Genomic DNA, 108419 nt, shown 5'->3' on the forward strand with positions numbered 1-108419 from the left:
GGGATGGGGAGCACATTTTCAAGCACTTCTGCTTAATGTTTTCCTTCCGTCATTTGGAATTTAAAGCAGAGTTAAATTAAAATTATGTCTAGAAATGTTTGGTTAAGTTCCAAATGAAGTTTTGTGAGATTGTGATTCCAGGAATTAACGGCCACTAGCAGCTGGCTTGAAAACTAATAAGACCATCATAAACAGATAACTGGAAACAGCTGTAGTGTAGGGAAGTGACTAGTGGAGTTCTGTAAAAGTCTAAAACAAAAGTGAAATGCTGCAACTGCTGGAAATCTGAAATAAGAATAGAAAATGCTGGAAGCACTCAGCAGGTCAGGCAGCATCCGAAGAGAGAGAAAGTGTTTCAAGTCAATGACCTTTCAGGAAACTGAAGACAGAGACAAATAGCTTTATGCAAATACAGAGGGAAGAAATTAACCGATGGGAAAGGTCTGTGATAAGGGAAACAGGAGTGGGATGATGGTGTGAGCCAAAGGAAGTGATAATGAGACAAGTATAGAAACAAAAAGCTAGAGATCCAGTGAAAGAAATATTTTAAGAGAATTAGGATAGATGTTTGGGGGTGATTGAAGGTCAGAGCCTTTACCAATTTTCTGTGTTAAGACTTTGAGAAAATGACCTCTTCGCCAACACAAAAGAATTTTATTAACAACTGGTATATAAAGCTACATTTTACAATGACGTACGCTCCTGAATCACAGAAGAGAAAATTAATTCTGGAAAATGTCCTGACTTAAATCTTGTCTGCAGACTCCAAAAGCAGAACATTTTGTTTTCATAAATAAATAAGTTTGTTTGTAATAAAATACAAGGCTGTATAAAATAACCTAAAACACAATACATTTCAAACATAAGTTACTTTAGATGGTGCAGTAGAATGTACAGACACAGGTTAATTTTAATATTTGGTGTAAAATGGGCAATTTTGGATTGGGTGCTGGTTATGCAACTCTCCCATTTCCAGTGACTGCACTTCTTCCAGTTTTCGAGACAGATGTATAAAGGGTGACTGAACCAATATCTCCTGTTTTACACCAGCAAATTTAAAATTGCCCCCAGTATTTCAGAATTGAGTCCCAAAATATTAGTACCCATCGTAAAATGGAATTTTAGTATAGGGGTCATTGCAAGGAAATAGTTTAACTAAATATTTTACTGATCAAAACTTTGGAACCTGCATTAATCCATGGATGCGGAATTCCCCTGACTTGATTGGTCCATATTAACCATATAGTGTCTTTGGACAGAAACAGTGAGGCTTTTTGTTAGTGTGGAGTATCGCAAGATGCAAAAAGCCTGGGATTCAAACAGGGGTTACAATTCTGACCTGGATTCCAGTTCCAGAAAGCTTTGCAAAAGTAGAGGAGTTTGCAATTTCTGCCAATATATATTACATGTGCAGTGAGGACTAATCAGGGCTATCTATTCTTTTTCCACCAAAACCTAATACTAGAGCTAGTTCTTTGACACAACAACCACAAGTGCTCCATTAGTTTATTTCAATTGAAGGCTTCTGTGGGGAAGTTATGTGGGTGTTTATTTTGAAACAATGGATGTGCTGAGCAAGCAACAGGTAAAGAGATTCTCTTGCAATGTGCCAATGCACATTATGTTAGTGTTCAGACCACCCTCCCCTTAATCGACTGATTGGGGGGAGGGAGGGAGGAATGTATTTTTTTAAAATGGTTACAGAAACTATCCCAAACTTAAGAAACCAACAAGAGATTTTTCATTCCTCATTCAGACTGCCAGCATGGTGTTTAATGTTATATCTTAATTGTACAAAATAGTATTTCTTTTACCTTGTTTATGGATTGAGTTGTATCCTTCAGGGTTGGCAATTCCAGTTTACAAAGGGATGGACAAATATTGTTCAAACAAAAAATATGGTTGTCACAAATCTGCCCTTGTTTAAACAGGATCTACTATGGATTGATTTGGTTTTAATATTGCAGATTCAGAAAATCAGACAAGAACAGAAAATGCTATACTCAGCATCCTTGAAATGTCATCTTTTTTCTTTCCTTTACTGTTCTGGGTAACTTGCTGAATTTTTCCAGCATTTTCTGCTTTTTAACCTGTCAACTGAGATCCTCTTGTCATAGTAAAATGGAACTCAAGGATGGTGAGAAACACAGCACACCTAGCATCATGAGTGATCTAATGCATGCTGTGCCAGCTTGTACTGCATTTACTTTAAAAAAAACAAATCACATTATTAGTTCAGTCTGTGTCAGACTGAGCGAGAACCCTGAGGAATCCTTTAAACTGTCAACTGGAAAGGGAGCCCTGATAAGCTATGCTTATTTGACACTCAAGTTTGTCTGGTCCACCAGTAGTTACATCGGTGGGAACTTGGCACTCGCAGAACTAGCAATGAAGAAAATACACCACAAAGTATAATCCAAAAGGTATGCAAAGTTTCTTCCAAATGTTCCCTGTAATACAGTGGTGTCAATTCAACATCACGAGACGATAGAAACTCTAAAAATCAAATCAGCATTCCTTGAATTATAACGTGGGATACAGTAATAATTAACAAATTTTATTCACCATATAAAAAGATTATTTGCTTTTGGACAGGAATTCTGATTTAGAAAGCTAAATTCTTCGTATTCAATTAAAGAGTTTTCTTGACTGCCCCTGGTAACTCAAATAGTTGAACAGATAAAGGTCAACAATTTTATTTGAACCGTTTGACTTTGCCTATCATTCAAATATACTTGTTTTAGTTGTGTTCGTTTTGTCAGTACTCAACTAGGCCACTAGCTGGAGTGCTCTACAAAAGCAAGGAATTCCAGTTTAGAAGTTGATCAGGAAAATGTGCGGAGACCATTGAGATTCCAATGAAAGCCTGCTGGACAGAAAACAGCACTGATGGTCTGAAACCCAGAACTTTGCACCCTCTCAGCCTGAAACAGCATTAAACAAAAATCCTGAAATATGCACTGTACATTTGTGTAATTACTCTAGAACATATATCACAATAATGGAGGCAAGTAGCAGTAGTTGGTCACAAGAAGAAACAGAGGCTGACCCATAGGTTGGGTTCCAGTTAGGGTACTCTGCCAAAAAGTGAAGAGGACATATGTAACTCTTTAGAACAATGTTAGCAATAAATTACAGATACTTAGTAATATAAAATACCTACTTTTGATGGCATCCCGTTTTATATCCCCTAATAAGAAAGAAAAATGTAAATATAAACTGTAGCTGAAATTAAAATACTTTGTCCAGAATTAACTCAATCAGTTTTTTTATATAATTGTTAAAACTTCAATGCAGTTAATGGCATAACAAAAGATTGTAATATTTAACTTACTGCATAAATTGTTACGGCAACTGGGACTGCACGTGCTGCAAGAACGTCCTGATATATATGGTAAAGTCGCAATATAATTTCCACTGTAAGAAAATGTAAAATGATTTATATGGAAACTGTAGGGCTTAAGGGAGGATGAGAACTTTCTGGGGCGCATTTTCCAAGAGGTCCCACAGCTACAGAGAGTTAATAATAGTAAGTGGGTGCCAACCAAGAGTTGGAACAGGCAAGAAGTGCAAGAATCCTCCAAGCCAGTGGCATTGGTTTTTCAGCACTGAATACCTGTGAAGGTGATGACTACACCTTAGGGGAGAGCAATCTATAGCATGTCTAAGGCATGGTGAGGCAAATGACTGCATTGGAGAGGTGGAGGGGCACAGCAACATGTAGAAATGCAGTGATCATAGGGGATTTGACAAGGAAATAAATAGTTCTGCAAAAAGGCAACGTGAGTCCCACATGGTGGATTTCCTCCCTGGTGCCAAGGTAAAGAACATCACTAAGATGATACAGAAACATCTGTGGTGGGAAGGATCCACAAATCATGGCCCATGTAGGAATCATTGATATTGGAAGGAAACGGGTTTCTGGGAGGAACTTAAAAAACAGGACCTCAAAGGTAGTAATTTCTGGATTGCTCTTCATGCTACTCACTAGTGATGATAGGAATAGCAGGATAAAACAGGTTAAAGCATGGCTGGAGAAAAGGTGCAGGTGGGAGGACTTCAAATTCCTGTGGCATTAGGACAAATTCTGGGACAGGAAGGACCTGATGAACACGAACATGCACTTCAAAAGTGCTGTACCCAATGTCCTTTGTAGTGTCCATTTGATGACGTCAGTATGTTTATTATTGATTCTGTGTTTGATTGGTTAAGCCTGAGTGTGGAGTCAGAGAAAAATAAACAAAGTTGTAGAAAGAGTTGGAAGTTAGAAACATGGAGTAGACATTTCAGAGCACTGTGAACAAAACCTGTTGCACACACAAGCTGGTGCGTAATTTCTATATGGATCTGAGATATATGATAGACAACCATGTGACAACAAGGATGATGGAGAAAAGTTTAAATTTATGGGCTCCTACACCTTTTTTCTTCACTGGGAGATCCACCTATGCCGTGGGATCAATGAATTTCAGGGTTCAAGGCCTACAGATATAGTGGTCTGCAAGAAGGCGATATTTATATATTGTCTTGGGGCAGAAGGCCAGTGAATATTTGAGTAGCTCTCAGAAGACACACTTACGTTTGATAGGGAGGTAAGCGGTCTTGAAAAATGATCAAATGTGATGATCGAACGATGTACATTCCATCAGAGATGCCACGTGTCAGGAAGATATAATATTTCTCATAATGTTAATGGAATTTATTGTAAAATAGTGGTATCTGTCTGTGGGTGGAATTTTCCCAGATTCGCACTAAGTGCGGTAGCGGGCGGGTAAAACGATGTTTTACCCGTCGGGCCACGATAGCGGGTTTTCATGCTGCATTGTCCCAAACCTGCCTCATTATTTATCCATTCCCAGGATGGGCAGGCTTTAATTCGCCCCCACGCCATCACCCCGCCGTTGTATCACACCGGCCGCCATGTTTAAAAGACAGCCGCTAGCCGCTCATCACTACCAGCTCAGACATAGCCAGCAAAGGAAAAATGATCGCAGCCCCCCCAGTTTAATGATGGGTTCCTCAAGCGATTACTGGATGCTGTGGAGGCCCACTGGGATGTCCTGTAGCCCTGCTCTGGCTGCAGGATGGGCAGCAGTGTGACCAATCTGGCTTGGGAGGCGGTGGCAGCAGAGGTCAGCTCCAACACCCTTCAGAAGAGGACAGTCACCCAGTGCCCCAAGAAGATGAATGATCTCCCCCGTTCCCGCCAGGGTAAGTAACTCTTTTCATCACTCTCAACTCACACACTCACAAACCCATCACACATCCACAGGGCCTTCACTCACTGCCAAGGGACATCACTGTTCACTCTCTCACACACGCCTTCATTGTCCTCAGCACGTCCATGGGACAACTAACCACCTGCACAGGCCAGGCATATGTATCATCTGGCCCGCAGGCATCCTGCTTACACTTTCTCCATCTCTATCCATGCAGGACAAGCTGGCACACAACAAGAGAAAGAGGTTTCAGACTGGTGGCGGAATGCCCAAAAATCAAGGTCCTCGCGAACTTTGAAAACAGCCATCCAGCTGGCCAGCAACGATATGGACCAGTCCTGTGCTGACGCTGAGGTCGGCGCTGCTCTACCAAGTGAGGATCCAGCAGTGCAACATCCATCAGACAACCATGCTGTGAGTGATGTGTCCTCTTTCACAGGCCACTGCCATGCATTAATTATCTTTCCTTGCTTTCGCAGGCACATCTGCCAAACAGCCGACAGAGTCCATGGCCCAGGGCCTCCTAACAAGCCCTGAAGAAACCTCCAAAGGGGAATCTGAAGGCACCCTCCTTGAAGTTCCATCACAGCACTTACCCACACCCTTCACCAGCGCAGAGACACACACCTCAGTGGGACCTTGCTCTAGCATAGGCAGGGGAACACATTGCACAGTCTGATCCACATCAGGCAACAGTAGGGACTTCCCAGGTCCCCGGCATTCGGTGGGGGCTGCTGGAGGCCGGGTACCTGTTGAGTCTGAGTCAGATGATGAGCCTCTGGACTCAGTCATGTCATAGTTGCTGGAGCTACAAAGGCAAGCTAGGGAACATTAGGAAGGGATGTCTGCTACGCTCCTCAGATTGCAAGGCACGATGGAGGAGTCTGTCCATCTTCAAGCTGGGGTGATAGTGCCGGCATTGCAACGCACCAAGGTCAACACTGGCAGGATGGCGGCCGCCATGGAGACCTTGCTCCAGGATGTTGCTCCTGCACTGCTGTACAGGCCAACTCCATCGCTGATGCCATAGTTGGCCTCCAATAGTGTGTACACAAGAGGGGTGCCAGGCAGCTCCATCTCACTTCCCCCCATGGAGGAGGATCAGTATGTGCACACCCAGGATCATTCACCCAGGTGACTCCAGGAGTGTCCAGCCCATCTGAATCCTCTCTTACTGTGACTTCTGCAACTCCAGCTTCACAGGCCGAGGAGGGTGCCACTGCCACACAGCAGGATCCCGAAAGCAGGCCGGGGCCCTCAAAGTCTCGGCCCTCCAGAGGACACCCGCCATAGTCATCACAGACAGGGCGTCGCAGTCAACAGGCTGCCTCCACCTCCGCTGTGGATGTCCGGGGAGCACCGAGACATAGCAGCAGGGTTAGGGCAGTTAAAGAAAAGTAGTTGTGCAGCCTGGGCATGGGTGTTGGTCACTTGTACATACTGTTCACTGTTGTCAATAAATTCCTAAGAATGTCTCCCTGCCTATGGCTCTTTGTTCTGGTGAGCGGTATTCTTGTCACTCGGATATGAAACCTTTCTGCACAAGATAAAGGACAGGTGTCTCAGTCCATGGCCTCTTCCCTGTGTTCTGTGCAGCCTTCAGACCAAGAGTGACGGTCGGGCCTCACACTCCCTGGAAACATTACTGATGCCTGTGCCTCGGCAGTGCTGGTCATTGCTGCTAGAATGTGGTGGGCAGGTGCCACAGAGTTCTTGCATTCTCTCTGTGTGCTCTCAGGACATTTAAGGTGGGGCTGGCCTCCATCGCACAGCGTCTGCGACCATTGATGCTGTGCATCAGCAACTGGACGGCTCAGGTGGTGAAGGCGGACACAGCATCAGATGCATCTCTATGAGATAGCCCTGATCATGGAGCGTGAGTGAGTTGCCCTCGGCCAGACAGCAGTCAAACGTTCAAAGAGGCTATGTGAAGATTCATGTAGTGTCCTCACTGCAAGTTGTCATTATCCTCCTGCGATTGAGTGACTATTAGGGCCTCCACTGCATCTCCATGACAGGAGCATTCTCACAGAGGCTTTTGGCGCTGCCATAGCCAGACTGGAGTCAAATGTTTACAACTGCAATGTAAAGATCTATGGGGACACCTCACTGCATGTCATCATTATCCTCCACAAATCTGGCAGCTATGAGGGCCTCCCGAGCGCACCTGCCTTGTCTAGCTAGTGCGAGAGGCTCATCCCCATCATTGTCACCGAGGATCTCATCCCCATCCCTGCTGCCGTCCTCCTCATCCAAGGAGACCTCAAGCTCCTCTATCTCCTCCTCAACCAGCTCGCCTCCCCGTTGGAATGCTAGGTTGTAAAGGGCACAGCAGACAACAATGATGCATGACACCCTCTGTGGACTTTATTGCAGGGCACCACCAGACCGGTTCAGGCACTAGAACCACATCTTCAGTATCCCGATGGTCTGCTCCATCAAGTTGCAAGTTGCAGCATAAGCTTCATTATACCGTCGCTCTGCTGCAGTCTGAGGCCACCGCACAGGTGTCATCAGCCACGGCCTCTGCAGGTAGCCCTTGTCCCCGAGGAGCCATCCCTGCAGCCTCTGTGGACTCTGGAAGACTGCAGGGATTTGCGAGCGACTGAGGATGTTGGCAATGTGCACACTCCCTGGAAACCATGCACACACTTGCAGGATGTGCTTCTGGTGGTCGCATACCAACTGCACGATGAGTGGAAACCCTTGCGGCCGATGTAGTCCACCATGTACAGCAACGGAGACCAAAGCACTACATAGGTGCAGTTGATCACTGCCTGCGCCTGTGGGAATCCTGACATCTGAGCAGATCCAAAGGCCCTTGCATCCTGGCTGTCCCGGTTCCGGGCAAAATGCACAAAGTTATGTGCCCTTGAGAAGATGGCATCCATGACCTCATGGATGCATTTGTGGGTGGCAGTTTGTGAGAACCCACAGAGGTCACCTGTGGTACCCTGAAAGGAGCCACTAGCATACAAATTGAGCGCCACAGTCACTTTCACAGCCGCTGGCAGTGGATGCCCTCCATGTCCGCTTGGCGCCGAGTCCTGCAGTAAGTGGCAGATATGAGCAACCGGGTCCCTAGACATGCGCATTCTTCAGTGACACTGGTTCTCGGTCATCTTCAGGAATGACAGGCTGTGTTTATAGACCCTGAGTGTCGCCAGGCGCTGACCAGCCGCGGCTCGCTGTCGCTCCTGTGCAGTGTGTGCAGGAGCCCCTGCTGCTCCTTCTTCCTGAGGTTGCTGCTCCTGCCTTTGCGTGGCCAGGAACCTCTGTTGCTCTATCCTTCATCTTCTTCGCGCTCTGTAGGCCATCAGGCATACAGCTAGGTCACCAGGATCCATGATCCTGACGTGGTCCTCCTGTAGCATGAAAAAGAGACAGAAACGTGGTTAGCATGGGTGTACTTAGCTTCCTTTCCTGGCCGTGTGTGATTGTCCATTAAAACTTCCTGGGAAGTGTTGGCCACCCCTCAGATGGCCGCAGATGAATGTGCTGAATGGCTGCCCTGTCAACCTGCGACATGGGGGACACTGGTCCAAACTGGGATGCTGAGATTGCAAGGAGCTGTGAGTGCCTCCAGCAGTGACTGCTACATGGCCGGTGTTGGCGAGGGGATTGCAGAACTTGTGCAGTCCAACTACTGCGTTGTCCAGTAAAGTGGTCGCAGACTTGCAGTCTGTGTTGGGGTGGTGGAGGTAAGGTCTGGAGGGCTTGGTGGCATTGGTGCCTCTGCATTGCTTACATGGGCCGGCAGGCTAGGAGCCCGACCCTAATCATATCACTGTGGCTGCACCTGAACTGTCTCAGTTGCAAAGGGATGGTCAGTTTATATGGGTGTCCCTACTGTGTGGCCACTTCCCTCACCTACCCTGCCCCCCACCTCAATTGCTTGTGCGTGGGATACAAAGCCAAGGCAGCAGTTTCCCCCAGACACCCCCATCCTGAGTACAGTCATCTCCAGGTCCAGGCAGCAGTTGCCCCCAGACACCACCACTTCCCCCAAAAACAGTCATCTCCGTGGCAGGGCAGCAGGTGCCCCTGGACAACACCCCCCAACCCAACCCCAAAAACAGTTGTCTACGTGGCAGGGTAGCAGTTGCCCCTGGACATCAACCCCCTCCCCCCCGAAAACAGTTGCCTCCGAGGGAGGGTGGCACTCAGGCTTCCCGGTGCCCCTCAAGCCTGCAAAGCAACAGATGACCCTGGTGAGCTGTGGAAAATAATGCTGTTCGCTCACCTCAGCTCCCCCAAAGTGAAGGCTACCAAGTGCATGTCGCCTGTGTGCTATTGTGAAGCATGTTGACGTGCTTTCCTGCCGATCCGACGGGGGTCCAGAGCCTGGCGGGATGGCCTTTTAATCAGATGCTATGTTTTACAATAAGCTCCCCATCGACTGTTGGTGTGAAACCCAGCCCACTGTCGGCGTCGCCATATTGTCCGCGCCCACCACCTATCACACCCGCTGCCAGAAGGCACGGAAAATTCCGCTGTCTGTGTCTGTGTGAGACTTAATTGGATTAAAGGCAGCTGGCCTAAAGGCTTTGATGTTAACATGGTAAACATGAGCTAGCTTTGAAATGTTAAAAGTAGGTAAACATAGGTGCAAAAGGACATCTGCATTTTTAAATAAACAGACTAGGTTGTTTTCAAAGGAGGAGTGAAATGTGTCACCTAGCCAGATGAAGTTTAGAAACAGTGTATTTATTTTACCAAAGATTACTGGTAAAACTTAGTGCTATGAGAGATTCAGAAAGATAAAGTCCAAAGACATAGTGAAACAATGGAAATTTGTATTCAAAGGGGAAAATATGTATAAAGGAGCAAAGACTGTGTGTAAGGGTAGGCATTTTTTAAGATCTAACAAGTGTGAAAAGCCTTCACCATCTATGCCTCAAGCTGCTATTTTTCAAGGAACTGAAATTAAGAAAATTCACTTTGAATTCAACTGGTTCAGGGTATTGTGTCTCACTTTGCCTGGGTCTTTTAAAATCTATATGTCATACTGTTGCCTTAAGGAAAATGTAACTGGGAGTCAGATTAAGTAGGGGATTTAGAAGTTATCATAGCAGTAATTTGTAGATCTATGTATGTGTTTAAAATCATTGCTCTTACTAATAAATGTTTAATCTAGTTTTGTAAAAAACCTATGAGACTTAGTGGTCTTATTACTACTGAATTCAAGACACGCATCTTGAAATGTATACAAATTGCAAAACAAGTTGTGACAGTTGTTTCAAGTTTCCCTTTGGGATTTGAACAACTCAGCATTTACCATCGGCTGAGCCATAACACAGGGAAATGGAGTTCTTTGAAGGAGTAACTTGCACCATAGATAATGGGGAGCCTGTAGATGTACTGTACTTGGATTTCCAAAAGGCATTCGATAAGATGCCACATCACGGAAAATAAAAGCTCATAGTGTAGGTGGTAATATAATAGCAAGGATAGAAGATTGGCTGGCTGGGAGAAAACAAGCGTGCTTAAATGGGTCATTTCTGATTGGCAGGATGTAACAAATGGAGTCCACAGGGGTCTGTGTTGGGGCCTCAACTTTTTACAATTTGTATCAATGACATAGATGACAGCAGCGAAGGCATGGTAGCTAAATTTGCAGATGACACAAAGATAGGAAAGTATGCTGTGAAGAAGACATAAGGAGGTTGCAGACAGATTATAGATAGGTTAAGTGGGCAAAAATCTGGCAGATGGGGGACAATGTGGGAAAATGTGAAGAATAAAAAGCAGAGTATTACTTAAGTGGAGAACGATTACAGAATTCCGAGGTGCAGCGGGATCTAGGTGTTCTCGTGCTGAGTCACAAAAAGTTAGTATGCAGATACAACATGTAATTAAGAAGGCTAAGGGAATGCTATCCTTCAATATGAGAGGAATTGAACATAAAAAGTAAGGATGTTGTGCTTCAGTTATGCAGGGCATCAGTGAGACCACATTTCGAATACTGTGTTTAGTTTTGGCCTCCTTATTTAATGAAGGATGTTAATGCATTAGAAGTAGTTCAGGGGAGGTTTATTTGATTGATACGTGGAATAAGTGGGCTGTCATATGAGGAAAGGTTAGACAGACTTGGCTTGTTTCCACTGGAGTTTAGAAGAGTGAGAGGTGACTTGATGGAAGTATATAAGATCCTGAACAATCTTGTCAAGGTTGACGTGGAAATGATGTTTCCTATTGTGGGTGAGTCCAGAGTCAGGGGGCACTGTTTTAAAATTAGGGGGCGTCCTTTTAGGACAGAGATGAGGAGAATTTTTTTCTCTCAGAGGGTTGTGTAACTTTGGAACTCTGCCTCAGAAGGCAGTGGAGATGGGGTCCTTGAATATCTTTAAGATGGAGGTAGATAGATTCTTGTTAGGCATGGGAATCAAACATTATCAGGGATAGATGGGAATGTGGAATTAGTCATACAAACAGATCAGCCATGATCTTATTGAATGGTGAAGCAGGCTTGATGGGCTGAATGTCTACTTCTGCTCCTATTTCGTATGTTTGTAAGCCCATTAAACAATACGTGGCAACATCATGGCAGTTGGCTTCTACATGTAAATTTTGGCAAACTAGCCAACTAATTTGTGACCAATTAATTGAAAGGACTTCAATTCCACAAATTGGGGAATGTCTCCTCATGGAGGATGATGATTTAACCTTGGAAAAAGCTAAGACCTTAGCAGTCCAAATTGAATCTGCCATGTTTGATTCAAAGAGGTTACACAGAAGTGCACCCTCAGACTCAGGATCACAGACACAGCTTACCAAACCAAATCAAATGCAAGGGTTACGGACAAAGAGATCTCAGAAGTCTCATCAACACGTGCCCTATCACAGTCGGATCAAAACCGTGCCTAAATTGCGGAAGTGCTCACTGATTCACATAGTCATGTCCAGCTTGAGGGAAAAAGTGTAACTCATGCTTAAAGTGGAATCACTTCACAAAGGTAAATAGATCAAAGAAAAGTACTTCATCGGTTCAACACGTGGAGGATTTGCTTATATACCATCACAAATGGTAAAGCACCAGGTTATTTTATGGAATGTTCAGTCGAGATTGTGGACATCTCAGTGTCACTTATCTATGTTGGTGTGAAAGTATCTATTTTGAGCAACAAAGTTTACCATTGGTATTTTTCATAACTTTATCTTGATCCCTGTGACAAACACACTTCAAGCTTATGATGACTCAATTATTCTGGTTTCAGGAACGATCACAGTTTGAGTACAGTACAAAACGTCACCCTATATAGTTCATATTCTATGTAGCTAAAGACAGAAGCTTTATGGGGGTAAACCTTTTCTGGGCTTGAATTCAGACTTGAAGATCCTACCGGAGCACACATCAACGTATATGTACCTAAAAACCATATGGTCTCACAAAATAGAGGAAGAGGTCCTGTACTATGGAGTACGCAATGAACTTGCATTGTTTGGTGATGACTGTATTGCATGTGTAATTTGCGCAGTTATCCCCAAAGCACTGATAGCAATGTGTATAGCATCTTGCCCATTATGGACACGCAAGTGTTGTTAAGATGAAATAACGATTCTGTGAAGCAGTCTGGTGACCAGCTGTATAGAAGAGTTCGTAAGAAATGGTGTGGCTTGTACACTCAGTAAAAAATTTGTTAAACTGTGTCCTGCACCTCTACAACCATTGCCAACAAAGCCATGGCGACAACTCCAAGTTGATAGTTTTTGGAGAAGTACAAGCAGCCCCTAGGATTCAAGTTTTTTGCTTGTTATTCATGATCTGCATAGCCAATAGCTGGAAATCATCACAACAAATTCCATAACCACCACTTTAATCATTGACATTCTGGACAAGTTATTTACAAATGGAGTTTGCCAGAGACTATCACTATAGACAACAGACTGTAGTTTGTTTCCAGTCAGTTCACAGAGTTCCTATCAAGCTATGGAATTCACCACAATCTGACATCGTGACACAATCTACAATCAAATAGTGGCATCAAAAGATTAAACAGGGTGGTAGAGGACAGTCTGAGAGTTGGTATGTCGGAGAGGAAAACATTTTTGAACAATCCATTCATATTCTGCTTTGCACATATTGAACCACCCCACACTCTATGACCAGAGAGACACCAGCCAAACTTATGACTGATTGTAACTTTCGAATGCCACTGACCATTCTTAAGCCATCACCATCATTCAACCAGAATGTCAAAGCCAAAGCAGAAGAAATGACAAAGCGACAAGGTAAAGCAAAAGCATACTTCGACAAGTGAACAGACACAATGGAATCACAATTTGAAGTTGGAGATTGGCTTTGCATCAAACGATCAAATCGTGACCCCAAACTTGCATCATCTCTATCTGGATCAGAACATACCAAGTGATTGCTCAGTATCAACACTAAGTAGAACACAAGATACATGATAGCAAATAAACCAGGACATTTCAAGGACAGTGATTATGAGGATATATTTCCTTTTCTGATGAGCAATTGTAATTTTGATCATCTGCCTCATCAAGTTGATCACACAGAACCTCAACCTCAAATTTGTTGCTCTCAGCGCAGTCATCAGTGACTTTCGTATCTCAAAGACTATTTCTGTACTTAGAGAAAATAGACAAGCCAAGTTCTAAGAAATGACTTGATGTTCTTTTGTTTGCTGTTTAGGTGATTTAATTTAAAATAAGGTCTTTAGTTTTACAAAGGAGAATAGGTGTAACTGTTCTGTGGTTATGTGAGTCTGTTTACTATTGATGGTCACTGTGCTGGAAATTAGAGCTAGAAGCAAGGCCAGTATTTATTGCCTAACCCTAATTACTCTTGAGAAGGTGGTGGTGAGCCGATTTCTTATAACACTGCAGCCTGTGTGTAGATACCCCAATGGTGCTGTTAACTAGGGAGTTCTAGAATTCTGACCCAACAATGACGAAGGAACAGCAACATATTTCAAAGTCAGAATTGTGTGTGTTACGACCGTGATGGGAGGAGTGCACGAATTGTCAAGCCCCATTACTCCGGAAGCCTGTACCATTAATTTAAATATTTAATTTTCTCACCAAAATGGCCAATTTTACCTATACTTCTAGTACCCAGAAGAAAAGAGACTCTGACCAGGCTTCTTTTAAAAAACTCAATGATTATTTTATTATAAAACCAAATTCCTTTTAGACAAGTTTCAAGAACTGAGTGACACATGACTGTAATCTGGAAGTGTAACTAACTAACACTTTTAAACATGTCCAGCACACACATACACAGACAAACAAAAGACACACAGGTAGTCTCTACAGAGTTGGGCAGATGGGAAAAAAAAAACTTTCTTAGAAAGAAAAAAATTGAAGTCCGTGGAGATTCGATGCTGTTGGTCTCGGGTGAAGATGTGCCACTGGACCCAGTAGATGTCGGGAAGTTCACCAACGATGTTTCAACGTGGAGGAGAGGATAGCTGAACCAATTCTTCCCGTCTATGCTATCAAGTCCAAAATTATGCAGACAAACTACACTCAGATAAGGATTATCTGCAGGTCAAGAACCACACGCGGTTTCACAGAGAGGGAGAGCATGCTAGTCAGGGTAGCCTTCTGTTCTCAGCCTTTTCCCCAAGAAGACTGAAAGCAAAACCACAGGTTCAAACTTAAGATTTGCCTCTGCCATGTGATTGCCTTTTCTGTCTTCCAGTTTCATTAATTAAAGTACTTTGCAGTTCAAAACAAACAACTCCTTCTCAAGTACTATACAGCTCAGATGATTTCTTGGAAGGGGCCTGCTTGTTGACAATTCCAAGATAAACTTATGGCCCTTTTTTAAAGAAAAAACTCTCGGAAGCCTCCAAATACTGCGATGTCCTTCCATATTTAAAAAAGAAAAATCCAGTTCAAAGAGATATGATTCTAACATGGACACGGTAGCACTCCCTTTTGTCTGTTGTCTTTTTTCAAGGCGGAAGAGGTCACGGGTTTGGGAGATGCCGTTGAAGAAACCTTGGCGAGTTGCTGCCGTATATCTTGTACATAGTACATATTGCAGCCACAGTGTGCCAGTGGTGAAGGGAATAAATGTTTAACAAGCAGGCTGCTTTGTCATGGATCGTGTTGAGCTTCTTGAGTGTTATTGGAGCTGCACTCATCCAGGTGGTGAGTTTTCTATCACACTCCTGATTTGAGCCTTGTAGATGGAGAAAAGACTTTGGGGAGTCAGGAAATGAATCACTTGTTGCAATGCATCCAGCTTCTGATCTGCTCTTTTAGCCACATTATTTGTCACTGTTCCACTTCAGTTTCTGGACAATGTGATCCCGAAGAATGTTGGAGGTGGGGCAGTTGATTGTGTTAATGCCATTGAATGTCATGGGGAGGAGGTTAGCCTCTCTTTTGCTCGAGACAGTCATACAGACAGGCTTGTTGCTTATCAGCCCAAGCCTAAATACTACATCTGCTTCGTTATCTAAGAGAGCAAGATGGTGAATTGAAATAGCAAGTGACCAGAGGGCCGAGCACTGAGGAGTTGCAAATGGAACTGAACACCATGCAATCATCAGTAATCCCCCCCACTTCTAACCTTATGATGGAGGGAATGTCATTCATGAAGATGGTTGGGTCTAGGGCACTAGGCTGACAAACTCCTGCAGCCATTTTCTAGGAATGAGATGATTGGCCTCCAAAAAGCACAACCAACTAACTTCCTTTGTTCTAGGTATGGTTCCAGTCTACGTGGAGTATGCTACTTGATTTCCAATAATCAATTTTACAAGATCTCTTTGATGTCAAACAATGCCTTAAAGTCAATGACAGTCACTCTCACCTGACCTATGGCATTCAGTTCCTTTGTCCATATTTGGAACAAGGCTGTAATGAGGTCTGGGGCCAAGTAATCCTGCAAAAACCAAACTGAACGCTGGTAATCTTATTGATTAGTAAGTGCCGCTTGAATATCCTTCCCTCATTTTGTTGTTGATAAGAGTAGGCTGATACCACAGTAATTGGCCAGATTAGATTGGTCCTTTTTGTGGATGATACATACCTGAGCAATTTCACACTTTGATTCTGGTGGAATACAATGCTGCTGCTGATGTCCTATAGCATCTCAAGGATGCTCATTTTCAGGACCACCACCAGGACTGCGTGGTGGTCACTCCTACCAACAGTGTCATGGGCTAATGCAACAGCTGAGGTTTTTTTGTATTTGTTCTCTCACCTCCAGCCTCAGTAATATCCTTCATGACCCAGTCGTTAATGATGCTACTGAGCCACTGTTAGAGATGGATACCAAAGTCCCTTACCAAGAGTACATTCAGCACCTTTGCTGCCCTCAGTACTACTTCCAAGCAGTGCACAAAATGGAGTACTACTGATTCATCAGCTGAGGATGGATCAGCAGGTTTCCTTGTACATGTTTGACCTAATGCTATGAGACTTTATGGCTTCCAGAGTCAATATTGAAGACTTCCAAAGCTACGACCTCCCAACTGTATATCGCTGTGCTGCCTCCTCTGGTGAGTCTGTCCTGACAGAGAGATACAGCATTCCCAGGAACGATGATAGAGGAGTCGGTGTTGTTGGCTACAAGGTCCAATTTTGTGAGTGTGATAATGTCAGACTGTAGCTTTACTAGTTTGTAGGACAGCTCTCCCAATCTGCCACACCCCCAAATGTTGGCGAGGAGGACTTTGCAGACTTTGACTTTGTCGTGTCCAATTCGATGTCTAGATCAACACCCCATAGACTATCTGGTTTTATTATACTTTGTCGTTAAAATTTGGTACAGCTGAGTGGTTCTCTAGATCATTTCATAGGGCAATTAAGAGTTAGTCACATTGGTATGGGAGTTGCACATAGGTTAGGCAGGATCAGAAGACCAGATATCCTTCCCAAAAGGGCATTCATGAACCAAACAGATTTTTACAGGCTGTTTTGGCAGAGGTTGGGCACCAGGATGAAACATTAGAGGGGAGAAACAAGATGCATGGAGGACTGGAAGGTAAATAACACTAGAGTAAATGGTTTAGAAATAAAAGGGATCAGACAGGGTGCAAATATGAGGCCATGCAAGATGCGTCTGGAGTACATGTACATAAATGCAGTGTGGCAAGTAAGGCTGATGTGCTAGGCAGAAAATACCATATGGGACTATGAAACAGTGGTAACAACAAAGACTAAGCTCAAAGGGGGGAGAAATTGAGAACTTAATACTCCTGGCTACGAGCTAATGAAGAAAGACATAGAAGGAAACAATAAGGGTTGGCGTTATTAATTAAAGTAACAGTTTGGAAGAAAGGAAAGAGTTCTGGAATATGGGCCAGAATTTTACGGCCCCGTTTTGGCGGGGACGGGGCCGTAAAATGCGGCGAGCCATTATAAATCCCATTGACGACAGCGGGAATGTAAAATCCCGCTGTCGTAAAATTCTGCCCATTAAGTGGGTTAAGTGGAGCATGTTTCAGTGGGAAAGCATTTGGGGAGCTGTGCCCCTAATATCATTAGGGTTAGAACAGTTATGAAAAAAGACAAGGTATAATCAAGCAGAAAAATACTTAACCGGAAGAGCACTAACTTGAGTAAGTAGAAAAGTGATCTGGCCCAGACAGACAGAAATCAAAAACTGGTAGGCAAAACAGTAAGGTAATAATGGAATTGGTTCAGATACATAGAATACACATTTTCATGAGGCGGGGGAAAGGAAGGCCATCCAAAGCTAGAATTCCCTGGATGACTAAAGACATGGGCCAGGATTTTACAGCACCTCCCGCCCGGCAGGATATTACAGTCCTGCTGAACTGAATGAAGATTTAAATGGCTCGCCACATCCATCAGGGGGGAGACATGCCGAGGCCGGGTCATAAAATCCTGGCCATAGAGTGAACAAAGAGAAAGAAAACAGTTGTGATCATTGAAAGGCTCATAATAGAGAATGAGGCTGAATGTAGAAAGAACAGAGATCTTGAAAAAAAATACAGAAAGGGCACAGAGGAACAGAAAGCCATTTAGCCCCTCGAGTCTGTTCCACCAGTCAATGAGACCATGGCTCATCTGCTCCTAACTCCATACACCCATCTTTTCCCCGTACCCCTTGATACCCTTGTTAACAAACATCTATCAATTCAGACTTAAAATTAACAATTGACCTAGCATCACTGCCGTTTATGGAAGAGTGTTTCAAACTCCTATTACCCTTTGTGTGTAGAAAGGTTTCCTAATTTCACCCCTGAAAAGTCTGATTCTAATTTTTAAACTATGTGCCTGAGTCCAACACTTCCAAACCAGCATAATTTCGCTTTATCTACCCTATCGGTTCTCCTTAATATCGTGAAAATTTCAATCGAATCGCCTCTTAACCTTCTAAATTCCAGGAAATACAAGCAGTTTACATCATCTTTGCTCATAATTTAACACTTGGTGTCCAGATATTATTCTTGTAAACCTACGCTGCGTTCCTTCCAAGGCCAAATATATCTTTCCTAATGTGTGGTGCCCAGAACTGTTTTCAGTACTCCGAATGTCATCTAACAAGGGCTTTATACAACTGAAGCGTAACTTCCACCCCATTGTATTCTAGTTCCTTAGATATAAAGACCTGCATTCATTAGCTTTTTTGATTATTTTCTGTACCTGCTCATGATATTTCAGTGGTCTCAGTACCTAGACTCTCAAGTCTTTCTGGATCTCCACTTTTGCCAGCTTTTCACCATGTAGGAAGCATCCTGTTCTATTGTATTTAGCTCCAAAGTGAATAATGTCACATTTACCTATGTCGGAATTTATTTGCCAAGACGTATGCATTCACTTACTCTAGTAATATTTCTTTGTAATTTTATGCTTCCATCTACATTTATGCCGTCTTTATGTCTTCTATAAATTTGGATATGTGGCTTTCTATCCCATCATCTAAGTTGTTAATAAGTAAGGTGAGTAGTTTAGTCCTCAAAACAGATCCTTGCACAACACCGCTGGTCACATTCTGCCAATGTGGACCTACCCATTATCTTAACTCACTGTCTCCTGCCACTCAATTTCCTAACCAGGTCAATTAATTTGCCCTCAACTTTGAGCTTCGACTTTAGCTAACAGTCCCTTATGAGGAACCTTACCAAATTCCTTCTGGAAGCTCATATAAATAACATCTATAGATATTCCCTAGTCCACTACTTTAGTCACCTCTTCAAAAAATTCACTTGGCTTGTCAAGCATGATCTACTCTTTGCAAATCCATGTGGGCTTTCTGACCAGCTGAAAAATTTCAACATGTTCGGTCACCTGATCCTTAATTATAGACTCCAATAATTTTGTGACAGTAGATGTTAAGCTAATTGGTCTATAATGTATTTGTTTCTCTCTTATCTTTCTTACAGTATGGTAGCATAGTGATTAGGCTACTGGGGTAATAATCTAGCTATTCTCACCTTTTTCCTTTAAAACCTTGGATACCATCTAATTCTGGGGATTTGTTACACATTAGTGCTATTATTTTCTTGATTAATGCTTACGTTAATTTTGGTGAGTCCCTGTTCCTGATTCAATATTAGTTTCCTTCTGATGTCCGGAATGTTGCCCTCTTCTTCAACTGAAAGTACTGACATAAAGTAATTATTCAACATGTCTGCCATTTCGTTTTTTTCATTAACAATATCACTATTATAAGTTTTCAAGGGGCTCAATTTGCTCCTATCTGTTCCCCTAAGATGATTACAGTATCTTTACCATTGCCAGGGCCTGTGCAATTTTTTGCATTTTTGCATGCTTTATCTTTCATTTTTATGTTCTTATCTCTTTACTCATCCATGGCAGTATTTTTTGACAAGTGTGGCTCGTGCCCTTTATGGAATAAACAGGTTCAGTGTCATATTAAATTCTTTTTTGAACATCTCACCTTGACTTTGTGATTTTACTGATTAACATGTTTTCCTGGCTTACTATGGATAGTCTCTCTCTCATCACACATTAAAGTCAGCATTACCTAAATCTAGAATCTTAGGGCCCAATTTTCCGCTCTGGAGACTAAGTGCGGTGGCAGGCAGCAAAAGCAACATGTTCCCCGCTGGCTGAAATGGCAGGTTTCCGCGCCAGATTGTTCACTTTTCAGCTCAGTATGTAGGCATGAACAGGAAGTATGTCGGATCCCATGGTGGAGAGGGCTGTGATTCGCCCATCCCACCATGACCTCATCGCATCATCTTCCCAGGCGCCATATTTAAACAGCACATCATTCACTCTCTGCAGCCCAGGTCAGATGCATGAGAGTGAAGGTCCTCTGCCCCTAAATTCAGTGGCTGAGTGTGAAGGGTTCTTCTAGATGTCGTGGAGGAATGCCGGGATGTCCCCAAACCACGTCGGGTGAGCATCCTGAGGACACACTAGATGAAGACCCGTCATAGCATTCACCCGGAGGGTGCCTCCATCAGCGCAGAGAGACATATCTTGGTGGGACCAAGTTCTACAGCAGGCTCAGGGTCACAATCTGGTGAGCACAGTACAGATTCTGGTCCACAACAGGCGAAGGCAGGGACACAAGGTTTCTGACACTCGGAGGACTGCTGGAGGCAACGATTCTGCTGAGTCTCAGTCAGATGACTGGCCTCTGGACTCTGCCCTAACACAGATGTTGGAGCTGCAATAACAGACACGGGAATTTCAGACAGGGTTGTTAGATGCAGTTAACATATTGCAACATACAACGGGGGAGTCTGTCCATGTTCAGTCTGATGTCACTGTGCCGACATGCCAGCGTATGGACTGCAGTGGTTCAGGAAGGCAGCTCACCATCACCTGCTCAAGGGCAAATAGGGATGGGCAATAAATGCTGGCCTAGCCAATGACACCCACATCCCATGAATGAATAAAAAAAACTTAAGGTCCTGTGCTGCATCTTCCCATGACCATGGTAGTCATGTGGGGAAAGTGCATACAACTCCTAGGTTGCAAGCTTTTAAACATGTAGCAGGAAACACCAGAACAGAAATGTGTCGGTGATGTTCTCAGCTCAGAAACATGAAGGTGGGAAGGTGGGCACTAATATTGGGGTGCTGTTGACATTTCAACATGGACATTACAGAATGCTTCAGGCAGACATGAGCACATTTGAGCGCAGAGTTTGGGCTCATAGACCACAGTCAAGGCTGACATGGAGGTCAATGAAAGATGGCCCATCTCCATGCTCTTCTACATTTCAGTATCTACCAAACACACTGACCATTCAGTGCAGAAGCATCAGGGGACTACATGAGCCTCCATCTTACACCGTAATGATTGAAGATCGGCATTGAATTCTAAAGCAGGTCTCAGATGCCTTAATTGGGCTACCACGCATTTCTTTGAGGCTTACACTTCACTGATGTCAGCACTGAACAGAGAATGGACAGTCATTGTCATGAGGTGGTTCTACATAACAGCGAGCTGAGACACACGATGGGACATCTGCGAGAAGTGGGTAGTGGGAAATGTGTGAAACTTGATTGACCACGAAACATTTCAACACGCAGGAGAGACATACACATCAGAAGAAGTGGAATGACTGCAGATCTGTTTACATTTGTGGACGTGATATCCAGATTGTGAATACCCGTACAACTTTGTGCTCCTAGTATTTCTTCAAATTCCTAATCCTACTGCTATACCCTGGTGCAACCCCAACATCCACAACTGAGGTGGAGGCAGCCTGTTTACTGCAATGCCCTGTTGTCTGAGATACCATCTTCCTTTGTGCTAGGTACGACTCCAAGCAGTGGAGAATTTTGCCCCTGATTCTCATTGATTTCAGTTTTACTAGGGCTCCTTGATGCTACACTCAGTCAAACATTGCCTTGATGTCAAGGGCAGTCACTCTCAGCTCACCTCAGGTGTTCAGCTCTTTTATCCATGTTTGAAACAAGGCTGTAATGAGGTCTGGAACTGAGTGATCCTGGTGGAACCCAAACCGGACATCAGTGAGCAGGTTATTTCTAAGTAAGTGCCGCTTGATAGCTCTGTTGATGACCCCCTCCCATCACTTTACTGGTGAAAGGGTAGACTGATGGAACATTATTGGCCAGGTAGAATTTATCCTGCTTCTTGTGGACAGGACATACCTGCACCATTTTCCACATTGCCAGATAGATGCCTGTTGTAGCTGTACTGGAAAAGCTTGGCTAGGGTGCAGCAAGTTCTGGAGTACATGTCTTCAGTACTATTGTCGGAATACTGTCAGGGCCCATATCCATTGCCTACAGCCGTTTCTTGATATCATGTGGAATAAATCAAATTGGCTGAAGACTGACATCTGTGTTGGTGGGCACCTCCGGAGTTCTGGTTAGCATCACATGACATAAACACTCTCAGATCCTCACTTCGAATGATTATGTTGAACTAGCAATGGCATCGTTGTGGCTGGTTTCCGTGTGCATATGTCAGGCTGCAGGAATAAAAATGTGCAGCCATGAAACCGGCCAAAGGCAAGGATGGCTAGCAACTGATGTGTGCTCTTTACTATGAATGATTTGGGACCTTGAAGGCTACATGGTGTGCCTGCTTTTATGGGAGCACAAAGGCCAGGACTGGGCAATAGGGAAATACTGGAGAGTCGAAGTGGAGGCACGTTCTAGAGTGTCGCACAGGTTTCAGAATGTAGTGCTCGTGAAGTGTTCAAGATCAATTGAAAGGTGAGGTGACCTGCAGCCCCACATCCTTCACCTAGAGCGATGGATGACTGTGTCCTGAGTATGTATGTGACGATGAGGACTGAGTATGGTGAGCAGGCATCCACACTTGTCTTATCTGATCAGCTGGCTGAGCCCAAAACCACATTGCACTATCACAATCAAGCTCACACATGATGGCGATGTGCACTAATTGGAGATGGACCTCCTTGAGGTGCCTTGTCAGAATGCTGACATACTGCCACAAGTGCACTGAAGATTGCAGTATTGCTCCTGCCTCTTGTAGGCTGTCGTAGCCAGTGGAATGTTGGCAAAATGCTAGAAACAGCTGCACCATCTGAGGTGTGCTCACAAAACACCCTGTTGTAGATATTATGACATTTCAGAAAAGCCACATGCTCCCGAGGCTGCCCAACTTTCCTAAGATGAGGACATAATGACGCAAGAGTGTAACTACTCATTTAGAGATTAAAGTGGATCGTTGAGATGAGGAGGAGACCAACAAAGGTGGTAAGGTGGGCCTATCATGGCACAGGTCAAAGAGGATCATCATAACTAATCATCATCATCCTCCTGGAACTTGCATACGCACACCTGCCTCGTCTGGCCAGTACAATGGCCTCTTCCCTTGCTCCCTCAGCTTCCTCGCCCTCATCGCCCTTTTGACATCCTCATCATCGGAGGATGCATACAGCTCCTCCATCTCGGCATCTGGTAAGATATTCTCCCTTTGCAGAGCCAGGTTGTGTAGGGCACAGCAAGCCACAAGCCTCTGGGGAATGTACTCGAGAGCGTTACCTGACCTATCCAGACATTGGAATTGCATCTTTAAGATGCCAATGATCTGTTCTATCAATGAGCATGTTGAGGCATGAGCAGCGTTATACTTTCCCTCAGAGGCATTTTCAGGCCACCAGTAGGGTGTCATCAGCCACGTGTTTAGCGGGTTGCCTTTGTTCCCGAGGAGCCAACCATGGGTGTGCTGATGGCCCTCAAAGACCTGCGGAATCTGCAATTGACTCAAGATGTATGAGTCGTGGCAACTTCCTGGGTATCTGGCACATACCTACATAATATGTTGGCACATACCTACATAATTGGTTGCAGACCAGCTGCACATTGAGAAAGTAGAACCCTTTCCTGCTGATGAATTGGAGTGGCTGCTGCCAGGGAGCTCTTAAAGCCTCGAGTGCAGTTGATGGCACACTGCACCTGTGGGAATCTGGAAATTGCAGCAAAGCCCACTGCTCTTGCAGCCTAGCTGGCTTCATCTCGAGAGAACTTCATGTAATTGTGTGCCTTGGTAAATAGGGTGTCCGTCACCTCATGTATGCACGTGTGTAGAAGCTTGAAAGATCCCACACAGGCACTGGAAGGAGCCACACGCAAATAAGTTCAGAGCGGCGGTGACTTTGAGAACCACTGGCAATGGATGGCCTCCCAGTCCCTGCGACTTCAACTCCTCCTGGAAAATGTGACAGATGTGAGCCACCAGATCCCTAGACATATGGAGGAGTCGACAGCATTGTCTCATGCTCATCTGGAGGTATAAGAAGAGTCTTCTGTACACCCTGGTCAGGCCAGGCGTCTGCGCTCAATGACTCTGTGAGCATCAGCTTCTGGGATCTGAAGGCCCTTGCTCTTCAGGGTAAGCCTCTTCCCTTTGCCCAGCCTGGTGCCAATGTGACCTTCTTCTCAAGCTTTGCTGTTGCCTGTATGCCAGGATGAATGCCACATTAGCTGGTTCATCCATCTTTCCTTCATAAACATCTCTGCAGGAACAATGGACAGAAACATGAGTGAGCTTTAGCCTCCAACAGTCACCTTCCTGTTGCTGACTAGGGAGTAACAGTTGGGCCAATGGGTTACCTCAATTCCAGTCACTACATCCCCACTTAGACACTTGGCAGCACTATTACAGCCTTCAGGAACATCTGAAGCACTACCACCACCCCCAACCCCAACAGATACTACGCAATGACAGTGCTTTGGACAGGCGCTTAGATCTGCAACAGTTCTGTCAGGCGCTGGAAGCCTCAGGCAGGACACTCTGAGACTGCATACTTTGGTTTACAACAGTAGCCCAAATGACCAGTGAAGGAATGAGAGTATTTTAGGGGGGGGTTGGGGGTTGCCAGCTCTAAGGTTTAGAGGTGTTATGGCTGATAACCATTTGCATTTTGTCCTGTGGCTCCCTTGTTTGTTGGTGCTTTCTTAAAATCGAGATTTGCTAAGAGTGGGACACAGGGGGGACAAAGAGAAATTATTCTCGCATTAAAGCGCTATAACAGTTAAGGTTTCAGATTCCCTCATTGAGTTTGGAATGCTCCTAACATGTCTCAGCTGTGCCTTCCTCTTCATTTGGAAATGAGGAATTTAGGAGGGTGTCTCTTCAACTGGCCCACAAGTGCAGTGGTCAACTCCTCCCACAAGACCTTGGAGCCCTACCCTGCAGATTTTTCTCATGCTTTCTTTTTCAGCTGCACCATAGATTTAGGTTGGAAAATGGTGGTGCTGGCCAGTATTGGCCTTCCTCCTGTGACTGTGGAAATCCCTCCCATTGTGCTGGAGGAACATAGTTCTCAGGTTTCCCTCCCTCCAAGCACTCTCCTTCCTCCCTCTCTAATCCTTGATCCCATTGTCACAGTAGTGGATATCCTTGTCCTACCCCCTGAACCCTTTGATGTTTATGTCCCTATACCCCTTGTTGACCTGACCCCTCCCTATCTTGAGGCTCCTGCATCTTGAGGCCTACTGCATTGTAACACACAGAAACCATCTTCCCCACCATGAGACCATCGCGTGCCCGCCCCTACAAAGCCCCTTTCCCATCTATAGGCTGTAGATGCCTCCCATGACTGTGACTATGCCGTCTGCGGCCCAATATGAAGCCAGAAATCCCCAGGACCGATGCGTGTGAGGGGGGGGTCGCCATGCCCTGCGCACACCACGCTAGACATGGCTGACCCAGGACTGACATGCCCTATCCCTTCCTGGACTGGGGAAAGGAGAAGCTTTCCATGCTCAGCCATCTAAATTGTGTGCTTTGGCATAGAACTTCTTTCCATTCTTGCCCTGAATAGCTTTTGTGCTTCTGCACAGGACTGTCTTTCTATTCTAGCCCCAAGTACATTTCCCCCCACCCCTCCCCAGTAATGTGTCTGTGCGCACCCACCTCCCCAGTCATGTGCCTGTGTGCATTCTTCCCCAGTCTTCCTCCAACTCAAGTCTTTGTCCTCCTGCCCCTTCCCTTGCCTCTGTCTCGCTCTGATAGCCCCCCACAACAGAGTCAAGCCTTTGCCTTCCAGTCCCTCCTTTGCCTCAGTCTTGAGTGACGTGCCCGCCCCACCAATCAAGCCTTTGTCCTCCAGCCCCTTCTACCCTCCCCCCCACCTTACTGCTGGTTTTGGAATGGAGCCTTGGTTTTGAACCCCCCTTGTGTTACCCCTGGTCTTGCCTGCGCAGCCTAACACGGGGCCAGAGCAGCTGCGAGCACAGTGCAATGAAAAGTAGGCAAACGTACCTTGAAGTCATGAGTGAAGTGCAGGTCAGGAGGTGTACGTCAATTATATCTGATCATGAATCACACTGGCCTAATTAGACACCGGCGTGGGCTTCTGATCAGGAACGGGGTGTGATTCAGGCGAGCTAGCTTCACAATGAGCATTCATGATAATTAAATCCATGTAAATGCCATTCCCAACATGGTGTGGTGGGATACCCAAGCTGCCATTAAAGTCAGAAGCAGATAATTGTGTCCTGTTTTTATGCCAGCGGTAAACAAACTTTTCGTCTTCCTCCACATTTTCCGGACCTGCCCGCCATTATGCTGATGGGACTGGAAAATCCCCCTTAGAAACGGTTTCAGATTTTTCCCTTTTCAACTCTACTCCGTACTTGATCATATTATGATCGCTAACCAAAACAGAATTACCTGGAAAAACTCAGCAGGTCTGGCAGCATCGGCGGAGAAGAAAAGAGTTGACGTTTCGAGTCCTCACTGACTCGAAACGTCAACTCTTTTCTTCTCCGCCGATGCTGCCAGACCTGCTGAGTTTTTCCAGGTAATTCTGTTTTTGTTTTGGATTTCCAGCATCTGCAGTAGTTTTTTGTTTTTATATTATGATCGCTATTGGATCCATGCTGTTGGACTGTTAACTAAATCTGGATAATTTATTCATTACTAAAGCTACTATGGCTTGCTTCCTTGTTGGTTCTAGAACACATTGTGGCAGAAAACAAGCTTAGATACGCTCAAATTCACTACCTTTCTAACATGTGTTAGTCTGCCTAACCAACCTATATGAAAATTAAAGCCACACTGTCTTCGCTACATGCATGCCTAATCTCTGCAGTTATACTGCTACTACCAAAGGGCTGAAACACAACTGTCACTAGTCTTAAACCCTTTTCTATTTCTTAACTCTATCCATAAAGTTTCTATTGCTATCTTATCTCTCATTATATCCTCTCTTATCATTGAAATGATTGAGTCCTTAATCACTAGGTCTTCCCCCTCTACCATTTTCCTTATCTTTCCTGTAGACCTTATATTTAGTTCTCAGTCCTGACCGTCTGGCAGTCAAGGGCTGGATTTTACCGGAAGGGGGTGCCTTCGCCCTCTCCCCATCTTAAAAGTGAATGGCAAATCCGCCTTCTCTTGGCTGGGTCGCTCCGAGCCAATTTTATGGCCATTGGGCTTTTTATTTGCTCGGTGCAGGCCTTTTGCCCTCATCTGGGAAGCTGATCAGATGGTCAGCAGCACTCTAGTCCCAGCAGTGTCACTAGGAGCAGGGAAACACTGAGGAACCATGGAGACTGGATTCAAAGATGAGTGTGGGGTGTTCCACTGGGGCAAATCTGGCAGTCCTTGGAAAGGGAATGGAGGAGTGAGTTTGGGAGGGTGGAGGTGGGAATACACGGGGAGTGGGGCCCCCCATTAGGCACAGGGTGCCTAAATGGGAGGGACCCCACCCCCTTGTGATCACTTAAGGGCCTCAGTTGGCCCCCATCACCGACCCTGACAGCCCATTCCCATAAAATTCCACCTCAAATCTCAGTAATTGCTATCATGTCATGCCCTCCAATTGTCCCTGCAATTTATTTACTTTGGTCCTTATGTTCCATGCATTTGTACAAAGAACGCTTATTTGGACCACACATCCTATTCTGCCTTTCTGCTCCAAGACAGAGTGTGAGAACAGAATGGCAGTGAATGTAAGATGGAATCCAAAAGTCTTTCATAAATAAATAGTAAAACAGTAGTTTAAGGAAGGGTGGGGTCAATTAGGGACCAAAATGAGCCATTGTTGTGCAGTCAGAGGACAATGCTGCGGTAATAAACGAGTACTTTGTCATCCAGTGTGGACTTCAGGAGGACATCGACAACCGGTGAAGCGGATACACACATGGTAGATCAAATTTAACAGAGAAGTGTAAAGTTTTAGATTTCATACATGTGACCAAAATCTCATCATGGAGTCAAATATGACACCATGTTTGTGAATAGTCTGGTTCAGCTTAAGAGAAAGAAAAAGAGATGGGTTTAGTGGCTAGGGAACAGAGTTCCTAGTAAGGACTGAAGACAATGGCTTCAGAATACCCCATATCTAGTTGGAGGAAATTCTTGCTCAGCCATTACTGGAAGGTGGGCAAACAGCTAACAACTTAGAGACACTGGAGCAGTCAAGAGGTGCTGGTAAGGTAAAGGTGTGTGCCCTCGGCACACATAAGGGAACTGATATGTTTTCGGATGATGTTGGGGCAGCATATAAATGAAAAATAAAAGAGATCCTGAAGAGATCATTGGGGGATTGTGCAGGAGCAAGAAGCCATTACAGGTGATTCTCTGGCAACAATTAGATACACAAGAATGGACCCAGGTGTGTGCAGTCCCAACAAGCTGAAAGACTGTGGGGAGGCTTTATGCATGATTACTGTGTGGTTGATTTTAAGGGCAGTCACTCTCACTTCATCAAAATAGAAGTACAATTTCAAGACAAAACAATTAGAAGACTTACGATGGTGCATAATTACAGACAAAATTTACACCTGGTCCTTTTATTCCTGAAGATTTAATTCCTCTGGGACAATCAGAAACTGCACAGCCAACTTTATAACTTTTTGCCCAGGCTAACTGGAAAAGAATAAAGAATATTTAATATTAGATATAGTTTTTGATGCTTTATAAATAAAGTTATGATCTACTATATGTTATGACCACGGTCAATGTTAATTGCTACGCAAACCAAATCCCAGAGGGAAACTTGGCTTATCGGCCGTAACCTTTTTTTATATATTCTGAAACTGAGAAGACGTACCGATCTCAGCAGTAAGAGGTCCAGTAACACTTTTGGGATTTTAAAAATTAAAAGTAAAAGTTTTATTGACAAGAATAAAATAAAACTTAAGCACACATGATTACAGTTATACGATTAAAGTTAGTCTTACAAAACATCCCCCCAAAACTCTCTACTTGGTCAAACCCACAAGTAAACACCTTCCAGGCAACACTCCCTTATAGATGTTAACCATTAGAAAAAATCCAGTAATATTACACAGATCACACTGCTGTAGCTTCAATAAAGCTGTACCACATGACCTTTACCCTCTTCCACTCTGCGGTGGAATCCACTTCAGAATAAAACTGCTTGCTACAGCCCAAGACATTTCTGGCTTGACTGGAGAGGTGATTCAAACTGCATCCTCTTTCAGCACAGCGCTCCACCTATCTCAACCGTTCAAACAGCTGCAGCTATCCCCAGCCATCTCCAGCTTAACAGCTATCCACAGTAACTCTAATATACCTTTGTTCCCTTTCATCGCTGGGGATTTCATTCGCTGTAGGCACTGGGAATTCCACAATAGCTTTTACTTTTGCATCTCGTGGGGCCACCTGACCATGCCTAACAATGTGGCCTAAGTATGCAACTTGTGCTTTAGCAAATTCACTTTTAGCCAAATTCACAATCAAATTGGCTTCTTGCAATCCATCAGTTTCTTTAAATGTTGTAAATGTTCCTCCCATGTTTGGCTGAATACTATTAAGTCATCAACATAAACAGCACAATTGTTCAGACCTTCAATCTCTTTTTTGTTAGTCTCTGAAATGTTGTTGGTGCATTTTCCATACCTAAAGGCATTACTTTGCATTGATATAGACCATCCGACATCATGAAAGCTGATATCTCTTTTGCCCTTCCGATAAGGGTACTTGCTAAGATCCTCGCAACAAGTCAATTTTTGTGATAAACATTGACTGTCCCACTTTATCGATGCAATCCTCCAATTGTGGGATAGGATATGAATCTGCTTTCATTACTACATTCGTTTTTCAGTAATCAATCCATAGTCTTTGTGATCCATCCGGTTTTGGCACCATTACAATAGGTGAACTCCAATTACTGTTACTGGGCTCTATAATGTCATTTTGAAGCAGAAATTCAATTTCTTTTCACGCTTGAGTTAACCTTACTGGATTTAATCTACATGGGTGCTGCCTTATTGACTCTAAATTTCCCACATCAACATCATACACCACTAAATCTGTTTTCCCCCAGTTTATTTCCACAAAAGGTTGTGTGACTGCAATTGCTCTTTTAAATCACTCCAATACTTTTCTGGAAGATAAGCCAACATTATATCTGAACTCTTAAACACTTCCATATTGTTCAATTTAATCAGAGGAAGATCAACTTCAGAATGCTTAATTCCTACCTCCGTTTCTTTGCTTACAACTACCAGTACCTGCTCTTGTCTATCCTCTCTGTCAAAGTATTTTTTGAGCATATTTACATGACACACTCGCTGTCTCTTCCTTCTATCTGGCATAGTTACTACGTAGTTTACTTCACTCAGTCTCCTTCCAATCTGGTAAGGTCCATTAAACCTTGCCTTCAACAGTTTGCTTGACACTGGCAACAATACTAGTACTCTTTTTCCCAGCCACAAAATGACGAGCCTTTACTCTTTTGTCTGCCTTTGCCTTCATCACTTGTTGAGAAAACTTAAAATATTTTCTAACAAATTCACGTCTTACTTAATCTCTCTCTGAATTTCGTCACATAATCCAGGAGATTTATTTCAGAACTCTGATTCACTAATTTCTCCTGAATCAGTTTGAACAGTTCCCTTACTTCATGACCATAAATTAATGCGAAAGGACTGAACCCTGTTGCCTCATTAGGGGCATCCCTAATAGCAAACAAGAATGGAATCCCTCAATCCCAATCATTTGGATAGTCTTGACTATATGCTCTAATCATAGTCTTTAAAGTCTGATGCCACCTTTCTAAGGCACCTTGTGATTCAGGATGATAGGATAACGACCTAAGTTGCTTTATTCCTAAGATGTTCATTATTTCCTTAAACAACTGTGACATATTAAAAGGTTCCTCAAATGCTGGAACTGGAATTAAACTCTTTCGAGTTATCAACAGTCACAGATTGCAACTCTTTTGAGTACAATCACAGTTCTTGGTTTCCAGGAGTGGGACATGAACCCACAACCCTCTGATTCAAAGGCGAGGGTGCTATGAAGGAACTGGAATTAAAGGTGCAGGATAATTACTGCCTGAGGCTTTCCTATCACCTGACATGTGTGACATGTTTGACAGAATTTGACTACATCTTTGGGCAGAATTTTGAGTTCGTTGGGTGATTGGTGGGCCTGGGAACGGCTGGGAAAGGTGCCGCCACCTGTAATCGGCCCCCGATTGCGATTTCACGTTGGCGGGCCAATTAAGGCCCGCCGAGCGTGAACGGCAGCTCCCAAATGGTCAGGAAGGGGTGGGCGGGGGAGGGGTCTGTCGGCTGCCAGGTCCAATGGATATGGTTTAAAACTGGCACAGTCAGGCACTGGAAGGCTGCCAGCAATGAAGACATCTTTGGTGTTGTCAACAGGAGATTATAAATTATGGATTCAAATGTGGCTGCTGATGCCGGGCAGGGGGGCAGGTTGGGTGGGTCCTCGGCCTCCTGGTTTTCTGATGAGTGCTGTGGTCCTCCTGGAGGAGGTGGCTGCCAGGAAATTACACCCTTATCCCCAGGGATGGAAGGAGGAGGCCACCACACCTTACAAAAAGAGCTTGGGAGGAGGTGGCAGCACTGCTCAGCAGTCATGAAGTTGTGCAGCACACCTGGGTCCAGTGCCGCAAGAGTTTTAACGGCCTGCTGCGCTCAGGAGGTGTGAGTACCGTGTTGGCATGGATCAGTGTTGAAGTATTAAGGGCTAGCCATTCCCTTGTGGAGCTCAGGGATGTTAGAGTCTGAGTGCCAACTGTCAGTGACACTGGAACTGGCCAATGGGGTCAACCCTGGCTGCTTGGACTGAGTGCCTTGCAGCTTGAGGGTCATGACTCGGATGTGCCCTCCAAGGTGCTCATCATGTGGGGTTGGCCAGGCTGCAATGGCGCTGCAGGTAGAGAGTGGACTAATCAATGCTCCTCTGTCCTTTCAGGAGAAGACAGCCCATAACAACACTGAAAGGTCGCAGACCAGCAGAGGCCCCGCAAACCACCTAATCCTAACCAGATATGAGCAGGACGCCTTGGAGCTGGAGTGGCGCTACACACCTCGGTCAACCGGCCACGGAGAGGCTGGGGTGTCAGTCGAAAGTAAGAGTGCAGTGCATAGAAGTGAGAGATTTGGATGGTGCAAACATTCTTGTGTAGTCTCATCACTGATGGGAGCCTCAAAATTGGATTCCCCCTTGATCACTGAAAGACGGTGGCACCATGATGCAGACCTGGTCAGGGTGCCTGGTATGCACAGTGACAGTGTGATGACTTAAACTAATAACATGTTGTTGTTCTCCCTTAAGTTTGTCACCACACACCCAATCGCAGGACTCTGAAGACCCACCTCTGATGCCAGAGGACCACCAGGCTCCAGATGCACCTGCGTCACACCCGCTCTCTGAACCAGGCACCAATGCAGATACCAGCACCTTGATGGGCATTAGAACTTCAGCTAGAATGTCGGTGCACAGTGGTGAGCGCATTTCACATTCATTTGAGGTGTAGGCGGAGGCAGAGAGTGCCCAGGGCGCCGGCAGTCAGAGGACTGCTGGAGACCAGGATAATGCTGAATCAAAGGCAGATGATGAACCTCTGGAGTCGTCCGTTAGGCGGCAGATGCTCCAGTGAGATGTGCGGAAGAAACTGGTGGAGATCCATGAGGGTATGCGTGCCATGGTCTCCGTTATGGAGGAGTCCGTGCAGAGCCTCAGCACTGCGTTGACCCTCGTGGCCGAGCGCACTGCCTCCTCCATTGAGACAGTGGCGACTCTCATGGAGAGGCAGCTCCAGAACAGAATCAGGGGTTCCTGGGGTTGCGCTCAGACCTGTAAGCCCTCACACAGGCAATGACCTCAGGTGGTCAGTGTTCATGTGGGAGTTGGATAAGGCACCCAGTACCCCAGCTAGGGGCCCGTCCATCAATGGTGAGCAGAGAGGTCCAGAGTGACCTCACATTGGCGCACGAGCTGTCTGTCATCTCTGCGGGCTCCTCTCAGGGCATTCTGGATGATGGCAGCAGCTGCTCCACCCCTCTGCCATGGCATCTGATGAGGTTGCAGTGACTGGGGAGATGCCACACGTGGAACTGGCTGCTCCCTCCCAGGTGGGGCCAGCACAGGCTCCATTGGCCAAAGGACAACTGCCAAGGTCATCAAGGCCAACAGAGCCAGCAGGCTGTCTTCAATGCTGGTGCCAACGAGGGGGAAGTACCAAGACGTAGCACTCGCAAAAAAAAGTTTAAGGCACCATGAGCACAAGAGGGACTGGTCACATGTGATCTTCTGTTGTGCAAGTTTTGTTTATATTTACTGGTCTGGGGTTGAAAACCAGAGAAGGTTCTGTTGATTTGTTTTGACTGTCAAAATGAGGTAAATTTTCTTTTGTCATAATGGCCTGACTATGCCTCACCTTTTTTATTTAATGTGGTACAGGGTATGCCAGTATGTAATGTTGGACGTAGGTGGCTTGAAACTTTATTGCACAGGCACTGAGTGGATTTTGGGGTCAAAAGAAAGGGTCATTGTAGACATCTGGGATGGAGGCAGCAGCCCTGGCATGAAGTGGTAGCGCTTATTTAGCAGCCTTTTGAAGGAGCATTGGATCAAGGCGTCCCTGTCTCCCAGGAGGTTACAGACCTCTGCCTCCACACCCTCAGTGTGCTCCTCACTGTGCTCTTCTTCTGACTCACTACTGGGTTCATCATCTGGGGCCTGTGAAACTGGGTCAAGATCCTCTTCCACCACTGGGTCCCCTCTTGCCAGTGTCAGGTTGTGGAGAGCACAGCATACGACTACTATCAGTGACACCTGCTCTGGGGGGTATTGTAGTACTCCCCCTGAATGGTCCAGGCATCGGAAGCCGATCTTCAAAAGACCTATGGTCCTCTCCACCAGTGCCCTCATGGAGGCATGACTCCTGTTATAGCGCTGCTCTGCCTCTGTTCTTGGGTGGCGGAGGCGCCATAAGACACCTTTTCAAGGGATAGCCCTTGTCACTCAACAGCCATCCATCCAGTCGGGTTGGAGTACTGAAGAGCCTCGGCACCTGGGAAGTGTCTCAGGATGTACGTGTCATGAGAGCTGCCAGGGTACCTTGCACAGACTTGTAGAATACGCACCCAGTGGTCACACACTATCTGCACGTTCATGGAGTGGAATCCCTTCCTGTTGATGAAGGATCCAGCTGACCCGCTGGGGCCTTTATGGCCACATGTGTGCAGTCAATTGTATCCTGGATGCGGGGGTACCCAGCACTCGCTGCAAAGCCTCTGGCTCACTCTTCCTGGCTGGCCTTGTCCATGCGGGAATTAATGAAAGTCAATAGTCGCCTGAACAGAGCTTCTGTCACCAGCTTGACACAACTATGGACAACTGATTGGAAGACTCCATACAGATCCCCCACTGACCCCTGGAAAGAGCCGGATGCATAGATGTTGAGGGCCACTGTGACCTTCAGAGCCATGAGATTGGGTGACCACCCACACAGCTGGAGGTGATCTCGGACCCAATCATCTGATGGAGGTCACTGTCTCCCTTGAGAGGTGAAGCCTCCTCCTGCATTGCACCTCAGACATATTGAGGTAGCTGCATCGCCACTTATAGACCTTGGCAGCAGGAAAGTAGCATCTTCTACAGCCCCTAGCGCCTCGGACTGCCAGCTAGCCCTGTGCCTGCGCCTCTCCTCCCACATGTCACTCCCCTGAAAGCTACATTGGGACACCTGGCCTCCTCTCCCTTCTGCCCCTCTCTTCCACCTCAGAGGAGGTGCCACCAGCGGAGACCACAAGCCTCATTACCAGGGTAACAGAAGGCTGTCTGATACCTGGAAGGGTCCACATGATCTGAATTCTCCGGGTCCTTGGAGACACCAAGGTGTCCTGAAACGAAGCCTGGAAATGCTAATAATGAAACCCCAAATAGAGATGAAGCTGCCAAATACCAATAAGTCACCAGCAGCAAACTATCTACCAAACTCCTCACTACTCACACTGGCAATGCTGCTGACTCTTTTTATCCCACCCATGGATGAGGGTTTTGAAACTGCTGGCTGGTTGCCTGCCCGTTTTGCCTGTGCAACTAGCGCAAAATCGCACGGTCAACGAAAAATCGGCATCAATTGCCTTTTTAATGGCCTTAACTGGCCTCTTAATTAATGGCGGGTGTGACTCTGGCACCCGCCCGCTGACCGAAATATCGCGCGAGTGCACACTGATGTCACACGCTATTTTATGCTCAAGCTTGTCAGGCGCACGCCCACCCGCTCAGCGAAAAATTCTACCCTTTATGTAGTCCAGGCCAATGGAAGTATTTTTGTGTTTTAGCTTGAGTTTTCCTATTTCCAGCCATTGGAATTTCATGAGCCACTCTCAAAATTTCATTCCAGTACCCAGATGGCATCACCACTTTGTGCACTACCGCCCACTTCTCATCCGCCGGAACATGAGGCGGTCTCCATTTCCTCAATAGTACATTGTTCTTAATGTAATAACACTCTGGAATGCATTCTGCTTCTGTTTCAGAGTAAGCTTGTCTGATATAATCACTTCAAATCTGAATCCTCCTGCTGTAATTCCACTAACTGCACTCAACTAAACACCTCAACCTTATCCTCTTTACTCTTCTCCTCCTAATTAATCTTTTCAAAGATTGATCGAGCCAACTGAATTTCAGTATCCTCCCCCCGTCTTTTAGATTCCTCCTCTTCCTGTTTAAACTTGAGTGTCTGTGATCTCATTACCACACAATCTGGAAACAATCCAGGATACTCTTTCTGTAACACTTCTGCTGCTTGTGCCTCAACAGGCTGCTCTACTACAGTAGGTATAGTCAGTATCTTTGACCCAGCTATATCATTCCCTAAAATAAATTGAACTCCTGCAATGGGCAATTTCTCCACTACCCCAACAATCACCTCTCCTGTTTTCAAAACACTTTTTAAATTTACCTTACACAATGAAATAGGTTTGACTCCATGGATTCCTTTAATTAATATTTTGTCCTTCAATAACCCTTCTGGACAACAGATAGCACTATCCCATAACATTAAGGATTGGATAGCCCCAATATCCCTTAAAATTTTGAAATCCTTTCCTACTCTTCCCTTTACACATGGATATATTTTCCCTTTCCATATAAAATTTTTAAACATCTCTGCAACCTGCCCTTCAGAACTCTCTTGGGTAAGTTGTGAACACATTACTACTTCTCTAGCTACCACTGATTCTTCCTGCTCCACTTGTACAAAACACACTGGGTTTTATTGCTTCTGGATCTCAGAGCCCACAGTACTCTTACTTCCAGAACTTTTCTGCGTTCCAATTATCATAATTCGTTTCCCATTTAACCTCCATCATCTTGATCTCGTGTGCCCCGAATTATTACAATGGCAACATATCAGTTTCCTCCCTTCAACTCTACTTTCCACCTTTCATCTTTAATAGACTGGCGTCCTTAATTTTGATCTTTACTACTAACATTTTTACCGTCAGTAGGTTTTCTAAATCTCCAGCTTCCCTGCTGATTTCCTACCGTTTCCTACACTCAACTGTGTGTGTGAAATATCATGCACATTGATTAATACAGCAGCTTCCCTGACCTATTTGCCTTGTCCCTCATCTAAATATGTCTTAATGTTTACTGGAATGCTATTTGTAAATTCTTCCATAATCATAACCTCTCTTATATTTTCAAAAGTCTTATCTTACTTTAATGACGTGAACTATTGATCCCAGATAATTTCTTTTCCTCTTGCAAGCTCTACATAAATCTGATTAAGTCTTTTCCTTGAAGTCCTAAATTTCAGCTGGTAAGCTTAAGGGACAAGCTCATAAGCATATTGCCTTCTTTACTGTTTTGTAAACAGACTGCTCCTCTGATAAGCATGCATACACATTCATTGCTGGACCTGAAAAAACACTTTGTAGCATGATAATCCAAGCATGTCTTGTCTTGAAATACAATTTCACAGCTATCTTTTCAAATTAGGTGAAATATCTTTCAGCTCCATCTGTAAATTTAGGCACTCTGTGGATTTTTAGTTAAATCAAATCCCTCCAAGTAATCAAAATCACCATCTGAATCACTCTCTCTCCTTTCTTCCTTCCTTCTAAGTTTCACTTTAGACAATTCATACTGTCTGGCTTCTTCCTCTCTCTGAAGCTCCCTATCTCTTTCCTCAATTGCTAACTTCACTCTCCGAAGTTCAAGTTCAAACCTTCACATTTCTATCTCTTGCAATCTTTTCTTTTCCTTTCCCTGCTCCTCTCTTTCCCATTGAAGTTTTTTTTATTTCTAGTTCTATTAATCTATCATTTTCTTTTCTTCTCTTCTTAACTCTAGTTTTTTTATTTTCTTTTTCTCTTCCAATTTTTTTTTACTCATTGGATGTGGGCATCACTGGCTAGGTTAGCATTTATTGCCCATCCCTAATTGCCCTTGTTCAGAGGGCAGTTAAGAGTCAAGCACATTGCTGTGGGCCTGGAATCACACATAGGCCAGACCAGGTAAGGACAGCATAGTTCCTTCCCTAAAGGACATTAGTAAACCAGATGGGTTTTTGCAACAATCGACATTAGTTTCATGATCATCATTAGACTTTTAATTCCAGATTTTTATTGAATTCAAATTCTACCATATGCTCTGGTGGGATTTGAATCCAGGTCCCCAGAACATTACCCTGGGCCTTTGGATTACTATTACAATATCACAATGCCATCGCCTCCCCAGCTTTTGTCTTTCTCTATCTCTTTCGGTATCAATTTGCTTCATTTGCAACTTACGTCTTACTACCTCAGCTGTGACACACTGGTTTCAGAAACCCCTTCCTCCAACTTTAAATGCTGGGTAAGTACTTTAAACATATCAGCTTTACGAAATTCTGCTTTTCTCGCTACCTGCACTTTCTATGCTAATTCCTTCAACTGAATTTTAGTCAGAGATTTCAAATACTCCATAGATACATTTTCCATTCCCGGAAATTTGAGCCATACTGCAGTCTAACCGTTCAGCATCTTCTCATACTCATATCGCTTGGATTGACAAACTCCAACCCAATCAAGAAATTTTAATAATCCTGCAAATTTGTTATGACCACAGCCAGTGTTAATTGCCACACAAACCAAATCCCAGAGGGAAACTTGGCTTACAGGCCGTAACCATTTTTTTGTATTCTGAAACCAAGAAAACGATATACCGATCTCAGCAGTAAGAGGTCCATTAACACTTTTGGGATTGTAAAAATTAAAAGTAAAAGTTTTTTTTCACAAAAATAAAAAAAACTGAAGTACACAAGATTACAGTTACACAATTAAGGCTAGTCTTACAAAACATTCTCCCAAAACTCTTCACTTGGTCAAACCCACAAGTAAACACCTTCCAGGCAACACTCCCTTATAGATGTTAGCTATGAGAAAAAATCCAGTAATATTTAACAAATCACACCGCTGTAGCTTCAATAAAGCTGTACCACATGACCTTTACCCTCTTCCACTCTGCGGTGGAATCCACTTCAGAATAAAACTGCTTGCTGCAGCCCAGGACATTTTTGGCTTGGCTAGATAGGTGATTCAAACTGCATCCTCTTTCAGCCCAGCACTCCAGCTATCTCAATAACTCAAACAGCTCCAGCCATCTCCAGCTTAACAGGTATTCACAGTAACTTTAATATACCTTTGTTCCCTTTCATCTTCGTTCCATTGTTCTCACCTCCTTGAAACTCAAACCCTTCCAAATATAAGATCTTTCATGTTTCCATCTTGTCTTTGCTTTTGGATCAATAAAATATCATATCTCCACTACTTGTTTACCTTTGAACACGTGCAAGATGCGAACATTTTCCAATGTGCCTCTGACTCCCCTTTGAAATCCAAACCAACTCTCAGCTTATCTAAAAATGCAAATGTTAGATCTAACCTATTTACTTGTACCTCAACTTAACATCTCTATCCTTTTAATATTTCCAAAGCCCCAGACAACCTGACTGCTATCAATCTTTTGCTCAGCTTAATTAAATCACACACACACCCACACAGACACCCAGCCTTCTTCATGGAATAACAAAATATTCCTCAAAATATTTTTAAAAAACATCCATTCTAACATTATATCTATAAATACCAAATCTAGTCTACAAAAAGTTAGAAAACTAATAGGAACAAATCACAAAAACTTCATGTCCCATTGTCGTGTTTGCATCACATGCCCGTGAACAGATGAAGACGATGGGTATTTTTACTTTATAAAAAGGAGCACAGAATGTGGACAATTTACCCTGACAAAATGGAATTCGGAGGGATCAGCTGACTTCTTTTGTGGATTCTGTAGTCAGTGGCTGGACTCTGGAGAGTCATTAAAATGTAAATGACCTTTTTGAACCTGCCATTGAAGAAACATCAGGATGCAACTGATCACTTGTAGAATTAACAGTTACTATTGTCTAGATGTTTAAAGATACTCGGATACAATTGTTGCCTCAGATTTGGTGTCAGCAAATTTCAAATTTCTATGGTCAAATGACAGAAACTGGCTTGAGATAGCAAATATCTTATTCTTCTAATAACAACCCAGAGAAGACAGTCTGGGGTGGGGACCTCAGGGAGAAGACATCTCTTCCCTGCCTCAAAAAAGCCACCTTAGGCAGAGAAGTGGAGCTTTTCTTATCACATGCGGATTACAATTTTTACAACACGGTACTGATCACAGCTTCGGTTGGAAAGGCCAGAAACCTGCTATTGCTTGGAATACCATTGTGAATTAATCACCAGAAACCTCCAACCTTCATTTTTCCTTCAGAGAACCAAAGGGGAATTTTCAGGCTGCATGACTTCTAAGTCTATCTTGATGAAATAGCCTAATAATGACTTTTGAACTCTTCTTAAAGGTATCAGGTGCATGATGCCTTTTTCTTCATAATCATCGTTTCTTGTGTTTGCGTGTGTCTTGTGTGGATGGGGAGTGGGTGTTTGTTGCAATTACATTTTGGGTATTCTGCAATCAATGTTTATCCTTTTTTATGATTGAAATTACACACAGACTTTGCTTATGGCAGGAGATGGAGATTTACTGCCCGAAAGCAGAGTGGATGTCAGAGTGCTGGTAAAGGGACTTACCAGTGAATGTTTGGAGGTTTCCTTATTCAAGATATACCTGCAGAGTAAGCTCATTACAGGAATAGTAACAGTTGTTGGTTCGAAGCTTGCCCATGCAAGGTGTAGATTTGTTGCTGGGTAATGACCTATCGGAATGTAAGGTATTATCCCGAGGTTCCAGAAAAGTCTGCAGAGGCTGTAGATACTGGAAAGGTTAAGAAGCAAAATTCTGTAGAAATTCAAAATTATGGAAACTTCTGCAAGAATCCAACATGTGGAGACAAGGCCACCAGGAAATTCTGTAGAGACTTAAAGGGTTGAGGAAACTTCTGCAAGAATCCAAAAGATGGAGTCAAAGCCAACCAGAATTTATCTGGCCGAGAGAGAACCAAGAGCAAGAATTGCTGAAATTAAAACAGCAATCATTGACAGAAATGCATCAGAAATGTGCTTAGCAGTTACCTTTTTTAAAATTTAAATAGGCACAAGCAAAGTTCCAAAGCTTGCAAGCAGGTTCTCCCTGCGGCTCACACAGTTGAAATGCCACAGGTGAGTGTAATGGAGTCTGAACAGGCACCTGGAGGTAGTAAAGTCCCAGAGGACATGGGACAGATCATAGGAGAAGCCATCTCAGAAATACAGGAAAGAAGGAAGATAGTATGCAAAGAATTAAAGGGCTATTGTGAAAAAGACAGGAGGACTCTGCAGTACCAAAAGAATTCTGCTCAGTTACATTGTAGTAAACCAAGACTGTTGCCAAAATTCATCACCCACCACATATACCTATGTATTACCTTGCAAGTCTTACATCTGAGTGCAAAGCTTTATTCCCTATTGTCACATTTCTGTTTCACTTTTATGTCAACTTTGCATCAACATGGGTCCATTTTCTCTGCAATCCACTCTAAATGCGGCAGCAGCTGTTGGTGGCTCCTTTCTCTATTACACCATGCCACATTTCCAAAAGGAAACACAGAGAAGCAAAATGAGTTAAAAAGAGCATAAAAGAGAAAAAAAGGAAGCATCAAAGAGGAGAAACAGAAACAAACACCCACAATCCTCCCAAAAGACTAAGATGAATTTTAGGACATGTACTGGTAAAAACTACTGAAAATGTAAATAGATCAAAGCGACAATATATCAATATGTTAAAACTTTAAGTTACATAGAGTTCCTGTCATCTTACTTATGGTAAGCTTTTATGCCCGCATTTATAATGAAACTGATGTAAATAAAACTTGTCACATTGTAATTACGCCCACTCCTGTAAAGACATTGTATCATTGTTGCTGGTTTAAAAAAAAGTGCAATTATGCAGGTTGTTTCCATTACAAAAGTGCAATTTATATTTAATAAAGGGCAGAGTAGGGGCTAATTTCAGATCGCATGCCTTCTAACCTTGCTTCACCTGAAAACAGCACATGCTATTAATTCTCAGTGTATAATGCCACAGGAGATCAATTAGTTAGATACATTTTTCAAAATGAAGGATATGAGGAGGAGATACCAGCTGGGTTTGATCATGCATAAGGAACAGTGTTAGGCTTAACTGCTGCTTCTGTATCTGAAATTTCATATGTAAAGGATGCAACAGATGTTTAGGATTGAAATAAAATTAAAATTTCAAGATTTTTTCCCCTCAAATTCAAGAAGGAACCAATTTATGTAGTTTCAAAACCCTCACAAAATCTCAGAATTTATTGGTGAGGATTAGTACACAATGATCTTGAAGGTGCCTAGATAACAGTTAATGAACATAAAGAAATTAAATGCTGTACGGATAACACATATTTGTTAACCAATTTAATGCCAAGGAATGAAACCTGGTGGACCACTCGGCATCAACCTAGGCACCAGGGACGACAATGGCAAACTCAGCCCTGTCGACCCTGCAAAGTCCTCCTTACTAAAACCTGGGGGTTAGTCCCAAAATTGGGAGAGCTGTCTCACAGGCTAGTCAAGCTGCAGCCTGTCAAAGTCATCCTCACGGAATCATATCTTACAGATAATGTCCCAGACAATACCATCACCATCCCTGGGTATGTCCTGTCCCACCAGCAGGACAGGCCCAGCAGATGTGGCGGCATAGTGGTATACAGTCAGGAGGGCGTTGCCCTGGGAGACCTCAGCATCGACTCCGGAACCCATGAAGTTTCATGGCATCAGGTCAAACATGGGAAGGGAAACCTCCTGCTGATTACCATGTACCGCCCTCCTTCAGCTGATGAATCAGTGCTCCTCCATGTTCAACGCCACTTGGAGGAAGCACTGAGGGTGGCAAGGACGCAGGATGTACCCTGGGTGGGGGACGTCAATGTCCATCACCAAGAGTGGCTCAGTAGCACCACTCATGACCCAGCTGGCCGAGTCCTAATTGACATAGCTGCTAGACTGGGTCTGCAGCGGGTAGTGAGGGAACCAACAAGAGGGAAGAACATACTTGACCTCATCCTCACCAACCTGCCTGCCACAGATGCATCTGTCCATGACAGCATCAGTAGGAGTGACCACTGCACAGTCCCGTCTTCACATTAAGGATACCCTCCATCATGTTATGTGGCACTACCACAGTGCAAAATGGGATAGATTTCAAAGAGATCCAGCAACTCAAGGCTGGGCATCCATGAGGCGCAGTGGACCATCAGCAGCAGCAGAATTGTACTCGAACACAATCTGTAACCTCATGGCCCAGCATATCCCCCACTCTACCATTACCATCAAGCCAGGGGATCAACCCTGGTTCAATGAAGGGTTCAGGAGGGCATGCCAGGAGCAGCACCAGGTATACCTAAAAATGAGGTATCAACCTGGTGAAACTATAACACAGGACTACTTGCGTGCCAAACAGCATAAGCAGTAAGTGATAGAGCTACGCAGTCCCTCAACCAACGGATCATACCTAAACTCTGCAGTCCTGCCATATCCAGTCGTGAATGGTGGTGGACAATTAAACAACTCACTGGAGAAGGAGGATCCACAAATATCCCCATCCTCAATGATGGGGGAGCCCAGCATATCAGTACAAAAGGTAAGGCTGAAGCATTTGCTGCAATCTTCAGCCAGAAGTGCCGAGTGGACGATCCATCTCGGCCTCCTCCAGAGGTCCCCAGCATCACAGATGCCAGACTTCAGCCAATTCGATTCACTCCACGTGATATCAAAAAATGGCTGAAGGCCCTGGATACTGCAAAGGCTATGGGCCCTAACAATATTCAGGCAATAGTACTGAAGACTTGTGCTCCAGAACTTGCTGCGCCCCGAGCTATGCTGTTCCAGTACAGCTACAACACTGACATCTACCTGGCTATGTGGAAAATTGCCCAGGTACGTGCTGTACACAAAAAGGACAAATCCAACCCGGCCAATTACCACCCCATCAGTCTACACTAGATCATCAGTAAAGTAATGGAAGAGGTCATGAACAGTGCTACCAAGCTGCACTTACTTAGCAATAATCTGCTCAGTGATGCCCAGTTTGGGTTCTGCCAGCTCCTGACCTTATTACAGCCTTGATTCGAACATGGACAAAAAAGATCAACTCCCAAGGTGAGGTGAGAATGACTGCCCTTGGCATCAAGGCCGCATTTGACTGAGTGTGGTATCAAGGAGTCCTAGCAAAATTGAAACCAATGAGAGTCAGGGGGAAAACTCTCCACTTAGACAGTTAGAGTCTTACTTAGTACAAAGGAAGATGGTTGTGGTTGTTGGAGGTCAGTCATCTCAGCTCCAGGGCATCACTGCAGGAGTTCCTCAGGATAGTGTCCTAGGCCCAATCATCTTCAGTTGCTTCATCAATGACTTTCCTTCCATCATAAGGTCAGAAGTGGGGATGTTCGCTGATGATTGCACAATGTTCAGCACCATTCATGACTCCTCAGATACTGAAGCAGTCCATGCCCAAATGCAGCAACACCTGGACAACATCCAGGCTTGGGCTGACAAGTGGCAAGTAACATTTGTGCCACACAAGTGCCAGGCAATGACCATCTCCAACAAGAGAGAATCTAACCATCGCCCCTTGATGTTCAATGGCATTACTATCGCTGAATCCCCCCCATCAACATCCTGGGTGTTACCACTGACCAGAAGGGGAGGTGGTGGTGTAGTAGTATTGTCACTGGGTTGGTAATCCAGCAACCCAGGGTAATGCTGTGGGGGCCTGGGTTCGAATCCCACCTCAGCAGATGGTGGAATTTGAATTCAATGAAAGAATTCTGGAACTAAAAGTCTAATGATAACCATGAAACCATTGCCCATTGTTGTAAAAACCCATCTGGTTTGCTTATGTCCTTTAGGGAAGGAAATCTGCCATCCTTACCTTGTCTAGCCTACATGTGACTCCAGACCCACAGCAATGTGGGTGACCCTTAAATGCCCTCTAAACAAGCACCACATTCACTCCCACCACCACTGACGCACAGTAGCAGCAGTGTGTATCACCTAAGGTACACTGCAACAATTCACCAAAGCTCCTTTGACAGCACCTTCCAAACCCACGACTACTACCATCTAGAAGGACAAGGGCAGTAGAAAGATGGGAACACCACTACTTGGAAGTACCCCTCCAAGCCATTCACCATTGAGACTTAGAAATATATCACTGTTCCTTCACTGTCGCTAGGTCAAAATCCTGGGACTTCCTTCCTAACAGCACTGTACCTACACCACATGGACTGCAGCAGTTCAAGAAGGCAGCTCACCACCACCTTCACAAGGACATCTAGGGATGGGCAATAAATGCTGGCCCAGCCAGCGAAGCCCACATCCCGTGAATGAATTTTTTAAAAAGTCATCGTATAAATTGTTTCCATGGAATTAATTCACTTCAAGGAACATATTATAAATTAAAACAGAATTACCTGGAAAAACTCAGCAGGTCTGGCAGCATTGGCGGAGAAGAAAAGAGCTGACGTTTCGGGTCCACAAGACCCTTCACGTTCTGTTGAAGGATCGTGTGGACCCGAAACGTCAGCTCTTTTCTTCTCCACCGATGCTGCCAGACCTGCTGAGTTTTTCCAGGTAATTCTGTTTTTGTTTTGGATTTCCAGCATCCGCAGTAGTTTTTTTGTTTTTATATTATAAATTACGCTTGTTACAAATGAAACTCATGACTTAAATGCAACAAATTGCATTCCCTTTCAACCAATTACATTTTGGTAGCAAAGGATGGTATTAGATAAAACCAAAGGTCTCCTTTTTTGCAAACAATGCAACTGATGTAGAAGAAATTAGGAATGATTACAATTGACGAAGCTTTCATTAGGTGACTAAAAGGAACAGAATGTCTGCAAACCATGTGTATATTTACCTGGGTGTAATGCCCACATACTCTCCTTGATTTGCAGGTATTTGTATTGTAATTGAAATCAAACACTTCATCATGCCATCGTTTAATAGCAGCCTTGGCACTGAACCTGCCTGATGAAATATAGATGTTTTCTCCTACGGGGAAGAAAGTTGGATGCACAGTTCCTTTCTTTTTCAGGCTTGGATTATGCTTGAATATGCAAACCTTGCTCCATGCTCTTGCAGATTTAGCAAGAGCTTCATCCCAGGTCTAGATTTGTAAAAAGAAATATTACAAAGTTAAAAGATTTCTGCACCAAGCAATTCCTCTCTCATGGTGATTCCAGTCTCTATATCAACTAACCTTATCTTCTTTCCTATGAATTCATGCCCTCCTGGCCTCTTTTAACTTCTCCTTCATAGAATCTTGCCTGTCCTTAATCATAACCAGATGCTTTACTGTGTTATATCCCATGGGATCTTTATTCCCATAGTTTTGATGGCTAACAAAGCTATCTCCAACCACATCCTTGTATTTCTCACCATCCATATCCTTCCCTGCTTTTAAATCCATTTCTTTCTGCGTTCACCCTCACCCCACCAATAGTAATCTCAAATTTCCAGCATCCAGACTTTGAACCACCATTCACCACAATATCAGGATGTTCTAATGAGGAAAGTGAGGCTCAATGGCACTTGATATAGTCCATCTTGATCTGATGATAAGTGCCTAAACCAAGCATATTCAAGCCCACTTTCTTTGGACTTAGATTAGTGATACCCGGAAATGGCCAGGATGAGAGTAAAGGCTTTGCTGGCAACAAGAGCCTCAAAACTGCAAGTGAGGAAGATTGTTGAGGATATTTGTAACCGCAAAAGCAAGCAAATTTATCCCAGCTTCCTTTCTGCACCACAAGCCATCACCTAAAACTTGTTTCCATGCCCCTTCCACCCTCACCTCCAAAAACAAGGACTCCTTTATGATTAAGTTGACACCATTTGTTCAGTTGCTTCTACTGCTTTTCTTTGTTATAGTCCTGAAGCTATCCATTTTTCTCTTTAATTTCTCTCTATGTGTCTTCATGCCCTCTCTCAGCTCATTTTATGCATGAGATATGCTTCCTGTTCTGACCTCCTTCCACTTAGCTGCTGATCACCAAACTTCCCTTTCTGGCCCCATCTTACATGGAACCCTCTACTTCGTTACCACCCTCCCTTTCAAATGCATCATCATTCCCTCAAAAAATTCATTCTTGGCCCAACTATGCAATCTGCTGGCCCATCCCCAGCCTCCCATTCAATATGTTGTCATCTCTCAAATTATGTCCATCCTTTTCAGAATCTCACTTTAATCTGTCCAATCATGTTTTCACCCTTGCCACAGCTCCAATATGGCCGAAATCAAAGTCACAAATGACAGCCTTTGCAACTGTAATTATGGTTTTAACTCATTCAAAACCCACCAACTTACACAGAGTTAATATCAGGCCCAATATCTCTCCTCAAATGCTCTATCACATTTGACAAAGTTAGTCACACCTAACTTCTCCATACATTTCCTTAAGGAATAAAAACCCCACATGAGAAGTGCGGAACTGTGGCTACTACAGAAATTAAAGGTAGTATTGGTTTAAAAGAAGAGGCTTATAATTGTGCTCAAAAGAGTAGTAAGCCTGAGGATTAGAAGGATTTTAAAATTCAGCAAAGGATGACAAAGAAATTGATAAAGAGAGAGAAAATAGGGTATGAGAGTACACAAGCTAAGAGACATAAAAACAGACAGCAAAAGCTTCTGTAAGTACATAAAAAGGAAAAGATTAATGGCAGTGAATATGGCTGCCTTAGAAGTAGAAACAGGAGAAATTATAATGGGGAATGAGGAAATGACAGAGATACTAATCAAATACTTTTTGTCTTCAGAGCAGATGACATGAAAACTATTCCGGAAGTAATGGGGAACTAAGGGTCTGGTCTACTGAAAATGAAGAATTTAAGGACATTAGTAAAGAAATAGTACTCGAGAAATTAGTGGGAGTAAAAGGCAACAAATCCCTGGAATTGGAGGCTTACATTCTAGACTTTTAAAAGATGTGACGACAGAGATAGTGGATGCATTGGTTTTTATCTTCCAGAATTCCCTAGAATGTAGGACAGCTCCCATGGATTGGACGGTAGGAAATGTAACCCCGCTATACAAGGAAGTAGGGATAGAGAACTATAGGTCAGTTAGACTGACATTAGTAGTAGGAAAATGTAGAATCTATTAGGGATGTCATGACAGAGCACTTGGAAAATTTAACTGGAGAGTATCAACATGGATTTATAAAAGGGAAATAGTGTTTGACAAGTCTGTTAAGAGATTTTTGAGGATTTAACTAGTAGGGGGTGGATGTAGTGTATCTGGATTTTCAAAAAGCATTCAATAAGGTTCCACACAAAAGGTTATTACATAACATTAAGGCTCATAGGACTTAGAGTAATATTTTTAATTTGGCTTTGCACTGACTGCTGCTCAAGTGCAAAGAGCGTTGAACCTGGGAGTTTGATGAGTAAGGGAGTTTGGTGAAATTGGGAACTATAAATTATTTAAGAAAAATAAATTCAATTAACACAATAAAGACGACAGGAAAAGGGTAATATGTCACGGCTGCAGCATGTAGGTGCTCCTGGATGTCACTGCAATCCATGATAGCCCCATCTGTAGTAAGTGTCTGCAACTTGAGGAACTTCGGCTCAGATTTAATGAGCGGGGGGGGTCGAGCTGTAGGCATTGCGATGCTGCAGGGAGGAGCAAAGTTACATGCACACTTTGTTCCAGGAGCAGACACACCCCTTAGGTTAGCATTGTCTGATTTGGTCAGTGGTCAGGGGCAGGAAGGTGTGACTGCGAGCCAAGCAGTTAAGGGGATCAAGGAGGTGGAGTGGAGAAGCCTCAGTCCTTGCAACTGAGCAGCAAGTTCAAGGTTCTTGCAGCTTGTATGGACAAGACTGAGGGCTGTAGTTTGGATGAGCAGACTGACCATGGCACCATGGTACAGGAAGTGGGGGGAGTCACAAGGAATGTAGTTGTAGGGGACAGTATAGCCGGGGGATATAAGCTGTTCTCTGTAGCTGAGAGCGAGAATCCAGAAGGCTGTGTTGCCTGCATGGTGCCAGGGTTTGGGATATCTGCTCAGGACTGGAGAGGAACTTGCAGTGGAAGGGGTAGGATCCAGTTGTCGTGGTCCGTATAGGTATCAATGACATAGGTAGAACTAGAAAAGAGGTTCTGCATAGGAAGTATGAGGAGCTAGACACTAAATTGAAAAGCAGAACCTTAAAGGCAATAATCTCTGGATTACCCAGAAGGGAAAAACAGTAAAAACTGGGAAATAAAAATACTGGTCTTGTATACTTTAAAATCGAACACCAATAATACTGGGAAATAAGTGTACTGGTCCGAACTGATTTTTCCTTCTGGGTATTACCTGAGCCAAGTGCAAATTGGCATTGGGTAAATAAGATTAGAGAGATGAATGTGTGGCCCTGGTGTGGGAAAATGGGTTCCAGTTCATGAGGCACTGGCACCAGTACTGGGGAAAGTGGGGGCTATACCGTTGGGACAGACTTTGCCTGAAACCTGCATTCTAAGGGGTCCTTTAAGTAGGGAAGTAGAGAGGGCTTTATACTAAATAGAGAGGGCGGGGGGCAGGGGGTGGAGGGAAGGGATCACGTAGAGGAAGTTTGAGTAAATTAAAGGGAAATGTCAAGGCAATAGATCAGGGTAGCAATAAAGGTCATGATAATCAGAGTATGGCAGGAAGGGACAGTGATTGCAAACTTAAGAGTGTGCCAGCAAATAGGGCAAAAGCAGTAAAAAAACTGAAATAAGGGCTCTGTATCTGAATGCCTGCAGCATTCGCAATAAAACAGATGAATTGTCAGCTCAAATAAAAATTCATATACATGATCTGATAGCTATTAGAGATGTGGCTACAAAGAAACTAAAGCTGGGACCTGAATATCCAAGGCTACGTGACATTCAGGAAAGACTGGAAGCTGAAAAAAAGTGGTGGGGTAGCTCTGTTCATTAAAGAGGGCATTAGTACTGTAGTGAGAGATTACCTTAGGTCTAAAGATCCAAGGCGTAGCATCAGTTTTGGTGCAACTAAGAAACAGCAAGGGGCAGAGAACATTGGAAAGAGTTGTTTATAGGCCAACAAGCAGTGGTGATGTAAATCACAGTAGAAATCAGGAAATTAGAGGTGCATGTATCAAGGGGATACAGTAACCATGGAAGATATCAATCTACATATTGACTCACTAAACCTAATTGGTACTAATGTTGTGGAGGATGAATTCTAGGAATGTATGCAAGATGCTTTTCTACAGCAGTATGTTGAGGAACCAACTAAGGAACTGACTATTTTAGGTCTAGTATTGTGCAATGAATGAGGGCTAATTAATAATCTTGTTGTAAAGGAGCCTTTAGGAAAGAGTGATCATAATATGATAGAATTCTACATTAAGTTTGAAAGTGATGCAGTTCAAGCAGACTAGGGTCTTAAATCTAGGCAAAAGAAACTATGACGGTATGAGGGGCAAATTGATGATGGTGGATTTGGAAACTACATTGAAAGGTATGATGGGAGACAGGTAACGGCTAACATTTAAAGAACTAATACATATTTGCAACAAAAATACATTCATTTAATACAGATAAACCCAGGAAGGAAATTGTTCCAACCGTGGCTAATAAACGAAATCAAGATTTGTATGAGATCAAAGGAAGAGGTGTATAAAGTTTCCAAAAAAGGTAAGCCTGAAGATTGGGTGCATTGCATAATTCTGAAAAGGAGGACAACGAAAAAGGTTATTAAAGGGAAAATAGAACACAAGAGTAAACTAGCGAGAAACAAAAAATGAACAATAAAAGTTTCTATAGGTATGTAAAAAGGAAAAGATTAGCAAAAGCAAATGTGGGTCCATTAAAAACAAAATCAGAATTTATATTGGAGAATAAGTAAATGGCAGAGAAACTAAACAAATACTTTGTGTCTGTAAGGAAAATATGAAAATCCACCCAGAAATAATGGAGAATCAAGGGACTAGTGTAAACGAGGTACTGCAAGATATTAATATTAATTTCAAAAGTACTAGAGAACTTAATGGGACTTAAAGCAAATAAATCCCCTACACCTGATGATCTACATCCCAGAGTGTTGAAAGAGATGGCTGTAGAGATAATAGATACAATGGTGGTCATCTTTCAAAGTTCTATTGACTCTGGAATGATTCCTGCAGATTGGAAGATGGCAAATGTAATCCCACCTTTTAAGAAAGGAGAGAGAGGGAAAATGGGAAACTGCAGATCAGCCTGACATCAGTAGTCGGGAAAATACATGAATCTATAATAAAGGATGTGATAAAAGGACACTTAGAAAGTAATGGTAGGATTAGGCAAAGTCAACATGGATTTATGAAAAGGAAATCATGTTTAACAAACTTGGGAGCTTTGTGAGGATGTAACTAGAAGAATAGATAAGTGGGGGAGGTGGTGGGGGGGAACCAATGTATATGGTATATTTAGATTTTCAAAAGCTTTTGGTAAGGTCCCACACAAGAGATTAGTAAACAAAATTAGAATACATGGGATTGGGGGAATATACTGGCATGGATTGAGAACTGGTTAACGGACAGAAAACAGAGTAGGAATAAATGAGTCATTTTTAGATTGGCAGGCTATGACTAGTGGGCTACCGCAAGGATCAGAGCTTGGGCCCCAGCTATTCACAATCTATAATGATTTGGATATGGAAATTAAAAGTAATATTTCCAAGTTTGCAGATAACACAAAACTAGTTGGAAGTGTGAGTTGTGAGGAGGATACAAGGACGCTTCAACGAGATTTGGAGAGGTTAAGTGAGTGGGCAAAAATTTGATAGATCGAATATAATGTGGAGAAATGTGAGGTTATCCACTTTGGAAGGAAAAACAGAAACACAGAGTATTTCTTAAATGTTAAGAGGCTGGGCAGTGTTGAACTTCAAAAGGACTTGGGTAACCATGTTCATGAATCACTGAAAACTAACATGCAGGTACAGCAAGCAATTAAGCAGGCAAATGGCCTTTATTATAAGAGGATTTGAGTATAGGGATAAAGATGTCTTACTGCAATTATATAGAATCTTCGTGAGACCGTACCTAAATTATTGTGCGAAATTTTGGTCTCCTTACCTAAGGTAAGATACACTTGCCATAGAGGAAGTGCAATGAAGGCTCACCGGACTAATTCATGGGGTTGAGGGACTGTCCTCTGAGGAAAGATTAAATAGACAGGGCCTTTATTCGCTGAGTTTAGAAGAATGAGAAGTTATCTCATTCAAACATACAAAATGCTGACAGCGCTCGACAGGACAGACGCAGGAAGGACGTTTCCCCTGGCTGGGATGGGGGGCCTTCTAGAACCAGAGGACACAGTCTCAGAATAAGTAGCAGGCCATTTAGGACAGAGATGAGGAGGAATTTCTTCATTCAGAGGCTGGTGAATCATTAGAATTCTCTGGCCCAGAGGGCTATGGAGGCTCAGTCTTTGAGTATGTTCAAGGCTGAGGTTGATAGATTTCTACATATTAAAAACATCAAGGGATACAGAGATAGTGCAGGAAAATGGTGTTGAAGTAGAATCTCAATGAATGGCAGAGCGGGTTTGAAGGGCTGAATGGCCTACTCCTGCTCTTATTTCTTCTATTCTTATGTGTTGACAATGGTTAATGGACAGAAATCAGTAGGAATAAATAGGTTATTATGGATTGGCAGGCTGTAACTAGCGGGGTACTACAAGCATCAGTGCTGGGGCCTCAGCTATCTACAATCTACATCAATGACTTAAATGAAGGGACTGAGTGTAATATATCCAGATTTGCTGACAAAACAAACTTAGATGGACAAGTAAGCTGTGGGGTGTTTGCAAAAGAATTTAGACACGTTAAGTAAGCGTGGCAGATGGAATGAACGTTGAGAAATCAAAATTATCCATACTGGTAGGAAAAACAGAAATCAGAAAAGTTTTAAAATGATGAAAGATTGGGATCTGAATGAGTCACAGAAAGTTAACTTGCAGGTGCAACGAGAATTTAGGAAATGGTATGTTAGCCTTTATTAAAAAAGGATTGGAGTGCAAGAGTGAACTGTATAGAACCTATGGAAAAACAACCTCCAGCACTGCATGCAGTTCTCGTCATCTTACCTAAGGGAGGACATACAGGTACTAGACCACCTGTCCGGCGTCCCAAAATCTGGAAGGACCCAAAAACCCGGTCCTGTCCTGGAAACTACAATCCCCAGCGGGCATTGCTATCTGTCATATCTGGGTCGTGGCGGACTGATGCTCTGCTCTTTGGATCTGGGGTTAACGGTGGAAGGTAGCCTGGTCCATCCCTCATCCCTGCCTTTCCCTGTCCAGGATGGGTCTAGCTCAGCGGAAAAATTAGCCCGGCTTCAGTTATCCTTTACACCCTCCCCCTCCACCCCAGGACCAATAATGCGGAAAATCCCCATATCCAGTACACATCCGGTCCCGAGCTTCATACGGACGTACATATATACATGGGATATGGGGTCTGGTACCTGTACTTCTCTTACAGAGAGTGCAACAAAGATTCACTAGACTATTTCCTGGAATGATGAGGAGGGGTTGAGCACATTTGGCCTATATTCTCTAGAGTTTAGAAGAATGAAAAGCAATCTGATTGAAAAATATAAAATTCTTAAGGGGTTTCCTCTGTCATTTGTTCATGTTGTTCTTTCCAGAGTGCTTACCATTGCTATTACCACATTCTACTTTCTGACCTCAATGCCACCATCAGCACCTCCTTTAGTCAGTACCAGTACCATTAACACCCCATTGTCCTTTTGTTCATGACATCTTTGTCAATCTCTCCTTTGCCTCCACTTATTGCTGGCCTTCTATCCAGCTCCACCTGCTCCACCCATCCCCCCACTTAAACAATATAAATTTCTTCACATTTTTATTACTCTTTAGCTCTGAAGAAGAGTCATACGGACTAGAAACGTTAACTCTGTCTTTCTCTTCACAAATGCTGTTAGACCTGCTGAGTTTTTCCAGCTTTTGCTGTTTTTGTTTCAGATTTCCAGCATCCGCAGTATCTTGCTTTTAATCCTTACCAATACTTTTGTTAATTCTAGTTTGATATTCCAATGCTCTCCTGGCTTGTACGCATCCTCCATAAACTTCAGCTAATCCAAAATTCTATTGTCCTTTTCTGTACCAGATCTAGCCCTGTTCTCCTATCACCCCTGTTATTGCTGGCCTGCTTTGCTCCATGTTCCCTAATAACTCAAATTTATCTTTCTGCTGAAATTCCATCAAAGGCTTACTTGTCCTTACTTCTATAACCTCCTCCAGCACTAGAACTCTCCCAAAATTCTCCATTCCTCTGACTCGATCAGGCGTCCTGTGCACAACTTCTCCCTTACTCTCCCCCCACCCTCACCGCAACGCCAAGGGTACTGAGTACAAGCAGGGAACCCTGGCTGATTTATTTTTGTCAATAACCTAAGGTTTTTGAGGCCAACTGCCCTAGCTGAGATCAGGGATCAACTAACTCAGCACAGAATGGGAATAGGATAGCACTTTTACACCTGTTCTTTAATTTAAAAAAATACTGGTCTGAATTTTTCCCTCATCGGGCGCGTGCGATTTCCAGGCCCAGGAGCAGCTGGGAAATGGGCCCCCAACCACGATTTCAAGTTGGCTTGCCAATTAACGGCCAGCCAGTGTGAAATCCTCACTGAAAAGCTCAGCGCTGCCAGGGTGGGGGCCAGGAAGAGGGCGGGTGACAACATCATCACAGGCGCGGGAGAACACTTTGAGAGAGCTCCCTGAAGGGAGACAATTGCCTCAGGGAGCTGCAGACCTGCAAATAATGAAATGAAGCACTAAAAAACGGCAAGAAAATGTCCATGCATCACAATCAAGCATCTGAAAGCATACCTCATAAAAATGTAGTTCCCAGATATTTATTTTTATTTTATTTCCTAATGTAAATTTCATCCCGCCCTTGGATGAGGTTTCATGAAAAATGTAACGGCTGCCTGGCCGATTCACCCGTCTGCCAACCGTAAGGTTGGACAGGCCATGAAAAATCGCAGACAATTGTGCCATGAATAGACTTAATTGCCCTCTTAATTGTGCTTCCAACTTTTGCGCGTGCCTGCCGAGCAAAATGTCGCGTGCGTGCACGATAACGTCAGGATGCTTGCTTGACATCATCTCGCGTGATTTTACACTCAATCGGGTCGGGCACGCACTCGCAGGGCATAAAATTCTGCCCACTGAAAAGTAAATACGCTACATTATACCTACCACACTGAACAAACTCTAAAGATGCATAAGTCTGGTGCCAGTTTATAAAAAGAAACAGAAGGCTAGCCCAGGAAGCTACAGATATGTAAGCTCGACATAGGTAATTGGTTAAATAATACAACGTGTTCTGAATGAAAATCAGAGGGGGTGAATTATCCAGGCTGGAACAGCACAATGCCTTTTCTTTGTAAGAATCACACAACACAGAAGGAAGCTACTCAGTCCACTGTGCATGTCCTGGTTCTCTGAAAGAGTTGTTTAATTAGTCCCACTCCCCTGTTCTTTCACCATAGCCATGCAATGGTATTCCTTTTCAAGTATGTATCCAATTCCCTTAAAGTTACTACTGAATCTTCCTGAATCATCTTCTACCACACATTTGAGCGTTTCACTCCAGATCACAACAACTCATTGTATCTCATTTCCCATACATTCATTTACCAATTAATCACCTTAAATCAATGTCCTATGGTTACTGACACTGCTGCCACTGGGAGCAGTTTCTCTCTATGTACTCTAACAAAACCTTTTATAATTTTGAACACATCAGTTGAAACCCCCTTAGCCTTCCCTGCTCTAACAAGAGCAATTCTAGCTTCTCTAGTCTCTCCATATAGCTAATGTCCCTCATTCTTGGCGCTATAATAATCATTATCCCTTGCAACTTCTCAATGCCTTTTTAGCAAGGAAATTTGGGTAGAAGTCATTTCTGCAGCAATACCCAGGCTTCCTTGAGTTTTGAGCCTTCCCATGATCTGTTCCTACTGGCTTCGTTTGCAACGGCTACCTGTCAGCCCACATAACTGTAGATGCAAGTTACTTGTAGGTGCAAGTTACTTTTTATCTCATAGCTGAACTTAGGGTAATCAACACTGAAATAAATATAAATAGTTCAGAAGTTTTCCAAGGTGGAAATAAGAAGTTTGTCAGCTTTGAAGAGTTTGGTTAGTCATTTCAGCTTTTTATTTTTGAATTGTTGATTCTGAGACCTGCCCTTGATATTGACTGCCTGCTATTGGTTCAAAATACCTGAGGTTTTTTGGATCCTAGGCACCTCACCCACAAACTTAGCAGCCTTTCCCCATGAGCATGCCATTCTATGCCACCAGAAATGCAAGATTATATATATCAGGTAAGGGTGTACAAGCTGAGTCTCTCTTGTCTTGAAAGGGAAGGCAGAAGGGTGAACTAATAGTAGTTATTAAAATTACAAAAGAGTTTCCATTTGTGGGGAAGAGCAAAATTTGAAGCCATCAACAAGATAGTCACACCAAGAAATCAAATAGGGAACATAGAAGAAACATCTTGACACAGAGTGGTGAGAATGAGGACCTCACCACCACAGGGAGTGGTTGAGGTGAACTGTGTAGAAGCATGCAAAGGGAGGTTAGATAAGCATAGCGGGAGAAGGGAATAGAGGTAATGCTGGTATAGAGGAGGAAGGATGGGAGAAGATGCAACTGAAGCATAAACGCCAGCATGGTCAGGTTGGGCCAATGACCTGTTTCTGTGCTGTATATTCTATGTAATCCTAGGTAATCATGGTAGATGAAGAGCAGCACAGGTTGGAGAAAAAGAGACAGGCTCCATGCCAGACGAATACAGTCTATCGATATTGTCACCCCACCTCTCATCACCAAAAATTTACAGGCAGCACAGGTCTCAAGATGACCTCTCTGAGGGGCTCTGCATCAGAAGAGTTCTCAAAAACTACAACATCTGTGACATGGTGCACACAGATCCTAAGCCATGATCCGCCCGCATGAATGTCTCAGTGGCTATAAGGTCAGCGTTGCTTTTAATATTTAAGACTAGGTTTCCTTTCTGGCAGCAAAACGCAAAATACTGCAGATGCTGGAAATCAAAAATAAAAACAGAAAATGCTGGGAACAGTCAGTAGGTCAGGTGGCAACTATGGAGAAAGGTTAGGTTAACTTTTGAAGCTCTGACATGGATCTGAAAGGTTAACCTAACCTTTTTCCTTTCTCCACAGATGTAGCTTGATCTGCTAAGTGTTTCCAACACTATGGTTTTACTTCCTTTCTTGCAGCCTTGGGGGATTTGTGTAACATAAGGCAGGGAGCAGCAGGGGCATGCCAGGTCTCTGACGCCTTTTACAACAATGCAGACTATTTCATAAGCTTTGTCATTACAACAAGGCTGTAGTGAAGAAGGACCATATGGAATTTTGGGCTTTCTCAAGATTCAGTGTGTCACTGCCACCCAAATTGCATTGAAGGTGCCCACCATTTCAGCCATGTCAACAATAAAGGGATTCCACTATGATTGTGTAGATGGTCTGTGATGCAAATCCAAGGTTTCTTCATGTCAGCACTGACATACGGAGTTTGCCGTGATAGCTTTAAACTCTGGCGTTTATGGCTCAGTGAACTTTTAAAGAAGAAACTATCAATGGACACAACTGGAGTACGAGCATGCCTCCTGCTGACCTGAGTTATCAATCTGACTAGCCTAAACAGAAGAAACAGGGCTATAGAACAACACATGCAGCTACCAGGATGTGATTATGACTTACTGCAGTCTCCTTCACTATTTATCATCCATGAGGGACTGTAGTTTAACATGGCTGCAGTGCAGGTGCTGGCTCCAGATGTTCCTGAACTTAAGTGAGCAGGTCATCAGAATAACATTCATGCAGTGAAGTCCTTGTTGACAGTTGCAAGGAGCATCAAAGTTTAGATACTCTCATGGCTACTTTTCATGATTTTGTCTACACTGACACCACAGCCTGACCTCTTTCTGCTCCATTTGCAAATAAACATTCCCTCAAACCAATATTCGCTCTAGCATTTGACCACACAACACCCATGCCCCACATGCCTTTACTAATAATCATCAACTCAGTGAATAAGTTAGCACCAAATAATTGTTTTCTTTCCCGTATATCTGCAATTTCTATGAATAACAAAGCACAAGATAAGTGCACATTCCTACTTTAGTACAATAATGGCTAAATGTTACCTTTCTCTTAAAATTGTTTCTCTCCTGGGTTCTTTATACATGTCTTTTTATCACTTATTTAGCATGCCGGTCGATTCCACCCAAGGGTCAGGAATGCAGAGATGGTTCACTCTCTATAGAAGGGTAGCTGTTTTCTTGTGGGTCCTGGCTGCTGCTGTGGAGCTGAATCTGACTACATTTCTGGAGGATGCTTCTGGACAACCTGTTTCCAAACCTTACATTCCATTGGCATGGTGCTCTGAGAGAGAAAACCAGAGGGAACACTATATGCGCTGCTGTCCTGTAAGATTGCAGCCATTCTAGTAGGTCCAAATTATCAGTGGAATGTCTGGCCCAATGACAGCCATCAAATCCTGAAAGGCCTGAGAGCTGACAATTACCACAGATTTGAAGTCGCAATCCATTCTGCCCCAATTTCTTCCTGGCGTCCTCCAAAGCTGCAGCCTATCCTCTCATGAAGGTGGAGACACCAACTGCTTTTTAGCTGGGATCAGCTGCCACTTGCTGCACTGGTGCCTGCAAGGAAGTCAAAGTTTCCATGATGTTACTGCAAAAGACAGCTGTACACTCAGCAGTCACACCTGTCAATTGCTACACATGTCCACAGAGTCTTTATGTAGATATGATACTGCCCAAACATCCTTCTTTATATATAAGTGCTCATGACTTTCACAGCTCCCAGTCATAGGCAGCCACCTCCTCAGTCTCCACTGGGAAATGAGCAAATGCTCCCCCATTTTCTACTCCTCTGGATTCCTCGTGCTCAATGAAACACTTGGTGCCAATTTCACACTATATAATTCCTCATGAGTTAAAGTATCTGATCTGATGCTTGGAGGAGAAGAAGCATATGTCATGGGTGGTAAGGAGGAGAGGCTTGGGGCTGAGGAAGACAAGGCAGGATAGAGATATCTGGAAATGGTGGGCAGGCTGGTCTTCACCGTTATCCCAACAGGCAATAAGCAAGAAAAAAAATTGCCTAGGTCCTTGCCTTCTCATCATCTTCCAGTTGTGGCTCCTGTTGCTTAGTAGGACCTTCAGCAAAGGATAGCTGAAGGCAAGAATGGGTGAATATTGGAATTAAGGAGAAAAGGGCTGAAAAGGGCTAGATGGTGGAAATTCCACCTCTCTGTCCTCCTTTAAGACATTCCTTAAAACCTACCTCTTTCATCATGTTTTCATCACCTGCCTGGATATCTTGTGGCTTGGTGTCAAATTTTGTTTAATAACAGTCCTGTGATGCACCTTGGGAAGTTTAACCACATTAAAGGTGCTCTATAAATGATGGCTTGGAGCCACCATTATTGATCTCAAAATGGCAGTGACATGAAGTTGTCAATATTTTGACAAAAAAAAGTCACTTCAAGCTGGGCAGAATAGTAAATGCTCCACTGCATTTAACACAACAAACGAACATACAAATTAGGAGCAGGAGTAGGCGGTTTGGCCCATTCGAGCCTGCTCTGCCATTTAATAAGATCATTGTTGATCTTATTGATCACTTGGCACATCATAACATTCAAGGCTATGGGCTAAGTGCTGGTAAATGGGATTAGTTAGGTAGGTCAGGTGTTTCTCATGTGTCGGTGCAGACTCGATGGGCCTCTTCTGCACTGTGATTCTGGCCTCAACTCTTGCCTACCCCCAATACCCTTTGACTATCTTGTAAACCAAAAATTTATCTACCTTTGGCTTAAAAATATTCAATGACACTGTCTCTGTTGCTCTCTGGGGAAGAGACTTCCAAAGACTTACAACCTTCTAAGAGAAAAAAATTCTCCTCATCTCAGTCTTAAATGTGTGACCCCTTATTTTTAAACTGTGTCCCTTAGTTCTAGTCTCTCCCACAAGGGAAAACATTCTATCAGTCAAGTCCCCTCAAGGTCATATATGTTTCAATAAGATCGCCTCTCATTCTTCTGAACTCTTAATGGATATAGGCCCCACCTGTCCAACCTTTGTCCATAAGATGACCTCCCCCAACCCAGGCATCAATTGAGTGATTCTGAACTGCCCCTAATGCATTTATATTCCTTCTTTAAAAAGCAAACCAAAACTGTACACAGTACTCCAGATGTGGTCTCACCAATACCCTATACAACTATAGCAAGACATACCCACTTTTATATTCCATTGGAATAAAGAACAACATTCCATTTGCCTTCCTAATCACTTGCTGTATCTGCATACCAGTCTTTTGTGATTCATGTACCAGGTCACCCAGATTCCTCTCTACCTCAGAGTTCTGCAATCTCTCTCCATTTAAATAATATGCTGCTTTTCTATTCTTCTTACCAAAGTGGATAAGTTCACATTTTCCCACATTATACTCCATTTGCCAAATTTCTGCCCACTCATTTAACCTATCTATAATCCCTTATGTCCTCTTCACAACTTACTTTCCCACCTATCTTTGTGTCATCAGCAAATTTAGCGACCATACATTTGGTTCCTTCATCCAAGTCATTGATGTAAATTGTAAATAGCTGAGGCCCCAACACTGATCCCTGTGGCAGTCCAGTAGTCAACATCTTGCTAACCTGAAAATGACTCATTTATGCCTACTCTCTGTTTCCTTTTGCTAACCAATCCTCTATCCAAGCTAATATGTTACCCCCAACACCATGAGCTCTTAACCCCAAAGGTGACATCAATGGGATCACACCAATTGACATTAAAAGGAACTCTCAAAACAAAATTATTAACTATCATTCTGTCTTCCTTAGTTTTTAAATGATTGTTTCCTCTTCACACTGCTAGAGCTGAACCAAGAATGAGCTCAGCAGATGGCACTCTCACCTCCATGTCCCTCTCCAATAACTAGAGTACAAAACCCTGGGTGACACTCCAATGCAGTATTGAAGGAGTCCTGCACTGCTATAAGTGGCATCTTTCAGATGAGACAAACTAAGGTCCCATCCTCTCTCTCAGGTGAATGTAAAAAAATCTCACAGTCGTCAGCTGTCCCTCGGTTCGAGTATGATGTCTATTCAGGGTCATGAGTTCCTGCCATGGATTTTCATGTGACTAAACAGGCCGATTTTCCACCCACAGATCTTTGGGTACATGGGGCAGGACATCTCGCAAGATAGTGAGATCCTGATTGCAGGGTTTACTTCCTTTTCTTTTCTTCTCTGTTGCCGCTCTGCCTCATGATTAAGGTGTTGCGTTGTGACTCAAAGCATGATGCAGCTTGATGGACAAGTTGTCGCTTTTCTGAATGAATGGTAGCAAGCTCCTCCCAGTCATTAATGTCAAAGCTGCCACGCTTGAAGGAGAGCTTCAGAGTGTCTTGGAAGCATTTTCTTTGTCCTCCGCTGCAGCATTGACCATTTGAGAGTTGAGGAAACGAAGCTTGGCAGTGGAGATGGTTTTTGGCCATCCTGACACAGTGTTCAATACATCAAAGTTAATTCTGCAGGAGTTTTGCCTGAATGCTTGTGGAGCTGGCTTCAAGAAGGACACTTACCTTTGTTCAACGGTCCTCCCACTGAATCCAGAGGATGTGGTGGAGGCACTCCTGATGAAATTTCTCTAGCACTATTACGTGTCGTTGACACACAGTCCAGATCTTACTGCAGCACATGAGCATGGTTATGACAACTATTTTGTACACCAAGATTTTCGTTGACTTGCAGAGGGCTTTGTTGTCCATCACGCGCTGCCATATTGTAGATGGTTGAACTGGTGCAACAGATTCACTGTTGCATCTCCGCAACAATGTTGGTCTTTTGAGAGAGGTGGCTGCCAAGGTATGGGAAGTGCTCAATATTTCCAGAGTCTCTCCTTCAACATATATCAGAGGTGGACTATTTGGCTGACCAGGTGTGGGTTGATATATGAATTTTGCTTTGGTAAAATTCATTTATCAACCCACACCTGGTCAGCCAAATATTTTGCTTTGGCGAAATTCAAAGCTGGCTGAGTTTCTTGATCTCTCACCATTATTTCTAAGAGAAGGAATATTCTCCCTTGTGTCCTGGATAACATTTAGCCATCACGTAACATCATTAAAAAGCTGATCATCTGTCTCATTGCTATTTGTGGAACCTTGCTGTGCACAAACTGGCTGCCTCATTCCCAACATTCTAATAATGATCCCACTTCAATTACTTTACTGGTTAAAAAATGCTTCAGGTCATCCCAAGCTCATGGAATGCTAGTTTTGTTCTCTCTAACTTGTAACTAATGATCGTGTTTCTTTTAGTCATGCATTGGATATGGGTGTCCCTAGCTAGGCAGGATGTATTGCCCATCTCTAATTGCCCTGGAGAAGGTGCTGGTGTGCTGCCTTCGTGAAAGGCTGCAGTCCATGTGTTGTAGGAACACCCACAGTGTTGCTAGGAAGGGAGTTCCAGGATTTTGACCCAACAACAGAGGGAACAGCGTATTGTTCCAAGTCAGCATAGTGTGTGACTTGGAGGGAAACTTGCAGGTGGTGGTGTTTCCATGCATTTGCTGCCCTTGTCTTTCTAGATGGTAGAGGTGGTAGTGGTTGGGGATGGCATATAAATGCTGGCCTAGCCAGCGACGCTCACATCCCATGAATTAATAATAAAAAAAGAAAGGTCGTGGGTTTGGAAGGTGCTGTCGAAGGAGCCTTGGTGAGTTGTTGCAATGCATCTTGTAGATGGTACACACTGCTGTCACTGTGCATCAGTGGTGGGAGGACTGAAAGTTGAAGGTGGTGGATGGGGTGCCAATCATGTGGACTGCGTTATCCTGGATGGTGTTGAGTTTCTTGAGTGTTGTTGGAGCTGCAATTATCCAGGCAAGTTGAGAGTATGCCATCACAGTCCTGACTTCTGCCTTGTAGATGGCGGACAGGCTTTGGCGAGTCAGGAGGTGAGTTACTCTCCACATAATTCTCAGCTTCTGACTTGCGCTTGTAGCCACAGTATTTCTATGGCTGGCCCAGTTCAGTTTCTGGTCAATGGTAACCCCCAGGATGTTGATAGTGGGGATTCACTGATGGTAATGCCATTGAATGTCAAAGGGAGGTGGTTAGATTCTCTCTTGTTGGAGATGGTCAATGCCTGGCACGAATTTTACTTGCCACTTGTCAGCCCAAGCCTGAATATTGTCCAGTCTAGCTGCATATCGACAAGGACTGCTTCAGTATCTGAGGAGTCACGAATGGTGCTGAACATTGTATAATCATCAGTGAACAATCCCACTTCTGACCTTATGATGGAGGGAACATCATTGATGGAACAGCTGAAGATCGTTGGGCCTAGGACACTACCCTGAGGAACTCCTACAGCAATGTCCCAGAACTGAGATGATTGACCTTCAACAACCACAAATATCTTCTTTTGTGCTAAGTATGACTCCAACCAGTGGAGAATTTTCCCCCCCGATTCCCATTGACTTCAGTTTTGCTAGGGCTCCTTGATGCCACACTCTGTTATATGCTGCCTTGATATCAAGTGCAGTCACTCTCACCTCATCTCTTAAGTTTAGCAACACGGTAGAAGTCACAAGTTGCGTATCAGAAATAGAGGGTCACCTAGGACCTAAAGATAGTGAGGGATTTAAGGTAATTAATATTAACATGAAGTTTCATGTATGGTTTTAAAAAGTTTAATAACGTTATAGTGCAAATTATGAACATGCCCCATCTCTTGTGAAATTGTCACATGAGGGGGACAAGTTAAAGATTTTTTTCTCTATTTTTAATGTTTTTAAAAGTGGAAGTGATCTCTCTGAGGCAGCACTTAGCCTCAGGGAGATGTGCGCTCTCTCGTGCGCATGCGCCAAACAGTGCACTCTCGCTTTTGGGGAATCACCCCCCACCCGCACAGGAAGCGCATAAAACTCACCTCCTGACTCACCAAAGCCTGTCCGCCATCTACAAGGCAGAAGTCAGGACTGTGATGGCATACTCTTAACTTGCCTGGATAATTGCAGCTCCAACAACACTCAAGAAACTTCATCCTGCCAGTGGATGTGGTTTCATGTTTTATCCCCACCTTTAGCCTATTTTGATCTTTTCTCCCACACTGTCCCCTCCCCCACCCCCACTAGGGCCATCTGTCATTTGCTCATCCTGCTTTCTACTTTTAATGTCACCATTAGCACCTCCTTTTGCCAGTATCACCACTATCAACACCCCTTCGACCTTTTGTTAATGACATCTTTTGCAATCTCTCCTTTGCCTCCACCTATCACTGGCCTTCTATCCAGCTTCGTCTGTCCCACCACCCTTAAACAGTATATATTTCACCACATTTCTACTTCTCTTTAGTTCTGAAAAAGAGTCAAATGGACTTTAAACATTAACTCTGTCTTTCTCTCCACAGATGCTGTCAGACCTTCTGAGTTTTTCCAGCAATTTTTGTTTCTGTTTCAGATTTCAAGCATCCACAGTATTTTGCTTTTATCTTAAGTTCAACACTTTTGTCCACGTTTGGACGAAGGCTGTAATGATATCACGAGCTGAGTGACCCTGGCGGAACCCCAACTGAGCGTCAGTAAGCAGGTTATTGCTGATTAAGTGCCACTTGATAGCACTGCTAACCACACTTTCCATCACTTTCCTGAAAAACACTGAACCCTTTGTGGGTTTCCTTAAATTAATATTTATAGGCAAACTGGCTGCTGTGTTTTTCCTGCATCCCTTCAAAAATACTTCATTGGCTGTGATGACACCTCTGTTTAACATCTCATAAGAAAGGTAGCACCCTCCAACAGTACAGCATTCCCTCGGTACTGCCCTGAAGTGTCAGCCTAAATTCTCATAGAATAGTACAACACAGAAGGAAGCCATTCAGCCCAATACGTATGTCCAATGCTTTTTCTGTTAATATTAATTACCTTAAATCCCTCACTATTTTTAGCTCCTAGGTGACCCTCTATTTCTGGTACGCAACTTGTGACTTCTACCGTGAAGACAAACACAAAATTTGTTCAATGTCTCTGCCATTTCCTCATTCCCCATAATAATTTCTCCTCTTTTTTTTAAGGGACCAAAGTTTACTTTAGTCATTTTCTTCCTTTTTATATACTTATAAAAGATCTTACAATTTGTTTTTATATTTCTGGCTAGATTATTCTCATATTCTATTGTTTCCCTTTTTATCAACTTTTGGTGGTTCACTGCTAGTTTCTAAAACACTCCCAATCCTTAGACTTGCAACTATTTTTTGCAACTTCATAAGCCTCTTCTTTTAATTTAATACTATCATTAAATTTCTGAGTGAACCATGAATGGGTCTTTCTTGCTGAGTTTTTGTTTTTCAATGGGGAATATATTTTTTGAAGATTTTGAATAGTTCTTTTAAATGTTTCCCACTATTAATTTGCTGCCATATCTTTTATTCTACTTACCCAATCAACTTCAGCCAGTTCTGCTCTCATACCTATGTGATTGGCTTTGTTTAAGTTTAAGATTCTTGTTTGTGATTGGAATATGTTGCTTTCAAACTTAACATGGAATTCAATGGTATTATGATCACTATTTCCCAGTAGATCTTTTATTATGGCATTACTAATTAACATTGCCTCAATACACAATACTAGATCAAAGACAACTTTATCCCTAGACGGTTCCACACCATATTGCTCCAGAAAACTGTCACAAAAGCATTCTAAAAACTCACCTTCTAGACCACCCTTGCCAATTTAATTGTCCCAATTATATGAAGATTAATGTCCCCACAATTATTACATTACCTGTTACAAGCTTCAATCATTTCTTATTTAATGCTCTGTCCATTGGTATAACTACTAGGGAGGGGGCCTATAAACTACTGCACCAGCATTTTCTGACTCCTACTGTTCCTAATTTCCACCCATACTGATTCTATTTCGTGATCTTCTGAGGCCAGATCCTTTCTCACTTCTGCCCTTTTGTCATCCTTTACTTTCAGGACCACCCCTCCTCATTTGCCATTCTGTCTGTCTTTCCAAAATATTGTGTCTAGTGATGATCACATATTTGCAACCATGTCTCCCTAACGGTGATTAAGTCTAAACCATTTACCTCTATTTGTACCACTGTTCCATCTATCTTATTGCAGATACTTCGTGCATTCAGATAAAAAACCCTTAATTTCATTGTTCACTACTATTCCCTGCATTGATCTTCTTTGCTGATGAACAATTAATGTTAAACCCTCTGTCCTTTCCTTTCCCACTCTGCTTGCCTTTACCCATGTTGCTACACTGTTCCATTGCTCTTTGGATTTCTAAATCTCCCTTCACCTGAACCCTGCAGCACCCCCACCCCCACAATCCCATTAATTTAAAGCCCTGTCCACAGCCAAGTTATACGATTGGCCAGGAACCCAGTTACTCTCAATTTCACATGGTACCCTGAATCCAGAAACTTCAACTTTTCTTCCAATTTCCACCATTCTCTTAGTTTCACATGGTATCCAGGCCTACTTGAGCCCCCTCACTCAACTGATTTTCCAGTACATTGATGACTGTATCAGTGCCGTGTCCTGCTCTCACCTGAATTAGAAAACTTCAGCATCTTTGCTTCCAATTTCCACCCTTCTCTCAGATTCACATAGTCTATCTCTTACTCTTCTCTTTCCTTCCTTGACTTCTCTTGTCTCCTTTTCAGGCAATGGGCTATCAACTAGCAGTCATTCTAAACCCACTGACTCCCATAGCTACCTCAACTACACTCCCTCATATCCTACACCCTGTAAGGAATCCTTTCCATTCTCACAGTTCCTGTCTCCATCTCATCTGTTCTGATTATGCAACCTTTGACAACAGTACTTCTGAGGTGCCTTCTTTTTTTTCCTCAACTGAGGATTCCCCCCACCCCACCGTGGTTGACAGGGCCCTCGACCATGTTCACCGTATTTCCTGCACTTATGCTCTCACCCCTTCCAAAACCACGATAGGCTTTCCCTTGTCCTCATCCTCCAACTCATCAGCCTCCATATTTAAAGATCATTTTCCACCATTTCCACCACCTCTGTCATGATGCCACTACCAAACATACCTTCCCCTCTCCTTTCAGCATTCCAAAGGGACCATTCCCTTTATGATATTCTGGTCCACTCCTCAGTCACCCCCAACAGTCCATACCCTTCCGACGGCATCTTTCCATGCAAACACAGATGTAACACCTGTCCTTTTACCTCCTCCCATCCACACCGTCCAAGATCCTAAACACTCTTTCCAGATGAAGTAGTGATTTAAGTGTACTTCTTTCAATCTTATCTGCTGTTTGCTCCTCACAATGTGGTCTCTACACTGGGGAGACCAAACACAGATTGGGTGACCACTTTGCAGAACATCTTTCAGACTGCAAGCATGACCCTGAGCTACCTTGCTCTGACACTAACATCTCTGTCCTCGGCCTACTGCACTGTTCCAGTGAAGCTCAATGTAAGTTTGAGGTCAGCCCTTAGGCACTTTACAGTATTCCGGGACGTAACAATTTCAGACCAAAATCTGTTCATCTCCCATTTTGTTTCCTTTTCCTTACTTGATTCTGTTTTTCTCTTATTTTTGCTTACAATCAGCAGCACATCTGCTTGAGGCACATCTTTGTTTCTTTTCTTGCCCCATCACCATTTCCTTTGGACCTAAAGGACTAAGAGCTGGATTTCCACAAGGTGAATAGCCCAAGTTGGGAAATTTCTTGGCTCGCTGCACGTGCTTCGGTAGAAAGTGTACCAAAAGTCATGATTTTTTTCTCTGGCTGGGGGAGGGGTTGCGGGATGAAATCGGGCCCCTTCCACAGGAACGAGGTCAGGGAGCAGCCACAAGAGGCCATCGAGTGCTGAAGCGAGCTGGTTAGAAGGCCCACTTCAGTTGTCAGGCACATTGTCTCAGTTGCTTGGTTACATTTTAGGTCCTCTAGCCCTCATCCCGCACACCCCCAATCCCTATGCCACTTCCATGCAGCCCCATACCAACTCATGCCCCTACACCCACCCACAATAGCCCCTCCTACCATCCACGCTAACCCCTAGGCCTTCCATGCCCATCCACCCAGTATACACTATGTACAGAATCAATGAACACTACAGTAACAACGGCAAGTGTGAAACTGCTTAGAAAAAAAAATCATCCATTCATAATTCTTTGTGTTCTTGCTACAAAAGTGTCAAACAACTAAGTAAAGTATCAATAATAGAAGATTTAGGGACTTCATACTTCTTAATCTTGTGTAAACATTGAAACCTTGACAAAAGAAATCACAAAAAACTTGAATATTGCTGAAAAGAGGGACATGTTACCAAAGCCTCCTGCACCTTTCTTGAATTACCCAGGAGCTTTGGGGGTCTATAGTTCACCATTGCTTTCAACATGGCAACATCTTGCCTAATCAGAGTCAACATGCCAACCAATCAGCAGCTATTTCTCCTGTAGTATAAGCTGTTGTGAACATTTGAAATTTGACATGCTTGTATTTGTCCTGATCACTGCAAGACGAAAAGCAATGGCAATATGTTTCTCTTTTCAGAAAAAAATTAATTATAACCACATAAGGATGTCAATCAAGCAAAGCTGTGTAAACAACCTTCCACTCAAATAATCCTTTAATAGGTCTGGAAACATATTTATCCATTTCCCTTTTGAAGACCAATATTGAATCTGTTTCCACCACCTTACCAGGCAATGCATTCCAAATCCTAAACCGCTCTTTGCATGAATAACTTTTTCCTTGTATCACTTCCAACCACATCGAACTTGTCTCCTCTGGTTCTCTACCCTTCACTCTACCTAAAATGGTCATGGAGGTCTTGTGATGCAGTGGGTAGCATCCCTGCCTCTGAGCCAGAAGCTTCAGGTTCAATTTCCACTCCAGGACTTGATAACCAAGGAAGGTACGTTCATAACAGGTTGAGTATCAGCCTGTAAATCCTTCCAACCAATGTCTGCGGCAGGCAGTAAGATCAGGAGAGATTCCTGGCCAGCCATGTGGTGAAGGAAATTGGAGCCTCTACCATCACTATCCATAGCCCCAGACTACAACATGTATACAAAAATGTAAGTTGCACAGCAACTCAGACTCTTTGGCCGTGGGGGGGGGGGGGGGGGGTGGCGGACAGATTGGCTCAGTTGGCTGGATGGCCAGTATGGAACAGATTGGTGCATGGGGGTTCAATCCCCCTTCCAGCTGGGGTAGAGGTGTCAGCTGTGGCTCAGTTCATAGCACCCTCGCCTTTGAATCAGAGGGTTGTGGGTTCATGTCCCACTCCCGGAAACCAAGAACTGTGATTGTACTCGAAAGAGTTGCAATCTGTGACTGTTGATAACTCGAAAGAGTTTCCAGCTGGGGTGAATTGGGGGTCCTGCTTCCTTGCCCCCACCCGTGGCAAAAGTTGTGGCGCAGCGGGTCGGACCTGCTTTGGGGCAGAGAGCTGAAGAAGAAGAAGAAACCGGTGAATGATTTTTTGAACACCACCCCCAATCAAATCTTAGCCTTTCTCTGTCGATGGGCTGGAGCCTCTGGAGTGGGATTTCAAACCCAGGACTTCCTGGTCTCTGAAAGAGAGAGAGAGAGAGAGACCGACCACCAGGCTGGAGGGAAGATGTCACTCATTTGTTGAAAAGGGAAAAGTTTATTTAAAATATTTTTTTAAAAGGCTATTGTTTAGTGAAGATGATAGGGGAAGGGGGAAATGTGCGGAGAAAAGGTTTGATTGAAGCACGAGGGACGGTTAGCCGCCGCATTCGCGCGGGAAAATTTAAAACGCCCGCCCTTCGAACGGTCGAGGGCGCGCGCTGGTTCCAGAACCTTCCCTTCGCCTCACGGTCACCGCCGGTAAGAAAACCGCCTCTTTCCTCGCAACTCGACCCCCTCCCAACCCTTTCCCCCCACCCCCGACACATTTTATTTATTTTTTTTGAGGGGTGGCGTTTTTTTTTTGTTGTTTAAAAAGAATGTTATCGTGGGCGGGGCGGCACGGGACGGGGCGGCTTGACATTCATTTACCAACCATCGCAAACATGTTGGTGGCCGGCGGGGACACCCGCGACCGAAATTTGTTGTGCTCGGTCACGCAGTCCTGGATGAAGGTCGGATCGTTGATGTCGATGAACGCTCGGACGGCGGGCGCGTACAGGGAGAGCGGCAGCCAAAGGGCAGGGAGACACCACGGCACCTGGGCGATGGCCATGGCGGACTTGGGACTGGGACTGGGAAAAGGGCGGGGCACCGAGTGAGCGCCGGCCTGCAGAACCCTGTGCTGCCGCGGGGGGGCGCCACAACACTGCCCCACCCCCTCCATCGAACGTCGCCGAGAGCAGAGCCCCGTCCCCTTCTCTGCCGGGCGTAGACATTGAGGCTTTCCCCCAGCTTATTGACACGTTTCCTCTCCAGCCAACTTCATCATCCTGACTTGGAAATATATCACCGGTCCTTCGCTGGGTCAAAATCCTGGAACTCCCTCCCTAACAGCACTGTGTGGGTGTACCTACACCACATGGACTGCAGCGGTTCAAACTCTTTCGAGATATCAACAGTCACAGATTGCAACTCTTTCGAGTACAATCACAGTTCTTGGTTTTCCGGGAGTGGGACATGAACCCACAACCCTCTGATTCAAAGGCGAGGGTGCTATGAACTGAGCCACAGCTGACACTTCTTGCAGCGGTTCAAGAAGGCGGCTCATCACCACCTTCCTCAAGGGCAATTGGGGATGGACAACAAATGATTGCCTAGCCAGAGACGCCCACATCGTGTGAACAAATAACTAAGGCAAAGCATGCATCTATTTCCATAGCCAGTATTTTCCCTGGAACAAGCTCCTAGCCTGTCGCCAGAGGCTATAGCTTGCGGGGGTGCCACTCCATATCAAAGTGTGGCTAAACCAGGATGCTCGCCCACTCTTACTGCTTGCATTAGGCACATTGGAAGGATTTACAGGCTGATAATCAGCCCGTTTGTCGTAACATTATGAACATTCTGTGACCATCAAGTCCTGGAGTGGGACTCAAACCCAGAGCCTCTGGTTCAGAGGCAAGGACGCTACCCAGTGCGCCACAAGACCTTCTCCACTGGGCATAGTCGGGGTACAAATAATATTCACATTTATTATATTGAGTTTCCTTTGTTTTATCAATGATTTGGGTGCTTGTTGTTTCTGCCTCTTCCAAAAGGATGTGAGGCGATGGATTAGATTCATTGCATACATAAACAAAACACTCCAAATGCTGGAGATCTGAAATAAAAACAAAAAATGTTAGGAATATTCAGCAGGTCTGGCAGCACCCATGAAAAGAGAAAGGGTTACCATTTTCTTGACCCTACCCCACCATTCAATAAGATTATGGCTGATCTTACTGTGGCCTCAACTCCACCATCCTACCTGCCCCGATAACCTTTGACTCCCTGTAGTTTAAGAATGTGTCTATTTCAGCCCTGAATGTAGTTTTCAGAGCTCTCTAGGGTAGAGAATTCCAAAAATTCATGACCCTCTGACAGAAGAAATTCCTCCTCATATGGAAGAATCAGGTGCTTGAAGGAAGAGCACTGTTCAATGGATGTGACTAGCAGGTGCTGTACTGTCAGTGGTGATTTCTGACCCCCTAACTATAACAGTTCAATCCTAACTATTGGTGCCTAATAATCACCAAACTGGAATCATGGGGTATCAAGTGGAAGTGGCCAATAGTCATCTTGACATCAGTGAGGAAAATTTGAAACTGATATTGATCGATAATTGAGATTTTGTTAGGCAATGGTATTAACAGATATGGAACCAAGGTTGGTAATAGAGTTAAGATAACAATAATAAACTCCAATAATAAACAGTAAGCTCCAGCATGATGCCACCACCAAATGCATCTTCCCCTTGCCTCCCCCGCCCCCCACCGCCATCAGCATTCCGTAGGGACTGTTCCCTCCATGACACCCTGGTCCACTCTTCCATCACCCCCAACTCCTCATCCCCTTCCCACAGTGCCTTCCCGTGCAATTACAGAAGGTGCAATACCTGTGGCTTTACCTCCTCCCTCCTCGCCATCCAAGGCCCTAAACACACTCTTCAGATGAAGCAGCACTTCACTGGCACCTCCTTCAACTTGATCTGTTGTATTCGCTGCTCCTGATGCAGTCTCCTCTGTACTGGGGAGACTAAACGCAGACTGGGTGACCACTTTGCAGAGCACTTTCGCTCATTCCGCAAGCATGACCCAGGCTTTGCTGTTACTTGCCATTTCAACACACGATCTTGCTCTCATGCCCACATGTCCGTCCTTGGCCTGCTGCAATGTTCCAGTGGAAGCCCAACGCAAACTGGAGTAACAGCACCTCATCTTCTGATTAGGCACTTTACAGCCTTCCGGACTTAAAATTGATTGAGTTCAACAACTTCAGACCATGAACTCTCCTCCATCTTTACCCATTTTTTAATCCAATTATTTTCTAAAATTTCTATTTATTTATTCATTTATTTATTTATCTTTTTTCCCAAACCCCCATCTGGGGGCATCTGTCACTTGTTTTTATGTTTAGCTTTCAGAGTGCTGACCATTGGTCTGCTATTAACACATTCTGCTATCTTACTTTTATGCCACTATCAGCACCTTCTTTAGTCTTTAACACTCACTTTGTCCTGTATCCAAGACAATTTTTTCAAAGTTCTCTTTCACTCCTACCTATCTCTGACCTATTTTGTTCCACCTACTCCACCCCCCTTGAACAGTATGAAGTCCATCACATTTCTACTTCTTTTAGCTCTTAAGGGGCATACAGACTCGAAACGTTAACTCTGTTTCTCTCTCTACAGACACTGCTAGACTTGCTGAGTTTTTCTAGCACATTCTGTTTTTATTTCAGATTTCCAGCATCCACAGTATTTTACTTTTACCAATAATCCATGACCTACTTCAGGGTTCATAGCCTTCGTGATTTCAAAGGTCTGCCAAATCGGGCTCGGAACTCTGGAGCAATCTGCATCCAACCACAACATTCCAGAAGTGTCTGCTGGTGACCTGTAAATTAATTACCAAGGCAAGGTGACTGGTTCACCCGCAGATGGCAGCCCTGATCTCTGCAGTTTTAACAGGTTTGTGTCAATAGGTTTGGGGGATCACTACTAATAACATACCCTCTATTTTTGGAGTGCATGGGTGATTTGTTTAAATGTGTGGCCCCTTTATTTTTTTGTGTGGCTGACTTGTGCATGGCCTATGGAACTTTTGTTTGGTTGCACAATTCAGAGAGAACATTGATCACCGCCCAGCTCACTGGTGGCTAACCAGTTTAGTTGTGGTACCATTGGGTTCCCCTTAAGCCTGGCTAACCCAAATAGTGCACCCAGGATCGTGGACTGGCAGATTTATCAGTCCGAAAGTGGTCTTCTGTTTTACTGCTGTCACTCTGTGAAGCAAAGGTACAGCCCTCCCCAGCTCAGCAAGCCCTTTCACCTGCTGTTGAGCTCAAGGAGAACCAATGTTCTGAGCTGAAATTATTACATGAAAACTGTGCACAACCTGACTTGGCCATTGTTTCGCTCTCTTCCCTGGCTCGATCAGGGCCAGTGCAGTCAAATAGCACACGGCAGCACCAGTACCTTCCAATGTGCCATTTCTGGAGGAAATTTGACTCAGAACTTCGGAGAAAATTGCTTCTGGCCATGGCTGCATGAACTGGGAAATGCACAATGCTAGAAAGACAACTAGATAATTCCACACCCTGATAAAGGGAAGCACTATTTTTTCAGGAAGGCACTTGGTTCACCATTTCCCACTTCAGACTTTTCTCTTTAAAAATTATTTTTGGCTTTTGTTTTATCATTACATCCCCCATCCCCTTTTCACTAATTTCTGTATGTTTATCATTGCTCCGATTTTTACTTAACTATTTCCTATTTCAGACTTTATCTCTACAGTCATTTTTCCACTTTCAATTAATTATTTCCCACTGTTTACTAATTTTGCAGCTTTTGGTTTATGATTTCCCTGCTTCTTGGTCAATCATTCCCCCTTTTGAATTTGTCTTTGAACATAACTTTTGGTTAATAATTTCCTTGCTCCTTGCTTAAGTGTCTTTCTTCCCCTTGGGACTTATTCCCTGTGTGCAGATTTTCATTTTTTGATTAATCATTACCTAATTTTACTCATTTTTGTCCAAGAAACTTTCATGTATTTACATAATTGTTGCTCAACAATATGGGAGAGACTCAAAGGCAAAAAGGTAGCAAACCCTTAAGAACATAAGAAATATGAGTAGACCTCACGGCCCATGGAGCCTGCCCAGCCATTCAATACAATCACAGGTGATCCTGCGCTTCAGCTCCATATTTCTGCCCACTCCCCATATCCCTTAATTCCCTGAGACCAAAAATCTGTCTATCCCGGCCTTAAACGTATTCAACAGTGGAGCATCCACAACCTTCTGGGGTAGAGAATTCCAAAGATTCACAATCCTTTGAGTGAGGAAGTTTCTCCTTATTTCAGCCTAAATAATCGGCCCCTTATACTGAGACTGTGCCCTCGTGTTTTAGATTCCCTGACCAATGGAAACAATCTCTTGGCGTCCACCCTTCAGAATTTTGTAGGTATCAATGAGATTGCCTCTCATTCTTCTAAATTCCAGAGAATATAAGCCCAATTTATTCAGCTTCTCATCATAGGTCAACCTCCTCATTCCAGGTACCAATTTAGTGAACTTCGCTGTACCACCTCCAGTGCAAGTATATCCTTTCTTAAATGTGGAGACCAAATCTGCACACAGTACTCCAGATGTGGTCTCACCAAAACCCAGGACAAGTGTAGTGACTTTTTTGTTCTTGTACTCCAATCCCTTGCAATAAAGGCCAACGTGCCACCCCACAGCTTACCTTTCCACTTAGTTTGGTATCATCAGCCAACTTAGATACTCTCTTCATCCATTAATATAGATTGTAAATAGCCAAGGGCCAACACTGATCCTTGAGGTACTCCACTATTCACTGCCTGCCAACTTGAAAAAATCCTGTTTATGTCCATACGAACAAGGAGCAGTAGGCCATTCAGCCCCTCAAGCCTACTCTGCCATTTAATAAAATCATGCCAATCCGATAATAACCTGAAATTTGCACCCCACGTACCCCCGATAACCTATCACCCTCTTTCTTACCAAGAATATATCCACCTCTGCCTTAAAAATATTCAAAGACTGCTTCCACCACCTTTTCAGGAAGAGAGTCCCAAAGACTCACAAGCCTCTGAGTGAAAAAACTTTGCTTCATCTGTTTTAAATGGGCAACCCCTTATTTTTAAACAGTGATCCCTAGTTCTAGATTCTCCCACAAGAGAAAACATCCTCTCCATATCCACCCTGTCAAGACCCCTTAGGATCTTATATGTTTCAATCAAGTTGTCTCTTACTCTTCTAAACTCCAGTGGATACAAGCCTAGTCTGTCCAACCTTTCCTCATAAGACAACCCATCCAATCCTGGTATTAGTCTGGTAAACCTTCTCTGAACTGCTTCCAATGCATTTGCATCCTTCTTTAAATAAAGTGACCAATACTGCATACAGTGCTCAATGTTTTCTATCCATTAACCAATCAACTATCCATGCTAACATATTACTCCCAATGCCATGAGCCCTTATTTTGCCAATGAACCTTAAAGAATGCCTTTTGGAAATCTAGGTATACTACATCTACTGGTTTCCCTTTATCTACCTGACTGTTACATCCTCAAAAAACTAAGTCAAGCAGGATTTCCCTTTAGTATAACCATGTTGACTTGTTCTAATCATATCATGCTTTCCTAAGTGTATTGCTAAGACTTCCTTAATAATAGATTCCAGCATTTTCCAAACAACTGATGTTAGGCTAATTGGCCTGTAGTTCACTGCTTTCTCTCTCCCTACTTTCTTGTAAAGCAGTGTAACATTTGCCAACTTCCCATCTAATGGTACCATTCCTGAATCCAAGGAAATTTGAAAAAATATAGCTACAGAGAAAGTGGATGTGCTTGCTCTCTCTTTTAGAACCCTAGGGTGTAGGCCGTCATGTCCCAGGGATTTGTCGGATTTTAGTCCCGTAAGTTTCTCCAACACTTTATCTCTGCTAATAATTTTCCTAATTTCCTCACTCTTTTTAGCCCCTAGGTTATCGTCTATTTCTGGTATGGATTTCGTGTCTTTTACTGTGAAGACAGACACAAAATATTTGTTCAATGCCTCCACCATTTCCTCATTCCCCATGATTTCTCCTGTCGCTGCTTCTAAGGGACCATTTATTTTAGCTAGTCTGTTCCTTTTTATTTACATATAGAAACTCTTACAATCTGTTTTTGTATTTCTGGCTAGTTTACTCTCATTTGTCCCTTTTTATCAACATTTTGGTGGCCCTTTGCTGGGTTCTAAAGCACTCCCAATCCTCAGACTCGCTACTGCTTTTGTAACATTATAATCTACGCAATCTGATTCTATCCTTAACTTCCCGAGTGAGGCACCAATGAGTTCTTCTTGCTGAGTTTTGTTCTTCAATAGAATGTATTTTTGTTGAATTTTCAAATTGTTTCTTTAAAATTTTCCCACTCCACTGTTCATTTACCTCCATACCTTTTAGTCTATTTATCCAATGAACTGTAGCCAATTCTCCCCTCATCCTTATGTAATCGGCTTGTTTTTTTAAAATTTAAAATCCCTTGTTTAATAAGTTTAAGAGTCTTTACTGAATGGTGAATCTAGCTCAAGGAACTTTATGGTCTACTTGTGTTCCTATGAAGGAGTAGAAATGGAATAGATAACAGAACAGGAATGGTTAAATACGATTACATCTATTTACAAACATGGGCTGAATAGTCTGATTCTGTTTATTTCCTCTCCCTGCTAAGTTGCAGTGCTGAATGTAAAGTGGATGAGGCAGTAAAGACAGTTCTTGTTTGACGCATGCAAGTGTATGTGGTGAATCAACAACCATGGCTCCAGGTGAGTGATTGGTGCAAACACAATGCCTCAGGTCTCATTGCACCTGCATTTGATGACCCCTCAAATTCCATTTCCTCATCTGATGCATTCACGATGTTGGTTACCTCACAAGGAATGCCGCTGCTTCAAATGTTATTCCAATTAAATGGCTGCAGCAACCAAAAATACTGAGGAAGGCGTTGACATTGAAAAAAAATCTTCGAAAATCAGTTGGTTTCCAGCTAATCAACTAACAGATGGAACAAAGTGCAACAGCACTGAAAAATAATGCAAAATTAGCTTTAAGGGGTCTGCTTGAGCATCTGGGAAAAGGATGGAAGCAGCAGAGGTAACTGAGTAGGTGGTCTTACTGAGAGGAAACATGAGCTCCTTGGACTTGGTGGGGAGAGGTTGGGGGTGGGTACAGCGGAGAAGGGTTTAAGGAGACGGGTTGTAGTCAAGAAAAGAAGCAGCTGGGGGGGGGGGGGGGGGGGGGTGGTTGTCATTGCCCTTCAAGATGCTCCTGGAATACTGGGTAAATCTGTCGGAGCATTTGATCTGGTTTACCCAAATCTGGCAATGGATGGCTAAACCAATTTTCCGCAAGATATGGTCAAGTTTGCATCTCATGGACTTGTGGGAATGAAGCTGGAGCCATATCCGGGGAATAACAAGATTGGAAGGAAGATTTTGCTGGGAATCAGGATATTAACAGTGGAGGCAAGGAAGTGGTTGAACAAATTGACAGCTGGATGAGTAAAGTGGTGAACGGAAGGCTGAAAGCTAAGCAGTTTGGAGTTTGAAATTGCAGCTGCAAATGCCATGGAGGAAAGTTTGTTTTTACAAGGACAAACAGAGGAGGTGGAATTGGAAGGATTTAGGAGGCAATGGATTCCAAGAAATGACTGTTAGTCATACAAGCTTTTGATGCTGTATTTATAAGGGGAAAGTGACTGGTGAAAATAGCCTAAAAAGATGCTCAAGCTTTGTCAGTTCCCAAATACCTTGCTACACAAACCCTGATACCAAACAGTATGAATGTGTAGTTTTTCCACTGAAAGAAGGCTTATAATTTCGGGAGGAATATATTCAGATTTTCTACCAGAAAGTTCACAATTCACAACTTGGCTGTTTATTATAATTAATTGTATATGACATTCCTTTAAATATTAAAGAACAGGATCCATATTTATTCACTGCCATTTTAAACAGACCAAGAAAATTGCTTTTTAGCCAATGTAAAACATGCACTTTTATTAACAATGGGATCTAAAGCTAAGTATTACATGTACATTTTTCAAACAAATATTGAGGACAATATGCAAAATCCTACATGACAACTCAAATTCAAGTGGGTGAAAAACTTTGCATTTCATTAAGCAATCAATCAATCTCGTTTGCAATGCACAGAAATCCAAAATAGCCAGCAGACTTCAAGAAGCACAGAAATAGGCACTGTGCTTCAGAATAGCATTCCCAGTGACCATTGTAAAACAAGATTTTAGTGTTGGATCAATGTAAGGAAAGATATATATTCATCTGTTAAATTACATGCACGTTTCATGAGTTGGCCAAAGGTAATAGCTGCTCATTTTGGCATCACAAAACACGCATTAACCCGGAGGACCAAGCTGATGGTTTATGTGGCCTGTGTCCTCAGCACCTTGCAGTATGGCTGTGAAATATGGATGACTTACAACTATCAAGAAAAGAAGCTCAACAATTCTCATCTCCATTGTTTGCAATGCTTTCTGGGTATATCCTGGCAGGACAAAATCACAAACAGGGCAGCCCTCTCAAAGGAAGAGCTCCCAAGTCTGTTAGCACCCATCAAACAGAGAAGGCTTTGTTGGCTTGAGCTAGTCCACAGGATGGAAGACAGTTGCATACCCAAGGACTTTCTATATGGTGAGATAACCAGAGCTAGACGACCAGTTGGATGCCCAAAGCTCCGTTTCAAGGATGCTTGCAAGCCTGGCATGAAGGCCCTAAATGACTCGCACCGGGGTGTCATTAGCTTAGGAAAATGGCAACACCTTCTGTAGGTTGGCATGCACCAACACTTTGACCAGTGGCTACAGCAGCTTGGCAACAAGCCCCAAGCCAAAAACAACCCACAATGATATATGGTAGCTTCATGTGCAGCACTTGTGGCAGCTAACCTGCCTCTCAAAGACTGAACTCCTCAGCCTTTTGAAGACACCCCATCTAAAATGGATTTGTTTGCTGCATATCCATCATCTTTTGTAAAGAGAAAGATGCCAGAAGGAAAGATGGATGGATATTAAATTAGATAAAATTTTAATTCACGGATTCTATTGAAAAACCATTTATAGATTTTAGCGCACAATTTTTTATCTTCTTTAATGTAGTTGTATGCTTAGCTAACACAAAATTGCACTGTACCAGCCTACAGCAAACCAGCATTTATTATATTTATATGAGCTGTTCCCACCTTCCCCACACACCATGCCCCAATGTTTTCTAAAACACATCAAATACTTAGTAGTAGTAATGGGGAAGCAAAGTGTTCTCAGGTGCATTTATCCAATTCTCTCAGAAATATCCGATTATGAAAAAGATAAAATAGAGCAAACAAATTAATTGCAGTGGTATTGGAGTGCACACATATAATTTCTTTTATTCAGTTGTTCACTGAATTAAACATTCAAACAAATAATTACTAAATTTGATCTTTATTAAAATCAAAATTTACTAAAAACGCTGTGATGTGGAGAACCATAGAAAATTGGTCACAACAACCATTTAAATACCTGCCACTTGATATTCTCTTTCAATATGCAGTGACATTTCATGCAGTGTGTTGGCAGTGTTAAATTATTTTTTACCATAAACAGTTAAACTATACAAGAAAAATTCTTACAGCTTGATCATGCCTGGAGCTGCATCCAGAATGCAATTATGTCCCATCAGAGATGTCTACTGTCTCTCTATGTTGGCAATGGGCCTAGTTCATGAAGACAAAGTATGGTTGAGAGAGAAAAACCTGAGGGCACTAGTGCAGTAATTCTCCTCCATTTTACTGGTAGAAACAGAAATTACTATCAATTTAGCTCCTCTCCTCAGCATAGAGTTGAAGGATGAGGAGAAACACTTGCACACGTTGTAACACAAAGTAAATGTGCATATGTGTGCAACATATTGATGCACACATAATGGTAGAAATTACAAATAATCTTGTTTTCATCCATTTGACACTTGTATCAAATCCCTACTATTTTAACATGGTTGAGCACATGGAAGTCACAAGTTTGAATCTCACTGGCACTGACATTTAATACTATGTTAAAATAGCAGAAAGGGATTTGGTACAAGTGCCAAATGGATGAAAACAATATCATTTGTAATTTCTACTGTTTTGTGTGCATGGATTATCGCCTCACTCAAATATACTTAGGCCGGGATTTTCCGACCCCGCTGTGTCAGGACCCACCACAGGGGATGTGGCAGGCCAGCCAAAAGTCCATTGACTTTCAACGGGACTGGAAGATCCTGGCTGCAGGCGGGGCCAGAAAATCCTGGCCTTAGTTTAATTAAGTAAATGCTGGAAGGCTTTACAAATGCAAGTTTCAATTGCAATGGGAGGAGATAAGGGGAATCTGAAAAATCCATAAAGATGCTTTTGTACGGCTGCCTGACAATCATGAAGCAGCACTGATGGTAGAGAATTTGGTTTCTCAGTACATCTCACCCTCCCAGCTGAAACAGAAGAAAGCAGGAAGAAAAAAAGTGCCATAAAATGCAAGGAATATGCCTAGGGAATTACCACATAATATATATTACATTAACAGGCATAAGTGTCAAAAGGCAATTTGACAATAAAATGGAGGCTGATCCAAAGTCTGGATTCCATGCAGGATATTCTGTCAGAAAGTGAAGCAAAAAAAAAAATGTAACTGATTTGCAATAATGTTGCTAACATTAAGTTGCTAACAACTGAAATAAGCTATTGGTATTAATATTAAAAACATACGGTCAATTGCTTCACGATGTGGATCACCTGATAAGAGAAAGAGAAAAGTGAGAGACAAAAATTCACTATAAAAATAACATAAAAGGATAAAAGTATTGACTACTTAACTTACTGCACAAACGGCTCCTGCAAAAATCGTAACCACAACCTGTGCAAGGTGGTCCTTTAAAATATGGTGCCTCTCCTTTACGATTTCCACTGTGAAAAAAAAATCGATAGAATCACAAGTTTTTGTGGTCCTTAACTTTATTTTCAAACAGTAAGGTTAAAACAAGCTAGATACAGCAATTCATGGAGAATGATTTACGTGGTATTCCCAAGACAAGTTAGCATAAACTGGGAACATCATATACTGAAAAGAGGCTAAACATTGTCTCCTGGTCATTGTGTGAAAGGTGAGACAAGTGTTTGTGATATACATATATATGAAAGTGATGAACAGGAAAAGACCAGTTGCTCTAACAAGCCTGGACCATACTGCCAGGGGGTAACTTAGCACCCTGAAAGAATCAAGATGTGGGGAACCTGCCTCCACCACCCTCTCACTTCCTGAGAGGGTGGTGGAGGCAGGTTTGATCAAGATATTCAGAAGGGAATTAGATTGCTATAGGAAAATAAAGAACATGCAAAGTGACAGGGGAGTGGCATTACGTAGAATGCTCTTTCAGAGAGACAGTGCAGACTCGATGGACCCAATGGTCTCCTTCTGCTCTGTAAAGATTCTGGGTGGGAAAGCGGAGATAATAGATCAGTTATAATCTTTTTGAATTGGTGGCAGAGGCTCGAAGGGCCTTATAGCATATTCCTGATCCTATTGATTCCTGTTGCCCTCTCACCCCATAAGCAGTCATGCATTCTCATGGGGCAGGTATGAGAGAGGCAAAAATAACAGAGAAAACCTTACGCCAATTTGAAAAACGATTCTGGGAAATTCCTCTCCTACTCCCCTGCCCACAAAGGTAATCAAACAAGTTCCAGCGCATTGACTGGCCACCTACTTTCTGCATGCATTCATTACAGAAGATGAAAATTCCAGCTGTTTGAGCCTAAAGTGATCAATAAGGGGTAATTTTGGCTTTGTGTATTAGTGTGAAATGTGCAATATTGACATCAATGGAATTGGGGAATAGTCTTTAACAAGTAGCTGACCAATGTTGCATGTTTCACATGATTACCCAAAATCAAATTTATCCACAAGGAGTTTAGAGTAATCCTGATGACTTACTGCTTATTTCCATATGGTAACCTCCAAAACCAAGGACAGAAGTCTTCCCCGCACATCAGGGTGATACCTTATCACAGCAAACAAAAACCAACAACAGCTTGCATTTATATAGTGTATTTAATGTAGTAAAACATCGTTATGATGCCTACTATAAGCCACAGGCACAGCAGGAAATATCAGGACAGATGACCAAAAGTGTCTTAAAAGAGATGTTGAGAGGTGGTGGGGTTTAAGGAAGGAATTCCAGAGTTTATGGCCAAGCTGGCTGAAAGCATAGGCCGCCTATGGTAGAATAATCAAAATTGGGGATATTGGAAGAGCACAGCGATCTCAAAAGATTGTACAGCTGATCCCAGCTGCAGAGGTAGGTAGGGACAAGGCCAGGGAGAAATTTGAAAAGATGAGTATTTTAAAATTGAAGCATGGTCATACCAGGAGCCAGTAAAGGTCAGCAAGCATGGGGTGATGGTTAAAAGAGATCTAGAGTGACTTAAGATAAAGGCAGAAGTTTTATATAGGGTGGAAGATGGGAGGCCAGCAAGGACTGCATTTTTAGTTAGGTCTAGAGGTAATAAAGGAATGGATGGTGATTTCGGCAGCATATAGGTTCAGGCAGGGACAGAATTGGGCTACGTTATGGAAGTGGAAATAGGTAAGCTTGGTTTGGAAAAATGGTCGCAGAAAATCATCTCAATGTCAAATACAAAACCAAGGTTGCCAGGGATAGAAATGATCAGGGAATGGAGTTTGTGATGGGGACCGAAGAACGGCTAAACATCCCAATATTTAGTTGGATGTTGAACAATCAATGTGACAAATCAAAGACAGCGGAATGGTCCAAAAAAGTGGTGGTGGGATAGAGCTCAGATAGCTTAGTTTGTAGAGCATCAGACTTTTAATTTGAGGGTCCAGAGTTCAAGTCCCTGCTTTCTGTGTAAAACCATGAAGGATAAGTAAGGAGAGAGAGCTTTGACTAGCAGGAAGATCGGTAACCAGAGGACACAAATTTAAGGTTACTGGCAAAAAAAAGACAGAAGGGAGATGAGGATAGAACAGGAAGATGGGACTGACTGGACTGCTTCAATGAGAGTTGGCATGGGTTGAATGACCTCCTGTGCTGTATTGACTCTATATGGAAGTGAAGGATGTGTTTATGAATGGAATTTTGAATTTTTGCTGAAGAGTAAAAAATAGGTAAGAGATGGAAAGAGGACAAGAACAGATCCTTGGAGGATTCCAGAAGAGTGTAGGAGAAGCCATTACAACTGATTCTTTGCTATGATTCAATAGATAAGAACAGAACCAAGCTAGGATAGTTCCACCCAACTGGGCAATGGACGGGAGGAATTGGAAGAGGATGTTTGGTTAACTAAGTGAAGGCTGCAGATAGGCTGAGAAGAATAAGGAGGGGTAGTTTATCACGCTCGCAGATACAAAGGATGCCATTTGTCACGTTCACAAAGGCCATTTCATTACTGTGGCCTGGCTGGAACCCTGAATGGAAGAATGGAACATGGAACTGCCGGAAAGATACCCATTGCACTTGTAAAAAAAAATCTATTCAGGATATAGTACATGCCAGGCGCACTAAAATTTTCCTTGCCCAATAGCCATTCCCATTGCTTGATCTTGTTATTGTGATCCTTGCATGAGCACAAAATGAGGATTTTTCTCCCTAAAATCCGTGTACATTGTCTTAACCTGTGGTTTTGTATCTGTTAAGATTGCTCTCCTCCTAGCAGCAATAAAACTGGTGGAAAGTGGCTTGTCCAACTGGTAACCTTCAGATGTGTCAGAAAGAATGGTGCAGTAATCAATATGTTTATTGATGATGCAAGATTAGAGTGCAAAGTTCCTCAAACTGTTAATCCAGAGGGCTGCCTGTTCTCCATTGAGGGAGACTCCAGAAGAAATATTACCAGAGCCATTGGGTGTGAAAGAATGACAGCTATTGAGAGTTTGCCCTGCCCAATTGTACTTGGGTCATTGGAGTACAGGTGTCTTTTCCATGCTACGGTGTTGATCTTTATGATAATCTCAGCTCATCCACACTTGGTTGACTGAACGTTGTGAACAGTTGGGGCAGCTGTGGCTTCTCGGAAGGAACCAACATTGCTGTACATGCTAATTATAAATATGGTCATCACCCTGGAAAATCAATCCCATTATTTGTTATTGTCTAAGTTCCTCCCATGTTTAATATTGTTATGTTACTCTGCCAAACATGAGGCTCACTGCTACCCATGCATCCCCCGACCATCTGCTGCTGGATTGTGAACTTTACCTTTCTATAGTATGTTTCATGGCCAGGAATTGTTTTTCTGATATGCTATGGTCCTTATCTCTTCCAAATCTGAGCTTATATTGACCATCAAATTCTGCACCATTTTTTCCACTCACATGGTCTATGGAATGCCTTCTGTGTCTCTTCATCTCATACTTCCCGCGTGATCCACTTGCAGCCGTCCTGAGCTGCCGATGTCTATGATGGCTACTTTAATCAATACAAAAAGGCAATTCCTCGCCATCTTTGTATGCCTGAAGCGTATTTCAGCAGTAAACTGGAGAACTTTCAACAGGTAATGTGGTCTGCAGACACATCACTGATGTGCCTTGTGGGTTGATTTACTATGTTAATGGATGTTCTATACCAACTGTGCCATGTAGAAAAGTTTGTACAGAAAAATACCTTTCACCACAAGTCCATTAAGAAGTGGTTTGCACATAACATCCTCAAGGGTGTGTGGGAAAAGTAGATGATGGATACTGTCAGACAGTTCCCAGTGCAGACTGTCAAAAGTCGCTTGATAAGATGCCCCATCATTGGAACTTTCAAACAAGCATCAAGCACATCATGGCCGGTAGTGAGAAGATCCTTCCTGCACACCCGGAGTCGCAGCACCATTGCATGCTATCCTCAAGGCAGATGCAATGGCGAAGGGACTGTCACCCAACTCCTTTTGGAATGTTCGTTTTCAAAGATGAACTGGAAAGAGATGCAGTGGTTTTGTTCAGGTTCATCCTGAGTGGCACTGTAAGGTAAGAATCGGTGCTCTAAGTCTGTTCCCAGAGATGTACACCAAGAAAAACATCAACTGCTGTTGGATAACCATCAACTTGGTGAAAGACACTCTTTGGTTTCTGAGCGGAACTTGTTGGTCTTCCACTGCAAAGAGCTATGACTAAGTGTTGCACACTGGCACATTCAAGGTCTAGGATTACCTGCTGAGTTTGTGCTAAAGCTTTGGGCAGCCTCCAGAAAGAGGAGAGGTCACAGTCTAAGGCCCTCCTGCCATAGTACATTGAGTGTTTGGGACCTACGTAAAGCCCTTCAGGCTGTAAGCACCCAACGAATGTTTGACGTGAAATGTAAATATAACCTGTAATTTTAAGTGTAGTGAGGTACTGTACTGAAAGAGATTGCATTGTACTGCATTTTATGTAATGTCAAATTTGAACTTTTGTGTCATGCACTTATACAAATGTAATGAATAAAAATATATTTCTGGGAAAAAAATGTATTCTAGATACAATGAACTCCTTTTGTATGTGGGAGAGTCACATCACAAACATGGTTGTTTCCAGTCTGTCCAGGTAGCACTGCAATATCCAGAGTGCATTATGAACTCTCTGCCCCCTCTTCCCCACCCCCACATTTGTCATCAGCAAAGCAGTGTTCTCAATTCTTTGTATAGAAGTTCTTTGAATTCAACCTTTGTGAAAGAGAGATGCATCATAAGTTTTCACCCCACTTCCTAGATCTGCAGTACCCAATGTATGTCATCAAACTAAATTCACAACAAAGTGAGGTGTGAATACAGAACAAAACCAAAATTGAAAAGATTTATCTTTTTGATCAAACTTTTGGTCATTTGCCCCATTACCTCAATTTTTTTAAAAAATTCATTAATGGGATGTGGGCGTCACTGATTAGTCCAGGATTTATTGTCCATCCCTAATCGCCCTTGAGAAAGGAGTGATGAGCTGCCTTCTTGAACCACTGCAGTCCATGTGTTGTTAGAACGCACACAGTGCCATCAGGGAGGGAATTCCAGGATTTTGACCCAACAACAGTGAAGGATGAGCACTTTAGTTACAAGTCAGGATGGTGCGTGACTTGGAGGGGAACATGCAGGTGCTTGTGTCCCATTCTTCTCCTGCCCTTGTCCTTCTAGATGGTAGAGGTCACGAGTTTGGAAGATGCTGGCAAAGGAGCCTAGGTGAGTTGCTGCAGTGCATTTTGTAGATAGTACACACTGCTGCCAATGTGCGTCAGTGGTGGAGGGAATAAAAGTTGAAGGTACTGGATGGGGTGCCAATCAAGCAGGCTGTGTTGTCCTGGATGATGTTGAGCTTCTTGAGTGTTGTTGGAACTGCACTCATCCAGGCAAGGGGAGAGTATGCCATCACATGCCATCCTGATTTGTGCCTTGTAGATAAGAACATAAGAAATAGGAACAGGAGTACACCATTCGGCCCCTCAAGCCATTCAATAAGATCATGGCTGATCTTCTTGTGTTTCGATTTCCACATTCCCATCTAACCCCGATAACCTTTGATTCCTTTGCCTAACAAGAATCTATCTACCTCTGCCTTAAAAATATTCAATCACCCCGCCTCTACCACCTTCTGAGGCAGAGAATTCCAAAGTTGCACAACCCTCAGAAAAAATTTCTCCTCATCTCTGTCCTAAAAGGGCAACCCCTAATTTTAAAACAGTGCCAAGTCTGGACTTACCCACGAGAGGAAACATCATTTCAATGTCCACCTTGTCAAGGAAGTTCAGGATCTTGTATACTTCAATCAAATCACTCCTCACTCTTCTAAACTCCAGTGGAAACGAGCCCAGTCTGTCTAACCTTTCCTCATAAGACAGCCCACTCATTCCAGGTATCAAGCTAGTAAACCTCCTTTGAAACGCCTCCAATGCAGTTACATCCTTCCTTAAATAAGGAGACCAAAACTGTACACAGTACTCGAGGTGCAGACTCACCATGCCCTGTAAAACTGATGCATAACATCCTTACTTTTATGTTCAATTCCTCTCATAATAAAAGATAGCATTCCATTAGTCCTCTTAATTACTTGTTGTACCTGCATACTAACTTTTTGTAACTCATGTACTAGAACACCTAGATCCCTCTGCACCTCAGAATTATGCAGCTGTTCTCCATTTAAGTAGTACTCTGCTTTTTTGTTCTTCCTCCAAAGTGAACAACTTCACATTTTCCCACATTAAACTCCATTTGCCAGATCTTTGCCCACTCACAACCTATCTATATCCATCTGCAACCTCCTCACGTTCTCTTCACAACATACTTTCCTACCTATCTTTGTGTCATCTGCAAATTTAGCTACCATGTCTTCACTCCCCTCATCTAAGTCATTGATGTAAATCGTAAAAAATTGAGGCCCCTGTACAGAGCCCTGTGGGACGCCACTCATCACATCCTGCCAATCCGAAAGAGACCCATTTATGCATACTCCCTGCTTTCTACCAGCCAGCCAATCTTCCATCCATGCTAACATGTTATCCACTACACCTTACACTTTTATTTTCTGTAATAATCTTTGATGTGGCACCTTATCAAATGCCTTCTGGAATTCCAAGTATAGTACGTCTACAGGCTCCCCTTTATCCATTGCACATGTTACTCCTTCAAAGAACTCCAATAAATTGGTTAAACATGATTTTCCTTTCACAAAATCATGTTGATTCTTCCCAATTTCCTTGAGCTCTTCTAAGTGCCCAGCTATAACCTACTTAATGATCGATTCTAATAACCTCCCACAACAGATGTCAGGCTAACTGGCCTGTAGTTTCTGTTTTCTGCCTCCCTTCCTTCCTGAATAGATGATGCACAGGCTTTGGCAAATCAGAAGGTGAGTTACTCTCCGCAAAATTCCTAGCCTCTGACCTTCTCTTGTAGGCACAGTAATTATATGGCTGGTCCAGTTCAGTTTCTGGTCATGATAAGCTCCAGGATATTGATAGTGACGGATTCAGTGATGGTAATGCCATTTAATGTCACAGGGAGATGGTTAGATGCTCTCTTATTAAAGATGGTCATTGCCTGGCACTTGTGTGGCATGAATGTTGCTTGCTACTTATCAGCCCAAGCCTGAATATTGTCCGGGTCCAGCTGCATATGGACACAGACATCTTCAGTATCTGAAGAGTCGTGAATGGTGCTGAATATACGAAATAACAGAAGTAGGCCATTCGGCCCCTCGAGCCTGCTCAGCCATTCAATATTCACAGCTGATCTGTTTGTGTTTTGAATCCCACATTCCCATCTACCTCAGACAACCTTTAATTCCCTTGCCTAACAAGAATCTAACTACCTCTGCCTTAAAAATATTCAACGACCTCGCCTCCACCGCCTTCTGAGGCAGACAGTTCCAAGTCATACAACCCTCAGAGAAAAAAATGTTTCCTCATCTCTGTCCTAAAAGGGCAACCCCTAATTTTAAAACAGTGCCCCCAACTTCTGGACTCACCCACGAGAGGAAACAACCTTTCCACGTCCAACTTGTCAATACCATTCAGGATCTTATATACTTCAATCAAGTCACCCCTAACTCTTCTAAACTCCAATGGAAACAAGCCCAGTCTGTCTAACCTTTCCTCATAAGGTAACCCACTCATTCCAGGTATCAATCTAGTAAACCTCCTCTGAACCACCTCCAATGCATTTACATCCTTCCTTAAGTAAGGAGACCAAAAGTGCACACAGTATTCGAGATGTGGTCTCACCAATGCCTGGTATAACTGAAACATAACATCCTTACTTTTATGTTCAATCCCTCTCGTGATAAAGGATAGCATTCCATTAGCCTTCTTAATTACTTGCTGTACATGTATACTAGCTTTTTGTGACTCATGCGCTAGAACACCTAGATTCCTCTGCACCTCAGAATTCTGCAGCCATTCTCCATTTAAGTAATACCCTGCGTTTTTTATTCTTCCTGCCAAAGTGAACAACTTCACAACTACATTATTGCCGAATAAGTGCCACTTGATAGCACTGTTGACGACACTTTCCATCAATTTGCTGATGATCGAGAGTAGATTGATGGGGCAGTAATTGGCCTGATTGGATTTGTCCTGCTTTTTGTGGACAAGATATTTGTGGAGCCTCCTCCAGTTAATTGTTTAATTGTCCACCTCTATTCACGACTAAGGTGGCAGGACTGCAGAGCTTAGATCTGATCTCTTGCTTTTGGCATCACTTAGCTCTGTCAATTGCATGCTGCTTCCACTGTTTGGCATGCAAGTAGTCTAATGTTGTAGCTTCACCAGGTTGACACCTCATTTTTAGGTATGCCTGGTGTTGCTCTTGGCATGCCCTCCTGCAATCTCCACTGAGCCAGGGTTGATTCCCAGCTTGATGGTAATGGTAGATCATTGCTGTGGGTCTGGAGTCAGATGTAGGCCAGACCAAGGACATTAGTGAACTAGATGGGTTTTTACAACACCATTAGGCTTTCAATTGAATTCAAATTTCACCATCTGCCATGGTAGGATTCGAACCTGAGTCCCCAGAGCATTACCCTGGATCTCTGGAATACCAGTCCAGTGACAATACCACTACACCTCCCCTTACCAATAAACATGGTTGAAGGAAGGACACAGACAAGGCAACCATGGTGGGGCTGGAAAATCCCGGCCCGTATCTTAGAAATTAAAGTTATGAACAAGAGATAAAGAAATAACTTGTTTTCATTGGAAAATATGTGAAATATAGGTAATTTATAAATATTTCCAAAATTATTCAGAATTAACATTTTTGTGATCAATGCCCATGCATATTCTTGCCACTTGGTTATTGGTAGCAATGTAGCTGCTGCTAGGATAATACTTAGTGAAATTTAAGACAAGTGCAAATAACTCAGATTGCAACAAATCTGAAGCGACTAAGGGAAGTGATGTAGCAGTGTGACATTTTGTCAAAAATCCTGCAATTTTCTACTTTTACCATGTGTAATGCAATTTGCTACCCAAGTATTACAACTTTTATCAAAAGTAGAAGTACATTACCCAGAAGTAATGACATTTTCTGAGCAGCAACCAATCAATTGTTCTAATTTTTTTTTAATTCATTCATGGGATGTGGGCTTTGCTGGCTGGGCCAGCATTTATTGCCCATCCCTAGTTGCTCTTGAGAAGGTGGTGGTGAGCTGCCTTCTTCAACCGCTGCAGTCCATGTGGTGTAGGTACACCCACAGTGCTGTTCGGAAGGGAGTTCCAGGGTTTTGACCCAATGACAGTGAAGGAACATCAGGATGGTGAGTTACTTGAAGGGGAACCTCCAGGTGGTGGAGTTCCCATTTATCTATTGCCCTTGTCCTTCTAGGCGATAATGGTTATGGGTTTGGAAGGTGCTGTCTAAGGAGCCTTGGTGAATTCCTGTAATGCATCTTGTAGATGGTACACACTGCTGCTACTGTGCGTCAATGGTGGAGGGAGGATGTGGTGCCAATCAAGCAGGCTGCTTATGTATGAAATTAACTGCTAAATTAATAGTGGTTTTCTGCTTTTCATAAAAAATCAGCACATTCAGACTATTTAAGTCATTCAAATAAAGGTAGTGTTACAAATTAAAACAAAAAAAGACTTACCTGGGTGAGTAATTACAGACAAAAACTGTTCCATCTTTAATTTCAGAACTTTTAATCCCATTGGGACAGTGATTAGCTGCACAACCAAGTTTATAAGATAGTCCCCAGACAAGCTGAAAAAGAATGTAAAGATTACTCAATGTTCTTTAAATAAAAATTAAATTTACCAATTAAGGTAAATCAGAAAGAATATTTTTTCCTTTTAAGAGTTTTGATCTGGCATCAAATAAATATGTTTTCTTCTATATTCTGTCCCTACTTGTCTTCAGTTCATTTTGACAAGGGAAGGTTCAGTGAAAGTAAGGAAACATATATTTTTGCAATGGGCTAATGTCTGAAGCTCCCTCATTTGTAGGCACCGGAGGGACTTTAAGAAAGTAAGTTCATTGTCATTGGAGAAACAACAATATTTGTGACCACTTCTTTCAATGTATCAATGCAGGGCACAGGCTGAGGTACTAACGGTTGGTGTCATTACAGACCAAATGATGCCAAGTAGGCTCTGCAAGCCCTGTGAAAATGTTTTGTCCAAAGCAACAATGGCAGCACTGTTAGCGCACGAGTGGCTGCTAATCATAGCTTTTTTCAAGAACCAGCTCATGTGATCTAGGTCCCAAGGCTCCTCAGCCGAGATCAGTCATTTCTCTAAACTCTGCGGATAACTGGCACTCTCCTCTTCCACTGTGATGTTCATATTTTTACTAGTATTGTGCTTCAGAATTCCAAATAACTATTCTCTCCCAAATAGATGTCTTTTGAGTTGGTAAGGTGCATAATAAAGTTTGTGATGAATTGGTGGGAGTTGTCTCTCCAGAAATGCTTGGGTGGTCACCAGTATGCCAACCTCTTCATCTAAGGCACTCTGATGATGTAAAGGACAGAACAGTTTTATGAGCTGTGTATCTAGTGACATTCAGCCTGGAAGAAATAGTAGTTGAAGAAATAGTAGTTGCATATAAAGGCATTGCAATATTTTGAGAAAGCGTATAAACTGATACTATGGATGGAATTTTCTAGTCCCACCAGCGGTGGGAGCTGTGGCGGTCAAGAGCGGAAAATTTGGAATGAGGCCAAAAGTCGAATTTCTGCCAGTGGGAAAACAAGTTGGAATTTCCCCTCAGCACTTTCATGGCAGACTAATTGCGGGTCAACTTTCCCTCTACTCCATATCGAGAACCCCATTTGTCGGCAACCCCATAATTAAACATATCATGTATGTTCCTTAAAAATGCAACTTGCCAGAATTGCATTCTCCCTCCTAATTATCTGCCACACCAGCAGGAAATTAGACCAGTCTAATTCACTAGATATAAGTGGCCTGCACCTGCCCACCTTCACTTCACTCATGACTTTGAGGTGTGCACAACATTGTAAGCCTATTGCAACAGCATTGCTGCCTTCTCTTGCCGCTGCTCCAACTTGTCACCGCTGCCAAAGCTGCTCTTTCTGTTGAGACTGATGGATTCGCATACAGGGCAACTCGCACTGGGTGCTGTCGGGCACAAGCAGGGCAGCTCACACTGGGGGCTGCGGATTCGCAGGCAGGGCTGCTCGCACTGGGTGACGTGGGGCACAGGCAGGCCTGCACAAACTAGGTGCAGGCAGGCTGCACTCTACCAGGAGAAGGAAGCCAACCCGGAGCTGCGATTTCCACTCCCCTGCGCAACAACGTGCCCCCAATGCCCCCATCCATATCCTCTTGACAAGTAGGGAATGTATGATAGAAAATATCTTGCGCAGTGAGAGTGTATAGTGGAAGCATAAGTATCAATTACCTGAGTATAATGTTTGCAGCTGTTTGTCTTATTGCATTTGTTTGCCGCAAAATCAAAATGAGTTCCTTCATTGTACCACGCTTGAATAGCATCTTTGACAGAAAAGCTGCCTGATACAGCATAGATATTTTCTCCTACAGTTTCATAAACTGGATGGCCTCTTCCTTTTGCCTGTAGATGTGGATTATTGCTGAAGTTGCAAGTCTTGCTCCATGCTCTTGCAGTTTTAGCGAGAGCTGCATCCCAGCTCTAGATTTGTGGAAAAAAAGTTACAATACCATAAGGACATTTCATATCATGCACAAAATTTTACTCTCAACTTCATCAGTCCAGTGCATATAGGCAGTAACAATAAAACTCAGTGATAATTATGTCAGTACCATTTTCACTGCCACTCACTATGTGTTATACATCATTTTAGCATTCTGATCAACAGCTACTAGGGTTTTTAACAAATGAGTTTAACAGCACCAAAGAAGCCACTGATCTTTTTTCCTTGACAGTTTACAGATCAACCATCTCACTCACACAACTATAAACTAAAACACATGGGAATTCTTCTCTACACCATGCGACAAGAAATCTTTCAAGTGACTACTTTTCACAATGTAAATATGAGCCCTAAAATTCACTTCATGGGGCTGTAAAAGTTATACTACCTATACTGGCACCTCAGCTATTCACCATATCATAGAATGATAAACCTCAGGAGGCCATTTAGCCTAGTGTGCCACTTTTGAAAGAGCTTTCCAATTAGTGCTACTCATGCTCTTTCCCCATACCCCTGGAAATTTTTCCCCTTCAGGTATTCATTCAATTACCTTTTGAATAAAGGAAGAGAAACTTAGATGTCCAAGTTTGCAGATGACACTGAATTAGAAGGCACAATAAGTTGTGTAGATGGGAGCAGGAAGTTACAAAGAAACCAAAGAACTTAAGAAATAGGAGCAGGACATAGACTGGTAGGTGAGTGGGCAAAACTGTGGCATATAGAGCTCAATGATAGGTTGTGTGAGGTTAGCCATTTCAGATCTAAGGCAAATCAGAACATTAGCTTAATGCTGAGAGATTAGGAGCTGTGGAGAATATTACGACCGGGATGGGAGGAGGGAACAAATGATCAAGCCCCTCTACACCGCAGGCCGTACCATTAATTAAAAATGGCCAATTGTGTACTTATACCTCTAGTACCCAGAAGAGATTCTAACCAGGCTTCTTTCAAATACTCAGAATTATTAATTTATTTTTTAAAACAAAACTTCTTTTAACAAGTTGCAAGTACTGGTTAACACCCAATTGTAATCGGGAAGTATAACTATCTATATCTTCCTAAAGAAATCCTCCAGTACACACACAGCCACAAACAAAGGACAAACTGATAGATTCTCTCTGCAGAGATGGGTTTTGGAGGATAGGCATTACAAAATAAAGGATAATGTCTGCAGGGTCTCGATGCTGTCGACCTGGAGTTCTCTCATGCGCAGCCGGACTGCTGGTCCCGGTAGATGCCTGGAAGTTCCCACCAACTGGTTCAGCTTTGCAGGTCCAAATGCAGACTAGTTACACTCAGATGAGGTTAACAGCCACACACAATTTTAGGCAAGGTAGGAAGAAGGAGCCTTCTTTCCTCAGCTTGTTCTCCAGCAAGACTGCCTCCAATACAAGCAGGTTCACAACTTAAGCCTTTTTTTCTCTCTCCCATGTGATTACCTTTTTTGGCTCTCAGCTTCATTAATTAAAGTACTTTGCAGTTCAACACAAACTCCTCCTTCTCAAGACCGTAAGACCATAAGACGTAGGAGCAGAAGTAAGCTATTTGTCCCATTTAATCTGCTCCGCCATTCAATGAGATCATGGCTGATCTGGCTCAAGTACCATATGGGTCAGGTGATTTATTGGAAGAGGCCTGCTTGTTGACAGTTCCAAGGTGAACTTATGGCCTTTTAAAAAAAATCCTAGGTTAGTATCCAGGTGACCAGATCATGTCAGATCCTTCCATTTTGTAAAAGAAAACTTCAGATGATTCTAACAAGGGGGAATAAAGAAATTTTTGTACATTGAACAGCAAAAATCTCTTCTGTATCAGTTAGAGTATGTATTGGGAGACAGCGACGTAGTGCTATTGTCACTGAACTAAAAATCCAGAGGCCCAGGGCAATGCTCAGTGGACCCAGGGTCGAATATCACCACGGCAGATAGTGTAATTTGAATTCAATACAAATCTGGAATTAAAAGTCTAATGATGACCATGAAACCATTGTTGATTGTCCTTAAAAATCCATCTGGTTCACTATGCCCTTTAGGGAAGGAAACTGGCTTACATGTGATTCCAGGCCTACAGCAATGTGGTTGACTCTTAGCAAACCATTCAGTTGTATCAAACCTCTACGAAGTCTATAAGGAATAGAAAGAATCTACCCGGCATCAACCTAGGCACCGTAAACGACAATGGCAAACTCAGCCCTGTTGACCCTGCAAAGTCCCCTTTACAAACACCTGGGCGCTTGTTCCAAAATTGGGAGAGCTGTCTCACAGACTAGTCAAGCAACAGCCTGACAAAGTCATACTCGTGAAATCATACCTTACAGATAATGTCCCAGACGCCGCCATCACCATCCCTGGGTATGTCCTACCAGCAGGACAGAACCAGCAGAGGTGGCGGCACAGTGGTATACAATTGGGAGGGATTTGCCATGGACTCGTCAACATTGGCTCCAGATTCCTTGACGTCTCATGGCATCAGGTCAAACATGGGCAAGGAAACCTCCTGCTGATTACCACGTACCGCTCCTGCTCTCCCCCCATTCCCAACTTCGCCCCTCAGCTGATGAATCAGTACTCCTCCATGTTGAACACCATATGGAGGAAGCACTGAGGATGGCAAGGTCACAGAATGTACTCTGGGTGTGCTTCATTGTCCATCACCAAGAGTGGCTCGGTAATACCATTACAGACTGAGACCTAAAGGACACAGCTGCTAGACTGGGCCTGCAGCAAGTGGTGAGGGAACCAACAAGAGGGAAAAACATACTTGGTCTCATCCTCACCAACCTGCCTACTGCAGTTGCACCTGTCTATGCCAGTACTGATAGGAGTGACAACTGCACAATCCTTGAGGATACCCTCCATCATGTTCTGTGGCACTACCACCATGCTAAATGGGATAGATTTCGAACAGATCTAGCAACTCAAGACTGTGCAAACATGAGGAGCTGATGGACATCAGCAGCAGAATGGTACTCCATCACAACCTGTAACCTCATGGTCTGACATATCCCACACTCTACCATTACCACCAAGCCAGGGGATCAACCCTGGTTCAATGAAGAGTGCAGGAGGGCATGCCAGGGACAGCAAGAGGCATACCTAAAAATGAGGTGTCAACCTGGTGAAGCTACAACATAGGACTACTTGCGTACCAAACAGCAGAAGTAGCAAGCGATAGACAGATCTAAACGATTCCAGAACCAATGGATCAGATCTAAGTTCTGCAATCCTGCCACATTCAGTCGTGAATGGAGGTGGACAATTAAACAACCCATTAGAAGAGGAAGCTCCACAAATATTCCCTCCACAATGAGGAGAGAGCCCAGCACATCAGTGCAAAAGATAAGGCTGAAGCATTTGCAACTATCTTCACCCAGAAGTGCATTGTGGATAATTCATCTTGGCCGCCTCGTCCTCATCACAAATGCCAGTCTTCAGCCAATTCAATTCACTCCATGTGATATCAAGAAACGGCTGAAGGCACTGGATACTGCAAAAGCTATGGGCCCTGACAAGATTCCGGCAATAGTACTGAAGACCTGTGCTCCAGAACTTGCTGTGCCCCGAGCCAAGCTGTTCCAGTACAGCTACAACACTGGCATCTACTCGGCAATGTGGAAAATTGCCCAGGTATGTCCTATCCACAAAAAGGACAAATCCAACCCAGCCAATTACCACCCCATCAGTCTACTCTCAATCATCAGTAAAGTGATGGAAGAGGTCATCAACAGTGCTATCAAGCGGCACTTGCTTCGCAATAACCTGCTCAGATGCCCAGTTTGGATTCCGCCAGGGTCACTCAGCTCCTTACCTCATTACAGCCTTCTTTCAAACATGTGCAAAAGTGCTGAAATCCAGAGGTGAGGGGAGAGTGACTGCCCTTGAGATCAAGGCAGCAATTGACCAAGTGTGGCATGAAGGAGCCCTAGCAAAACTGGAGTCAATGGGAATCAGGGGAAAACTCACCGCTGGTTGGAGTCATACCTAGCACAAAGGAAGATGGTTGTGGTTGTTGGAGGTCAATCATCTCAATTCTAGGACATCACTGCAAGAAGCTCCTCAGGGTGGAGTCCTAGACCCAACCATCTTCAGCTGCTTCATCAATGGCCTTCCTTCCATCATAAGGTCAGAAGTGGGGATGTTTGCTGATGACTGCACAACATTCAGCATCATTCGTGACTCCTCAGATACTGAAGCAGTCCATGTCCAAATGCAGCAAGACCTGGACAATGTCCAAGCTTGGGCTGACAAGTGGCAAGTAACATTCACGCTACGCAAGTGTCAGGCAATGACCGTCTTAAACAAGAGAGGATCTAACCATCGCCCTTTGACATTCAATGATGAATCCCCCACTATCAATATTTTGGGGGGGTGGGGTAAAAGCAAAAACTGCGGATGCTGGACCAAAACAAAAATAAAAATACCTGGAAAAACTCAGCAGGTCTGACAGCATCTGCGGAGAGGAATACAGTTAACGCTTCGAGTCCGTATGACTCTTCAACAGAACAGAGTCATACGGACTCGAAGCGTTAACTGTATTGCTCTCCGCAGATGCTGTCAGACCTGAGTTTTTCCAGGTATTTTTATTTTTGTTTTTATCTTGGGGGTGGTTACCATTCACCAGAAACTGAACTGGAGTAGCCATATAAAAATTGTGGCTAAATGGGCAGTTCAGAGGTTAGGAATCCTGCGGCAAGTAACTCACTTCCAGACTCCCCAAAGCCTGTCCACCATCTACAAGGCATAGGTCAGGAGTGCGATGGAATACTCTCCCACTTGCCTGGATGAGTGCAGCTCCAACAACACTCAAGAAGCTTGACACTATCCAATACAAAGCAGCCTGCCTGATTGGCATCCCACCCACAAACAGTCACTCTCTTCACCACCAATGCACATTGGCAGCAGTGTCTACAAGATGCACTGCAGAAACTCACAAAGGCTCCTTAGGCAGCACCTTCCAAACCCACAACCACTACCATCTAGAAGGGGAAGGGCAACAGACACATGGGAATGCCACCACCAGAAAGTTCCCCTCCAAGCTCACCATTCTGACTTGGAAATATATCGCCATTCCTTCACTGTCACTGGGTCAAAATCCTGGAACTCCCTGCCTAACAGCACTGTGGGTAATCCTACACCACACAGACCACAGCAGTTTAAGAAGGCAGCTCACCACCACCTTCTCAAGGGCAATTAGGGATGGGCAATAAATGCTGGACTATCCATCAACAGCCACATCTCATGAATGACTAAGAACATGGCTGATCTCATTATGGCCTTAACTCCACTTTCCTCTGTTATTCCCATATCCGTAAAAGTACCCAAATATCAATCAATCACTGTTTTGAATATATTCAATGACTGATCATCCACAGCACTCTGGGGTGGAAATTTCAAAGATTCACAATCCTTTGAGTGAAGAAAATAAATTCAATATCCACATCGCATCCAATTCATAAGTTTGATCCAACATTTCACTAGTTTTGATTTGAATAATCAATGCAGAACACAGTGCAGAATCTACCTCTCTAACTTTGGGCATTTTAGCTCTGGCACAGATTCATTTACATTTTCTGCAACTTCTGTTGCCAAGCCATTCGAAGAAACATATTCTGCATCAGTTTTCTCCGTGATTATCCACAGAATCAAAAAGATCAAACTCCGCCTTATTCAAACCCTCCATGCCTTTTCACAATTATAAGTAAAATGAAAATTCAAATTTGACTCATAAGGAAGTTATATTTGCATCCTTGTTTTCAAAATTAATGCACAGGGAACCCGATGAACCGTGGATCAGCTGTATCACCTCCAGTGCTCCTTTTTATTTCTCTCACCTGGGATGTTGAATAATTCCAGGGGCCTGCCAGCAGGATGTGATTTCCATTCAAATTTCTGTTCATTGGGTTTTGTAGTTCATTGCCTACCTAGGGTCCTTTTCCATTGATGAAGAGAGAGCCTGATCCCAGAATCCCCAACGTCAGCAGCCTGCACAGGGCAAGGTGACTGCTGTAGGACCAGAGTGCCTGTAGGGGAATTTAATATCCTGCAGATCCTTGAGCAGGAATCCCTCCCTGAGTGTGCACTGAAGCTGCTGAAGGCTGAGTAATGATTGTTATCAGCTCGTCTGGTGCTGAAGTGAGATGCAACCCCCCAAACATGGCTTTACTTTTTCCTGCTTCCTCTAGTCACTCATGCACTTTTCTGAGTGCTAAGCTCACATGCTGCACTCAGTTGCTTAGTCTGACCAGAGTTTTCCTCCTGAACAATCACGTTCACAATCTACAGCCTTGCTCCTCTGCTCTGTACTTAATATTTTTTTAAATTTTGAAACATGGTGAAGGATTCCATGGTCTAATAGCCTCAGTTCAAGAATCTTACCATTGATTTTGCTTCTTTCCTGGCTTCTCCTCTCTCTGTGCTGTTCCCAGCCGATGTTGCTGCAGCCTCTGCAGGAAACAATGGTTCCCCTCCCCACCAGAGCCCCGTTCTCATGATTCCTGGTCCTCTTCTCTTTCCTTTCTTCTTCACTCCCTGAGACCCCATCTCTTCTCCCCACTGACTCTGGACCCCTTCAACTCGGGGGTCCAACTCCCTGTGGCCACAGCTCTGTGTTAGTGGTTGGGTGATCTCTCAGTAGAAGGTGCACACTGTGGTGGAGAATTTTATTAACAATCTCCACCTAAATAATCAAGTGGCAATGCCCTGGAAATCCGAGCCCCATTTCACAAGAGTACCAGGTATTTTGGTACAGTTCCTGGCATTTACAGAATGGGAGTACTTTATCTAGTATTTGTAGCGGCAGTGAAATCCCCCTCCATTTCTGGAGTAGAGCTTTCAATCCCAGAGATTGTTTATCTGTTGCAACAGGTGTTTAATAAAGAAATCTCCACTAAACAACAGCTATTCTATCATCTCACTCATCTTCATACTTGTGTCTCTCAGATTTTCAATTGCAAGCAGACATGGCTTATTTGAAACCCTGTGCGTAGTTCATAAATTACAAGTGTTTGTGGTTTCGCAGCAGGTTATATCTATTACAATACAAGTTATTTGGGCTGCTCAATAAGTGTCTGTTTTTGGAGATGTTGGTTTAGTACAGGTTTTAGTGTATAGGGAAAATAATGAAACGTTGGAAGTAATTGTGCGGAAATGGGTATTGCAAGTAAGTGAGTTGCAACTAAAAGGTATAAATGTATTCAAGTTTTGCTTTAATTCCTTTTGTGTCAGCTATTAATTGGGAAACCCCCAACCTGCTATATCTGAGGTCCTGGCTCAGGTCAATATCTGCTGTCTTTTAACATTTATTAGATCTGCCTAATTTGCTGATTCGGAACATGGCGTCTCGCTTTTTCAGAAGAAATTCTGAACACTAGAAAGTGGAATTTCACCCTGGAAACCACCTCAAATGAACAGTGTTTTCTCAAACCAAATTGCTGCAAACAAATCATTGAAGTTCTAAATTAATTTGCATTGTCTGTAGCACACGCATTTAAATGCCCCATCTGAATGCTAATCTACAACATTCCTGTCCTATGAATTAAACCCCTAGATTAAGTTTAACTCAATATTAGCATGAAATATACCTAGTTTCTTACTAACGCTGTACCATAGTGAACAATTGTTATGGTCACCTTTAGTTTTGTGGCTGACTGAACAGCCCGTCTCAGGGAAACAGTAGCAAAAGCAGAAGGGAGGTTAAGGTGAGGGTCACAACCAGTGCAACATACAAACTTGTTTCAATTTCTGCTCTGGAGTTGGTGATGCACCCTGACCAGACCTATGCTGTACCTGGCAGAAAGATCTCTAGACAGCCTCGTGCTAAACAGGGATATAATTGCCTATGCACCAGACACCAGCCTCATCAGCCTGGTCCAGGAGAAGGCCTCTGAGAGAGTATCGCACACCTACATGGTGGATGTGCGCTCCGAAACGGAGTTCGGGGAAGGAATCTGCAACTGGATCCAACTGCTCTACACAAACATCTATAGCGCAGTTTCAATCAATGGGTAGGAATCAGAAAGCTTTCCAATTAAATCTGGCGTCAGGCTGGGCTGCCCTGTCTCCCATCCTGTTTGTGTGTTGCATAGAAACCTTTGCTGAGTTCAACAGGAAGAATCCGGGCATAAGAGGAGTGACGATCCCAGGCAGTGAAGGCACTCAGATCAAAGCCTCCCTGTGCATGGGACGACGTCACCATCTTCTGCTTGGATCCGCTGTCAGTGCGCAGACTGATCAACATCTGCAACCAGTTCGAACTGGTCTCAGGAGCCAAGGTAAGTCGTGGCAAGAGCGAGGCCATGTTCTTTGAGAACTGGGCTGACCGATCCTTTATCCCCTTCACCATCGGGTTAGACTGCCTGAAGGTGCTGGGGATATGGTTCGGAGGGACCAGTGCATGTGTTAGAAACTGTAAAGAGTGAGTGGCTATGGTGAAAAGAAAACTGGGCATGTGGGAGCAACGCTCCCTCTTCATTGTGGGTAAGAACCTGGTCATCAGGTGTGAGGCACTCTCAGTGTTGCTGGGCAGATTTGGCCCATTCTTCACTCCTGCACTGTGGCAATCACCCGAGCCTCTATTGCTTTATCTGGAGGTCGAAAATGGATCGTATTCACAGGGACACGACGTGCAAACCTCTAGATAAAGAGGGAGAAAACATGCCCAACATCACCCTCATCCTTATGGCCACCTTTGTGTGTGACCGCATCAAGCTGTGCATACACCTCGGTATGCAAACACCAAGTGTCACTACGTGCTGAGGTTCTACCTGTCTCTGGTGTTGCAAAGGATGGGTCTGGCCAAGCTGCTGTGTAACGCTCCAAGTAGTTGGACCATGCTGTACCACCTGTCTCTTGTGGAAAAGTTTATGCAGAGAAACATCTTTGACCACAAGTCTATCAGGCAGTGCTCGGCACGTATCATCCTAGAGGCCCTGCCAGAAAAGGAGATAGTGGATCCTGTCAGATGGTTCCCCAAAGCACACTGTGAAAAGTCATTTGGCAGAATGCCTCATTGCCAAAACTTTCCAACAAGCACCAAGACGTAGCTTGGCTGGTGGTGAAAGGCCCTCCCTGTCTGATCCTTCCTACATGCCAGGAGTCTCACCCCCTCTGCACGTTGCCCTCAAGGTGGCTGTGGTGGGGAAGAGACCATTGTTCACCTCCTTGTAAAACGTGCTGTTGCAACGAAGATCTGGAGAGAGAGGCAGAGGTTTTTGTCGAGGTTCATCCCAAGCAGTTCTATGACACAAGACTCTGTGTTCCACGGGTTGTTCCCAGGGACACACACCGAGACAAATGTCATCAATTCGGTGAAAGATGCTCTTTAGTCTGCCCGAAACTTGTTGGTCTTCCAGTGCAAAGAGTCATCCCCGACTTAGTGTTGCAGACTGGCACATTCCAAGGTCCAGGACTAAATGCTGAGGGATGCACTAAAGTTTGGGACAACTGCCGCAAAGGCACAACGGGGAAAGCTCGCTGCTGTCTAAGGCCTTTCAGCCATAGTGCACCGAGGGGCTGGGAATTGTATAGACCCCTCGGGCTGTATGAGTCACATTGAATGTATGTAGTGAATACTACGCGTATCACAATTGTATTGAAGCACCTCAGAATGCAACATGATCTACGTAGATAACTTAAATACCATTGCACTGTCTGATTGTCTGCAATGACCATGTTGAAATGTCTGGAATGTTCATTGATTTGAAACGCCTCATGATCTACATGGAAAACTTGAATGTGATTGCACTTTTTGTGATGGCCATTTTGAAATGTTTTGTAATGTTCTTTCAGATATTTTATGAAGTATATGTTTCAAAAAAACACAAACTTATTTCATTTTCTACGTAGCAGGACACACCAGAGTTAAACAAATGACATTCATCAGGTCCAGAAGCAGGTAGAGTATGAATTGTTGACTGAAATGTTTTTCTTGGTGGTTTCCCTGCCCACCTCCACTCCTTTCTGGGACAGGTTTTCCATCAATTGTACCAACGAAGCATCTAGTTTCAAAACATCATCTTGAAAACCCCTTAATACAGGAGACAGCTATTAAATGTTTAACTATTCAGTGAAGCATTCACCAGTAAAACTCAAAGATAGTGTAGTTTGAACTGGTTTGGTGAAAGTTTCCATGTGGATTTTATAAAAACAGTGTAGTGAATGTGCAACATTATCCTGGTGTTCCAAAATACTAAACTCATTTTCTATTCCATTATCCACTGACTGGTTTGTGTTGATACAAAATGATGAGGTTGATTGATGTTAACTTCAGCTATACTGAAGTCTATGGTTTTGTGTGGAGCCTGGGTTGGTTTAGCTGAACAGTTTCCATGTGAATTTTTATGTTTAAAAAAAAGTAAAACAGCCACTAATAAATCCAATAGGGAATTCCGGAGAAACTTCTTTACCCAGTGAGAATGTGGAACTTGCTCCCACATGGAGTCAATGAGGCAAATAGCATGTGCATTTAGGCAAGATTAACATGAGAGAGAATGGTACAGAAGGATATATGCTGACAGGATTAGATGAAGTAGAGTGGGAGGAGGTTTGTGAATTGCATTAACATTAGCAGTCGGCACTTAGAGCTTCACCACCTCTCCGGTGCAATTGCAGATGGGCAATCAAAACTGGACTTGCCAACAATTCCTTTAATTAACTAAACAAAAAGCCTGTTTTTCTGCTTTATATTCTATGCAACTGAATATGTCTGTGCACCACAATATTAACATTTGCAGAATGTCGCAGCAAGGGAGGCGAGCCACCTTGTTTCCGCAAATCTGGGTTGGACTAAATGCAAAATATTGGGTTAAAAGTTTCCGCTGATTTATTTTTTTTTACAATGACACGAGGGGCCAACCGCATAAACCTTGGTAATACCGAGCCCAGTGGCGGATGCCGAATGAACGGGCGATTCCAAAGACCATACACTGAAAACTTAACAACATCAAATGAGTGCAAAGGGGAAAGTCAACAGGTCCAATTCAAAGTCTAACTAAAATCCCCTCACCAGCAAAGCGCTATCTTAAAAGGTCTGGAAAACCATGTAAAAGAGAGTTTTAATTTCAAGAAATAATTTTTCAAATAATCCCCCCCTCCTCCCAAAAGCACGCAAGAGAAGCCGCTTCAAAACCGCCCGGCGGCGGCGCGCGCATTTCTCCAAACTTCCCCAGCGGAGAGCGGCCTTGAAACCGCCCAACGGTCGCACTTTGCCCGGCGGAGGGCGGCCTTGAAACCGCCCAACGGTCGCACTTTGCCCGGCGGAGGGCGGCCTTGAAACCGCCCAACGGTCGCACCTCGCCCGGCGGAGGGCGGCCTTGCGACCGCCGCCTGACAGCCGCGGCGCGCAAGCGCATTCTCTTTCCCGTACTAATGCCTGCAATGAAACCACAATTCCCGTCATTTTCTCCCCTCACCGACGCTGAGCTCTCACTGACAGAAAAATCCGAGACTTTCTCTCCATCCAACTCTCCATTATTTCCCTCAAGTTTTTCTTTAATCTTTTCATTCCAACATTTTTTTCGGATATAATGTTTACCATGAAGTACATGTTACTGGCTCCAGGATTCACCAAGGAGCGTTGCCGGTTGTGCTCATCCGTACATGTCTTGACAAACTTCGCGTTCATGGGGTATTTTTCCGCGGGCGAGTGAATGAAAAGCAGTGGCAGCAGCAAAAAGAACCGAACCACTATCGCCGCCATAAAGCGTCGCGACGTCCCGTCACAGATACTGTGCCCAAGGAGCAATCCGCACATGCAGAGAGGGAGGGGGGGCGGCGCTCGGGTGGAGAGTGGGAGCAGGGGCGAGGCTAGGGTGGAGAGCAGGTGCAAGGGCGGGGCTCGGGTGGAGCGTGGGAGCAGGGGCGGGGCTCGGGTGGAGAGTGGGAGCAAGGGCGGGGCTTGGGTGGAGAGTGGGAGCAGGGGCGGGGCTCGGGTGGAGAGTGGGAGCAGGGGCGGGGCTCGGGTGGAGAGTGGGAGCAGGGGCGGGGCTCGGGTGGAGAGTGGGAGCAGGGGCGGGGCTCAGGTGGAGAGTGGGAGCAGGGGCGGGGCTCGGGTGGAGCAGGGGCGGGGCTCGGGTGGAGAGTGGGTGCAGGGGCTGGCCTCAGTGGGGAGCAGGGGCGGGGCTCGGTGGGGAGCAGGGGCGGCGCTCGGGTGGAGAGCAGGGGCGGGGCTCAGGTGGAGAGCAGGGGCGGGGCTCGGGTGGAGAGCAGGGGCGGGGCTCAGGTGGAGAGCAGGGGCGGGGCTCGGGTGGAGAGCAGGGGCGGGACTCGGGTGGAGAGCAGGGGCGGGACTCGGGTGGAGAGTGGGTGTTGGGCGAAGTTTGGGTGCAGGGGCTGGGCTTGGGTGGGGTGGGGTGGGGTGGGGCAGGGTTGAGGATTTAAGTAGAGATGTTTGCAGTAATAGACCAGGATTTATGTTTGTGTTTGGGTGTCTCGCCGGGTGCCTAGTTGGCAGGCCTGACAATGGGGGGGGGGCGGGGTTTTAGAGGCAGTTGGGCATAGGATAACCTGGGGAGGTGAGGGTGGTACAAGCCTTTGGGGGAGGGGGGGCTGTCCAACTATTAAAGTGGACAGCCTCACCCACCACCAGACCACCCAGGGAATGCTGCCAGGCTAGCAACTTGGTGTGGGCCTCCTACCACAGTGAGATAAGGCAAAAGGCCTCAGTCGACCATCCGCCAGGCTGCCCTATTAGGATTTGTACCTAGTCGTAATATTCGGAGATGTTTATTACAAAGAACAATGCTTTATTGAATGTACACACAGAATACAGACACAAGCAAGCACGCGCTCCTGCAGTGAAGGATGTACCTCACACACTATCCCCACACAGCAGCACTCCCAGGGTACAAGTTCCTATGCCTAAAGTTCTTACCCAGATATACCATTACTTCACCCCCCTCCGTGGATGTCACTAACAAATAAATAAATATCATAAATAAGAACTTTTAAACTAATCTTTAGCTAGAAAGTAACATTAACCTTTTCACTTTTTTTACATATCACATGAACTTCCTAATCAAACAGTTAAATGATACACAGGTCTAGCTCTCTCTCTAAGGCAACTGGGCAGATTGCCAGTGAGGATTATTCTACCTTGAGGAGCTAGCTACGTGTTAGCTAGATCAGGTTTCATAGTCCCTGTAGCGCACTGGTTTTCTAACAATCCGGCCTCTAGATGCGATTCTCTGTGGGCTCTGGGAATTGTCAGTTCCGGACATGTCTGCAACATCTCCAACGTCTGGTGGGTCTTGTGGCGTGTCACTAGCTGGTGAAACTTGGGAGCTGACATCCTCAAAGTCTTCCACATTTGAAGCTTGTCCCCTGATAGGTTTCAGATGGCGTCTGTTCCAGTGGAAGATGCCCTTCTCCGATTGGGTTAGGTAGGATCTTGGAGTGTCAGGCGGCTGCACCACTGTAACTTTGGTCATCCAACCTTGCTCTTCATCCAGCTTCACTACAAACTCTTCACCAGGACATAGGGTGGGCAGCTCTTTAACAATGTCATCTGATGTAAAAGTGTGCTTTAGCTGAGTCGTCAGCTTTCTGGGCAAACTTGAAGTCACGTCATTTAGGCAACAGGTTTCCTTCTGTTTTGGGAACGCTAGACCTGAGCTTTCTGCCAAGCCTGAGCTGCGCTGGACTAAATTTAGTTGCTTGTAATGGAGTAGCTCTGTAGCTCAACAGGGCTGACGCAGAGTCTCCTTGGCAGTCTGCACAACTTGTTCCGCTTCTCCATTGGCCTGTGGATAGTACGGACTGGTCATTAAATGTTGAAAGTCATGCAATGTGGCAAACTCAGCAAACCCCTTGCCTGTGAACTGGGACCCATTGTCAGTGACAAGTTCGTTTGGACACACCCAGCGAGCAAAGATATTCTTCAGTCTGGATATTACAGTGTCACTGGCCATGTTCGGTAAGTAAGCAAATTCCAGGTACCTGGAGAAGAAATCATTGACAATTATGTAGTACCACTTCGGCAGTTCACATGTATCGGCTCCCATTCTCTTCCAACATCATACTGACAGTGGTGTGGTCATCAGTGGTTCCCTCTGTTGGGTGGGCTTGGCTATTTGACAAACTGTACATATTCCCGCCATAGTTTCTATGTCTTTCCTGATACCAGGCCCCCACACACTCAGTTTGGCTCTTTCGTGATGCTTGATGATGGCTTGATGGCCTTTGTGCAACCATTCCAAAATCTCGTTACGCAAACTCCTTGGGATGGTAATTTGGTTGCCAAGCAGCAGAAGTCCTCTTGACTCTGAGAGGCTGTCTTTCTGGCTAAAGTAAGCCTTAACATTCTCTGGAACCACAGCCGCACATCTTGGCCATCCAGACCTGACATAACAGATCAAAGTCTGCAGGTCAGAACCTGTGCTTGTCAGTTGCTTCACTAATTCTAGTTTAGTTTTGGACATTGGTTGCAAAATGTGCTGCGTCCTCATACATGTCAATCTCCTCATTCAAGTCAGCCACATCAAGTTGGACAGCAGGTAGAGGATGTCTTGACATCGTGTCTGCCACAACAAGTGTCTTCCCAGGCACCTACTCTGCTTGTGGGTTGTATCCCATCATCTGCAATAGAAGTCGTTGGCAGTGCAACGGTACACATCTAAGTCTCTGCTATTAATCAAAGGGATCAGAGGCATATGATCTGTGTGGAGTGTGAATGTATCTAAGCCAATACTGATATTTAGAAAACTTCTCACAAGCCCAAACAACTGCTAAGCATTCCTTCTCAATTTGTGCATACCGCATTTCTGCATCTGTCAAGGTTCTGGAGCAATAAGTGACAGGTCTCAATTCTCCATCGTGGCTCTGCAGTAGGACTGCACCAAGGCTGTAGTTGCTTGCATAAGTGTTGACGACAGTTGGTTTTGTACTGTCATAGAAGGATAACACAGGAGCCTCTGAAATCAGGTCTTTTACCTTCACATAAGCTTGCCCTTGTGTTAGCATCCAGTTCCAGCATGCAACACTCCTCAACAGTGCAATCAAGGGTCTTGTGACATCAGAAAGGTTGGGTAGGAACCTGCCAAGGTAATGTCTCACGCCTAGGATCCTGTGCAATCCTGAGACATTCTCTGGAGGCTTCATCTCCATGATGGCTTGGACCCTCTGAGGGTCTGGGTGTATGCCATGCTTGTCAATGCAGTGTCCAAGGAAATGCAGTTGTGTTTTTTGAATCAAGCATTTCTTTTTATTGAGCATCAGGCTGTTGGCATCAAGGGCCTGCAATGCTTGTGACAGTCTTCTGTCATGTTCCTCTTCAGTTGTATTGTAGATCAGAACGTCATCCATGTGCACGGCGATGACCTCCTGATGTCGAAACAGGTCTGTCGTCTCTCTTTGAAAGATTCCTGGTGCACTGCTAATACCAAAAGGCAATCCACAGAAGAAATACCTGCCAAATAGGGTTATAAATGTAGTCAGCTTAGCACAACCTTCATGTAGTGGAATTTACCATAATCCATTCACAGCATCCGGCAATGAAAACACTCAGGCGTTGGTTAGCTATGGGAGGATGTCATCGAACGTTGGAAGGATGTATTTTTCTCTCAGAACTGCTTTGTTAAGTCTTTGAGACCAACGCAGATCCTAATTGATCAATTTTTCTTTGGCACAGGTACCATTGGGCACA

At 43.8% G+C, this 108419-nt stretch overlaps 2 protein-coding genes across 2 annotated transcripts; both read right to left on the minus strand.

Annotated features, from left to right (window-relative positions):
• Positions 1 to 2976: 2976 nt before the first annotated feature.
• Positions 2977 to 70162, minus strand: glipr1a (GLI pathogenesis-related 1a). Its single transcript, XM_078568558.1, has 6 exons — positions 69983 to 70162; positions 45741 to 45989; positions 28852 to 28967; positions 3335 to 3417; positions 3164 to 3190; positions 2977 to 3077 (listed from the first exon to the last, which is right to left on the minus strand). Exons 1-6 carry the CDS (start codon positions 70160 to 70162, stop codon positions 2977 to 2979), a joined length of 756 nt encoding a protein of 251 aa, XP_078424684.1.
• A 10555-nt stretch (positions 70163 to 80717) lies between these two features.
• LOC144696811 (glioma pathogenesis-related protein 1-like) lies at positions 80718 to 104510 on the minus strand. The gene is made up of 7 exons (XM_078568559.1): positions 104313 to 104510; positions 92513 to 92761; positions 90738 to 90850; positions 84556 to 84653; positions 81003 to 81088; positions 80891 to 80917; positions 80718 to 80780 (listed from the first exon to the last, which is right to left on the minus strand). Exons 1-7 carry the CDS (start codon positions 104475 to 104477, stop codon positions 80718 to 80720), a joined length of 801 nt encoding a protein of 266 aa, XP_078424685.1. The 5' UTR covers positions 104478 to 104510.
• Positions 104511 to 108419: the final 3909 nt, after the last annotated feature.

Source organism: Cetorhinus maximus, chromosome 22 (assembly GCF_964194155.1).
Source record: "Cetorhinus maximus chromosome 22, sCetMax3.hap1.1, whole genome shotgun sequence".
Taxonomy (NCBI): domain Eukaryota; kingdom Metazoa; phylum Chordata; class Chondrichthyes; order Lamniformes; family Cetorhinidae; genus Cetorhinus; species Cetorhinus maximus.

Excerpts from the sequence above, each read along its gene's own strand:
- glipr1a (XM_078568558.1), bottom strand. The coding sequence starts at position 70,162 with ATGGCCATCGCCCAGGTGCCGTGGTGTCTCCCTGCCCTTTGGCTGCCG. Across the intron at positions 3,418-28,851 it reads GTCTGTAATTATGCACCATC|TGGAAATTATATTGCGACTT; the intron begins GTAAGTCTTCTA and ends ATTTTCTTACAG. Across the intron at positions 3,078-3,163 it reads AAAACGGGATGCCATCAAAA|AGTACCCTAACTGGAACCCA; the intron begins GTAGGTATTTTA and ends ACTTTTTGGCAG.
- LOC144696811 (XM_078568559.1), bottom strand. The coding sequence starts at position 104,477 with ATGGCGGCGATAGTGGTTCGGTTCTTTTTGCTGCTGCCACTGCTTTTC. Across the intron at positions 90,851-92,512 it reads GCTGCAAACATTATACTCAG|CTTGTCTGGGGACTATCTTA; the intron begins GTAATTGATACT and ends ATTCTTTTTCAG. Across the intron at positions 80,781-80,890 it reads ACATCGTGAAGCAATTGACC|AATATCCTGCATGGAATCCA; the intron begins GTATGTTTTTAA and ends ACTTTCTGACAG.